A 144,179-nucleotide genomic window follows, 5' to 3' on the forward strand; every position below is an offset into this window, starting at 1 on the left:
GTCCATGGGTTCCCCCTGATGTGGACAGTCCGTGCAAACATGGCCAGGCTCCCGACACCGCCAGCAGACTATTGGATTGGGGTCCACAGGGGTTACATCCCGGGCAGGTTTGGTGGGCACCAGTCGCCGGGTCCGGGGGTGGAGAGATACGGGATTTGACTGCCCCCCTCCCAAAAGAACCCCCCTGTAAGTTCCGGGTAGCCTCATAGCGCTCCACCAGGTCGACCATCTCCAGCGCATTACCTGGAGAGACCTGGCCAATCCATTGCTGGAGAGGGGGTGGCAGAGCCCTCCAGAACCTGTCTGCTAACAACCGGTCCAGCATAGCAGTGGGGCTCAGCACGTCAGGTTGTAGCCACTTTTGCAACAGGTTGAGCAGGTTATAATACTTGGGTCTCACGGGCTCAGCCGGGTTGAATCCCCACTGATGCACCCGCTGGGCCCGGACCAGCACATTCACAGCTCCACTATCACCTGGAGGATCATTCAACACCCAGCTGAGCTGCTGGCTGGGTTTTTAAATCCCAGCCCAAAACCTGGCCTGGAACTTGGGGAACAGCCACCCACCCTGCTCTTTGGCTTCTCCCAATAAGAACCGGCCCGGATCGGCTTTGCAGCCACACTAAGTGAAAACAGTGTCATCAAGCACTAGCTGCCGCTGACACACAAAATTACCTTTTCCTATCTCACCGAGGCCAGGAACCTCGGTGACACATACCTTCCATCAATGACGGAACCTTGCGCCTTCCTACAGCCCCCATACAATATAATAACCCCCCAGTGACCCCCCATACAGTATAATGACCCCCAGTCCCTCCCCACACAGTATAACGAGTCCCCAGTGGCGCTCTATTCAGTATTATGATCTCCCAGTGGCCCACCACAAAATATAATGACCTCCTATGGCACCGTGACGGGTCCACTGGGGATCATTATACTCTGTGACAGGGCCACAGGAGGTCATTATACTTTGTGGTGGGCCACTGGGAGATCATAATACTCTTTTACTAGGGGTCATACTGTATAGAGGGGGCATTGGGACTTATTATACGGTATGGGGGTCATTGGGGATCATTATACTGAATGGGGGGGCACTGGGGGTCATTATACTGTGTAAGGGGCCCTCACACAGTATAATGACCCCCCAGTGGCTCCCTTCAACAGTATTATAACCCTGGCCCCCTCACAATGTAATGACCCCCCAGTGGCCCCCTCACATACCTATCATTGCATGAGTGCAGGGGAGCTGGCGGTGCTTTCATTCACTAACCGCAGCTCATCTCCCTGCGCTTAGTGAGTGAAAGGACTGACAGCTCCCCTGCGCTCCAGCAATTAGCGCTTCCATCTGTATTGATGGAAATGCTCATAGCAGCATGCCTGGCACCCCCTGAGAGCTGGACCACCCTTCTAAGCATGCCACGGCACAGTGGGACCCCCCAGGAGCAGTGGGCCCCGGCACTTGCCCAGGTATGCCGGGTGCTGACACTGGCCCTGGCTCCCATGGTCCCATCCACTAGGCTAGAACTTTTTCCTATAGTGTGCCAGCATGGCCACTGCTGATGGATTGCAGGGTGGTGGTAACCATGGAAACACACAGTGTATAATGTTATGGAGAAATAAAATGAATCCAGCCAGCAAAGGAGGCAATATGGACAATCACAATACATTAGTAAGTGCCTTGTATTAAAGGGATTGTCTCACTTCAGTAAGTGGCACTTATCATGTAGAGAAAGTTATTACAAGCCACTAACTAGTATATTGTGATTGTCTATATTGCCTCCTTTGCTGGCTGAATTCACTTTTCCATCTCATTATACACTGCTCGTTTCCATGGTTACAGACCACCATGTAATCCAGCAGTGGTGGTCGTGCTTGCACAATAAAGGGAAAAAGCACCAGCCTATGTGAGCTCCCACTGTCCTGGCCACAGAGAGGCTGATGCTTTTTCCTATAGTGTACAAGCACGACCACCACTGCTGGATTACAGGGTGGTCATAACCATGGAAACGAGCAGTGTATAATGAGATGGAAAAAATGAATCCAGCCAACAAAGGAAGCAATATGGACAATCACAATACATTAGTAAGTGCCTTGTATTAACTTTATCTACATGATAAATGCCACTTGCTGAAGTGAGACGACCCCTTTAAAGGAGTTGGCCTATCTCATTCGGTTGACTAAATCAAATTGACTCAAACAAATTCGATTAGCCGCAAAGCCGAATTTCCTCGCACTTTGTGGTAATGAATCTATTTTCCCTGAAATGGGAATAAAAATACTCACCTCATCCATTTGCATGCGAAGAGGCTGTCGTGACCATCTTGATTGAAGATACCGAGAGAAATATTGCATAGGGTGACGTATGACGTCACCACGCCAGCGCACTGGCCAGGTGCGGTGTTGTCAGTGATTTATTTTTGCAATTTCTTTTTCCGTTGAAAAGAGTATTTTCAATGGAAAAAAGTGAATTTATTTTTTATTGGAATTTTTTTATTTACATTTTTTTTTTACTTTCTTTTTACTACTTAATAGTCCCACAAGTGGACTATAACAGGCAATCTTTTGATTGCTTTTAAAATACAATGCACTATCCCTATAGTTTGGGTGGACTGGGAGCTAAAAGTGGCCCTGGAAAAAAAACTTAAGAGTAGACCCATGGTGCAGGCGGGTCCAAATTTAAAGAAGGCAATATAATTAGGCAGGGACAACAGAAGTAGAAGAGCCAGCACAAAATACTGCCACCTATGCCACAGTATTCAACTGTATAGCTGTCCTGAGGACGTCAATACAGTTAAATAGGAGAGAATCAGATTATTATGTTCCCGGCTCGCGTCCATGAGGAGGACTGCGGCAGCCCCCTGGGCATCGGCCCACCTGGAAATTTCCCTGTAGGGTTTATGGCCAATCTGCCCCTGCCTATAGTGCATTGCATTTCAATGTTAGTGCAGCCTGCTGGAAAACACTTCAGGCTGTCTTGGGGTCTATGCCAGGCCCCAGACAGCCTTTACACACATCAGCACCCCACGATCACATTTGCATGGTGCCGATGGGAGACAGAGGGAGTCCACTCCCTTTGTCACCGTTTACATGCCGCAGGTGACATTGCCCGCAGCATGTAAGGTGTTGCCCATGAAAAGGTGGCGTCCCAGCCTAAGGCCCCTTTAGTGACCACTGTAAAAAGGCGTATTGGTGGTCACTAAGGGAATAAAGTGCACTTGTCATTTTAGATAATTTTTCAGAATTAGCTGTGATATGTGTACATCTGACCATTTATATAACTTGTATCCAGCACTTTTTAGCAGTTTTCTTCTTTGCAGGCTGCATTCAATTGTCTCTTAGCTGGTGGGTGGAAAACGCTGAAATGATGTCTGCTCATAGACTACACATGGAGAGTCTGAGTCCTAACACTTTCACTCAGGATCACTCAGAAACATCCAATAACACATTTTAGAGAAGTACCGAGCAGTAGCGATGTGAATAAAGCACTTGGGGTGAGATTTAGCGCTTACTATTAGCTGGGGAATCTGCTGAATTATGTCTGCCGGTTTCTCTCCGCGATTCCTCCTTCCCTCCCCTTTCATAGACTTCTATGGGATGATGTAATCTGAGCCTTCAGTGAGCAGGCAGTCTATCTCTGAAGACGGATTTATCACAAACTTTAGAAAGTTAGTTCAGAAAAGGAGGGAAGGGAGCTTTAAACTGGAGAAAAGGGCATTTTTTTTTGATAAGATATATCAGAAAGCTTTGACTATTCTCCTGTACTATTGATTTATGCAAAGTTGCGTGAAATGACCGTGACCATTTCAAATAGTAAATCCTGGTCTATGGTGTGGTCAGGGCCAGTATCTATGTACTGTGAGGGTTACAGTCAACTTGGACAAAAAAGACTGATATCACAGTATAAAGTGGGTGATACACGGGCTGAATCAAGCAGGGATATGTTAGGTTTTGTGTTCTTTGTCCTGTGCATTTACTTTGACGACCAGACACTATTCAGACTGACAGTTACGGAGCATAAAAGAACCCCACAGCGCTGTATGTGTCTATGTGGTTATTACAGTATCACTTGCTCTGTGCCTCCTGCCCTTCCCTTCAGAGGCAGCATCTGGTGGGCGTTTTTGAGCACATGTGCAATGACAAGACAAATGGAAGTGCATCGTGAATGGCGCATTCCTCAGAGAGGGACAAATAGCAAAGCTTTTAGCGAGACTCGGCTCACAAAGCTGCAAGTGAAATCTGCTTTGTCTTTGTGTTAATGGAATATGTGCAGACTCTTGTGGTATTGTTTGTCCTGCTCTTTATATTCAGATATTTTCTGTATATGTCTCTGATCAGACTTCGCCTTATTCATTATACATCCTCCTTCACACTGTACTCTCTCTAAAGGACTATTATCAGGACGGTAACTTTCTATATGTGCATCTCACATCTCCGCAGCGGCTATAATGGAATGTGTTCTGATAAGATCCTTTATAAAGTGCAATGAATACGACGAGCCAGTAATACTGACAAGATAGATAAATAGATAGTCTAAATTTGCTTACCGAAATTTATCTTTCCTTCAGTCCAAAGGCAGCACAACACAAAGGGATCTGAAAAGCAGTATTAAACAAAGAGGGAAGGGTAGGGGGGGTCGAAATCGCAACCTTAATAATCACTTGTCTGTCAAAGGCTGAATTGCAAGCACCAGATACATCCAACTTATATTGTTTTGTAAAGATGCATGGAGAAGACCATGTAGAGGCTCTGCATTATTGATCCAATGATTTTTTATTTTTTTTTCTCTTTCCTTTGCCCAAGTGACTAAGGGTACTTTCACACTAGCGTTTTTGTTTTCCGGTATTGAGTTCCGTCCTAGGGGCTCTATACCGGAAAAAAACTGATCAGTTTTATCCCCATGCATTCTGAATGGAGAGCATTTCGTTCAGTATGCATCAGGATGTCTTCAGTTCAGTCGCTCTTACGTTTTTTTGGCCGGAGAAAATACCGCAGCAAGCTGCAGTTTTCTCTCCAGCCAAAAATCCTAAACACTTGCCGGAATGCCGGATCCGGCATAAATTTCCATTGAAATGTATTAGTGCCGGATCCGGCCCCAAGTGTTCCGGCAAAACGGACCTGGTTTTGTGGTCTGCGCATGCGCAGACCTTTAAAAATGAGGAGATAAATAAATACCGGATCAGTTTTTCCGGATGACAACCAGAAAGACAGATCCGGTATTGCAATGCATTTGTGAGACGGATCCGGATCCGGCTCACAAATGCATCCGTTTGCGTCCGGATTGCCGGATCCGTCAGGCAGTTCTGCAGTGTCCTGAAACACACTGTTTAATGTTGTGATTGTGTTTCGTGTAAACTGCACTTGTAAATGTGTTCTCATAAAGTTGCATAGGGGAGGGAGGGGGGGGGGGTTCTAACAGGACTCCCAGGGCTAACTCCACCCTACACTGAGTGTGTTCAGAAAGCAGGAAGAAGAAGGTCGGTGTGTGATGCCTGAGGACAACCTGCACCTCAGCTTCAATCTTGGAGGGTTACAAAACCTCCATAGTTAGTTCCATGTATCAGCCCATAGAAGGGAAAAGATCACAGTATCTCCAGGCTACCCAGAGAGGGGATGCGGATATTGACAAAGGAAGGTAACTGTCGTGTATATGACTCTAGCCTCCTTTGCATTCGGTCAGGGGTGGCCAACCTTACAGACACAAAGAGCCAACAAAAAAAAAAAGTATGACTACGAGGAGCCACAAGCTATACATTTACACACGAGTCACCATACTTTTCACCCTACAAGATGCACCTAGGATTTAACAACAAAAAAAATAAGAGAAAAAAAGAAAAAATATATTTTTCATCAGACCTCAGATCAGATTCCTAAATCAGATCCTCAATCCTCATCTGACCTAAAATAAGATCTCCAAACCTCATCAGACCTCCAATTCAGACCCCCAAAATAAGACCCCCATACTCGGATCAGACAACAACAAATCAGACTCCCAGTAACAGACCCTCAGTGCTCAGATCTCCCCCTCCCCCAAATGCTCAGATCTGCCCCCCCCCCCATGCACAGATCCCCCCCCATGCTAAGATCTCCCCCTTTCTCAGATCTGACCCCCCATGCTCAGACCTGACAAACCCATGCTCAAACAAGACACCCCATGCTCAGATCTGCCCCATGCTCAGATCTGAACCCCCATGCTCAGATCCCCCCCCCATGCTCAGATCTGACCCCCATGCTCAGATCAGACCCCCATTGCTCAGATCTGGACCCCCATTGCTCAGATCAGGACCCCCCCATGCTCAGATCAGAACCTCCCATGCTTAGATCAAGACCCCCCATGCTCAGTTCTATAATTTAAAAAAATCTCTTCCCTCTCCTGATCAGGCACTGGGCTCCTGCCCAGGCACCTGCTACTGTGCAGGTCTGACACGCTCTCCACTGTGACCTGATGAGCACAACGTCAGGTCATAGAGCGTGTCTCCACGTACGTTCTCACACTGTGTGCATCAGGACGTAGTGGAGAGTGAGCTGGATAACCTGAGGATCAGCTTCAGTAAAATACTAGGAGTTTATTTAAAATTCTAGTCTCTTTATTCCATATCATCTTAACAACTACTACTCTCAACATTTGCACCTAACGGTGCTGGCGTCACGAACCAGGGGCCCAGCCACAAGCACCCTAAACATCACCACCATCAAGGGCACCTCAACCAACATCTGGCTGGTGTTCCCTGCAACCTAGAGTGCCCCGGAAGATCTCGTGCTGTCTTCCCATCCACTGCACTGCCGGCCCCAAGGGACAACTAAACCGTGAGTCCGCATCATTCAGAGCCCTGGCACAATGCATGAATTGGCGTCACTACGAACAGGATTCGTGCAATATAACTGTGTGCCATATTGCCATAACCTTATGAGAATAAGCCCCACTTGCTTTATTCAGAGACTTTGCTTGATTGTCAAAGGTGGAAAGTCCCATTGTCAAAAGTGGAAAAATCGCATATTTCTGTGTCACTACTATTGCTTGCTGTCAGTGGATAGACTTATACATTGAACCTAAAATGTAGTGGTACTGCGCCATTACTGTGAGCGGAGGCACGGAGAGAAACCCCACGGACGTGCTCAGTTGTGCTTTCATGGGGTTCAGTACTTCTGCTCCACACTGCTCATTCTGGATGGCGGATCCATTCAAGTGAATGGGTCCGCATCCGTGATAGGTCGAGCACACAGTCGGTGCCCACATATTGCAGAGGAGCAACGGCCGTCTACATGAGCCCTTAGGCTGAGTTCGCACTTCAGTTATTTTCCATCAATTATTGTGAACCAAAACCAGATGCAGGTCAAAAGCACAGAACAGGAGGAAATCTTTCCATTACACCTCATCTTTGAGTAGGCCATCACTACTGGTTTGGGCTCATAATAACTGATGGAAATGCAGTACGCCAGTCCTTCAGGGTGAGCGAATGTGAGGTCACGGGTTAATAGGCAGACCGAGGGTTGCTCTTGGTACTCACAGTTTGTAGAAGACCCTGGGCAGGCGTACAGCCATGATGGAGAGGCTGGCACATAGATCCTCTGGGGAACTCTCTGAATATAGGGACCAGGCCGGGTGGTAGGTGAGGTGCCCTGGGTGTTGGAAGTTTAGTGTGCCGGTGGCAAGATCCCTTACAGTTCGTGACGCCAGTGCCGGTAACGGTGGCACACCGATTTGTTGGAGGAATAATTGAGGTATACACGTTTATGGTGAACTAGAACTCCTCTTTACTGAACAGTTCAACTATATACAGGCTTCAGACAGTTCCATATGAAGCAGATTTGGTAACAGGCAGGCTTTACATTAATGGCAGGTAGAATCCTAGCAAGATTACTCAGAGGGAAGCAACTTACAGATCAGGCTGTACTTTCTGCAGAATCCTGTCTGACTTTCACCAAGGCCCGAATGCCTAATAGCTGGCTTTATCCTTGGGTAGGGAAACCTTCCTCTGGTATAAATCCACTTGCTGCAAATAAACTTCTGCCCTTCTGCCCTTCAGCTTTCTACTTGGCTGGATACGATTAGCACTGCTCTGTACTTTGCTTGATGCAGGATAACTTTCAGGAGGAAACTTCTTCTCCTGGACTAACTTCTGAGCTTCACTTGCTCAGGACTTCAGGCAGGCTAGACTGAGCTACTTAGCCTCCTGGACTGGACTGAACTAACCCCTTCCTGTCTGGACCTGTCTATATATACTAGGGGGTTCCCTAGCTCCCTCTACAGCTTGGGAGGACAAACTACAACCCTAGCAGGCCTGGTACACAGGAATTTACATGAACATATGCATTACAATGCAATATAAAACACAATAGCAATTTCCCACAGGAGGTGGGGGCAACATGTCCCTTAGTAGTGCCCACCCTTACGTAGTGGGACACTACAGAAATAACTGAAGTGTGAACTGGGCCTTACCTGCTTCCTGACACTGGCTCTCTGCTCCAGTGCTCTCCGACCTCTGCTCAGGTCCCTGGATGTCATCATCCATTTTGACGCTGCCTGCAACCAATCGTGGGTCACAGCGGTGACTTCTCCCCTTGCGTCAAGTGAATAAATGTGACTGTTTATAGAGTACTTCAGAATTTGGGGCCCCGCTTTTAAATTCGCCCAGGGCCACATTTTGTCTAAAACCGGCCCTGCTGCACTGTGGTTTACTGTATTTTACACTATGGTATTGCTGACCCCTCCTACTTATGTTGCCCCGCCTCCGGTCCTTTTAGATGCTACCACAACATGGGGCCACTTTTAGTTTTTTTTTTTCCAGAGCCACTTTAAGTTCCCTATCCGCTCCTGCATAAAGGTATTTTTTTTTTAAATGGCTTAGGGAGGGCTGGGAGTAAAAAACTAAAAATCACCCGGTCTTTAAAGGTTTAAACATAGGCAACTGTGCAAAGTGTAGAGGATTCCGAAATGTCGCAGTTGCCATGGAAATGTCACAGTTGCCACGAATTGCAACTTTTTTTAGACCACAAAACTAACGTATCTGATGACCTCCATAGTTTGTAAGGCTGAAAAAAAGACATCCGTACATCCAGTTCAGCCTATAGAAGCCAATTTTCCTAATTTTAGGGGGAAAAATTCCTTCCCGACTCCAATCAGACAATCAGAATAACTCCCTGGATCAACTAACTATAACCTGTAATATTATTACACTCCAGAAATCCAGAGTAAAACCAAATACTGTATGTTGGCAGCGTTAGATTTTGTCCTCTTAGAACGTGAGATTGTGGAGACCGCCAAAGTGGTAGAGTCACTGGAGCAATTTTCCCACTTGCCCTCCCTATAAAACGGCCTCATCTTTATCCATAGCAATTCCCTAATTCTTGATCTGGTGTTCATTTTATAAAACTCTCCCTAATTTTTTGTATTTTCTTCTCATTTCAGGAGTGGAGACAGCTGGCGGCAAGATGCAGAGATGTCTACAAAGCATTTCTACACTACGTCATCAGTCGCAAGACCCAGGTGATCGAGAACAATGTTCCACAAATGTCAGAAACCAGTGGACTCCTTCGCATATGACAAACATCTTGAGATTTTTTCCATCTGAGGAGATGAACAGATGTTGACCTTCTCTGGTGGTAATTCCCATGGCTGTCAATTTACCAGGAGAAAATAACCCTTTGTCTGACCTCTTTTAATATACAGAAAATAGAAGGATCGCAACGGAGAGACAGTGACAGATATTTCAGTCTGTGCCATCATGGTCAGGATATTTAGAAGCCCATGACCTTTCGATGCCGTATGACCAAGGACAAAAGACGGACAATGGTATACTAATAAACCAGGGCAGCAATGATAGGTTATCAATCTTAGAACAATGTTGTTTTTTTTCCCTGTATGACGTCCCCTCTGAGACCCCCGGGTGTCAAAAAATAGCATAAGAGCGAGGCAGAGACACACATCACACACCATGGATCGTGCACTTAGAGGCTCCTTCACGTACCATGTGGGTGATGAGATGTCACTGCTACAGCTCTGCTGTCTTTTTAGTCTGACTTTTATCCACTCAACTGTGAAATCCTATTCCCCGTATCACACCTCCAGCATCTCACTGTTAGCCTTGTTTTATGCCTGCTAAGCTTTTAATTTGAGGTATTCAATCCCCGCGACACAAAGGAGAGGTCATCACAGGTTCCCATCTAGTAGATGCAATGGACAGATATGTCCTGGTTTACAGCAGTCATTTTTACCATACATCCGTCTCCATCAAAGAGGTTGTCTCACCTCAGACATGGATGGCATATTGTTAGGACATGCCATCAATGTCAGATAGGTGCGGGTCTCACCTCGGGGCCCCTAGAGCGACGGAGAGCACACTGCGCATGTACGGCATGCTCTCCATTCATTTCTTTGGTAGTGTCAAAAATAGCTGAGCGCTATTTTTGAAAGCCTCTCTGTGAGACTGACAGAAATAGCTAATCTAGCGTTTGGCTATTTCTGGAACTCCCATAGCGGTGAATCGACGGTGGCCGCGCTTGAGCGGTGCACTTTGGGTGGCCCGTTCTGGAGATAGGAGCGGATCCCTACTCCCTTTCCTCAATGCCAGTGGAGTGATCTCATAGTCATTCATCCCTACTTCTAAATTCATGGAATTACCTAGCTGGAGCTCTCTCTAGACCAGGCATCCTCAAACTGCGGCCCTCCAGCTGTTGTAACACTACAACTCCCACAATGCCCTGCTGTAGGCTGATACCCGTAGGCTGTTCAGGCATTCTGGGAGTTGTAGTTTTGCAACAGCTGGAGGGCCGCAGTCTGAGGATGCCTGCTCTAGACAGTGGAGAAGGACATTGCGGGGGCCTTACATACCATATGTATCTATATGTGAGGGACTATTTTCTATGCAGGTGAGAAAGGTATTAGCAATTGCTAGCTGCAATGCTTCCAAGGAGATGCAGGCCCTTGATGAGCTGCTGCCCACCCACAGAAAGTGAAGAAAGTTCTCCAGGTAAAATAATGTTAAAAAGTGTTTTAAAGGGAAACTGTCATCCCGATTTTCAACATTTAACTATACCCATTACCTTATCCTTTCAAGCATGTTGTTCCTGATGTTGCCCATATTCTGCTTTCATGTTTCATGCTTGCTGTGAAAATTTACTTTAATCCACAATACCGCCATATGCTAATACGCACTTTGACGCTGGCTGGCTCTTGCATCCTCCGAGTCATGCTCGCCGCACGCTCTTCCTGCCTCCTGCCCCTTGATTGACGTTTCAGAGTAGTGGCCATGTCACCTCCTCGGCAGGAGGCAGGAGGAGGGCCCAGCAAGCATAACTTGGAGGATGCAAGAACCAGCCAGCGAAGGGCGCATTAGCATATGCAACGTGCTGCCCCCCAGGGCCGATCGTGTCCCAGGTTTATCGGAATGCCGAGGGGTGTGGTGCAGCCTCAATAGTTTTCTGTGTGTGTCATGGTGCTCCTACCTGGATACCATCGCTTCCCAGGGTTCGGCTCTGAAGCAATAAAGGGGTGAGTAATGGTGAAGGTGGAGAAATAGTCGAGTCCAGACTTTTATAAAGTTCAACAGTTTTACTTGAATCAACTTGCATCCGTACAAGAAGTGCTATTTCTCTTGGTTCCAGCAGCTTTTGGCATAAATTGGCAGGCAAACTTAAATATTCTGCTCTATCTCTCTGCTGTGCTGAAATCGGCTTTAGTCTGGTCACTGGACTTTAGGGCTGTTCTGGTACTTTTGGAGTGGAGTGCCTTTGGCTGTTGACCCCCTCTCAAAACTCTGTCGGTTAATCTGTAAGGAGTCATGGTGCTCTATGAGCTGCTTCCCTCTGGAGAGACTTCTGTTGCAGGAGAGGGTACCATCTGCTTCCAACGCTAGCTTCCACTAAGACTAACTAAACACTTCCTGCGGCCTCTCCTTTGATAGGAAACAGGACTTTCCCACTTCTGCCCGAAAATGGGAAAATGGAATGGTAAGTTCCATTCTATCTAAAGATCTCTCTGGCATATATGCTGCCAGCTGCTGGTGAACCAGGCATATAACATGTAATACAACAATAGACAGTTACATAGCAGAACAATTAACGCACAGTGTAAGACGACCTGGAATAAATACACAGATGACATTATGGTTAGCCCTATAGAGACAGTAGCAGGGTGTAGGAATGGCAGTACCACTCTGGGGTATTACACACATGGTGATTTTCACTGCAACCATGAAACACAATAACACGCAGAATAAGGACTCCATCGGAAATAACATGCATGAAAGAATAAGGAAATGTATATAGTCAATTTTTGAAAATCAGGATGACAGGTTCCCTTTAAATTCTTAGGATAACCCCTTTAAGAAAATTTGTGAAAATGACCTATTATTTAATTCAAGTTTAATGCTAAATAGAATTTTTAAAGAATTTTTGGTAGTTACTTTTTGATATTCATATCTACTGTATATTTAAAAAAAACAAATCCTGCAATTTTCTTACACTGGCCACTGTAGCTAGTAATTCCTGTTCTAGAAATAACTTTTCAGTTGTCACCTCATTATCATCATAGGCATGATTACAATGAAATATACGCCCTATAGGGGGTGGTCATTGGAAGCACAAGCTAGTGCAAAACGGCTGCTGCCTGTATATGCCCCGACTCCAGCTACCCTTTGTTTGAGAAGATGGAATAAAGCATTGATCTTATCGGGTAAGTCCTGCAACTTTTCTTTAACTTTTTTGAATGGCTGCAGATAGCACAGGATCCAGCATTTCCACTAGGTGATATCACAGCTTAGCTCCTCTGACTCCCCGCACAATGACCTCTGCTGCATGGGTCACAGAGTATGTCTAGAAAATTCTACTATAGAAAACAGTGGACGCCTCATGTCTATTGTGTCCATGGTCCATGTGCCTGTTGTAAAGCATATCTGTAAATGCAGCTAACTTGACTGCCGAATTGGGTGCATCACATACAGGCGATAGCAAACACAAAGCTGTGGCGCAACCAAAAGAACAAGCGGACACTCCATGTGGGATTTAAACTGGCCACAGCTTTATTGAATAACAACACACAACTCCGAGAATGATATGCCTGCCACAGCGAGCCGCTGCGGGCACGATATTATAACCCAACTTCCAAGAGTCTCCAACCGAGAGATGAACCCCAGTGGGGTACCTCGTCTCAGTATTAACTCCCCAAATTCCATAATTTCTGGCCTTACAACCCCGCCAACGTCTTGAAGGTTAAACCTAACCTGAGAGACGGCCCCACGAGGCCAGAACCCAGTTAATACCATTCTGAAAATCCATATTCAATATATCTAGGCCTATAGGGTTCAACTGGACGCCATCCTGTTTTTTTAAGGAATTACCACCACTCTCAATCACCCTATGTCTAATGAAAAAAAACACCTATGCGGTGAACAAACGCGGGGGCTGCCCATATTCACTTTTTTACGGCACCGCTTTATGGCAAAATAGTTTTTAGCAGCAGGCCAGGTAGATCTGGAAACTATTTCCGACCAAACCAGCGAAACACCATTAACTAGGGCACAGCATCTGGCTAAATCTTCTTTTATGATGTGTATAAATTGGACATTCTTCTGAGAGCCCAGGTCATTCCCCCCGACATGTACAATGAGAATGAAGGGAGGAGGACAAAGATTCTGTATGCCGGTTACTTCTGGGTAAATCTGGGACCAACAGAGTCCCCTGATACCCCTCCATCTCACCTGTACTTGAGACAGAGGAAATCCTAAATTGCGGCTGTAAAGGCCTCACAGCTGCCTCGCTTGCTGGCCAGTACACGAAAGAATGCCCCACGATCCACACCAGAAACGGCAGTGTTCCTAAAATTACAAAAGGTTTGGACGAACATAGGATTTGTATCAGTTAGATTTCCAACCACCTAATGTTTTTATCTCTATTTCAGTGGTGGAAGCTCCTATCCAAAAAATGTGTAGTGAAAAGGCATTTTTACAGTCCTGCCCGGCTACAACAGTCTGCCACAATGTGGCGGAATTAATATAAGGAAAGAGCTGAGGCCCTCCGGTAAATATATAGTGAGCCTTTTGTTGGGGGTCTGATACTTAGATATTGACGAAGGTTCTGAACAAGGCAGCAACTGCCTCCAATAGCGTATATCGGGACAATATGGCCATATTTTTGTAAACCGCCTTTTAAAGCGGTCCATTGGGATATTAAGTCGCTAATGCGAAAAGCCCCGAAAAACAAAAGGGTAAATGCAGAACGAAAAAGGAGTGTTTCGGAAGAATCAGCACACACACCTGGGAGAGCTAGTAGTAGTTGATTCAAAATAGCAGGGCAAATTGGTCTGTGTGCTGCTACGCAGTAAAAATCTATATAGTTTAAAGGGATTCTGTCATGAGATTTTAGCCCTATAAGCTAAACATATGCTCATGTCCGTAATAATAACATGAATCCTAAACTGGCCTTATTAAACCTGCTTGTGGCTCTATTAGCCCAAAAAACTGTTTTTTATAACCTGTCAATCGCCTACCTAAGGTGCCCAAGGGGGACATCCGTTAATACAGGGTGCCCAGCCATCTGGTGCCCAGTCTTAATCGCCGCCCTCCCTGTCTACAGTGCCGCCTTCCTCACCTCAGCGCCGCCTCTGCCAGATCCGGCGCCTGCGCACTATGCTCAGCCTGATGCGCTTCGGGATCCTGGAAGCGGCTTCGTTGAGCAAAGTGCGCATGCACCCGGCCTGGTGCGCATGCGCACTTCGCTCAACGAAGCCGCTGCCAGGAGTCCGTGGCGCATCAGGCTGAGCCTAGTCCCCCTTGGGCACCTTAGGTAGGCGATTGACAGGTTATAACAACCAGCTTTTTGGGCTAATAGAGCCACAAACAGGTTTAATAAGGCCAGTTTAGGATTCATGTTATTAGTACGAACATGGGCATATATTTTTAGCTAATAGGGCTAAAATCTCATGACAGAATCCCTTTAATTCTTATGATATTCTATATTTGGTTATATGCTCCCATCTAGTGGCCGTTTTTGGTAATGCGCTTGTTTTTCTGTTCGTGATACCTGTCATTCATTTCATTGCTCCACCCCTTCTTCTGTGTACCTCACTTCCTGTTTCTCCATACTGCTCCAGGCATTGAACAGGTACACATGTATTCTCATGTAAGCTTACAAAAGCATCATCTTTTGACCGCACAATACCAGAATCCATCTGTTCTGCTGTACTCTGTTATCTGGCTTACATAATAAAGCAACTTACACGGATAAACTTGGTGTTGGTGAGTTCAAGCTATCTGATAAGGATTGTCCGCAGTGATTATATCTGCTTATACAGGCCAGACATAGAGGTCTCACTAGGGATAAATCGCTATTACAACAATCTGAGTCAGAATAGTCTGCGCTTGTCTGTTTTATGTGCAGGAGGATTTTTTCCAGCCCTGTACAATTTTCTTACCAGGAAATGATAATATAAGAAAAAAAGGTAATTTCAGCTCACCCACCATGCTCCTTTGCCTTGCACAGATCCCAGACCCGGAATCAATCAAAACTCGTTCCCGTTTTGTTTTTTGTTGTGTTATAATTGAGTAGCATTTTGCATGTACTTTAAAGGGGTTCTGAAGTTTTTTCAAATTTATGATCTATCCTCTGGATAGATCAGCAGCATCTGATCGGCGGGGATCCGACACCCGGGACCCCTGCCGATCAGCTGTTTGAGAAGGCAGTGGCGCTGGCAATAGCACTGCGGCTTTCTCGCTGTTTACCGCAGGCCCAGTGATGTCACGACTAGTATCAACTGGCCTGGGCGCGGTTAAGCTCCATTCAAGTGAACAGAGCTTAGCCCCGCCCAGGCCAGTGCTACTAGTCGTGACATCACTGGGCCTGCGGTAAACAGCAAGAAGGCTGGGGCGCTACTGCCAGCGCTGCTGCCTTCTCAAACTGCTGATTGGCACGGGTCCCGGGTGTCGGACCCCCGCCGATCAGATGCTGATGATCTATCCAGAGGATAGATCATCAGTTTAAAAAAAATGCAGAACCCCTTTAAGAAAGCCATTGGAGGCAGTTCTAGCTTGGAGCTGATTATTATTCGGCACCTGGCTGGGGGCGTGCCTCATGGCAAGAGAGGATTTTTAAACCGGAGTATGTGATAACACAATGTGGTCTTGATTAAGACATACAGTCGAAACACGTAGACCTTGCCTGTCTGGTCAGCCTATGAATTTTATAATGAAGAAATAAAAGAAATTGGATTTTATCCTGAGCCTGCTGCTGGATTTGTTCTACTGTTTAGATTGATTCCAGGAAATGAGAATGTACTCCCTCCCATTCCATTAACTGACACAAATAGGCTAGTGCGGGTAGTCTTAGCGGCTGCCACACTAGAGGCTCCTTGAGACAGCATGGCCTCCAATAGACCTAGAGTGGCGATGACTCTGCTATGATGATCCGGTATTCCCTGTTTCTTGTTTACAACTTCGAGCCCTCAGAGTCAGGTATGGTAATAGGATCGGAAGGAGGTAGGAACTATGGATTGCTTCACCAGGTTCAACAATTCTCTGAAACCATGTTCCATAAGCAGGGTGGCACTGCAGCTGCTGACTGCTCCGCGTGTGGTGCCAGACTGCGAAACTTGGTTATCTTGAAGCGGGACAGAGAGCCTGCTAAATCTTTGCGTACCCCGGGAAAATGTTTTGCCTTAAACCAGAGAGTTAGCTCTAGGCAACGAAGGATAAAATGGCGCAGGAGGGCGAGGACTAGGAGAGAAGATGAGGTAACATAGTAACATAGTACATAAGGCCGAAAAAAGACATTTGTCCATCCAGTTCGGCCTGTCATCCTGCAAGTTGATCCAGAGGAAGGCAAAAAACCCTGTGAGGTAGAAGCCAATATTGCCCACTTTAGGGGAATAAAAAATTCCTTCCCGACTCCAATCAGGCATCAGAATAACTCCCTGGATCAACGACCCCTCTCTAGTAGCTATAGCCTGTAATATTATTACACTCCAGAAATACATCCAGGCCCCTCTTGAATTCCTTTATTGTACTCACCATCACCACCTCCTCAGGCAGAGAGTTCCATAGTCTCACTGCTCTTACCGTAATGAACCGTAGGTAGACCTATTCAGGACATATACCACGCTAATATTGTCTGTCCAGAATACTATGCGTCTATTTCTCATCTCCTCTCCCCAAACCTCGACGGCTGCAACTATGGGATAGAGGATTAATGGTGACCTTTCCCACGACTGTGGCCATGCTGTAGCAAACCATTTACCCTGAAAGTAGCCCCCCATGCCTGTGCTGCCCGCTGCAACTGTAAAGAGTTCTAAATGGGTATTTGGGATCTCAGGCTCCTGCCAGCAAGAGGCGCCAATAAATTCTGACAGAAAGGAGTGTTACACTGAAAGGTCCTGCTTCATAGATTTTGTAATCCTTATAAAATGTTGCAGCTGCTTTATGCCTGTAGCAGCAAGGGACAGCCTCTGGCATGACCATGGTATTAGCTATACTTTCACTCGAGCTTACCTTTTTCTTGAATTCCTTCCAATGAACTCTCTACTCCTTATCCCAACCAAATAACCACAATAACGACGGTTCGGATTTAAATCAGCCACAGCAGCAGTTTTTTTTTATTAAATACATAAATAAGTAACCACATAACAGTTAAATAACACAAAACCATAATTAACCCCTGGCGAGGGAGGTCCTAGAAGCCCCAAATAACCATAACTAACAAACCACAACTATCCGGCGACTCCATCTTACCCCCAGCCGTTAAACCCAGCTCGAAGGCAATCTTGATGGACGCCTTAAATTCCTCCAATCCCGATCCTCTATGAGAGTCCAGCCCCTCCCGCGGGGCCCTCCCATCCTCACGTATCAGTATATTTTATCCAACTTCGAGGACCTCCCCCACCTCCACAATCGCGCAGCTTGACTTCCTTAAGCCTGCGCGTCCCTCCACATCCATAATGCAATCTCCACCCCCTCCTGAATCCCTAGAGACCACAAGTCAGTCCCCACTGCATTCAGGTGGACTCCATCAGACCTCCAAAAATTCCCTGTCCCCCTCTCTAGTTCCTCATGCCGAACCGCCACTGCCCCATTTCTCGCCATGAACCTCCCTATCGCCCTGTTCACCTTTATCCGGGCCTTATTAATTCGTTCCACCCACCTGGCCCCCCTCCAAGACTGCCTCAGGACAATGTCCGAGTACACTGTAATCAGCCCTGGGAATAAAGACCACAATCTCAGCAGATCAAACTTGACGTCCCTGATCAAGTCTCTAAAGGGGCGCCCACCCAAATTGTTACCCCCGACACGAAGCACCAAAATATCAGGAGGCCGATCAAGCCTGACAAAACGGTGCACTTCCCTCATAACGCCCCCCCACAACATGCCCCTAACACCTAACCACCGAACCACCGCCACATCCTCCCGAAAACCCAACTGCCTCCCATTAGGCCTAACCTCTGCCCTCTGGGCCCCCCAAAACACAAAAGAGTGCCCCATGATCCATACAAGAGCAGCCGAAGAACCTGTAACGAAACAAAAGATAAAATTAACTACCTAGAAAAAGGCGACACATCACTCACAACAACCCCAGTCTAACATATGACCTAAAACGCACCGATTCCCACCGCCCAATACTCATTATCACCTCATCGCTTAGACCCAATCTGGCAGCGTTAGTAGCAGCCCCAATCCGAAAGGAATGACCCGAATATCCCTTATTACATACCCCCATTGCCTGCAAACATTTTTTAAACACCGCTAGAAACTGAAAACGTGATAGGTAAGACCCGTCCTCGTGCTGTAAAAAAGGGGAAGTACCACAACCCCCCACACCCATATAAGACTCCACACTATGAACCGGACACATGGCAAAACCTGGAACCGCAAACAAAACCAACTGTCTGCCTCTGCCCTCATGATCCGTCTTTGACCTCCGAATCCAAACAGACACCCTGTTAACTCGCCACTCTACATCTTCGTTCCTAATACCTCCTGCCTTACTCGTACTGCCACACACCAGTTCCCCCAACCTGAACGCCCCGAAAAATGCCAAAGTGAACGCCGCCCTGAACAGGTTAACTTCCCATGCTGAACTACAAATCACCCCCAACTTGTCTCCCAACCCCAGGAGTAACTGGAACGACACCGGCCTTCTTCTGTCCTCCACTTTGTACCCCTTACGCCAACCCTTCACCACTTGTCGGACCAAGAAAGACTTAGTAACATCAGTCGCTCCCCTCATGCGAAAACCAAAAGCCAACCCGGCCAACTGCGGGACCGTCCACCCTTCCTCCCAAAGGTGCCCTAACAGCAACAATAACCCTATCTCCCCTTCCTCACCCCCCATGCTCAGCTGAGTCTTCCACTGCTCCCATTGTTCCCACGCCTTACCATATGCTGACCAGGTCCCAGGACTCAACGACCCCCGCAACAGGCCCATTACCGCTCCTCCAGGATCCCCCAAAGCCACTCTGGACAGTCCATACCCCGTTCTTCCGCTTCTGGCGCCAGAAGCCAGAACCGCTCCAACTGTGAACGAGAAAGAGCATCTGCCAATGAATTAGTCACCCCCACCACATGTACCGCAACCACCCAAGTGTTAAGCGACAAACAGCGCAGGACTAAAAACTGCAATAGTTTAACTACTGGCGGGGAAGATGCTGATAAGCTATTAATAGCCTGAACTACCCCTAGATTATCGCAGTGGAATCACACCTTCCTGTTTCCGAAACGTTCACCCCACAACACCACCGCCATGATAATGGGGAACAATTCTAAAAGTGCCAGATTCCTGACCCAACCTCTAGTCACCCAACTCTCCGGCCACCGACCAGCGCACCATTGACCTTGACAGTGAGCCCCGAAACCCCCCCCCCGCCGCGTCAGTATACAAGTCAAAACCTACGTTGTCCCATGCCTCCCCTATGACCATCGACCTACCATTATAACTGCCCAAGAATTCGGCCCACACCCTCAGGTCACCCTTTAACTCTTTTCCCAGCCGCAAAAAATGATGGGGGGCCATAACCCCCGCTGTAGCTGCCGCCAAACATCTGCAAAATATCCTACCCATTGGCAAGATATGACATGCAAAATTCAGCTTACCCAGCAAGGACTGTAGGCCTCGCAACGTGATTTTTTCTCGCTTTATGACCCTATTCACGTCTTCCCTTAATAAAGCAATTTTTTCTTCGGCCAACCGACATTCCATTCGAACTGTATCTATTACAATGCTCAAAAAACATAACTCAGTCACCGGGCCCACCGTCTTTTCTTCCGCTAAAGGGACCCCAAAATTCGCAAAAACAGACCGCAAGGTATGTAATAACAACGAATAAACCCTGGACCCCGCGGGCCCCAGGCATAAAACATCATCGAGATAGTGGATAACCGACGAACAACCAGACACCTCAACTACCACCCATTCCAAAAAAGAACTAAACGCTTCAAAATACGCACAAGAAACCGAACATCCCATGGGCAAACATCTGTCCACAAAATAACCCCCCTCCCAAAAACAACCTAGCAACCGCATAATGTCAACGTGAACCGGTAACAAGCGAAACGCCGCCTCAATATCAATTTTGGCTAATAACGTGCCCCGCCCCAAACGCCTCACCCAGCCCACGGCCGCATCGAACGTCGTATATATTACCGAACATACTTCGGGATCTATGCCCTCATTAACTGATGCCCCTTTTGGGAATGATAAGTGGTGTATTAACCGAAACTTGTTCGGCTCCTTTTTGGGCACCAACCCCAGCGGTGAAATCCGGAAATCGTTTAACGGCGGCTTACTAAACGGGCCCGCCATCCGCCCCAACTCCTTCCCCAATTTTTCCAAGACTATCCCTGGGTGTTCAAGCGCGGACCGTAAGTTCTTATGCACCAACGGCCCCGCCGTTATAACTGACGGGATCTGGAAACCAAAATGGAAACCATCACCCAACAGCTTTGCTGCCTCCCAATTCGGGTACCTATCTAGGAAGTCCCGCATCCTTTCCACCCGTACCGGCGTCTGGCCCTTTTCAAGCTGAGTCCCCACCTCTCTGCTTTCCTCCCCGAAAACACCTATTGGCGCCGTGCGTGCCCCCACACGAAGAACATTCGTGCTTGAATTGCACTTCCCCCCGAACCTGCAGCTTCCTTCATTGAAAAGTAAGCATAATCCTTTTGCCGAGGCCTATGCCATGCCCCCCCCCGTACTCCCCCCCCCAACTTCCCCCCGAAAGGGCGGCGTTGACCGGATCGGTGCTGTCACCCTCAACCAAAGACCAATATCCTTGTGATCCCACCAGATATCGGGCCTAACCGCCTAACTCTGACGAAATTGTTTGTCGTATCGAAGCCACCCCACACCCCCATAAGTCCGATACGCATCCCCTATGGCATCTTGATAGCAAAATAACGCGGAACAACATTCCGGCGACTTTTCGCCAATAGCGCTTGCCAGAATAGCAAACGCCTGTAACCAGTTGGTGAAAGTTCGTGGAATCAAGCGGTACCGCTGTTTCTCCTCCTCCTCCTCCTCCTTTTTACCGTCTTCCTTTCTACTCCTATCCAAATTAAATCGTTCTGAGGGAAGCAGCGAAATTATTTCCACGTACTCCCCTTTCCAAATTTTTTCTTTCACCTCTTGCTTCAAGTGAGCCCCCAGAGGGCCTTCAAAGCACACATATACTTCCCCCCATGCCCTATCATCCAACCTCGGCCTGTCTTCCTCCCCGCCCACTTGCGTCTCCACTGAAACTGACGCCAAACCGCCACCAACCGGCCCAGTCCCAATCCCCGGTTACCCACCCAAGCCGGAAACGGGGACGTCCCCAAACTAGACAACCACCCCGCTAATCCCCCTAAAATCTGACCTAATCCCGCTCCCAATTCCCCAGGGACCAACCCACCACCCGGGGAGCAAACTTGCGCTAATATGGGACCCCAAGATGTCTCACCAGGCACCGCGGGTGCTGTGACTCCCGCTGCCGTCAGTCCTGTCTCCTGCTGGTCCGGGAATCCTGGCGTCGTGCTCCTAGAAGTAGCTGGCGTCTCATCCCGGACAGGCATCGCAGACATTAAAGGCCTATCTGCATGCGTTTCTGTGGATCCCTGGGTGTCGCTAGACGCTCCAGACAGGTGCATGTGTATGGCTCCTGCCACGTGCTGATCGATCCCCGCTTCTCCACGCTCTGCGCCTCTGGGCCTGCACAGTTCTTCTCCTCCTGTCTGTGCAGCCTGTCTCCCTTGCTGCGCACGCCGAGTAGACTGCCCGATAACACCTGGCCTGGGCCGGCCCGCAGAACCTGGTCCTGTTCCTGACGAAGACGCTGCAGAGAGTGGGGGAGGGGGCGTCCCACTCTGCTCCGGACTCCGCCGAACTACCGGATTCCTCCCGCGGCGGGAGCGCGTGTCGGCAGGCTGCGCGTGTGCCCCCCGCTGCGGAGGGTCCCCTGAGGGGCTTCCTAAATAGCGCCGAGTCCTGGGGGTACATTCAGGGCTTAAGCTCGCCGGTGGGTGGCCCCGCCGCGGCCGGGCAGTCCGTACATTGGAGACTGTCTCTGGGGAATGAAACGCACCGAGGGCTCCCCCAACAGGCCGCCGACCTGATCCTGTAGCCAGCCTGGCCCTCTCACCTCCGCCTCTTGCCTCAGCCTCCGCAGCATCTCCTCCACCATGCTGTCTGTAAGTGCCATGTTCGTTTGCCTGCTTCTCAAAATGGCTCTCCCTCACCTTCTCTCTACTCCTCTTAACTCCTACCTGGCTCCGCCCCCCCCCCCCCCCCGTTACCATGCCCACAGCTCCACCCCTCCTCTCTCAGCTCAATTTTAACCCTATCTGCTCTCCCTTGTTTCTAAACCATGTTTATGCTGGCCTACCCCTACCGCTGCGCTCCTAGTCCGGCCTTACTAAATGCTCTGCCCAAAAGAAGCACCCTGCTGGCAAATGTGAGATGCCCTAGTAGGGACTGAACCTGCGTAAGGGTAGACTTTTTGGAAGACAGGACTTGGGACAGGAGGCCTTTTAAGTTGGTCAATTTTTGTTGGGGTAAACGGAATACAATCCTATCTACACAGATTTAGATGCCTAAGAATGTAAGGACAGTTAGTAGACCCTCTGTTTTTATCTCAGAAATAGGGACCCCAAAATAATTGAGCATGCGACAGAAAGTATTTATGTAACGTTACCTTCATGCCTGTGCAGTACGCAGCCCTGCAGGGTATTGCGAATGTGAGGTCACGGTTACTTAGGCAAACGAGGGTTGCTCTTGGTTACTCACAGTTTATAGGGTGACCCTGGGCAGGCGTACAGCAGTGATGGAGAGGCTGGCACAATAGTCCTCTGGGGCACTCTCTGTATATAGGGACCCAGCCGGTGGTAGGTGAGGTGCCCTGGGTGTTGCAGGTTTAATGTGCCGGTGGCAAGATCCCTTTAAGATTCGTGATGCCAGTGCCGGTAACGGTGGCACACCGATTGATAGCAGTAATAAGTGAGGAACACAGTTTATAGTGAACCAAAACTTTCTTTACTGAAGCAGTTAACTATATACAGTTCTTTTAGGTTCAGTTCCATATGACAGATGCAGTGTCAAGCAGGCTTTTACAAATAATGGCAGGCAACAATGTTCTTGCAAGATACTCAGAGGGTTAAATACACTCACAGATCAGGCTGCATCTTTTTCTCAGAAATCCTGTGCACTATTCCTCAGAACTCCTGTCTGTCTTGATCCCAAGGCCCGTATGCCCTATTGGTGGCTTTATCCTTGGTAAAGAAACTTCCTCAGGTATATATCTCCTTGCATTAGATAGATCCTTCTGCCTTTCAGCTCTCTTGTCTGGCTGGAAAGACTTCTGCTCTGCTCTGTACTGTATTTGGTAGGAACTGCAGTTTTCTCAGGTGGTAACTCTTCCCCTGGTAACAACTTCTGAGCTAACTCTGGCTCAAGAACCTCAGGCAGGCTAGACTGCACTCACTAGCCTCCTGGACTACACTACTCTTTTCCTGCCTGGGCCTACCTATATATATTAGGGGTTCCCTAGCTCCCTCTACTGTCTAGGAGGAGAAACTACACCCTAACAGGCCTGATACACAGATAAACAGGAAAATGCACATAGAACATCATATACATTAAAATGGTCATAATAGCCCTTGTGTAGTGCCCACCTTTACCTAGTGGGACACTACACCTGCTGGACCTATGAAAAGGAAATCATCTAAATAATGCAGTAAAGATGGGCTTCCTGACTCCTCCGCTACCACCCACTGTAAGTAGGAAGTAGGAAAGAGCTAAAAATTTCAAAGTAGCAACAGGATATGGAGCATCCCATAGGTAAGCTCATATCATAGTAGTAGTGTCCCTGGAAGTTGTGAGAACAGACTGAACTGGCTGGGGAAGGGGTGAAAGTAAACACACAGCACTGGATCCGGAGAGATGAGATACTGGTGCCCCCAAATACATTTTCCTAAATGTTTATCCTCCAAGTGGTGCCTTTGATTCTTTTGCACATTTGATTTTTGGGTGGATTAAGGTGGGATCAGTCCCCAAGAATCCCCACCACTACCTGACCTGGTGCACATGATACACTTTTGGATAACATTGATGCCACCATAATGTCATTTAATTGTTTTCCTATGGTATATCTCCTCCTAAATGTTCACCCAAGTTTCGTTTACCAGAAAGACTACAGAAAACGGGCCAAACATACAATTAACAAATGTATTTCAGGAACTCCATGGCAACTTCACTATAAGCATTGATCTTTTAACTACCCATTGTGGCAGGACCACGTGTAAAATGGCTTCTCTTTGCACATGCATTGTAGCTGGGGACAGGTTTGTCCATCAAGAATATCACTGACATTGTATATCTCTTTGCTTTAAGAATTAATTGGAGTATCATATGTTGGACCAATGACACACTGAAAGCTCATATCTAATATATAAAGCTGAGTGTATGTATGTGTGTATGTCCGCTAAAGGAATCCGCACCGTCGCATTTACAATCACGAAATTTGGCACACATGTACATCAGGTGTCTGTGAAGGTTTTAGGCCGGGTCTGAGCTCTCTAGCACTTACCGTTCCTGATATATTCCCAAAAAAATGCATTAGCCAATAGAAGCCTGGTCACATGACCCTTATCAGCTAATAGAAGCTCTCAGGCCCTTAGTCTGCACATACGCACAGTTTTACACCAGGTTTCTCTAATGCCCCAGAGTGGCATTAGCACTTCTTCACCCCGCTACTATCTCTAATGGGCTAATATAATGTCATCTTGTGTATTTATTTCAGGTCCAAACACTGTGCATTCTCTGTTTTGCAACTGTTATGTTCAAATGTAATATAACTGGTTCACCAGTAGGTGGCAGCAAGCATGGCAGAGCTACAGTTAAAGAGAATGGAACCCTTCTTTCCAGTCTAACTCTCCCTCTAAGGAGGCGAGGGGACTAGTTGTACACCCCCAGCTAGGGGAAGGGTGTGCAGCAGGTGCACATCCCTGCTGGACGTGCCCCAGTTAAGCAAAGCAAGCCAGCTAGAGCACCTTCAGCTCTGCTGGATATAGAGGCCACAGCTTGAAGCCTTGGAAGCCAGGAGGAGTTTTCCCTGGACAAATCTAGAGACAGACCAGACTACAAGGTGAAGTATAGCATAAAGAAGAAGCTGAGTTCTATAGCCAGCCTGTCAGTACAGCAGAGTCAGATAGCAACAGATGTGCAATGAGCAGGACCGTGGTACGGTTACACGGACGCCAAATTATGCAGTGGGTCCGGATATGGGTTTATAAGTCTATAGTTTTTGTTTGTGATGCCAATTGCAGCGTGCGCAGGGTACTAACACACTGTTAAGGGGTCAGGCCACTGTGGAGGTCACTGTTAAAGGGGTGAGGTACTGTAGATGTCACTGTTATAGCGGATACTGTCGATATCTTTTAACGACACACACAAACATTAAATTAAATAGATAAAATATACACATGCGAAGCCGGGTCCTTCTGCTAGTTTCCAATATATTCCAGGTTGATAGACGACCCTTTATTTTTGGAATCTGTACTTTGTGTTCAGCACCGCAAACATTCTCCTGCACAGGTAAAAATCTGAAAAACTGCTTAATTTTACCAAGTGCTTCGGCCCCTTTATTACAACGTCAATGGAGCCCACCAATTCACCATTGTGTTATGACATCCTAGATATATCTAATCAATCTATGCCCAAGGACTAAACCTTGTCTACAGTCACCCAATCATAATTCAAGAAAGTCACACTCACTTAATAACAAATAGTAAATCAGCAACTTACGTCCATAAAAACCCTTCAAAAACTCCTTGAAATCTCCCAACCACAGTCCCTGATGGAGGTCAGATAAAGCAATATGCTGACCTTGCAGATAATTGACATACGAATGGAGCTAGGACACCCAAGACAATAAATCCCAAAGAAACAAGCACCAGGTCCAGTGATAACAAGGCAATAGATAATTTTAGGTTGTCTTTGAGTATAGTGATTTATGACCCTGTAAGGTGAGTGGGTAGTATGTTGAGCATGTTGTGTAGTGTTTGCTATAGAAAATGGATAAGGGACAGTACAGGAGGCTCAGGAAGATAAACCCTCTAGTGGTGGGGTAGTTAGTATAGGCAATATGACGCCAAGGAGTGTCGCCTCAGATGCCATTATCGTGGGGAGAGAGATACATGCCAGCCTCAATGACCACCATGGGGTGCTCTGATGTGTCCTGACGTTGCATCATCCACGTGGACTTGGCCTGAACTCCTATCAGGCGATGGAAAATGGCAGCCATATAGTTGGCTGTGTGACCTTGTGCAACCTGGAATTCGGGGGCTTTCAGCTAAATAAAGGTGGGACAAATGGTGTGTGTTAGAGAGAGCAACCAAAGAGTCCTTCCTCGAGAAAGACAACAATAGAGCCCAAGGATTGTGTGGCCTGCCACTGAAGCGCTATAATCCCTACCAAGTTGACTGTCCAAGCTGAAATAAAGTTATTCCAGCCAGAAATTATTTGTGTGGCCTGCAAATCTTTGGTTCCTCCTCCTGGTGAGTGACCCTTGACATCATTATGGAAAAACAATCCCAACACGTCCTAAGACATGTCATAGTTCAACCAGAAGTGTGTATAACTTGTATATTTTTGGCCTTTTCTTTCCCCTCTTGTAGTTTCTAGATGTACATTTCCTGTCTCCATTTTGCTGAGTGGTCAGGGGCTTCCTGGAATGACAACCAGCTACTTTCCCTCTCATAACATGCAGTCTTATGCCCACTAGCAGAAAGATTGCAGCAGCACCCCCCTTTTTTGTGTATTGTATTTACTTTCTTATATTACATGGACACATTTGGTGGGTGCAGGGATTTATGAATATTTACAAGGAGACCAAAGGCAGAGAAGAGAGAAAGGAGGCAAAGTAATCCGGAAGGGTGAGGAAGAAGACAGTTTCCTTTAATTTAATCTACACTGCTAGAACATGAAAAAAGAATAGGGATGAGTGAACTTGTGTTTTAAAGTTAGGCGTACAAGGTTCGGGTTATCTAAGAATTCTGTTATGAATTCTGCTACCACGACCCATAAGTTATGATCCGTGGTAGCAGAATCCATAACGAAATGTTAGATAACCCGAACCTTGTACGCCAAACTTGAAAACACAAGTTCACTCATCCTTAAAAAGAACACCTGGAAAATGCTAAACTGCTAAAGGTGCTTGGTCAATGATTACACAAGGTGGTGCCCATTTTATTTTGGGTTCTGCATAAGGGTTTACATATGTTGAGGCAGGGTCACATTAATACTGAGTGGCATCTCCCCTTGCAGCGATACAGGCGGCCACTCTGGAATGGTACCGGTCATACAGATGCAGGATGTCCTCCTGGGGTCATTCCAAGGTCTTTCAACTTGGACTTCTAGTTCGGCCACTTTGGTTGTTGGCTGCTGTGTATAGAGATCTGTCACCCCATCCAGTCCCAGACATTCTTGTTGGGGGAGAGATCCAGAAATCAAGCTCGACTGGGGAGCTGTGGGAAACCCTGAAGAGCACGTTCTATAGCATGAGCACTGTGTGGGCAAGTGTTATCTTGTTGGAACACCACATCTTCGAACTGAATCTACAAAGGCAGTAGGACTGGTTCCACAATATCCTGAACATCCCGAAGGTTGGTCAGTGTTATCTCCATGAATACCAGAAGGAAGCAAGCATGGTAGCTAATGGTGACCCACACCATGACATCTGGTGTTGGTCCCATGTGTCTACTCACTATGCACGTTGGCAGTAAGCGCTCTCCATCCCTCCTTCAAACTCTGATGCAGACCATCTTTAATAACAAGGCAGAACCTGTTTTTAACACTGAACACTAACTTTTGCCATTAATGGCTGCCTCAGATTTCGCAGGAGGGCTGGAGAGAAGAGCACCCTATGCCATTATGCATATGATGTCTGATTTTCATTCTTTACATTAATTAAGGGGTAGCCCCTGGATACATACATGCTCTACTCAAATGGCTCGAAGTAGCTGTCATGTCTACCCCTTTAACATCTTAGTATGAAAAACCTATATACCGGCGAAAAGAAATAGATAAATGTCTTGAAACTGTGAAATGATTCACCCCGCAGAGCGCGAAACATCCCCCTAATGTAATCTGTCATTGCAGCTCTTTGTATTTTGTACCAGGCCTGTCCATGCACAAGCAGAGCGCACACACACAATGCTGCCGGGGAAACTTTTGTTTAATAGAAAATTATGCAAATAGTTTAATAACCAGCTAACCAGTGTTCTGACATGACAGAAAGAAACCACTAATTAGTTTATGACCTCCTTAAGTGCTCGCCTCAATCAGTAAGTTCCTTGTTATCGACTCCAGAGATGTGATAACAGGAAAGGCACATGTAGTGAATCCTGTCCTCACATGCAGATAAAAGCTGATTATTATTATAATATCCCTATAATTAGAACATATATCAATGTTTTAGATCGTCGCCTCATGGCGTCGGCAAATATTTATCTATTTCTATTCCAGCCGAATGTAAAGTTGGTCGTCTCCCGGCCAAACTACGTTTATATGGTCACCGTTCAGAGTGTGCACAGTCCATCAGCACTGAAAGGTTGCAAAAGGCTAGTCCTGGAGTACCGTAAATGCTTCTTGCGCAGTGACCCAGTGGCTCCCCGTTAAAGAGTTAATTATTTCATGCTAAAGGAGTTAAATGTTGTGATTTATCCCCAAAGCACTCTAATGTTAAAGTATTCACTATTTTACTTGTGCAATGTGAATTCCGAATGGTTGTGTATGGGCAACATATAGTGCAGTTGCCTAGGTAATGAACTGGTCCATGAATGGGAGCTAAGCAAACAGCATAGCAGAATAAGCTACACTGCTTCTGAAACTCTGTTTGTTTGTGAAAATGATGACATGGGACAACCCCTTTAATAGGAAACCTGATGACAGGCCTGGGAGCGTTCACAAGGCTCCCCGTTCTATAGTAACTAAACAGTTGAGGATGGGGTTGGCGTATGGTCTTCGGAGGGGGGCACTCTCCCTCTAAATGTGTTTACACAATGTCCATGATCGGAGTTGTTTCTGTTCAAGCACCCAACATTAACATGTACAGAGGATGTTGGGAAGGAGTTAAAATCAAATAATGAACAGGTCGAGAGACTTTATGCCTGAAAGAGACTAAATGTATGCAAATGAGCCAATGTAAATATTTGCATATTGTATCATTATTCATTAATGTATCAGCTGAGAGCTCATACAACTGTACGATGCCTTCAAAATAAACTTAAACCAGTTAAAACCACAAAGGGAGCTCACTACACATGGATTTATACAGCTATCGTTGAACTCAATGGAAGCTGTATAAATATGTATGCAGGTACCTTCCCCTAGTTGTAGCTGCAGATAGCCTCTATAAAAGAAGAAGCAGTTCAGTGTTTCCTCCCACCACAGGGCCCTTAGCTATATTAGATATGTCACTGATTTCAACTTGCATTGATTTCCTGCTCAGCTGGTGGTGGGTTCACAGTAAAGAGGACACAGCACTCACACAAGCACCATGATCCGAAACAGATTGTGAAAGCAGAGCACCCCTTTCCCAATATCCACCATGCATGTACGGTGAATGTCGGGTCTTTAAAAATGGTGTCCACCCAGGAGCTGAGGTGGCACCATATACTCCCAGTACCTGCTATTTTTCACAGCAGACACTCTGTGGCAAAGTCCATGAGTGGCAATAACGCCGATCATGTACTTTGACCTTCTAAAGGCTCCTAAGCTTGTCATAGCAAAGTTGATATCAAGCCCTGCCTGTGGCAGGAATATAGCGTTTCTCCCATAGACTGCAATGGTAAATCACTGCAGTCTATGGGATAAGTGATCAGATGATCACATGCTAAAGTCTCCTATGGGGAATAAAAGTTAAAAAATAAAAGCTTTTATATATATAAAAGACATAAAAATTAAAATCACCCCTCTTTACCCCTTTTACAAATAAAAATAAATAAACAATAATTAAAATTAAAGATCATCAGCGTCGTCATGTCCCAAAACTCCTGAACTATTAAAATATAAAGGAGGACATTTATTAATTATTTATACGCCGGTATTAATTACTATAGATGGCCATGCGGTTCGCCCGGCGGTCGTTTCACATCCATCAGGTGGGACAAGACAGCTAATTGAGACGTTTCAGCACATGGACACACTCCCTACCCTATAACAGAACCCGATCTGGCAGCCATTTTACATTGTGTGTTTTGCCAGTGTAGGGAGAGGTTGCATTTTGGAGCAGTGACAGTTAGGGACATCAAACGCTAGCTAATAGGGCCACAAAAGTCCTTTTAAAGGGCTTCTGTCACCCCACTAAAGTCTTTTTGTTTTTTGGGCTAGTTAAATTACTTATATTGCGATATATGAAAATATAATGGTCTTACTTACTTTGATTCAGCAGTTTCTTCTAAAAACGAAGTTTTATAATATGTAAATTAGGTCTCTACCAGAAAGTAGGGCGGCTACTTGCTGGTAGCAGCTGCAGAAAACCGCCCCCTCGTCGTGTTGATTGACAGGGCCAGCCGGGATCTCCTCCTCTGGCCGGCCCTGTCGGCATTTCAAAAATCGCGCGCCTGTGTTCATTCGGCGCAGGCGCTCTGAGATGAGGAGGCTCGCCTCCTCAGAACTCCCTCAGTGCGCCTGCGCTGATGACATCACTGAAATAGAAGACGTCATCGGCGCAGGCGCACTGAGGGAGTGCTGAGGAGGCGAGCCTCCTCATCTCAGAGCGCTTGCGCCGAATGAACACAGGCGAGCGATTTTTGAAATGCCGACAGGGCCGGCCGGAGGAGGAGATCCCGGCTGGCCCTGTCAATCAACACGGCGAGGGGGCGGTTTTCTGCAGCTGCTACCAGCAAGTAGCCGCCCTACTTGCTGGTAGAGACCTAATTTACATATTATAAAACTTAGTTTTTAGAAGAAACTGCTGAATCAAAGTAAGTAAGACCATTATTTTTTCATATATCGCAATATAAGTAATTTAACTAGCCCCAAAAAAAAAAATGACTTTAGTGGGGTGACAGAAGCCCTTTAAGTTCAAAAGTCCTTTTTTTAATACACCTGCTTCGACAAAATACTGATTGAGGGGTGCCATATACCTTTTTCCACCAAATACTGATTGAGGGCTGCTATATACCTTCTTCAACAAATACTGCTCTTCTCTACGGAGTTAGGCAGAGGGTCATTTAGAAAATGACAGGCAGAGGAAGAGGCAGACCATTCCGCAGGAATGGTAGGGGTCGGGCAGGTGCACCAGGCCGGAGCCTATGTGGGAAGTTGGAGAAGGCGCGTGCGATAACTTCAAAGGGCGCACCAGAGTTGGTTGAGTGGCTCACTCAGCCTCCCACTTCTGCACCCTCCTCATCCTCTGTATCTGCACCCTCCTCACTCTCTGCTGTGTGCACTCCCAAAGACACCACCACCACCACCACCATAGCCCCTCCACTCGAATCAGAGGAATTATTTTCCCATCCATTCCCAGAGCTTACCGATGCGCAGCCATTCTTGGCATCGGATGAGGAAGAGGAGGTAGCAACGGCCGCCACCGAGCAGTCTGACGACAGCACCCAGATCACCCCAAGGAGGGTGGTCCCTGCAGTTGCTGCCTACTACGAGAAGGTGACGATGATGACGTGTCGATGGACGTCACGTGGGTGCCCACAAGAGAGGAAGAGGAGGGGAGTTCAGAGGGAGAGATGGAGCAGTAGATTGGGGGTAGAAGAAGGAGAAGCAGCCAGAACTTACAGTGCAAATGTATTTGGAGCGAGCCATCCACCATGCACTGTCACATCTGGCGCTCCCAGGACGCCGCCACATGGCTCTGCAGTGTGGGCTTTTTTTAACGTGTTAGCTGCTGATAATAGTGTTGCCATCTGCATCCTGTGCTGTCAATGCATAAGTTGTGGTAAGCCCAACACTCACCTAGGGACGACCGCCTTAACAAGGCACCTGGCCTCCCATCACCGAGCCTAGTGGGAGCAATGCCGTTAGAACCCACAAAGCCACACTCCCGGCGCTCCACGTCCTGCCTCTTCTCCTTCTCCTCCCATTTGTCCTGCACTCCACCTTCCACCATGCTGTCGTTGCGTTCATCTGGCACAACACAGGATTCTGTGGTCCAAATGTTTGAGCATAAAAAAAAATGATGACGCCGAATAATCCTCTTGCCCAACGGCTGACCGCTGGCTTGTCGGAAATGCTAGCCCGCCAACTGCTGCCATATATGGTGGACTTGGAAGACTTTAGAAAATTTGTGGCCATTGACACACCGCAATGGAAGGTCAACGGAAGGAAATATTTCTCCCAGAAGGGCATCCTTGAACTATATGGCCACGTTCAGCGGCAAGTTAATATATCTCTGGCACACAGTGTTGGTGCCAAGATACATCTGACCACAGACACGTGGTCTAGCAAACACGGGCAGGGAAGGTACATAACTTTTGCTGCCTACTGGGTGAACCTTCTGACGGCCGTCAAGCATGTAACCCTAGGGCATCCATGTGGATTTGGTGTTACCGCCACAGATTGCATGAAGGCCTGCCTCTTCTTCTCCTCCTACTCCATCCTCCATCTCCTCCTTGGCTGACTCCTCCTTTTCCACTACTACCGCCTCTTCTGCTGCACCCCCCAAGCTCCACAGAACCTTTTCGACGTGCCAGGTGAGACGTTGCCATGCTGTGCTGCGGATGTTGTGCCTGGAAGCCAAGAGCCACACCGGTCCTGCACTGCTTTCTGCTCTTTGGTCACAGAACGATCAGTGGCAAACCCCAATCAATTTGACAGTTGGTAAAGTTGTGCCAATCTGCTGAGAGCGTTGAAACAGGGAAAAATTACACCTGTGCCGTGCATGGCACACGTCCTGAACTTAGTCGTGCAGAGATTCGTTGCCAAATACCCCGGGGTCCAGGACGTCTTGCGGCAGGCCAGGAAAATCTCTGTCAATTTTAGAAGATCTTACACGGCCATGGCTCGCCTTGCTGACATTCAGCGGCGACACCACTTGCCCGTCAGACGTCTGATTTGTGACTGCCCGACACGATGGAATTCCACCTTGTATATGATTGATAGGCATCTCCAGCAGAGACGTGCCGTTAACGACTACCTGTACGAATTCTGCGGCAGGACAGGTTCTGGGGAGCTTGTTTATTCTTCACTGCGCCAGTGGCTGCTCATGCGCAACGCATGAAGACTTCTGCGGCCATTTGATGAGATCACCAAACTGGTCGGTCGCAGCCAGGGCGCCATCAGTGACATCGTACCTTACGCCTTCTTTCTGGTGCGTGCATTGCGTCGTGTCATTGATCAAGCCTTCGAGGAGCAGGAGCTGACAGATGAGGAAGTTGCAATGCTGAATGAATTCCCAGGGGGAGCTACACCATCTGAGACAAGTCAGCAGGAGTCTGAAGAGGAGTCAGAGGAGGATGGTGGCTGGGGGGAGGAGGAGGAAGAGGAGGAGCAAGAAAAGCAGGCTTTAAACTTTTCGGGGATCCCTGGTGTTGTCCGTGGCTGGGGAGAGGAGACCGAGGACGACATTCTCCTAGGCGATGAGCAGAAGCCAGGGCACTCCACCGCTTCCAATTCATGGGCCTTCATGCTCCAGTGTTTGAAGAGGGACCCCCATATAAAAAGCATAAAGGTCAAGGACCTGTACTGGGTGGCAACGTACTTAGATCCCCTGTACAAACACAAAATGGCGGACATGTTGCCAGCATCACAGAGGGCTGTCAGAATGTAGCATTTCCAGACCTTGCTGAGAGAAATGCTGCATTCTGCTGTTGCGGGCACTGGCAGAGGAATTTCCACCCACAGCGAAACAGGTGCGGGTACCAATCCTACCGTGCCTGCAAAAAGAGGTGAAGATGTGTTGGTCACTTCGGATATGAGATCATTCTTTCAGCCAACCCATCGACAGCCACCCTCCGGATCCAGCCTCAGGGAACGCCTAGACCAACAGGTGTCCGACTACATCAGGTTAACGGCCGATGTGGACGCTCTGAGAAGCGAATAACCCCTTGACTACCTGGTGTGCAGGATTGACCTGTGGCCAGAGCTGGCACAATTTGCCATGGAACTCTTGGCTTGCCCCTCATCAAGTGTCCTTTCCGAAAGGACATTCAGCGCAGCAGGGGAAATAGTGACCGATAAGCGCACTCGCCTAGCTCACGACAGTGTGGACTACCTCACTTTAAAAAAAATGAATGAGGTATAGATCTCGGAGGAATTCAACACCTGTGATGACCACGTGTAATTGAATTTCCTCATGCCAGCCCACACATATCCGCCACCACCCAGAACAAAGAATGGTCCTTGCCTCATGTATATACAGCTGCATAAAAGGCCTTTTATGTCAGGTGAATGCCTATTGCCTAATTTTTGGGGCCTGTACTGGCCGACAGTTATATATTTATCCTGTTACCGCCTAATGTACCTCCATCCACAGAATACAAAGTTCTTTGCTGTCAGGTGAATGCCTATTGGCAAATTTTTGGAGCCTGTACTGGCCGACAGTTAAATTTTTTATCTCTAGCCACATAATCACACCCCTGTCTCACTCCTCTGCCTCTGATTATGGTGGCGTATGAACTGCATTCATCATAAGGACCTTCTAATGTCACAGGGTCATGTGACTGTGCCCCCCACCCCATACTGTGCCCCTCACTCTGTACTGTGCCCCCTTATACCCTACATTGTGCCCTCTTACCACACCCTGTACAGTGCCCTTAGTAATTCCCTGTACTGTGCCCTCTTATACCCTTTTATCCGGTCACGGTATGGCAGTGTTATCCGGTCACTGTACAGAGGTGTTATCCGGTCAATGTATGGCGGTGGTATCCAATAACTGGATGGCCATAACTGTATCCCTTTCCCTGCCCACACCATCCGTTTTTAGACCTGGCATGAGCGGGAAAAATATGCAGATTGCGGTGCTAAGGACCTTTGCGCAACAATCTGTCAGAAATACGCCTAACATAGACGTATTTCTATATAATAAATGACCACCTAATTGTATTATTATTCGGGGGTAGGGCTAATATCTTTATATTATATAGATTCTAGTGTATTGTACTGTGCCCTGTATTTCCCAGTAGAAAATTATCCTTTGGAAACAGTCCTCATCCCTGACCAGGACCAGGTAGCGCTCTGTCAGTACATGGCGGCCTCCCCTCTCCGCCACGCTGCTCCGCTGTGTACTGGTGCTTATTCTGACACTAGGGCTGGGTTCACATCCTATTTTTACCATCCATTTAATGCATACCAAAAATTTATGTGTTACAGATGCCTCAGACTGATGCCGTACAGTGGAGTCCGTTCACCATACAGTCCCATACGTTAACGTATGCATTTTTTTAATGGACTCTGCAGGATACAAAAACCTGGAGTGCTGCACATTTGTATACATCAAACTGATAGGAAATAAAAAGAAAATTAGGCTCCAGCAGGGCACCTTTTAGTTTTCCTTTAAGACGCATAAAAATGGTCTCTGATTAAAATACATATTTTTTGTGGGAATTTTTGCCAATGATCCCCCTCTGGTATATCACTGTCCATGTTGTGGAACTATTTGTGCACTCATAGTTTGCATTTGGTGGCTGCAAATATGACCTGAAGGTTTTTCAGGTTCGCCTGCTATTAAAGTCAATGGGCACGATGCTAATGAGCGGTTTGCGAACATTTGATCGCAAACGAGCATTCGGGAATCGATCCCGGTTGATGTTCGTCCATCACTAATAATTACTCTGCGCTGCTCCATGAACGGAAAAATAAAAAAGCTATGGCTCTGGGAAGGCGGGGGAGTAAAAAAAACTAAAAATCTCTGCATCAGTAAGGGGTTAAAGGTTTCTATTTCTGAGCATTCTTTCCATAAGAATCCTATTGTGCAAAAGGTATAGTATATTGCTATACTATTTATGTTGCCTTTTAGCTGCAACCAGCGATCGGTGCTCAAAGAACGTGAAGATCATGCCAGGCCCATGTGGCTTCACATCAAATTACAGCTGCCGCTGACATCTCACTATTACGCGCCATAAATAACGGAGAGCACATTGGAAATGTCCAGATCGCCCTGCAGCCAGGCCTGAGATTTACACACCGCGTGGCTTAATTTATTGCTAATCAATTAGTACGTTTTTCAATGTAGATACTGAATCTTTGCCCAGCGAAGGCAGCCGCTCCTGATTTAATGCTACAGACTGGCTCCATCAACCCCATTAATGTATTTTCTGACAGGCCTGTGCACATTTAACATATTTGCATGGCTGAGTCCCGTAAAACTAGAGCGAACATGGGCCGTGATTGAAAACAAGCCGCCTGCAGAAGGCATTTAACAAGGACTGTGAGTAATAAATAAGACAAGAGGCCGTCCACGTGCCCAAGCAATGAATTCTCAATTGTCCGCCTTTCCATCACATATTGGATAGAAGACTCATTTCATCTCTGGGAAACTTCCAGGCAGAGCTGAAAATTGTTTTCAGTCTCTTCTTGCACAATATGCCCGGGATTCTTCTCACAACATTTTTTTTTTAGTTTGCGCCTGAAAGCCATGTCTGCCGTTAGAAAAAATAAAAATTCCGCAAATCATCAGTACATGTGAATATATGTGTCTGTAATTCCGTTTATCATAGAAATGAGTGTCTTCCTTCCTATAGTTACCTTTTCTTGAATGCAATTTCTATGGAAATCTTAAAAAAAACTCCTTAGGCTGCGTTCACACGAGCGTGTCCGGATTAGTTCCGGATGCGTCCCGGTGTGTTGCGGCAAACCCGCGCGAGTAGGAATGCAATTGCAGTCAGTTTTGACTGCGATTGCGTTCCGATGTTCAGTTTTTATCGCGCGGGTGCAATGTGTTTTGCACGCGCGTGATAAAAAAACGACTGTGGTACCCAGACCCGAACTTCTTCACTGAAGTTCAGGTTTGGGTTCGGTGTTGTGTAGATGTTATTATTTTCCCTTATAACATGGTTATAAGGGAAAATAATAGCATTCTGAATACAGAATGCTTAGTAGGTGATCAATTGAGGGTTAAAAAATAAAAAAAATTAACTCACCTTGTCCTCTTGTTCGCGTAGTTCTCCCGGTCTTTAGTTCTTTAAAAAGATGAACTATGGGCTAAAGGACCTTTGGTGACGTCAGATCACATGCTCCAATCACATGGTACATCACCGCGGTGATGGACTCTGTGATTGGAGCATGTGATCTGACGTCACCAAAGGTCCTTTAGCCCATAGTTCATCTTTTTAAAGAACTAAAGACCGGGAGAACTACGCGAACAAGAGGACAAGGTGAGTTAATTTTTTTTATTTTTTAACCCTCAATTGATCACCTACTAAGCATTCTGTATTCAGAATGCTATTATTTTCCCTTATAACCATGTTATAAGGGAAAATAATACAGTGTATAGACAGTCACCTAGCAACCGTGCGTGAAAATCGCACCGCATCCGCACTTGCTTGCGGATGCATGCGATTTTCACGCAACCCCATTCACTTCTATGGGGCCTGCGTTGCGTGAAAAACGCAGAATATAGAGCATGCTGCGATTTTCACGCAACGCATAAGTGATGCGTGAAAATCATCGCTCATCTGAACAGCCCCATTGAAATGAATGGGTCCGGATTCAGTGCGGGTGCAATGCGTTCACCTACCGCATTGCACCCGCGCGGAAATCTCGCCCGTGTGAACGCAGCCTTAGTCTGCAATGGGGTACATAAAAGAAGGGTAGGAGGGGGACGCAGCTGCAGAGAGCAAATGGAGTAAAGGAGAAAAATAGCCCACAAGTACAGATACTTCTCCACACAACATTTTTTATAATGATAGTCAATAGTGTTGCACTGTGCACATGCGACATGCCGCGACACGATAAGATGGATTTCTGTGCGACTGTTGTGTCACAGCATGTGCGACACCATTGACTATCATTGTAAAAAATGTTTCGTGACTTTTCTGTGACAAGAAGTCGTTTGATACTTGTGTAGCCCCAGTCTAAGGCCCCTTTCACACGGGCGAGTATTCCGCGTGGATGCGATGCGTGAGTTGAACGCATTGCACCCGCACTGAATCCCGACCCATTCATTTCTATGGGGCTGTGCACACGAGCGGTGATTTTCACGCATCACTTGTGCGTTGCGTGAAAATCGCAGCATGTTCTATATTCTGCGTTTTTCACGCAACGCAGGCCCCATAAAAGTGAATGGGGTTGCGTGAAAATCGCAAGCATCCGCAAGCAAGTGCGGATGCGGTGCGATTTTCACGCACGGTTGCTAGGAGATGATCGGGATGGGGACCCGATCATTATTATTTTCCCTTATAACATGGTTATAAGGGAAAATAATAGCATTCTGAATACACAATGCATAGTAAAATAGCGCTGGATGGTTAAAAAAAAAAAGAAAAAAAATTTAATCTCACCTAAATCCACTTGATCGCGCAGCCCGGCTTCTCTTCTGTCTCCTTCTTTGCTGATTGCAGGAAAAGGACCTGTGGTGACGTCACTCCGGTCATCACATGATCCATCACATGATCCATCACCATGGTAAAAGATCATGTGATGACCGGAGTGACGTCACCACAGGTCCTGTTGCTGCACACAGCTAAGATGAAGACAGAAGGGGATGCCGGGCTTTGCAATCAAGTGGATTAAGGTGAGTTACATTTTTATTTTATTTTTTTAACCCCTCCAGCGCTATTTTACTATGCATTCTGTATTCAGAATGCTATTATTTTCCCTTATAACCATGTTATAAGGGAAAATAATACAATCTACAGAACAGCAATCCCAAGCCCGAACTTCTGTGAAGAAGTTCGGGTTTGGGTACCAAACATGCAAGATTTTTCTCACGCGAGTGGAAAACGCATTACAATGTTTTGCACTTGTAACATCCCAGAGTTATGTTACTAAACTCTTTCTCCCCGTTGCAACATGTTAGGTATATATATATTGTCATCTGGTGTAATCTAACACTGCATTCTTCATTATGTGCATTTTCTAAGCCTGATATGTATGTTTGCTGTAATTTCCATGTACACCAGCAGGTGGCAGCAGTATGTAGCAGGACCTTAGCCAGTTTAGTATATCTGGACTGGAATAGTTCATTTCTGTCTAGCTACCCCCCTCTTTGAGCAGAAGTGGGCTGGCCCATGTCCTGTCTCATGGGGAGGAAAGAAAGTTCTAGTTAGTGTACCAGCCCCCCTGCTAGGGGAAGGCTGTGTTGGTAGGAGCTCCCAGACATAGGGATCCCAACCTAGGATCCAGCCTCGGCTGAGGCCAAAGATCCCTCCTCCCAGTCTGAGCCCTTCAGCCTCAGTGCTGGTGGACAAGCAAGCAGCACCTCCAGAACTACAGATCTCCAGGACAAAATCTACCCGACGAGCAGAACTGTAAGTGTTTATCCAGAGACCAGGAGAAGCCAAATTTCTCCTCAGCTAGTCAGGCCCACACCAAGCAGACAGACACAGCAGAAGATAGATACCTGCCAGATTCACTAGGCATATGATAAGAAGCAGAATATATATTGATACCTGCCACATATTGCCAATACCTGCTGGGACCCAAGACTATTGCTGTACTCGTATGGATTATGCTGCCATTAAGTAAAGACAAGTTGAACTTTATCACAAGTCTGGATCTCATTCCTTATTATCAAGGTTCCTCAGTTACTCCTACTGACAACACTCAATTTATTGCAAGTGAGCCAGGATCCAGGAGTCCAGCCGTTCCAAGGTAGGAGACACCATTGACACTACATAGAGACATTTTCCCCACTCTGGCATTCCTCACCTGGTACGTGAGTTATATCATCTTAAAGGGCCCTGCGACTATAACCTGCGCACATTGCAATTGGGGTCACAAACAAAAACTATTAATATTGCGCCAGTGTGCATCAGTCCCAATCCGGCTTACTGCACACTCACGCGGAAAAATCGTGCATTTTCCCGCAACGCACCCGCCTCTTATCCGGGCCAAAAATATGACGCCAGTGTGAAAGAGGCCTAAGAGGACTAATTTAAAAAAGTTACTTAAAAAAAATCATTTGAACCAAGTTTTTTTTAATATTTAAAAAAATGAAAAAAGTACCGTAACTTTTCCCATGTATAATATTAAAAGTAAAAAAGACAATAAAATTGTCATCAAAGTGTCCAAAATTGTCTGATCTACTAAAATATTTGCAAGATGAAAAACACATCAATGGCCTGGGTGGGGCTAAGCTCTGTTCACTTGCATGGAGCTTAGCCGCGCCCAGGCCAGTGATACTAGTCGTGACGTCACTGGGCCTGGGGTAAACAACGAGAAGGCCGCGGCACTACTGATCGGCAGGGGTCCCGGGTGTCAGACCCCCGCCGATCAGATGCTGATGATCTATGATCCAGAGGATAGATCATCAGTTTAAAAAAACTGCAGAACCCCTTTAAGGTTGTCATGTTATTTTTACCAAATAGTGAACACCGTAAAAATGAAACCCAAACAATATCGGCAGAATTGCGTCTTTGTTTTTCACCTTGCAAATAATTTTTGTTACACTTTCGCAATAATTTGCATGGAACATTAAATGGTACAATTAAAAGGGTTGTCCAGGTTCAGAGCTGAACCTGGACAGAACCCCTTCTTCACTCATTAAGTATGAATGAGTGGAGCATCGAAGCATTTCACGCTTTGATGCTCCCACTTGCCCTACGCTGAATCGTGCAGAGCAAGGGCTGTTTTGTTTACATTCTCACAATGCTAGGCAGAGGCTTCTGCCTAGCAGTGATCCCGGTGATGTCACTGACACTAATGGGCGGTCTATAGCATTGCCTTAGTTTGTTTTTATAGGCTAGGGCAGCGCTAAAGACCGCCCATTAGTGCCGTTGACATTACCGTGATCACTGCTAGGATGAAGTTCCTGCCTAGCATACCCATAGTGAGACCTGGTACATCACCGGATCTAAAGAAAAAGACCTTGCACAGAGAATAAGGGGAAGTATTGGAGCATTTGATCCACTCATTCATGCTCAACGAGAGAAGAACAGGTTATGTCTGGGTTCAGCTCTGAACCTGGACAACCCCTTTAAAATATATAACTCGTAACACAAAAAAACAAGGTTTCATATGGCCGTGTCTTGCAAAGCAAGGAAGAAAAATCAAAAACATAATTTCCAAAATCGATCTGTCCCTGAGGGGGTAACCATGACATATTACAGCGTACAGAACATGGTTTATGAATACACTTTGCACGTATGGAGTGGATAAGTGTTTTTTGCTGCAAATCAAGACCAAAGGACGATAAAGTCACAAGACCTTATGTGAGCAGGTCCTGTAACCATTCAAAGTCCTTAATAGATGACGTCACATGACCATAGGTGTGCAGGTCCTGAAACCAACGTCACCTTGGAGGTTGATGTTTCACCCAAACATGTATGAGAACAATGACTTTCTATGACTTTACATTCTTATCATGCGCATGGATGGGGAGTCTTCTCATGTCATGTTCATTGGCTGTGACCGTATAGCTCCCATCATGCTGAATGAAGTGAGGTCTCCGGACAGTGATGAGAAGTGACTGCTGAGTGTAGAGATGTCAGAGCCGGCAGGTATGTATCTTTGAAGACATGAATTACAAACACTTTATAGGCCGCTCTCTGTCAGTCTGACATAGGGCAGCCAGTGACGGGTGGAGCGGAGGTCTCTGATCCATATGCTGATGCCACTTCAAAAAATCAGTAGAAATTGCCAGTTTAGATAGAGCAGATTGTGGTGCTCCATGACACAATGAACTTCGCTACATCAATGTCACCTAGCCCAAATTATTGTGAAAAGAGGACACAGATGTTCCTGATACAAGACACATTTGTCACCCGACCTCAGCCCCGATTGATCCTCCGCTTGCCCTTGAGACTCGATGGTCCCCAGCTCCATCTGAGACCTGAAGACTTTCAGCATCTTGGGCAGAATATGATCAATGTTTAATCACAAGGCGTGAAAGCTGTACTCGAGAAGGGTACGACCAGTCCTATTAATCACAGCATTGATCCGAACCTGCTCACCATCGCCTGGCCATGACGGATGGAAGAAAGAATGGGAAACACAGAAGACAGGATGAGTGCATAGAACAAGTTATCACAAAAATAGCTCTGTAATAAAATAAAGAAAGTATACTCAACTATTTTGCCCCCTGCCGCTTCTGCTCCCATCCCCCCTCCCACCCTTTCTGAGCTTTATTTGGTTGGAGATGTGACCTGCCCATATTTTCCATGTGACCATTGCAGCCAATCACTGGACTCAGCATTCATATGTCATATAACACTGAGGCCAGTGATTGACGGCAGCAGTGTCCCTGGTATACACCATCGAGGACATCATTCTGTAGCAGCGGAGAGGGCAAGCTGCTTTGGAAGAAGATGAAATAGGTGAGTATCTATTCTTTTATTATTTTATCATAATTAACACAGTTATGGACATATCCCCTTAAAGGGGTTCTGTAGTTTGTTTAAACTGATGATCTATCCTCTGGATAGATCATCAGCATCTGATCGGCGGGGGTCCGACATCTAGGACCCCTGCCGATCAGCTGTTTAAGAAGGCAGCGACGCTCCAGCAGTGCCGCGGCCTTCTTACTGTTTACCGCTGGCCCAGTGACGTCACGACTAGTATCAACTTACCTGGTCACGGCTAAGCTCTGTTCACTTTAATGGAGCTTAGCCCCACCCAGGCAAGTTAATACTAGTCGTGACGTCACTGGGCCAGCGGTAAACAGTAAGAAGGCCGGGACGCTGCTGGAGCGCCGCTGCCTTCTCAAACAGCTGATCGGCCGGGGTCCCGGGTGTCGGACCCCCGCCGATCAGATGTTGATGATCTATCCAGAGGATAGATCATCAGTTTAAACAAACTGCAGAACCCCTTTAAAGTAGACCTGCTGCCACCTCCACACTGTCATTGTGCCACCCTGTGGCCTCCTCTTTATGCTACTACTGCCGCCACCTCCACACTCTGTCATTGTGCCACTCTGTGGCCTCCTGATGATGCTGCCACCTCCACACTGTCATTGTCCCACTCTGTGGCCTCCTGATGCTTCTGCCACCTCAACGCTGTCATTGGACCACTCTGTGGTTTCCTCATGCTGCTTCCACCTCACCACTATATCATAGGGCCACTCTGTGGACTTCTCATGCTGTTCCCACCCTCCCCACTTCATGACTGGGCCACTATTTTGACTTTCGGCCTGGCTGACATCATCATTTATTTGACCCTTCTTCTGATCTGTCAGAAGGAAGGAAAAATTAGACGCACAACGGATCCTGTGAATGTAACAGCTGTAAGGCCTGCATGACATGGTCCCTATTTTGCATCAGAATTGGCTTATGATTTGGTAGCCAAAAGCAGGAGTGGGTACAAAACACAGAAGACATGCAAATATTCCATTCACGTGTCGTCTCTGTTTTGGATCCACTCCTGTTTTTTTGGCTTTAGTAATACTGATGGATTACTGACCAAATGCTGACAAAGTGAAGGTGGATGCCCCACAGACAGGATCCGTTTTTTGGGGGTTATTGTTCTGACGGATCAGAGGAAGGGCAAAATAACAAGTGACGTCAACTCATACTTACTGCTGACACCCTCTCCACTCTATACTACAAGAAAATTTAGACTGTAACCTTCAGAATCACAGGTGCATAGCCATGAAGCACACATGATTATAAAAAAGAAAATGTCTGCACACCATTATACATACAAACAATAAAGGTAAGAAATGGGTATCATTCTAAATAAAAGTGGTATAATACCTACTTTAAATGAGTCAATGGAAGCTGTTAGCGCACATATTTGATCAAATGTGTGTCGGGCCCATCTACCAGGCGTCAAGGTGGCTTCCGCAGATGGGTCCCTAACACTAGTATACTGCCTCTCTTTAGACTTACCTAAGCCTACAATATTCAGGGCCGTGTAGGAACGAGCTACATAAGTACTCTGCTCAGAAGCCGCAGGTAGATGGGCGTGTTCAGTCTAAAAGAGGCGCTACCCTCAATTAATACTACAAGAGAGTTTAAACTGCAGTAGAACCTTCAGAATCACAGGTGCATATCTATGAAGCAAACATGATTATAAAAAAGAAAATAGCTGCACACCATTATACATAAAAACAACTGTTCCCCGGAGCACCCCCTTGCAGAAATCTCCCTTGCTAAGGGGTAGGTGTTTCGCAGGCTGGCGCTTTTTTGAGGAAAGTGTGGACGATAAAAGAATTATCATTTGCAACCTGTGCCATACCAAAATGAGCAGGGGGCATGAACACTACCAACCTCACCACCACCAGCATGATCCGCCACATGGCATCAAAGCATCCTAATAGGTGGGCCGAACGCCTGGGTCCACAATCAGTGTCAGCGGGTCACACCACTGCCTCCTCTTCCCCTGTGTTACGTGCTAGCCAATACCCTGTCCAAGACGCAGGCCCGGATGCCTCCCGCCATGCACCTGGACCTTCGCAAGCACCATCAGCTAGCACATCTATTTCTATGTTCTAGCGCAGCGTACAGATGTCCTTACCCCAGGCCTTTGAACAAAAGCGCAAATACCCAGCCACCCACCCACAGGCCATAGCACTAAATGCACACCTTTCCAAATTGCTGGCCCTGGAAATGTTGCCATTCAGGCTTATGGACACAGAGGCTTTCCGCAGCCTGATGGGGATGGCCGTCCCTCGTTACTCAGTCCCTATTTTTCCCGGTGTGCCGCCCCCGCCTTACACCAGCATGTGTCCCGTAACATCACCCGTGCCATGACCAACGCAGTTATTGGGAAGGTCCACTTAACGACTGACACATGGACAAGTGCTTGTGGCCAGGGACGCTACATTTCCCTGACACTGGCTGAACATTGTGGAGGCCAGGAGCGAGTTGTACCGCACAGGTGATACCGACGCCAAGGATTGCGGGCCCTACTGTACTTCGATCAGGATTTCAGTCACCACCTACATTAGTGGCTCCAACTTCCCCTTCTCCTCCTCCACTTCCACCTCTGAATTGTCATGTTGCAGCACCAGTCAGCCATCAGTCAGTAGCTGGACGCATTGTAGCACTGCAGTAGGGAAGCGGCAACAGGCCGTGCTGAAACTTGTTTGCTTAGGTGACAAACAGCACACCACCGCAGAGCTGTGGCAGGGGATAAGGGATCAGACTGAGCTGTGGCTCTTGCCACTCAACCTACAACCAGGCATGGTTGTGTCTGATAATGGCTTGGTGGTGGCTTTGGAGCGCAGCAAGCTCACACACATACCATGCCTAGCCCACGTGTTAAACTTAGTCGTTCAGTGGTTTCTCAAAACCTACCCCAATTTGCCTGAGCTACTGGTGAAGGTGTACCGCGTGTGTGCCCATTTCCGAAAGTCATCTACAGCTGTCGCCGGTCTGGCAACTCCATGTTCCACATGTTGGCCAGGATTTGTGAGCAGCAGAGGGCAGTAGTGGAATACCAGCTGCAACATGGTCGCCTTTCCAGTCAGCTTCCGCTCTTCACAAGCGACGAGTGGGCATGGATGTCTGACCTCTGTGAGGTTTTACGCAACTTTGAGGAATCAACACAGATGGTGAGATGCGATGCCGCTATTATCAGCGTAACCATCCCACTTCTGTGTCTACTGAAACGCTCGCTGCTCACAATGAAGGCGGACGCTTTGCATGTGGAAGAGGTGAAAATGGGGGAAGACATTACATAGGGTGATAGCCAAACCACCCTAATATCGTCTTCTCAGCGCGAATTGGATAATGATGAGTAGGGGTACTTTAAAGTCTGGGTATTTGTGGACTTTTGCCTATTTCCCCAATGCAAAGTTATAAACCCCATACAAAATTTCACTTAAGAGGGTTAACTTGCACTGTTTAATACTGTGTAACTGCATTTTATATGTATGTTGTGATATATATCCTGTATTTTTGCACTGTATTTGTGAAGCTCTGTGGAAAGGGTTAATGAACACTGAGAGACTGTTAGGACGTTGAATAAGAAGCTGGTAATTTTCCACAGCTGGCATAGGGTTTAAAGGGAACCTGTCACCTCCAAAACACATTTTACACCGACATCATTACCTTACAGTAGCCCCCACTGTGTTCCCAATCATGTTTTTCATTCCTCCACTGGTTGTTGTATACTTTATAAAAAACGCTGTTTTAATCTGTGTTTTCGCTATCCTCAGAGTCATCTTGAAGTCAAGGGGGCAGCGGCCTCCTTGCTTCAAGTCAAGCTGAGCCCGCCCCTTACCCGTCCTCCCTTCACTGTGATTGACACCCTGCTGTAAGGCTGGGATCGTGCAAGTCTCGTGCATGTGTGGTGCGCTCCTTGTCACTGCGCGATTCCGGCTCTTGCACTCAGCTGGCTGCTTTCCTCTCTCTGCGTGTGCGCCAGGCACGCACGATGGAAAAGCCCGGCGCATGCGTAGAGAGAGGAAAACGGCCAGGTGAGTGCGTGAGCCGGAGACGGGATTGCGCAGTGACAAGGAGCGCACCGCGCATGCGCGAGACTTGCACGATCCCAGCCTCACAGCAGGATGTCAATCACAGTGAAGGGAGGACGGGTAAGGGGCGGGCTCAGCTTGACTTGAAACAAGGAGACCGCTGCCCCCTTGACTTCAAGATGACTCTGCGGATAGCGAAAACACAGATTAAAACAGCATTTTTATAAAGTATACAACAACCAGTGGAGGAATAAAAACATGATTAGGAACACACTGGGGGCTACTGTAAGGTAATGATGTCGGTGTAAAATGTGTTTTGGAGGTGACCGGTTCCCTTTAAAGAAGAGTATGTTTTGGAGGAAAAAGGCCAGACTTGTTTACCACCAAAATCAGACATATTGGCCTTTTGAATGTCTTGTTTTAGGTCTGTTATGTCTGAAAAACTGTTTGTGTCTGGAAAAACTGCTGTTTCATTGCCATTGAGTATCACTGAAGCTCTAATGTAAGTTTATGAGAGACGGAAAGTGTTACAATGTATCTGTTTGTGCTGAGTTTTTCCACTCCACCCCTTCCACTAGAAGGTTCTAGTTCAGCTAGAAATTGTATATAAGGAGAGCAGTCAGAGCCCCTAGTGTTCTGCAGTTAGGGACCAGTGCTTAGAAGAGAAGACTCTGCCAGACTACTGAGTGACCAGAAGAAGATGCTCTGACGGGGATACTCTGATCACCAAACTTTTGCAAAGGTACCAACCTTTTGCGAGAGTGAAAGGGACTGCTAGTTCAGGCTTTTCCTCAGCATCAAACCCTTCTTCTGCCAGGTAAGAGACTGGAGAAGCCAGCCCTATGCCTTGCATGTATTGTTTTGCACTTGAGTTCCTCCAGTAAAGAAGCACACTGGTTTACTGCAAACCCTGACTTATTTTCTTTTAAGGTGCACCACGCCTTACCATCCCTTCCAGAGAGCAGCAACACGTGGTGATGCAGCGTACTGGACACCCTAGGGGTGATATGTCGTGAGTGAGTGTACTAGTGATGAGGTGCCGAGGATAGCAGTACTTACAGATCAGTTGTCCCCTGGGGCCGGCATACAGTGGATGGGAAGACAGCACTAAATCCTCTGGGGCACTCTCTATTGAAGGGAACACCAGCCAGAGGGAAGTTGAGGTGCCCTTGTTGGTAATGGGTATGCTTAGGATGTTTTGGTGGCTGGGCCCCTGTGTTGAGTTTGTGACGCCAGCACCGCTAGGTGCAATGAGGAGATAGAGTGGAATGATGAGGTAGGCAATGGTTGAACCAAACAGGAACTTTACTTGTAAATTGTAGTCTTGCAATGAACATCATCCATTAGCAGCACTTTGTCATAAATACAGATGGTAAAGCTGTAAATTCCCATACCAAGCTCAGTGAGGTGGTGTCTATAGGTTCCAGCTCCACTGTATAGAAGTGATGATCTTACTTGTACTTGGTTCCTGATCTTGCTTTTGTTACTCAGCCTTTCAATAGTAGTTTAGATCCTCTGTAAATAAGTATTCTGACAGATGGCTTTTCTGTCCTTGGTTATGGTGGGCAGCCTGTAGCTTAAAATTTCTCCACCTAATGCAAAGGTGACTAAAACCTGATAAACGGCAGTTATCTTTCTTTGCCAATAGTCTATAGTTGAGTAATCCAGCAACACAAGGGCGGTCTCCCTTATGGCAGGCAAACTCTCTGCTCCATTCTTTGAAGAGGTTTCAGTAGATACAACAATTATTCCCTAAGTCCCCAGAAGGGTTCCTAGTAGGGATATTACAGTTACGGATCAATACGTCCTAGGCTTGAACTACATGGGCTGAAGTAGCTTCATTCTCTGGGGGCAAGGCCCAGAGGACAGAGCCAAGCCTGGCTCCTCTCCTCTCCTCCTAACTCCTCACTCCTAAACTCCCATTTCTAATCTCCTGTCTCTTCTTGTGTGCAAACCTATATATATGGTGTGAGGGTGACACCTAGTGTTGGATATGTGTAGTGCATCCACCAGCCTGTAATAGGAACCTAGCAGCTGTGACAAAGGAAAAATACGTTCAACAGTGAAAAATGACATAGAATGGCATATAAACATTTTGGAGTGGCCCATTTACACATAAGTGGGACACTACAGTGATACCTCAACAGTGTCCGGGGGACCCAGCGTATCGTTGGGACCACCCCAAACCTGGACACTGCAATAGGTCATCTGTATAAAACAAAATTTGGAAAACCCCTTTAAGAGAAACATTTGTAGATGCAACGTGGTTTCCTTCCAGGTATTTAATTTCTGCAATTTATATGGTAGAAACAACAAGCCATTCCTGAACATTTCTGAAAAGTTGTGTAAAATAAACAAGTGACTTGCGCCAGAAGCAATCTGTCAGCCTGATTTATTGCAGTACAGAGAGATGGAGGCTAGCCATGGCCACAACACTTTTCTTCTTTGCCCAGTTTATAAGCTTTCACAGCTATGGACCAGTACATGGACTATTACAGTAAGGACAACACAGGAGTGACAACCCCAGTGGTGCCACACCACAAGGATAACGCACGTAGTGATGTCATAGAGCTGAAATTACTTTTTGTAAAGGTCTACATACCTGGGTCTGCAGTTGGGTTAAGGTACGTGCAGCAAAAATAGTAAAGAGAGAAAACACCAGTGGATTGCCCCCAACACAATTTGTAATGTCCCCTTAGTGCCACCTCACAAAAGTGGTGTCCCTTAGTGCCCCTCAGACAGTAATGATGTCCCTTAGTGCTCCCCAGACTGTATGACCTCCCCTTTTCTAGCACCCACAGAGTATGATGCTCCTAGGTGCCCCCCTCACAATAGAATGTCACCTAAGTTTCCCCCCACAGTAGTATAATCGCTGAAGTTCTCCCACACAGAATGAGGCCACCTTAAGTGCCCCTAACACAGTGACGCCCTCTAAGTAGCCCCACACAGTATGATGTCCCCTTAAGTGCACCCCACATAGAATGATGCCCTCTTAAGTAGGAGATGGCCCCCTGAGAAATACGTCTGTCTCCTCCTCCCTGTACTGATGGTATGGATTAGCATACAGGGTGGAAAACCAGAACGGGGGGCACAGTGGGGGGGAAAGGAGCAGCCTATCGGAAAAAAAATAAGTGCAAGGACATCTCCTCAACATTCCCTACAGTGCCAGGTACTTATATTGTAATGTCAGGAGCGGTGAAAGGTTCTCTTTAAGTGGCCCCCACACAGTAATGCCCCCTTACGTGTATCCCACACAGTATGATGCCCTCTTAAGTGCCCCCCTGACAGAGTGATGCTCCCTCAAGTGGTCCCCAATGCAGGATGATGCCCCCTTAAGTATCCCCTCATAGTGAGGCCACCTTAAGTGCCATGTCACAGAGTGATGTCCCCTTAAGTGGCACCAACACAGTATGATAATCCCTTAAGTGCCCCCCAATGGGTGTACCCTTGAATTCCACCCCCCAACCGAGTGATGGCCATAACGCCTCCAAATAAAATACCCACCTCTCTGCTTCACCAATTGCAGTAGGCACGATTCAGTGAGACTTTATCATGCATTGATGCCTGATGAATAAGTCAGACCGCTTTCAAAATATCTTGAAATTTTATATGCATGCTTTTAATTGAGTTTATTAAAATTGACAGTTTTTAGTAATCTGCCCCCCAAATCCCCCATCCTGTTTTTACCCCAACTATTCCTGAAGGAATCCCAAACCATGTAGCAGCACCGATTACTGTGATTTCTCTATGCATCTTTACTTAGTCTGGTATGTGGTCTACAGGGTTGGGCTGGCCCACCAGAGTACCAGAGAATCCTCCTGGGGGCCCAGTATCTGAAGCCATAGTAGGCTCCAAAGGTTGAGAATTCCATTTGGAGCTAAATATTAGGCACAAGGGTCTATTTCTTTGATGCAAAGCCTGTTAGACTTTATTGATGACATAGGGTTGAGGTCCAAGAATAATTTTCTCTGGTGGGCCCAAGGAAGCCAAGTTCAACACTGCGCTCTACTACTATGTCAGTTATTTTACTGTGATTCACTGGGAAAGGCATTGACACTCCTTTTTCTCTATTCAATCACTGTGTTTATTTTCCCCGTACTGTGACATGACTGTGTTTATTATCTCTGTACTGTGACATCACTGTGTTTATTATCTCTGTACTGTGACATCACTGTGTTTATTATCCCTGTACTGTGACATCACTGTGTTTATTATCCCTGTACTGTGACATCACTGTGTTTATTATCCCCGTACTGTGACATGACTGTGTTTATTATCTCTGTACTGTGACATCACTATGTTTATTATCTCAGTACTGTGACATCACTGTGTTTATTATCTCAGTACTGTGACATCACTGTGTTTATTTTCCATGTATTGTGACATCACTGTGTTTATTATCTCTGTACTGTGACATCACTGTGTTTATTATCCCTGTACTGTGACATCACTGTGTTTATTATCTCAGTACTGTGACATCACTGTGTTTATTATCTCAGTACTGTGACATCACTGTGTTTATTTTCCATGTATTGTGACATCACTGTGTTTATTATCTCTGTACTGTGACATCACTGTGTTTATTATTCCTGTACTTTGACATCACTGGGTGTAGTATCGCTGTACTGTGACATCACTGTGTTTATTACCCCTGTACTGTGACATCACTGTGTTTATTATCCCTGTACTGTGACATCACTGTGTTTATTTTCCATGTATTGTGACATCACTGTGTTTATTATCTCTGTACTGTGACATCACTGAGTTTATCATCCCTGTACTGTGACATCACTGTGTTTATTATCCCTGTACTGTGACATCACTGTGTTTATTATCCCTGTACTGTGACATCACTGTGTTTATTATCTCTGTACTGTGACATCGCTGTGTTTATTTTCCCCGTACTGTGACATGACTGTGTTTATTATCTCTGTACTGTGACATCACTGTGTTTATTATCTCTGTACTGTGACATCACTGTGTTTATTATCTCTGTACTGTGACATGACTGTGTTTATTATCTCTGTACTGTGACATCACTGTGTTTATTATCCCTGTACTGTGACATCACTGTGTTTATTATCCCCGTACTGTGACATGACTGTGTTTATTATCTCTGTACTGTGACATCACTGTGTTTATTATCTCAGTACTGTGACATCACTGTGTTTATTATCTCAGTACTGTGACATCACTGTGTTTATTTTCCATGTATTGTGACATCACTGTGTTTATTATCTCTGTACTGTGACATCACTGTGTTTATTATTCCTGTACTTTGACATCACTGGGTGTAGTATCGCTGTACTGTGACATCACTGTGTTTATTACCCCTGTACTGTGACATCACTGTGTTTATTATCCCTGTACTGTGACATCACTGTGTTTATTTTCCATGTATTGTGACATCACTGTGTTTATTATCTCTGTACTGTGACATCACTGAGTTTATCATCCCTGTACTGTGACATCACTGTGTTTATTATCCCTGTACTGTGACATAACTGTGTTTATTATTCCTGTACTGTGACATCACTGTGTTTATTATCCCTGTACTGTGACATCACTGTGTTTATTATCTCTGTACTGTGACATCACTGTGTTTATCATCCCTGTACTGTGACATCACTGTGTTTATTATTCCTGTACTGTGACATCACTGTGTTTATTATCCCTGTACTGTGACATCACTGTGTTTATTATCCCTGTACTGTGACATAACTGTGTTTATTATTCCTGTACTGTGACATCACTGTGTTTATTATCTCTGTACTGTGACATCACTGTGTTTATTATCCCTGTACTGTGACATCACTGTGTTTATTATCTCTGTACTGTGACATCACTGTGTTTATCATCCCTGTACTGTGACATAACTGTGTTTATTATTCCTGTACTGTGACATCACTGTGTTTATTATCCCTGTACTGTGACATCACTGTGTTTATTATCCCTGTACTGTGACATCACTGTGTTTATTATCTCTGTACTGTGACATCACTGTGTTTATTATCTCTGTACTGTGACATCACTGTGTTTATTATCTCTGTACTGTGACATCACTGTGTTTATTTTCCATGTACTGTCACATCACTGTGTTTATTATCTCTGTACTGTGACATCACTGTGTTTATTATCCCTGTACTGTGACATCACTGTGTTTATTATCTCTGTACTGTGACATCACTGTGTTTATTATCTCTGTACTGTGACATCACTGTGTTTATTTTCCATGTACTGTCACATCACTTTGTTTATTATCCCTGTACTGTGACATCACTGTGTTTATTATCCCTGTACTGTGACATCACTGTGTTTATTATCTCTGTACTGTGACATCACTGTGTTTATTATCTCTGTACTGTAACATCACTATGTTTATTTTCCATGTACTGTGACATGACTGTGTTTATTATCCCTGTACTGTGACATCACTGTGTATATTATCTCTGTACTGTGACATCACTGTGTTTATTATCCCTGTACTGTGACATCACTGTGTTTATTATCTCTGTACTGTGACATCACTGTGTTTATTATCCCTGTACTGTGACATCACTGTGTTTATTATCTCTGTACTGTGACATCACTGTGTTTATTATCCCTGTACTGTGACATCACTGTGTTTATTATCTCTGTACTGTGACATCACTGTGTATATTATCCCTGTACTGTGACATCACTGTGTTTATTATCTCTGTACTGTGACATCACTGTGTTTATTTTCCATGTATTGTGACATGACTGTGTTTATTATCTCTGTACTGTGACATCACTGTGTTTATCATCCCTGTACTGTGACATCACTGTGTTTATTATCTCTGTAATGTGACATCACTGTGTTTACTATCTCTGTACTGTGACATCACAGTGTTCATTGTCTCTGTTCTGTGACATCACTGTGTTTATTATCTCTGTACTGTGACATCAGTGTTTATTATCTCTGTACAGTGACATTACTGTGTTTATTATCTCTGTACTGTGACATCACTGTGTTTATTATCTCTGTACTGTGACATCACTGTGTTTATTATCTCTGTACTGTGACATAACTGTGTTTATTATCCCTGTACTGTGACATCACTGTGTTTATTATCCCTGTACTGTGACATCACTGTGTTTATTATCTCTGTACTGTGACATCACTGTGTTTATTATCCCTGTACTGTGACATCACTGTGTTTATTATTCTTGTACTGTGACATCACTGTGTTTATTATCTCTGTACTGTGACATCACTGTGTTTATTATCCCTGTACTGTGACATCACAGTGTTTATTATCTCTGTACTGTGACATCACTGTGTTTATTATCCTTGTACTGTGACATCACTGTGTTTATTATCCTTGTACTGTGACATCACTGTGTTTATTATCTTTATGGTCAGGGCTAGGAAACGTCAGCGTACGCAGAGACCCCTGCCCTGAGCAAGGTGGCTGAATTATGCCGGGAGCCACGACGAGGGTACACCAAGAAAAGGGGGCATACCCAGGGAAACCTTGGAAAAAAGGGGCGGGGGGGAGGGGCGTGAAGCTCGGGCGCCTGGCTGGACGGGAGTGAGCGGAATATAAGGCCAGACGCCCCTCCCACAAATGCAGGCTGGAACCAGCCTTACCTATTTATGGTCAGGGCTAGGAAACGTCAGCGTACGCAGAGACCCCTGCCCTGAGCAAGGTGGCTGAATTATGCCGGGAGCCACGACGAGGGTACACCAAGAAAAGGGGGCAAAAACAACCATTAGTAACAACATTTTATTACATGAATTACAAAGCCAAAGAACAAAAGGCACGTGCGATCTCAAGTTGAGGATCAGGAATATATCTAGTGTAGCAAGAGGACCGCCAACGCCCCATGCTTCGAATGACGTGAGCTGGCACCTGATGTCGTGATGCGGCAGAAGCTGCCCCTATGCGGAAAGAATGCCCTGATATAATTTTGGGGTCGTATCCTAAACCTTGGGCAAGAGCACGGATGCAGGTAATGAACCGTGTGGCGGTAAGGGGTTTGCCAGCGTGCGGCAGGAGAGGACTATCTGAAGGACCGACCTGAATAAGTGATAATAATTGGTGCAGCACCTGAACTGGGCACCATAAGTTGGAGGACGGATAAAATTTGATTGCAGTAGGGGGACCCGTCTGACTGGTCTTGGTAGAGGGAAGGAGAAGAGTGTAGCAACCTCGGCCCCAAGACAGATGCTGTTTCAACGGGTGACCCTGACGGTTCGGACCGGCTAAAACTTCCCCCGGCCTAAGAAACCCATAAAAAATGAGGTACATGGCTGCTTTCAAGACCAAGCTAGTGGAGGGCCCAAAAGGATGACCGTCCAAAGACGAGGAGAGAGCCCTAAACAACTCGCTAGACACGGGTTGCCTACGGCTCTGGGGCCCCTGACCCTCTTTCTGAATACCCCGAAGGGTGGCCTTAATGGCCTGAACAGAGAAAAAGGACCCGCGGTGTGGATCATCCAGCATGAAGTGGTGTTGCAGCCCGGCTAAATAGAGTTTGATGGTATTGTGTGACAGCCCCAGTTGGTAGTGACAATGGGCTAAGAAGGCCATGATGTGAGCCGTTTCGGAATGAAGACCCCTTGGGTGAGTTCTGGAGAATTTATCGAACGCCCTCAAGCCGGCCTGGTAATTCCTCGCTGTATTATGCGAAAGAGACTTTCTGACCAGACCCTTGGCTTCGTCTATGAGGACATCTAGCCCAGGATGAGGGTGCTGAAATGAGGCACGGGCGCACCTGACCGATCCGCGTCGGGCACTTCCTGGAAAAAACGGGAAAATTAAAGCGGGAAAGAGCGTCCGCGGCCCTATTCTGCTCGCCTGATATATGTATGCATCGGAAATGAAAATTGTGGCGGAGGGACAGCCAGACTAGCTTGCGCAAAAAAGCCATGATCTTGAACGACTGGGCCCTGCCTTTGTTAACGATGTCCACCAAGGTCTGACTATCCGTGACAAAGGACACGGACGAATTAGACCAAAGGTGACCCCAAACCTGGGCTGCCGCCACTACGGGATATAGTTCCAGGAGGGGAGAGGATTTAAGAGCAGCAGGATCAGAGGCCAATTCTGGCGGCCATCCGGCGGCCAACCAATGGGACCTGAAAATGGCAGCGAACCCGACTGACCCCGCGGCATCGGAGAAGACGAGAGGAGAAGCTGAACCCCACTGTGGCACGAATAGCGAAATGCCATTCCAAGTGGACAGAAAACTGTCCCACATGCACAGGTCCGCGATGGCATGACCGTCGAGATGGACAACAGAATCCTGCTCTGGAGCGGAGGGCAACAGAGATAATAAACTGGCGAGAAAGGTCCTGCCTTGAGGCATGATTCTGGTGGCGAAATTAAGCATCCCCAGCAAGGATTGCAACTCGACCTTGGTCAAAGAGAGGGACCGGACCGCCCGAGAGATGGCAGATCGGATCCGATGCAATTTCTCGCTGGGAAGGCTGGCCTCCATCTTAACTGTATCCAGAATTATGCCCAAGAAGGTGACCCTGGTGGCCGGACCCTCCGTCTTGGCGGCAGCGACAGGGACCTGAAGACGGGCAAAAATATCCAAAAGAGTGTGAGGAATGGATGGGACCTGACTAGGACTTTCTACCATAAGGAAGTCATCCAGGTAGTGAACTACCATGGATAACCCGCCATGATGGGTAAGGATCCAGTGCAGTGCTTTGGCTAGTTGGTCGAAAAGCCACGGGCTACTTTTAGACCCGAAAGTGAGACGGTTGGCGAAGTAGTAATTGCCCGCCCACTTGAAGCCATAATACTTCCAAAGCTGAGGGTGGATAGGAAGCTGCTTGAAAGCATCGGCTATATCTACTTTAGCCAACCAAGCCCCGGCCCCTGCCAGCAAAATGTACTGAATTGCCTCGTCGACCGAGGAATATTGCATTGAATACTCCTCGGATGGGATGAGAGAATTGAGACTCGGGATGGCCGACATATGAGGCGCAGAGAGGTCGTAAATGAGACGCTTTTTATTAGATGACAGTTTAGTAACAAGACCAATGGGACTGATGCGCCAGGACTGGAAAGGAATGTCTGAAAATGGACCGATGACAAACCCCTTGTCGACCTCCCGTTGGATGAGAGAGGTGACAGCCTCAGGATCGTTGGCCGCGGATAGCAGGTTAGGACCCGTCCAACAGCCCTGCGGGAGAGTAATGAGGCCCGTATGGAAACCCTCTCGGAACCCATCCAACAAGAAGGAGACAAAAAGCCGATCAGGGTGGTCCCGCAGGAGAGCAGCCAGTAACCCCAAATTAATGTCGGCTAGTCAGGAATCCTTGGCTGCCCTCCTGGGACAGGAGGAGCGGGGATGGGCCCGAAAACAAAGGGAACAAATATGGAGCGCCCGGCAGGAATTGAAGGCACATCCCTTGGCGTTAAAATTATTGCAAACCTGGTTGCCCCCGAGAAACACGATGGGTCTGCCCAGCTTATCTAACGACGGGGAAGACCTGGATGACCCAGAAGGACCTGCCGAGGGGGCTGACTGTGGGGCTTGCACCGGATTGGGACACCAGTCGGTAGAATGAAAAATGGACTGGCAGGTAGCACAGAGGGGGGCCTTGAGACCCGCAAAATGCCGGCAAAACAATTCCATATCCAGCTCCGCCCAGCTAGACACGAACTGGAACTGACTCAAAGCGGCCGCGGCTTTAGCCGAAAAAGAACGATGATAATCGTAAAAAGCCGTGCCGCCGTATTTGTGCCCCAAGTCCGCAATCCGGTACAAGTAAGTGTCCAGCTCTGCCCTGCGATCTGGTTGAGCAGAACACACCACGTCCCTGTAAAGGCTGAAGGCCAGGACAAACTCGGACATAGATAGTTTCCTATTGAGCCGAGCATCCTTAGCTCTCAATACCACAGATACCTCTCCGCAGTTGACGACCCGATTCTCTGAAATATCCTGGGAGGCAATAAGGATGGATGCGAGGTTCACGTCCTTGCCCGCCAGGATATCCTTTTTAATATGCTCGGGGACGAAGTGGGAAGGGGCGATCTGAGGGGTGACAGAAGGCCTACCTGCAACGTCCAGTGGAATGGCAGGGGTGACTGCCGACCCTGGAAATTGCGGTGGAACCGTGGGCCTGGATTCCAGGACCGCTAACCTAGCCTGAATGTCCGAAACTGAGCCAGCCAGCCCAGCGATGGACGACTGAATCTGAGCTAAGGCCAGCTGTATAGCATCCGGGTTGGAAGGGCCCGCCATCGGGGCCGGGGCCGTCATCAGCAGACGATACAATTCGGCCTTGCGAGCGGACGCCGGATGCCGTATCCCCCTGCGGTTGAGTTCGGCGACCAATCTAGGCACCGTCCAGCTTCTTAATGATGTACCGCTGTCGCGCCCAGAGACGGGAGTTCCAGGTATGGAGACGTTATCGACCATATCGGAGGAGACGTGGGACATATCTGACCTGAGAAAAAAGACGAATAAAGAACACCCAGAAAAAGCAACGAAAACAGACGTATGCGAAGAGGCCGGACGGAAGAATGTGAGAAACAATAAAGTAAAAAATGCCCATCGGACGAACACCTACCTGGTAGGACACGACTGAGTTTGGAAGCACGGCCCCAAAAACCCCAAATGCCAAAGATGGAGCTAATGAAAGGAAAATGACCCTGAGTAGAACCGAAAATGTAACCCTGCCTTGCGAACCCTCTATGAACTGACTTACCAGGGAGCGCTCCGGAATTGCCTGGTCGAAAACGTGGAACGCGTACAACTAAAGTCCGAACTAAAGGGAGGAACCATACAAGGATAGGATTTAAAGAACATAAACAGACCCTAAGAATAAACCGGAGACCCAGACAACCTGGGTGATCCAGGGACACTGACAACCTGGGCGATCCAGGGACACTGACAACCTGGGCGATCCAGGAACACTGACAACCTGGGCGATCCAGGGACATTGACAACCTGGGCGATCCAGGGACACTGACAACCTGGGCGATCCAGGAACACTGACAACCTGGGCGATCCAGGGACATTGACAACCTGGGCGATCCAGGGACACAGACAACCTGGGCGATCCAGGGACACCGACAACCTGGGCGATCCAGGGACACCGACAACCTGGGCGATCCAGGAACACTGACAACCTGGGCGATCCAGGGACATTGACAACCTGGGCGATCCAGGGACACTGACAACCTGGGCGATCCAGGGACATTGACAACCTGGGCGATCCAGGGACACTGACAACCTGGGCGATCCAGGGACACCGACAACCTGGGCGATCCAGGGACATTGACAACCTGGGCGATCCAGGAACACTGACAACCTGGGCGATCCAGGGACATTGACAACCTGGGCGATCCAGGGACACTGACAACCTGGGCGATCCAGGGACACCGACAACCTGGGCGATCCAGGGACACCGACAACCTGGGCGATCCAGGGACACTGACAACCTGGGCGATCCAGGGACACTGACAACCTGAGCGATCCAGGGACACTGACAACCTGGGCGATCCAGGGACACAGACAACCTGGGCGATCCAGGGACCCTGACAACCTGGGCGATCCAGGGACACTGACAACCTGGGCGATCCAGGGACACTGACAACCTGGGCGATCCAGGGACACTGACAACCTGGGCGATCCAGGGACACAGACAACCTGGGCGATCCAGGGACACTGACAACCTGGGCGATCCAGGGACACTGACAACCTGGGCGATCCAGGGACACTGACAACCTGGGCGATCCAGGGACACTGACAACCTGGGCGATCCAGGGACACTGACAACCTGGGCGATCCAGGGACACTGACAACCTGGGTGATCCAGAGACATAGACAACCTGAGTGATCCCAGGACCCCGCAAAAGGGGGAACCGGGAAGTAACGTGAAAAAATCCCCTCGCAAATTCTGGCACCATGATGCTGGAGGATTTCGAACCCGGAAATAAGCGTGAATTGATATATTGTTTCTCTTTTTTTTTTTTTTTTTTAAATAACGCCCCCCCTTTTTTTTTTTTTTTTTTTTTTTTTTTTTTTAACAACCAGCATTGCAGCTCCTAAACCCGCTGGTGACCTGCCGGAGGGGTTCAGGAGGCATGAATGTAGCGAAGCCCCCCTGGACACAGGAGTACCCCTGCACCAAACCTGAGAACCGTGCATGCCTCCAGAGCTGACAGCGCAGCTCCCGAGGCATAACACGCCGACTCGCCCCGACACAGGAGCACCCCTGCACCATAACATCAGAATTCGCGAGTACCTAAAGTGCAGACAGCGCTGTTATAAAGGCATGAACAAAACCCCGCCGTGACACAGGAGAACCCCTGCACCAAAACCACAGACTTAATGAGAACTTTTTAGGGCATGCAAACAAAGCCACGCCGCGGCGCTGCCGCTGGCCCCTGAACTCTTAATGAGCTTTATGCAGAGCGGCATAAATGGAAGTATGCTGAGTTAGGACACCGCTCCCCCGACCCGGCCGCCTGTGCCTGCGTGGGCGGAACGTGCTGGGGGAGAGCGGCATCCCACCGGGCAACCCCCCGAAGCCAGATGACCCGGGCGAACGAGAAAGTAGAGTGGGGACGCGACACCCCGATTACCTGGCAGGCTGGCGGCGGAACTGGCAGCGGAGGCACGTGACCGCGATACCCGGAAGTGACGATACTGAAGGAGGGAGCGTAAGCCGCAGTATTGCGTGAAGCTCGGGCGCCTGGCTGGACGGGAGTGAGCGGAATATAAGGCCAGACGCCCCTCCCACAAATGCAGGCTGGAACCAGCCTTACCTATCTGTACTGTGACATCACTGTGTTTATTATCTCTGTACTGTGACATCACTGTGTCTATTATCTCTGTACTGTGAGATCACTGTTTATTATCTCTGTACTGTGACATCGCTGTGTTTATTATTCCTGTACTGTGACATCACTGTGTTTATTATCTCTGTACTGTGACATCACTATGTTTATTATCCCTGTACTGTGACATCACTGTGTTTATTATCTCTGTACTGTGACATCACAGTGTTTATTATCCCTTTACTGTGACATCACTGTATTTATTATCTCTGTACTGTGACATCACTATGTTTATTATCTCAGTACTGTGACATCACTGTGTTTATTATCTCAGTACTGAGACATCACTGTGTTTATTTTCCATGTATTGTGACATCACTGTGTTTATTATCTCTGTACTGTGACATCACTGTGTTTATTATCCCTGTACTGTGACATCACTGTGTTTATTATCTCAGTACTGTGACATCACTGTGTTTATTATCTCAGTACTGTGACATCACTGTGTTTATTTTCCATGTATTGTGACATCACTGTGTTTATTATCTCTGTACTGTGACATCACTGTGTTTATTATTTCTGTACTTTGACATCACTGGGTGTAGTATCGCTGTACTGTGACATCACTGTGTTTATTACCCCTGTACTGTGACATCACTGTGTTTATTATCCCTGTACTGTGACATCACTGTGTTTATTTTCCATGTATTGTGACATCACTGTGTTTATTATCTCTGTACTGTGACATCACTGAGTTTATCATCCCTGTACTGTGACATCACTGTGTTTATTATCCCTGTACTGTGACATCACTGTGTTTATTATCCCTGTACTGTGACATCACTGTGTTTATTATCTCTGTACTGTGACATCGCTGTGTTTATTTTCCCCGTACTGTGACATGACTGTGTTTATTATCTCTGTACTGTGACATCACTGTGTTTATTATCTCTGTACTGTGACATCACTGTGTTTATTATCTCTGTACTGTGACATGACTGTGTTTATTATCTCTGTACTGTGACATCACTGTGTTTATTATCCCTGTACTGTGACATCACTGTGTTTATTATCCCCGTACTGTGACATGACTGTGTTTATTATCTCTGTACTGTGACATCACTGTGTTTATTATCTCAGTACTGTGACATCACTGTGTTTATTATCTCAGTACTGTGACATCACTGTGTTTATTTTCCATGTATTGTGACATCACTGTGTTTATTATCTCTGTACTGTGACATCACTGTGTTTATTATTCCTGTACTTTGACATCACTGGGTGTAGTATTGCTGTACTGTGACATCACTGTGTTTATTACCCCTGTACTGTGACATCACTGTGTTTATTATCCCTGTACTGTGACATCACTGTGTTTATTTTCCATGTATTGTGACATCACTGTGTTTATTATCTCTGTACTGTGACATCACTGAGTTTATCATCCCTGTACTGTGACATCACTGTGTTTATTATCCCTGTACTGTGACATAACTGTGTTTATTATTCCTGTACTGTGACATCACTGTGTTTATTATCCCTGTACTGTGACATCACTGTGTTTATTATCCCTGTACTGTGACATCACTGTGTTTATTATCTCTGTACTGTGACATCACTGTGTTTATCATCCCTGTACTGTGACATAACTGTGTTTATTATTCCTGTACTGTGACATCACTGTGTTTATTATCCCTGTACTGTGACATCACTGTGTTTATTATCCCTGTACTGTGACATAACTGTGTTTATTATTCCTGTACTGTGACATCACTGTGTTTATTATCTCTGTACTGTGATATCACTGTGTTTATTATCCCTGTACTGTGACATCACTGTGTTTATTATCTCTGTACTGTGACATCACTGTGTTTATCATCCCTGTACTGTGACATAACTGTGTTTATTATTCCTGTACTGTGACATCACTGTGTTTATTATCCCTGTACTGTGACATCACTGTGTTTATTATCCCTGTACTGTGACATCACTGTGTTTATTATCTCTGTACTGTGACATCACTGTGTTTATTATCTCTGTACTGTGACATCACTGTGTTTATTATCTCTGTACTGTGACATCACTGTGTTTATTTTCCATGTACTGTCACATCACTGTGTTTATTATCTCTGTACTGTGACATCACTGTGTTTATTATCCCTGTACTGTGACATCACTGTGTTTATTATCTCTGTACTGTGACATCACTGTGTTTATTATCTCTGTACTGTGACATCACTGTGTTTATTTTCCATGTACTGTCACATCACTTTGTTTATTATCCCTGTACTGTGACATCACTGTGTTTATTATCCCTGTACTGTGACATCACTGTGTTTATTATCTCTGTACTGTGACATCACTGTGTTTATTATCTCTGTACTGTAACATCACTATGTTTATTTTCCATGTACTGTGACATGACTGTGTTTATTATCCCTGTACTGTGACATCACTGTGTATATTATCTCTGTACTGTGACATCACTGTGTTTATTATCCCTGTACTGTGACATCACTGTGTTTATTATCTCTGTACTGTGACATCACTGTGTTTATTATCCCTGTACTGTGACATCACTGTGTTTATTATCTCTGTACTGTGACATCACTGTGTTTATTATCCCTGTACTGTGACATCACTGTGTTTATTATCTCTGTACTGTGACATCACTGTGTTTATTATCCCTGTACTGTGACATCACTGTGTTTATTATCTCTGTACTGTGACATCACTGTGTTTATTTTCCATGTATTGTGACATGACTGTGTTTATTATCTCTGTACTGTGACATCACTGTGTTTATCATCCCTGTACTGTGACATCACTGTGTTTATTATCTCTGTAATGTGACATCACTGTGTTTACTATCTCTGTACTGTGACATCACAGTGTTCATTGTCTCTGTTCTGTGACATCACTGTGTTTATTATCTCTGTACTGTGACATCAGTGTTTATTATCTCTGTACAGTGACATTACTGTGTTTATTATCTCTGTACTGTGACATCACTGTGTTTATTATCCCTGTACTGTGACATCACTGTGTTTATTATCCCTGTACTGTGACATCACTGTGTTTATTATCTCTGTACTGTGACATCACTGTGTTTATTATCCCTGTACTGTGACATCACTGTGTTTATTATTCTTGTACTGTGACATCACTGTGTTTATTATCTCTGTACTGTGACATCACTGTGTTTATTATCCCTGTACTGTGACATCACAGTGTTTATTATCTCTGTACTGTGACATCACTGTGTTTATTATCCTTGTACTGTGACATCACTGTGTTTATTATCCTTGTACTGTGACATCACTGTGTTTATTATCTCTGTACTGTGACATCACTGTGTTTATTATCTCTGTACTGTGACATCACTGTGTTTATTATCTCTGTACTGTGACATCACTGTGTCTATTATCTCTGTACTGTGACATCACTGTTTATTATCTCTGTACTGTGACATCGCTGTGTTTATTATTCCTGTACTGTGACATCACTGTGTTTATTATCTCTGTACTGTGACATCACTATGTTTATTATCCCTGTACTGTGACATCACTGTGTTTATTATCTCTGTACTGTGACATCACAGTGTTTATTATCCCTTTACTGTGACATCACTGTATTTATTATCTCTGTACTGTGACATCACTGGGGCAGTATCTCTGTACTGTGACATCATCGTCTTTCTATTTCTCCCTCTGTCCACCGTGTAGTGCTAGCTCTGTGCTCGCACATGCTGACACTATCTATATCTTGGCTGAGTGATTCTTAATGTCAATTTATATTACATGAAGCAATGTCACTACTTGTAAGTAGAGGCCATCAATGCTCATCTGAATTAAACTCAATGATACGCAGCATAAGCTCTTTCTGATATAGAGGGACAACCACAGAGCAATATTTCATTTACCTCCCCTAGGAAGTGCAATGGTGTAATTATCAGCATTCTGCTGTGATCTGTCCATAGAGCATACAGGATAATGCACTTATAAATATTAGGATTATAGGGGACAGTGAAGGATGGTGTCATCATGTAAAAGTACAAAGAAATGACTTCAATGAGAAATGTAATAAATAGTATAGAGAGATAGATACAGATGCAGCCATTATCACCATTATCTATTAACGCAGCACGTTTTCCCATTACACTTAGAATGGCGAACTACATTAAGCCAAAGCACCATTTGTTAATAACGGCTGATAGGTCTGTATATAGATAGATACCTGTAATATCAGAGCGACCACACATAGCGTAGTATGCTGGCAGCTGCAAGATCTGTATAATAGATAGATAGTGTGAGGTGTGTATTGTGGTGTTCTGCAGCAGCTGAGGTGTGTATTGTGAGGTTCTGCAGCAGCTGAGGTGTGTATTGTGAGGTTCTGCAGCAGCTGAGGTGTGTATTGTGAGGTTCTGCAGCAGCTGAGGCATGCATTAGGAGGTTCTGCAGCAGCTGAGGTGTATTATGATATTCTGCAGCAGCTGAGGTGTGTATTATGATGTTCTGCAGCAGCTGAGGCATGTATTAGGAGGTTCTGCAGCAGCTGAAACTGCATTAATGCCGTGGACCCGTGATGAAGTCGATACAATGGATGATTTTGACATTGTGGTCATAGTGGGACGTTGTCTCATTGCCAGCCAATAGTGTGTGGGAGCTGTACTGGTGCTGGGAATGGGGGGCTGTGAGGAGAACTTTGGGGTTGGGGAGGCCTTAAAGAGACTCTGCAAATTCTGCAATGATGCCCCCATAGTGGTACGGCCACACGGTCAGGTGGCTTCCAAAACCAGGAGTAAATTCAAAAAAGAGATGGAGTTGGATCTGTCCTTTATACTTTTTCTCCTTTTATGATCCACTCCTGATTTTGGCTTCCAAAACTGCATCAGAAACCTGACCGTGTGACCCGTGCCCTAGGAGGGAAATGAGGTGCAACTGATCGAAGCTGTGCACAGAGAGAAGCCAGCATGGCCGATGATGGGCAGCAGTGACACTTGAGAGTGTTTGGACCTCTGTGACCGCGGAGTGACACCGCCCGCCATTGTTTTCACATATCTTCCCTTTCTGTAGGGCACTCTTCAGTAGACCTTAAGGGCGGACTCCGAATCTTCTGCTGGAAACCACTTGTTGTAATCCCTTGATCTTTATGTCGGTTCCTGTCACGTCTTCAGTCGTATGTAGAGGAAGAAGCGCCCCGCACATCACAGCGAGCAGACCCAGCAGAAGGAGACATGGCCGCTTTGCCTTCCTTCCCTTTGATAGGAGCCATAACGGTGGGGATTTATTTACATGGCTTTGTAAGAGGGAATAAATGAAAGCAAGGAAATACAGAAATCTTCCCCAATCCCCCCCTCCCCCCTCCCCCGCTCAGGGGCCTGGAGGAAGGGTTAATAATGGTTATGCAATAGCCGGACATGCTGTGCGTGCAGCAATAAAACATGTGATATGGAAGCTTCGCGAATATCGCTGATAGTTTACGGCGTAATCAATTAGAAGAGAATGGAAAATAATGTAAAAACATCATAGCGAGCGTTTACAGCATCGATCTGGTTTATTGCAATAGGAAGAGCCTCCAGAGGATACCGGATCTGCGATAGATAATTTTTCTAGAAAAATATCAAGTCTGGTCAATAGGATTAGATATTTCACCATTTAAAGGAACAACAACCCCAATCCTCCCCTTTCAGAAGGGGTCGTTATGTACGTAATTAGCTGCTAATGTCATTCACTCATATAAAAGTTAAGGGTTCTGCAGGCCCTCCGTGACGCAGGAGCTTAATATGAAGCTTCTGGGCTCCAAATAAGGCCTCATGCACCACAACCGTATGTATTTTGCTGTCCGCAAATAAACAGATCCACAAAAAATAGGTGCATTCCGTATTTTGCAGAACAGAACAGCCGGCCCCTAATAGAACAGTACTATCCTTGTCCGTAATGCGGACAATAATAGCGGAAGCAGGAATACAGGCATACTTGCGTTTTTTTTGCGGACGTATTGAAATGAACTGTTCTGTATCCAGTCCGCCAAAAAAAACAAAAAACGGAACGGACACGGAAAGAAAATATGTTCGTGTGCATGAGGCCTAGGGTTTCTACTTTTAAAGGGATCCCCCAGTTCAAGAAAAAATATATATCACATTAAAGGGGTTATCCTCTGGATAGATCTTCAGTATTTGATCAGAGCGGGGTCTGACACCCAGGACCAATCAGCTGTTTGAGAAGGCACGGTGCTCCCAGTAGTGCCGCGGCCTTCTCCAGCTTTTCCTAGGCCGTGTGACATCACGTTCGGAGCTCCACGGAAGTGAACGGGCCTGAGCGCAATACCAAGCACGGTCACTATACAATGTACGGCGCTGTGCTTGGTGAGCACGGAAAAGGCCGTAACGCTCAGCGGTGCCTTCTCAAACAGCTGATCGGCGGGGGTTCCTGTTGTCCTGTAGAACACATTCATTAATGGGGTTCGACTCATCCCAGACACATTTTTAATATCATGGCTGGGGGAAATTGCTGTAGACAGAAAAAAATTATGGCTGCCACTAGAGTGAGAGCTGCAGCTTGTTGACAGTATCCCCCAAGTCACTCCTGACATTCATATGTCCTAATGTCCTACAAGGAAATATGGAAAGGCTTGTGGAGATAAGATATGGGGGAAATTTATCAAAACTGATATAATAGAAAACGTATGCTCGGACTGTCATCAGTTTATCATTACAAACATTGATGGGAGAGATTTTCCAAAACTGGTGTAAAGTAGAACCGCCTTAGTTGCCCAAAGCAACCAATTAGATTCCGCCTTTCATTTTCCAAAGGAGCTGTGGAAAATGAAAGGTGAAATCTGATTGGTTGCTATGGGAAACTAAGGAGGTTCTACTTCACACCAGTTTTGAGAAATCTCTCCCATCAATGTTTGTAATGATAAACTGATGACGTCAGTAATGACAATCCGAGCATACGTTTTCTGCGAGGCTCCTTGGGCGTCTTCATGATTGGGAGGTAATCACATACGTGCTGGTAAGAGCAGTGTAATGTACAGAACAGACCAAAAGTTTGGACACACCTTCTCATTCAAAGAGTTTTCTTTATTTTTATGACTATGAAAATTGTAGATTCACACTGAAGGCATCAAAACTATGAATTAACACATGTGGGATTATATACATAATAAACAAGTGTGAAACAACTGAAAATATGTCCTATTCTAGGTTCTTCAAAGTAGCCACCTTTTGCTTTGATTGCTGCTTTGCACACTCTTGGCATTCTCTTGATGAGCTTCAAGAGGTAGTCCCCTGAAATGGTTTTCACTTCACAGGTGTGCCCTGTCAGGTTTAATAAGTGGGATTTCTTGCCTTATAAATGGGGTTGGGATCATCAGTTGCGTTGAGGAGAAGTCAGGTGGATATACAGGGAGTGCAGAATTATTAGGCAAGTTGTATTTTTGAGGATTAATTTTATTATTGAACAACAACCATGTTCTCAATGAACCCAAAAAACTCATTAATATCAAAGCTGAATATTTTTGGAAGTAGTTTTTAGTTTGTTTTTAGTTTTAGCTATTTTAGGGGGATATCTGTGTGTGCAGGTGACTATTACTGTGCATAATTATTAGGCAACTTAACAAAAAACAAATATATACCCATTTCAATTATTTATTTTTACCAGTGAAACCAATATAACATCTCAACATTCACAAATATACATTTCTGACATTCAAAAACAAAACAAAAACAAATCAGTGACCAATATAGTCACCTTTCTTTGCAAGGACACTCAAAAGCCTGCCATCCATGGATTCTGTCAGTGTTTTGATCTGTTCACCATCAACATTGCGTGCAGCAGCAACCACAGCCTCCCAGACACTGTTCAGAGAGGTGTACTGTTTTCCCTCCTTGTAAATCTCACATTTGATGATGGACCACAGGTTCTCAATGGGGTTCAGATCAGGTGAACAAGGAGGCCATGTCATTAGATTTTCTTCTTTTATACCCTTTCTTGCCAGCCACGCTGTGGAGTACTTGGACGCGTGTGATGGAGCATTGTCCTGCATGAAAATCATGTTTTTCTTGAAGTATGCAGACTTCTTCCTGTACCACTGCTTGAAGAAGGTGTCTTCCAGAAACTGGCAGTAGGACTGGGAGTTGAGCTTGACTCCATCCTCAACCCGAAAAGGCCCCACAAGCTCATCTTTGATGATACCAGCCCAAACCAGTACTCCACCTCCACCTTGCTGGCGTCTGAGTCGGACTGGAGCTCTCTGCCCTTTACCAATCCAGCCACGGGCCCATCCATCTGGCCCATCAAGACTCACTCTCATTTCATCAGTCCATAAAACCTTAGAAAAATCAGTCTTGAGATATTTCTTGGCCCAGTCTTGACCTTTCAGCTTGTGTGTCTTGTTCAGTGGTGGTCGTCTTTCAGCCTTTCTTACCTTGGCCATGTCTCTGAGTATTGCACACCTTGTGCTTTTGGGCACTCCAGTGATGTTGCAGCTCTGAAATATGGCCAAACTGGTGGCAAGTGGCACCTTGGCAGCTGCACGCTTGACTTTTCTCAGTTCATGGGCAGTTATTTTGCGCCTTGGTTTTTCCACACCCTTTTTGTGACCCTGTTGACTATTTTGAATGAAACGCTTGATTGTTTGATGATCACGCTTCAGAAGCTTTGCAATTTTAAGAGTGCTGCATCCCTCTGCAAGATATCTCACTATTTTTGACTTTTCTGAGCCTGTCAAGTCCTTCTTTTGAGCCATTTTGCCAAAGGAAAGGAAGTTGCCTAATAATTATGCACACCTGATATAGGGTGTTGATGTCATTAGACCACACCCCTTCTCATTACAGAGATGCACATCACCTAATATGCTTAATTGGTAGTAGGCTTTCGAGCCTATACAGCTTGGAGTAAGACAACATGCAGAAAGAGGATGATGTGGTCAAAATACTCATTTGCCTAATAATTCTGCACTCCCTGTACAGCTGATAGTCCTACTGAATAGACTGTTAGAATTTGTATTATGGCAAGAAAAAAGCAGCTAAGTAAAGAAAAACGAGTGGCCATCATTACTTTAAGAAATGAAGGTCAGTCAGTCAGCCGAAAAATTGGGAAAACTTTGAAAGTAAGGGCTATTTGACCATGAAGGAGAGTGATGGGGTGCTGCGCCAGATGACCTGGCCTCCACAGTGACCGGACCTGAACCCAATCGAGATAGTTTGGGGTGAGCTGGACCGCAGAGTGAAGGCAAAAGGGCCAACAAGTGCTAAGCATCTCTGGGAACTCCTTCAAGACTGTTGGAAGACCATTTCAGGGGACTACCTCTTGAAGCTCATCAAGAGAATGCCAAGAGTGTGCAAAGCAGTAATCAAAGCAAAAAGTGGCTACTTTGAAGAACCTAGAATATGACATATTTTCAGTTGTTTCACACTTGTTTGTTATGTATATAATGCCACATGTGTTAATTTATAGTTTTGATGCCTTCATAGTCATGAAAATAAAGAAAACTCTTTGAATGAGAAGGTGTGTCCAAACTTTTGGTCTGTACTGTACATACTCATTTAATAAAAGCTATAATATGAACCTCTGCAGGAACCACAGATTCTCTATGACATGACGCCAAGTCAACCAGAAACTGATGAACCGGACTGTACTGTATGTGAGATGAGGGCGGACGTCCTATTACGTCATTTATACAATTTGTGGTTGTGATTAGTGATGGAAGAACATCGGCTGGGACCGTTCGAGAACTCGAATGTGCGTTCACGATCAAATGTTCGCGAACCATGCGTTCGCCTCGCGCCCATTGACTTTAATAGCAGGCAAACCTGAAAAACCTTCAGGTCATATTTGCAGCCACCAAATACAAACTATGAGTGCACAAATAGTCCCACAACATAGACAGTGACATACCAGAGGGGGGTCATTGGCAAAAATTCCCACAAAAAATATGTATTTTAATCAGGGGCCATTTGTATGCGTCTTAAAGGGAAACTCTCAAAAATGTGCCCTACTGGAGCCTAGAAAATTGTGATTTCCTATCGGTTTGATGTATACAAATGTGCACGTTTTTGTATCCTGCAGAGTCCATTAAAAAATGCATACGTTAGCGTACATTTTTTTTCTACCATGGAACTGTATGGTGAATGGACGCCACTGTACGGCATCAGTCTGAGGCATCTGTAACACATACATTTTTGGTATGCATTAAATCGATGGAAAAAATAGGATGTGAACCTAGCCCTAGTATTCAGAATAAGCACAGTACGGGGTGAGGGGCAAAGTATGGGGCGGGGGGCACAGTCACATGACCCTGTGACATTAGAAGGTCTTTATGGTGAATGCGGTTCATATGCCACCATAATGAGAGGCAGAAGAGTAAGACAGGGGTGTAAAAATGTAGCTAGAGATAAAAAATGTAACTGTCGGCCAGTACAGGCCCCAAAAATTAGGCAATAGGCATTCACCTGACAGCAAAGAACTTTGGATTCTGTGGCTGAAGGTGCATTAGGCAGTTACAGGATAAATATGTAACTGTCGGCCAGTACAGGCCACGAAAATTAGGCATTCACCAGACATAAAAGGCATTTTATGTATAAACATAAGGCAAGGACCATTCTTTGTTCTGAGTGCTGGCGGATATGTGTGGGCTGGCATGAGGAAATTCAATTACACGTGCTCATCACAGGTGTTGAATTCCTCCGAGATCCATGCCTCATTCATTTTAAAAAATGTGAGGTAGCCCATACTGTCGTGAGCTAGGCGAGTGCGCTTATCGGTCACGATCCCCCCTGCTGCGCTGAACATCCTTTCGGACAGGACACTCGACGAGGGGCAAGCCAAGAGTTCCATGACAAAGTGTGCCAGCTCTGGCCACAGGTCAAGCCTGCACACCCAGTAGTCAAGGGGTTCCTCACTTCTCAGAGCGTCCACATCGGCCGTTAACCCTATGTAGTCGGACACCTGTCGGTCTAGGCATTCCCTGAGGCTGGATCCAGAGGGCGGCTGTTGATGGGTTGGCTGCAATAATGATGTCATATCCGAAGTGACCAACACATCTTCAAACCGCCCTTTTTTTGCAGGCGCAGTAGGATTGGTACCATACCTGTTTCGCTGTGGGTGGAAATTCCTCTGCCAGTGCCCGCAACAGCAGAAGGCAGCATCTATCGCAGCAAGGCCTGGAAATGCTACATTCTGACAGCACTCTGTGATGCTGGTAACATGTCTGCCATTTTGTGTTTGTACCAGGGGTCTAAGTACATTGCCACCCAGTACAGGTCCTTGACCTTTATGCTTTTTATACGGGGGTCCCTCTTCAAACACTGGAGCATGAAGGCCCCCATTTGCACTAAATTGGTCTCCTCTCCCCAGCCACGGACAACACCAGGGATCCCCGAAAAGTTTAAAGCCTGCTCTTCTTGCTTCTTCTCCTCCCCCCAGCCACCATCCTCCTCTGACTCCTCTTCAGACTCCTGCTGACCTGTCTCAGATGGTGTAGCCCCCCTGGGAATTCATTCAGCATTGCGACTTCCTCATCTTCCAGCTCCTGCTCATCGACGGCTTGATCAATGACACAACGCAATGCAATGCTCGAGAAAGAAGGCTTAAGGTACGATGTCACTGATGGCGCCCTGGCTGCGACTGACCAGTTTGGTGATCTAATCAAATGGTCGCAGAAGTCTGCATGCGTCGCACATAAGCATCCACTGGCGCTGTGAAAAGAAACCAAGCTCCCCAGAACCTGTTCTGCCGCAGAGTTCGTACAAGTAGTCATTAATGGCACGTCTCTGCTGGAGCAGCCTATCAAGCATATATAAGGTCGAGTTCAAGCGCGTCGGGCAGTCACAAATCAGATGTATGACGGGCAAATGGTGTCGCCGCTGAACGTCATTAAGGTGGGCCATGGCTGTGTAAGATCTTCTAAAATGGCCAGAGATTTTACTGGCCTGCCGCAAGACGTCCTGGACCCCAGGGTTTCTGGCAACGAATTGCTAAACGATTAAGTTCAGGACGTGTGCCATGCACGGCACGTGTGTCATTTTGCCCTGTTTCAGCGCGCTCAGAAGATTGGCACTGTTGTCGCACACCACTTTACCAACTGTCAAATTGAGCAGGGTTAGCCACTGATCAGCCTGTGACCGCAGAGCTTAAAGCAGTGCAGGACCGGTGTGGCTCTTGGCTTCCAGGCACAACATCCGCAGCACAGCATGGCAACGTCTTACCTGGCACGTCGAATAGGTTCTGTGGAGCTTGGGGGAATGCAGCGGAAGAGGCGGTAGCAGTGGAAAAGGAGGAGTCAGCCGAGGAGGTGAGAGAGGATGGAGTAGGAGGGAGGAGGAAAAGAGGCAGGCCTGCATGCAATCCGTGGTGGTAATACCAAATCCACATGGGTGCCACGGATTACATGCTTGATGGCCGTCAGAAGGTTCACCTAGTGGGCAGTAAAAGTTATGTACCTTCCCTGCCCGTGTTTGCTAGACCACGTGTCTGTGGTCAGATGTATCTTGACACCGACACTGTGTGCCAGAGATATATTAGTGGCCATATAGTGGCCATATGACCTTCCATTGCGTTGTGCCAATGGCCACAATTTTTCTAAAAGCCTCCGAGTCCACCAATTTATATGGCAGTAGTTGGCGGGCTAGCAGTTCCGACAAGCCAGCGGTCAGCCATTGGACAAGAAGATTATCCAGCGTCATCATTTTTTTCCGTTCGAACATTTGGGCCACGGAAGCCTGCCTTGTGCCAGATGAACGCAACGACGGCACGGTGGAAGGTGGAGCGGAGGACAAATAGGAGGAAAGATGAGAAGGAGAAGAGGCAGGACGTGGAGCGCAGGGAGTGTGGCTTTGTGGGTTCTGACGGCATTGCTCCCACTGGGCTTGGTGATGGGAGTCCAGGAGCCTTCTTAAGGCGGTCGTCCCTAGGTGAGTGTTGGGCTTACCGCGACTTATGTGTTGACAGCACAGGCTGCAGATGGCAACACTATTATCAGCAGTTGATACGTTAAAAAAAGCCCTCACTGCAGAGCCATGTGCCGGCGTCCTGGGAGCGCAAGATGTGACCGTGCATGGTGGATGGCTCGCTCCAGATACATTTGCAGTCTGCTTTTTGCCTCCTGTGCACTTCGAGTTCTGCCTGCTTCTCCTCCTTCTCCTCCCTATCTGCTGCTCCATCTCTCCCTCTGAACTCCCCTCCTCTTCCTCTCTTGTGGGCACCCACGTGACGTCCATCGACACGTCATCATTGTCACCTTTACCACCACTAACATTAGAGATCTTGGAGTAGGCAGCAACAGCGAAACCACCCTCCTTGGGCTGATCTGGGTACTGTCGTCAGACCGCTGGGTGGCGGCCGTTGCTACCTCCTCTTCCTCATCCGATGCCAAGAATGACTGCGCAACGGTAAGGTCTGGAAATGGATGGGGAAATAATTCCTCTGACTCGAGTGGAGGGGCTATGGTGGTGGTGGTGTCTTTGGGGGTGCACACAGCAGAGAGTGAGGAGGGTGCAGATACAGAGGATGAGGAGGGTGCAGAAGCGGAAGGCTGAGTGAGCAACTCAACCAACTGTGGTGCATCCTTTGACATAATCCCATGCACCTTCTCCAACTTCCCACTTAGGCTCCGGCCTGGTGCACCTGCCTGACCCCTACCACCCCTGCGGAACGGCCTGCCTCTTCCTCTGACTTTTCAAAATGACCCTGTGCCAAAGTCCCTAGAGAAGAGCAGTATTTGTGGAAGTAGGTACATCGCACCCCTTAATCAGTATTTTGTGGAAGCAGATATATCGCACCCCTCAATCAGTATTTTGTGGAAGCTGATATATGGCAGGCCTCAATCAGTTGTTAGTTGAAGCAGGTATATCACCCTCAAGCAGTAATTTTGTGGACGCAGGTATATGGAAAACCTATATCACTATTTTGTGGAAGCTGATAGATTGCAACCCTCAATCAGTATTTTCTGGAAGCATACAAATGCACTATAATATACTTTCCATGTTAGAAAGTACTGTATATTATAAGTATATCACACCCCTCTGTATCACACATATCGATAGCACAACGTTACCAGTCCTTAAAAGGACTTTTGTGGCCCTATTAGCTAGCATTTGGTGTCCCTAGGTTCCTACTTTAGTGGGGTGACAGAAGCCCTTTAAGAAAAATAAGCAGATAACTAAGACAGATAAGTCCTTACATACACTCACCTAAAGAATTTTTAGGAACACCTGTTCTATTTCTCATTAATGCAATTATCTAGTCAACCAATCACATGGCAGTTGCTTCAATGTATTTAGGGGGGTGGTCCTGGTCAAGACAATCTCCTGAACTCCAAACTGAATGTCAGAATGGGAAAGAAAGATGATTTAAGCAATTTTGAGCGTGGCATGGTTGTTGGTGCCAGATGGGCCGGTCTGAGTATTTCACAATCTGCTCAGTTACTGGGATTTTCACGCACAACCATTTCTAGGGTTTACAAAGAATGGTGTGAAAAGGGAAAAACATCCAGTATGCGGCAGTCCTGTGGGCAAAAATGCCTTGTGGATGCTAGAGGTCAGAGGAGAATGGGCCGACTGATTCAAGCTGATAGAAGAGCAACGTTGACTGAAATAACCACTCATTACAACCGAGGTATGCAGCAAAGCATTTGTGAAGCCACAACACGCACAACCTTGAGGCGGATGGGCTACAACAGCAGAAGACCCCACCGGGTACCACTCATCTCCACTCCAAATAGGAAAAAGAGGCTACAATTTGCACGAGCTCACCAAAATTGGACTGTTGAAGACTGGAAAAATGTTGCCTGGTCTGATGAGTCTCGATTTCTGTTGAGACATTCAAATGGTAGAGTCCGAATTTGGCGTAAACAGAATGAGAACATGTATCCATCCTCTGATGGCTACTTCCAGCAGGATAATGCACCATGTCACAAAGCTCGAATCATTTCAAATTGGTTTCTTGAACATGACAATGAGTTCACTGTACTAAAATGGCCCCCACAGTCACCAGATCTCAACCCAATAGAGCATCTTTGGGATGTGGTGGAACGGGAGCTTCGTGCCCTGGATGTGCATCCCTCAAATCTCCATCAACTGCAAGATGCTATCCTTCCAATATGGGCCAACATTTCTAAAGAATGCTATCAGCACCTTGTTGAATCAATGCCACGTAGAATTAAGGCAGTTCTGAAGGCAAAAGGGGGTCCAACACCGTATTAGTATGGTGTTCCTAATAATTCTTTAGGTCAGTGTATAACAGTCAGGGACAACTGCTAACATCTAATCCAGTTATTTTACCAGAGAAGTGGCCTGGATTGGTTGGATCTGAGTCTGAGGCATTGTGTGTTGAGTCTAGTTTCAACTTACGATGGGTCAGAAAAGATCATTGTATGTTGAAAATATTGTATCCTGAGGCCATTGTATCTTGAGGGATCACTGTACTTCTTTTGACAGAGATGTACATGTAAGGGCTCATGCACACGAACGTATTTTCATTCTGTGTCCGTTCCGTTTTTTTTTTTGCGGACCGTATTCAGAACCATTCATTTCAATGGGTCCGCAAAAAAACAGAAGGTACTCTGTGTGCATTCCGTTTCTGTATGTCCGTATTACCGCAAAAAAATAGAACATGTCCTATTATTGTCCCCATTACGGACAAGAATAGGACTGTTCTATTAAGGACCAGCTGTTTCGTTCCACAAAATAAGAAATGCACACAAATTTTTTGCGGATCCATTTTTTTGCGGGCCGCATAATACATACGGTCGTGTGCATGAGGCCTAACGCACAGATGTTCTGAGTCCTCCAGCTCTATGTAGGTTTTCTCCGATCTCACGTATAGATGAAGGTCCTGATCTAGGGACTCCCCCCCCCCCCCTCATCCCACTTTCCAGCAGGGTACTGCCAAATGGGCTTTCAGAACGGTAATCCCTATAGTCCGTGCTGAAATTAGAACAGAGGTCTACCTACAGTTGCTCCTGATGTCACCCCGACCCCCCCCGTCATCCTTGTTTACTCAGTCCAATTACGAGGAGACCTGAACTGCTCCTGAGGACACATGAATGCGTCTCTTCGCTTGTTCTCCACGTCCCACTGTGTTATTTGGCATCATCGGAATATTTCGTATTCCCCATCATGCCCTCCTTGAGCTTCATAACAAGTGACACTTATTCCGCTCTCCAGTCTGTAAGTCACAGGAAAGAACTAAGAAGAAAAGAAGAAAGTGAAGAAACCGAGTTAAAGTCAGAGAATTTATGCATGATGCTCTTCGGCGTTGATTTATCGAAGGTATTTAAGAGCCGCGGAGGCTGTGTAGACATAAAAGCGCCAGGCTCTGCTCCCGGACCTCACTCAGATGTGATGACAATTGCTCTCTATGGTGGAAAGCGCTAAAATATACATGGGTCATAAATGCCTGGATTCTGAGGTTATAACACCTGTCACTGCAATTTATATCATTGTATAAAGCTCCATCAAGATCAGCAGCACCTGGAGAAGCTCCCCGCACATCCACCCATCGGGGGGGGGGGGGGGGGGAGCACCTATTAATACAGAAGATGTCAGGCCTGGAAATCCGTGCGGGATCCGGCTCCTGCTGCATCCTGGGATATCTGCCTACTGCTTTTTCATTACAGATCGCAGGCATTAAATACGGCTTTGCTGTTCACGATTTACATCTTAATTAATTAGCAGCTCTTGTAGAAACAATTGCTTTACATTCTCCCGATGTATTCGAGGGTGAGAATCCCAGCAGACGAAATTTGCCTTGTTATGATCATCATTATCGAAAGGCCTAAAGAGCAATCACTGTCAGAGGGATCTGCAGCAAGACATTACTTACGTGTCTTATAGGCCCCATCCGCCAGATTTATGGTCCTACAGAGGTTCTCCGGATGTTTAAGCGATGGCCTAAGCTTAGGTCTGATCTCTGAGCCTCCTGCAACCAGCACTCATTGTGTGTTTCCAGGCACAGCGCCATGCATAGTGTTGTGGCAGTGCAGTACTAGGGGGGGGGGGGGGGGTAGCTGCAGTACTAAGCTTAGCCACAACACTATAGGTGGCGCTGTGTCTGGAAAAGCAACGGCACATTGTGAGTCCTTCATTCGGAGAGGGTTGGATGCTCGCCTAAGGAACCCAAGAAAATACTAGTTAAAGGGGTTGTGTCATAAAGCCTATTCTACAAATCACTTGCTGCAATGCATGGGATTAAATGCTTAAAAGCTTAAAGGGGTTGTCCCGAGAAAAGTTTTCAAACCAGCGCCTGGATCTGAATGCTTTTGTAATTGCATGTAATCAAAAATTGAGTTTAGCCAGTGAGCTATTTAACAAAATCTATGTGTATAGCGCCACCTGCTGTTTGTTATTTTCCTTATTTTTTTTGTCCATCTCACTAAGGCTGGGTTCACACGAGCGTGTCCGGATTAGTTCCGGATGCGTCCCGGTGTGTTGCGGCAAACCCGCGCGAGTAGGAATGCAATTGCAGTCAGTTTTGACTGCGATTGCGTTCCGATGTTCAGTTTTTATCGCGCGTGTGCAATGTGTTTTGCACGCGCATGATAAAAAACCGACTGTGGTACCCAGACCCGAACTTCTTCACTGAAGTTCAGGTTTGGGTTCGGTGTTGTGTAGATGTTATTATTTTCCCTTATAACATGGTTATAAGGGAAAATAATAGCATTCTGAATACAGAATGCATAGTAGGTGATCAGTTGAGGGTTAAAAAATAAAAAAAAATTAACTCACCTTCTCCTCTTGTTCGAGTAGTTCTCCTGGTCTTTAGTTCTTATAAAAGATGAACTATGGGCTAAAGGACCTTTGGTGACGTCAGATCACATGCTCCAATCACATGGTACATCACCGCGGTGATGAACCATGTGATTGGAGCATGTGATCTGACGTCACCAAAGGTCCTTTAGCCCATAGTTCATCTTTTAAAGAACTAAAGACCAGGAGAACTACTCGAACAAGAGGAGAAGGTGAGTTAATTTTTTTTTATTTTTTAACCCTCAACTGATCACCTACTATGCATTCTGTATTCAGAATGCTATTATTTTCCCTTATAACCATGTTATAAGGGAAAATAATACAGTGTATAGACTGTCACCTAGCAACCGTGCGTGAAAATCGCACCGCATCCGCACTTGCTTGCGGATGCATGCGATTTTCACGCAACCCCATTCACTTCTATGGGGCCTGCGTTGCGTGAAAAACGCAGAATATAGAGCATGCTGCGATTTTCACGCAACGCATAAGTGATGCGTGAAAATCATCGCTCATCTGAACAGCCCCATTGAAATGAATGGGTCGGTATTCAGTGCGGGTGCAATGCGTTCACCTACCGCATTGCACCCGCGTGGAAATCTCGCCCGTGTGAACGCAGCCTAAGACTACTTTCCCACTAGCGTTAATGTTTTCCGGTATTGAGATCCGTCATAGGGCTTCAATACCGGGGGGAAAAAAACGCTTCCGTTTTGTCCCCATTCATTGTTAATAGGAACAAAACATAGCTGAACAGAACGGAGTGCTCCAAAATGCATTCCATTCTCGTACCAGAGAGAAAACCGCAGCATGCTGCGCGGTTTGCTTTCCGTCCTGGGATGCGGAGCAAGACAGATCCGTCATGACCCACAATGCAAGTCAATGGGGACGGATCCCTTTTCTCTGACACAATCTGACACAATAGAAAATGGATCCGTCCTCCACTAACTTTCAATGGAGTTCATGACGGATCCGTCTTGGCTATGTTAGAGATAATACAAATGGATCCGTTCATAACGGATGCAGATGGTCGTATTATCAGTAACGGAAGCGTTTTTGCTGAACCCTGCCGGATCCAACAAAAACACTAGTGTGAAAGTAGCCTAAGCTGGTCGAACGTGCTCAGTTTTCATCTTCAAATGGCACCAGCCCTATGTTCTGTTAGAAGGTGTGACGGTTACAGGGAGGGGGCTGCAGCAGAAAGGACACGCCCTCTGAACTGCCAGGCTGAAGAGAATCTAGCAGAGCGAATGGAGCAATGAATGGGAAGATCTCTGGATCCATGTGAGGTACAGGGCTGGTTCTGGCTTTGTTAGAAGGGTTAGTTCAAGTCCTATATGATGTCTGCAACGCAGCAGCAACAACCAGGGCCCCTTTTGTAGTTGGTGGTGGTACCCAGGTGTAGGAATGGTAGAGTGGTATAGGGTGGCCTAAAATGTCCCTTCTAGTTTAAGTGAGTGTCACGGTGCTCCTACCTGGATACGGCTGGACCCCAGACATTGGCTCCGAAGCAGACAAATAGGGGGGAATAGTTGAGTCCAGACCTTATTATGCAGTTGAATAGCAGCTTTACTTTGGTAAACTTTCATCAGACACAATCTTCAAACTTTGTCTTGGTCCCAGCAGGCTTTGGCATTAATACTCTGGCAGGCAAACTCAACTCTGCTACATCTGTTGCTCACTGGCTCTGCTGTACTGACAGGCTTGATGTGTAACTTAGCTTATTCTTTATGCTGCAACTTCTCTCTTGGTAGTCCGTCTCTAGAATAGGCCAGTGAACTCTCCTGCTGGCTCCTAAGGCTCTAAGCTGTGGCCTCCACATCCAGCAGAGCTGAAGGTGCTCTGGCTGGCTTGGCCTGGGCACGTCCAGCTGAGACGTGTCCAGCACACCCTCCCTTGTCAGGGGGTAAGCTCTTACTGCTCCTAGAAACTGGTCCCCACCTTTCCTGCAGGAAGTGGGACTTGCCCACTCCTCCACAGAGGGGGGTTAGAATGGAATGGAAGGTTCCATTCTACCTAACTGTAGCTCTGCCATATTTGCTGCCACCTACTGGTGAACCAGGCACATTATACTTGAACGTTACAAACAGATTAGGAATGCACAGTGTGGAGGACTTGGAATAAATGCATAAGATGACATTATATTAGCCCATTAAAAACAGTAGCGGGGTGAAGAAGTGTTAATGCCACTCTGGGGCGTTACACATCAATCATGGGATAACCGCTTTAAATGGTATAGAAATCTAAAAAATATGTTCTTTTATTTTATTTTTTTATATAAATTATGAATATATTTCCCATGATGCCTCTGGTTGGCTGACATATTTAATATTTCTTTCACCCCCTTTCTTCTGAGGTCATTGTCACCCCCTGCTGAGTAATGCACATTGTATGAGCTGTCAAAAGGGGTGGAGAAAATGAAGCGTTCTGCGCACATTGCGGTTGTCAGTCTTTAACCCTAGTGACAAATTAAGTGTCTTACTTTTTTTTTTTTTTTACCCTACCAAGGTAATACTAAAGAGATACTAAAGGACACGGAAAATGGACACAGCATCTTCTTAATTTAGGGCTGTCTTATTTGAATAACCATTAAAACCTTATTTTTCTATGGATTTACAGGCGACCTGGAAGCTCCCTGCAATACATGAACATTGCATTGATTTTCATTGAATGCCGTGTAATGCATTATTTCTCCTGCAGTGGCGCTGCAGGGACCCTAAACACTTGCTACTGAGTTATGTGGAAGATTATACCAGATTGCTGGGGGTCCAACAGGTGACCTAGCAGAGACACCAATGTACATACCATCAGTTGTACCAAACCTCCATAATCAGAAGCCCCATACCCTGCATGAGTCAAATTTAAAGGGGTAACCCATGATTAATGTAAAAAAATGAAAATTGGACAAAATATGTGGGATATAGTATAATAGTACATGACAGTGTCTTACTAACAAAGCTGTACCTCATATGGATCCAGAGATCTCCCCATTCATTTCTCCTGATGTTCTGCTAAATTTATTTCAAGCTGGCAGCTCAGGGGTGTGTCCATGCTCATAGGGGTGTGGCCTTTCTCATGGGGTGTGTCTTTTCTGCTGCAGCTCTCATTATGACAAATTGGAGGCATGCCCTTTCTGCTGCAGGTCTCTCCCTGTAACTGTCACAGCTTCTAACAGTATTTATGCATTGAGCCCCTGAGGAGCCAGTCCAGAGGATGGGAGTTGTAGTGGCCCTGATAAGTATTGTGTCATGGTACCTTACTTTAGGCAACAGCTCCCTGGGGTTTGCTGCAGTGAATAAGGTGACGATGAAGGAATAAGGTAGAGATTATAGAACAAAGAACATCATTTTTTACTAAGTGCAAAAACAAATAAAAGCACATCCAGCAGCAGTTCATACAAAATGCAATTTCCGCTTCCAGATAATGGGGCATGGTGGCCGAGATGACACTCAGAAATATGATAGCTGACCCTGTCTCTCTGGATTCCCTTGCCCATGGCTGTACTCTGACAACTGTATCTGTATGATGCAGGCTTCTAGCTGTGCCTCTCCTGAACTGTGGTGAAGGTGTCTTAACATATTTCCCACTACCTTGCAGCAGAGTATTAAAAGCTGCATTCCTTGATCACTCTGCTGACACAAATACGCCATAGCTTATAAATCTTCTTTAGCCTAGGACCCTGCAGTCTTTTTGGAGAAATGATGTCCTCCTAGATGAGCCACCTCTGTGGTCCACATGGCCAGGAGGAGAGGGAGATCACATTCTCCCTTACTCCTCACTTTCTTCTCTACACTGACTCTAACTCGCTTAGCCCCTCCCTTGGCAGGAAGTCAGATCAGTCCACTCCTACCAAGAGGGGAGGAATGGGATGATAAGTCCCATTGCTGTTGCCAAACACTTCCAACCATACCGCATCCAACAAGGTGTATAGTATGACATTACATTATATTGCAATTACATTACAAACCATTGCAGTAACAATAGTAGTACCCCTGGTCTGGGGTACTACACCTATGGTTCTGGGAAGTTGAAGGATGGAATGAAGCATGTGCGACCACCTCAGTGATGCTACTCAGGTGACCAAAGTAAAAGAACAAACAGCAGGTGGCGCTATACAGATATATTTTATTGTATACTCATTTTTTAATTACTTGCAATTATAAAAGTATTCAGATCCAGGTGTTGGTTTGAATAATGTAGAATATATTAATGGACAACCCCTTTAATGACTGCTTTGACTATTGTAAGGTTTCTTTACCATTGCACCCCCTATTTCGTACCCCCAAACCAGCCCTTCTTTGCCTGATGGTGCAGCCAGCCAGTCGCGGGGGCAACACGTGAGGTGCACGGTGGACCGATGAGGGGCCAAATAGTATAACACACAGTTCATCAGTTTACTCCCGGTTAGCAGATAGCCTCCCTGGGCTGGCAGCACAGTGTTGAGGTGGACAGCACGAAATCCTCCAGGGCACGCTCTGTGGTAGGAAGTATCAGCCAAGATGGTGGTTGAGGTGCCCTTGATGTTAAGGGTGCTTAGGGTGCTTGTTGCGGCTGAGTCCCTTGATGGTTTTTGTTGTGACGCCAGTACCGTTAATGGTGGTACAACCAATAGTGGTAATAATGAGGTAGACAGTGGTCAGATGCAACTCACAACTTTTACTTTGGATGTCTTTTGGTTGCAGTAGTACAATTATGCAGTCTCTAGATAGTACAGAGTCAATTTTGCAAATCCACTGTTTTAGACTTGTCAGGTTTCTGGGTTTTGGAGCAGTGGGTTACTTCAATGTCAGTGCAGGGCCGTCTTTACCGCAGGGCAAAAGGGGCAGCTGCCCCGGGCCCAGTTGCTCCTGGGGGGCCCAAGCAGCATTTTACTTGGATTTTACTTGGGCCCCCTATATTTTGTTGCCGCTGCCGCCCGCCGGCCCTGTAACATAACAAAGTCATGGTCCGGACTATAGAAAGAGAGAGTGAGGAGGGGGCGGGGCCCGGGGCCACTCTGCGCTCCGCTCTGCTGCCTGGCCTGCCTGTCTCTTTAACAGAGCAGACCAGTGGCTGCTGGAGCATGACGCAGCTGCCGCACAGGCAGAGAGAAGAAGGAGGCGGAGCCCCAGCCGGCAGCCACAACAGACACAGCCTGAGCCAGCCAAGCAACTAACAGAACTTACAGGTATGTGGTAGCCATGGGGGGGGGGCTCATATAGGACAGGGGGGGGCTCATATAGGACAGGGGGGGGGGCTCATATAGGACAGACAGGGGGGGGGGGGGCTCATATAGGACAGACAGGGGGGGGCTCATATAGGACAGACAGGGGGGGGCTCATATAGGACAGGGGGGGGGCTCATATAGGACAGGGAAGGGGGGGGCTCATATAGGACAGGGGAGGGGGGGGGGCTCATATAGGACAGGGGAGGGGGGGCTCATATAGGACAGGGGGGGGCTCATATAGGACAGGGGGGGCTCATATAGGACAGGGGGGGCTCATATAGGACAGGGGGGGCTCATATAGGACAGGGGGGGGCTCATATAGGACGGGGGGGGCTTATATAGGACGGGGGGGGGGGCTCATATAGGACAGGGTGGGGGCTCATATAGGACAGGGGGGGCTCATATAGGACAGGGGGGCTCATATAGGACAGGGGGGCTCATATACGACAGGGGGGGCTCATATAGGACAGGGGGGGCTCATATAGGACAGGGGGGGCTCATATAGGACAGGGGGGGGCTCATATAGGACAGGGGGGGGCTCATATAGGACAGGGGGGGGGCTCATATAGGACGGGGGGGGGGGCTCATATAGGACAGGGGGACAGTGTGTGCTTTCCTGCTACTACATCAACCCCCCCCCCCAGGGATCTTGGGGGCATTAAGGGTTGGACTTTAACTCCTTGCTGCTGATGTTGAGTGTGCCAGTGTGTGTGTCCGTCCCTGTGTGTGTGTGTCCGGCCATGTGTGTGTGTGTGTGTGTCCGTCCCTGTGTGTGTCCGTCCCTGTGTGTGTGTGTCCGTCCTTGTGTGTGTGTGTGTGTGTGTGTGTGTGTGTGTGTGTGTGTCCGTCCGTCCGTCCTTGTGTGTGTGTGTGTGTCCGTCCCTGTGTGTGTGTGTCCCTCCCTGTGTGTATCACCATGCCCACAGTGTTCCTATGTCTTGACGCAGCTGCTTCAGAACGTTCTGTGCGGGACAAGAGGAAGAAGATGGAAGAGGAGGCAGCGCCAGCATGGAGTCCGTGCGATAGACACAGGGAGGCACACTAAGGACGAAGGTAACACTTCCACATGATCTACACTAGTGTTATCTGTGGTTTTACATAGGACTGCAGGTAACACTACCACATGATCTGCACTAGTGTTATCTGTGGTTTTACATAGGACTGCAGGTAACACTACCACAAGGTTAGCTCGCACAGGGCGCCTGAACACCTAAGGCCGGCCCTGGCTGCGCACCCCAGCGCCAAGGGATGACGTCACTGATGTAATATGCCTCTTATATGTGGAGAGCGGTGATGTCACAGATGTAATATATCACCTATATATGGACAGCGGTGATGTCACTGATGTAATATATTACTTATAAGTGATATATTACATCAGTGACATCACCACTCTCCACACATAAGTAATATATTACATCAGTGACATCACCACTCTCAACACATAAGTAATATATTACATCAGTGACATCACTGCTGTCGACATATACCGGTAAGTAATATATTACATCAGTGACATCACCGCTCATCACATATATGTGGACAGCGGTAATGTCACTGATGTAATATATCACTTATATGTGGAGAGCGGTGATGTCACTGATGTAATATAACATTATATGTGGAGAGTGTTCATGTCACTGATGCAATACAGCGCTCCAGATGGCGAGCAAAATGGTCGCCAATGTGCCTTAAAATTTGCAGATGGCGACAAGACTTGTCATAGGCTACAGGCCTAAGGTCTATTTGGTAGTGAAATCCCAGCGCAGGCAGGCGTGATGATGTCATCACGCCCGCCTGTGCCAGGACGCGGTGAGGTGTGCGCGTCTGCGTTGCACCATCCCTTGCCGTACCAGCAGCTAGTGAGCGCCAGTGAAAGGACACAGGTGAGTATAAGATTTTCGCTTTTTTTTAAGGTGTGGGAAGGCGGGATCCAGGGGGCCCAAGTAAATTCTTGCCCAGGGTCCAATCAATATTAAAGACGGCCCTGTGTCAGTGTAATTTTTGGTGAGGTTGCCGGAGGCTAGGGTATCCTTCACCTGAATATCCCAAAGGTCCTTTATGCCTGGTTTACGGCTTTTATCCTTTGGATGAATTTGAATCTGTCCTTTTCTCTTGTCCCTTTCTGGACTAAAGCTTCTTTTTAGAGCTGAAGTGCTGGATCTGCACCTTTTCACTCTCTGATCTTCACACTGACCTGTGGTCTCAACTGAACCTGTAACTACTCTGAACTGACTTGAACTGAACTGACTCACTAGGCCTGACCTGGGTATATATAGGACCTGAACTTTACCCCCATCTAGTGGTGGGATGTATAAATTACACCTAATAGGCCTGTTAACAGGGATTTTGTAGATACATAAATGCAAAGTTATACCATACTGTATAATGCAATTGTTAAGATCAAAAAGTACTTTTAAGCAGTGCCCGCACACACATAGTGGGATGCTGCAATATTAACCCCTATTTGTTATTCTGGGTATCCATTTAGTTTCACCTGTATTTTGTTCCTCCTTTAATGGGTTTCTCCAAGATCAGAAAAATGGTTAAATAGAAGAAATGCCAGAAATTTTAAAAATTACCATTTCCCACCTGATAAATCCTCCACTACTCCAGCATCATCTCTCCTGTGCTCCTATTCAGTCCTTGTGTACTGCTACAGCAATGATGTACCCACACGACCGATGCAGCCAATTATACATTACTGAGACCAGTGATTGGCTGCAGTGATCCTATGAGTTGACAGGCATGTCTTCACTGCAGCAAAGTACAAAAAGACTAGTGAGGACTGCCGAAGCAGCAGATCAGGAGCAGGGTATTTATCGGATAGATAGAGAATGAGACTGAGTGTCACGGCTGAGGATGGGGGAATCCCTCAGCCATGCGGTTTCAGAAGATGGATGGTCTGAGCATGGCCAGGACAGGAATAAGGGAGAAGGTCACCTCCTACACATCCCTAAGTCTGACCCTGTCTCCTAGCCATATGAGCTGACCCTGATGGTGGGAGGGCTCATACACTGGAACCTGATATTCCTGCTCGCCCTCAGGGTGGCCCTGGACTAGGAGCTGGGTAGACAGCCCGTTCCTCCTGGACACGGATGAACAGGAGTCTAACGTGGCCAAGCTACATAGAAAGGGGAACATGAACAGACATATGGCAGTGACAGGTAAGTGAGACTAGTACCACACTTACCTGCCACAGACACACCACCTGGAACCCACGTGCAAGTGCTGCTGTCCACAAACAACACAAAGGACACCGCACACACAGACATCACACGGGAACCCAGGAAACCATATTCTGCAATAAACAAAGACCAAACAAACATCTACTAAACACCATACATAAACTTAACAAGATTTATGACCACAAGGGTGGCTCTCAGTGGCAGATGGTATAAACCAGGAGGGTGCCTCCAGCTTACAAACAAGGCTGGAGTACCTCCCAGACTAGAGATATTCACTGAGGCTTTATAGGGCCAAGTAGCCACACCCACAGTCAGACACACCCAGTGCACACACACACTAGGAAGGAAGTTAACCCTTCCAACACCAGGGAAGGGAAAACAACAACTTAAAGGGGAAGAGCACACAACACATATAACACCTCGTGCACACCGATAAAAGGCACACCTATAAAGAGAGGTTGCCAGGTGCAACCACATGCACAACATAGCTAGCTGCCACGATACAGCTCAAGCTGCTATGCTGCCACATAAATAATGTTGCGAGCGGCAACCACAGGTGAGGCAAATACTACAGCCCTCACCTGTGATTGACAACCAGACCAAACCGCTGACAACCACATGCGACCACAAAAGTCACGACCATAAGCATGGTCGTGACACTGAGCTGCACAAAGACCATGTGACCGATAAAAGTTACGGCACTAGCCTAAGAAGGGGGCTCTCAACTAAGCCCCACAGCCTGACGATCGGGTGGGTTTGGGTTGCCCCACTCCTCCTTGCTGGCGCAGGTGCCTCTCTACTTACCTTGCTACAGTCCCCTCCTCTAGCCGGTGGTGACCCCAGATGCTGGCTTCTCCTGTGTTTTTGGCAGGCTGTGGCCTGGGCTACAACAAGAAGGCTCCTGTATTGTCCAGTAGGTTGTGCACTCACCCCTCATCTTCCCATAAGGTCAGCACTTGCATGTCTAAGTGTCCCTGTGTATATAAGACACCTTTACAAGTGGGAGGTTGTCTGAGCTGAACAGGCCTAGAGACAGGATATACATGTGTGAGCTCCTGAAAAGTAAACCTAAAGAGAAGCCTAGTCAAGAGAACCTTCAGCCCTGAGACTGAAAGCTGCCAGAGAACAACTAAACTGAAAGATTACCCCTGAGAGAAGGAGAACAGACAATCATAGATGGTTGAGAGCCCCTTTCAAAGTCATGCTGGAAAGACAGCCAATTACTAGTTTCTGGCAAAATACATTATTGCTTGTGGAAAGGGTATATTGCTTTGACGCTAAGCACATTTCTGAGGTGGACTGGCCATCTGGATCTAAGATCTACCCCCTCAGCATAGGAATTGCAGTAAGTGTTAATAAGAATGGAATTGCATACCTGTGGTTATTTAGGAAGATTGTAAGGTGTACCTATAAAGAGACTCACGGAGGATTACTACCAACATTGCTACTGCCTACACATAGCGAATGGGAAAAATCTTGCTCTTTGATATACCTCAGAAGTGTGTCTTTTTGATTGTGTCTGTACTACAACGTCCATCATCTGTTCAGTAAAGAGAGACTTAATTATTGTAAGCAAACATGACTGGTCATTGACTCCACCATCAATCAGCTACCCATTTACATCTGCTCTCCTGCATTGCACTCTGCCAACCATCCACTTTCAGGGGCACCCCAGCCACCACCAGGAAGGAGACCCCAAAAAGCCCAGGGTGCGAAGAAAGGATGCATCCTCACATCACTGCATGACCCAGGGACCACCAAGGTGAGGACTGCCACCATGAGAGCTACCACCACCATCATTGCCACTACAAACACCACCACCCTTCTCCTCTCGTTCTGCCTTCCTCGGTTCACTGCAAAATATCTGAACTTCCCAACAATACCCTGGGCTAAATTTCATATGAAGGCATTTAAAGAGAAACTGGCTGTTTCTCCTGACATGTCATAAATGTAAATGTAGTAAATCCTAGGATTCTTCATAAAATTTCTAGAGCATGTCTTCTGAGCACTCTCCATTGTTTTGGAAAACCTTTACAGAGGTTTTCTGGGATTTTAATATTGATTGGCCTATCCTCTTGGCACCACCACCAATTTTTGGAAAACCTTTACAGAGGTTTTCTGGGATTTTAATATTGATTGGCCTATCCTCTTGGCACCACCACCAATCATCTGCATGAAGAGGCTGTGGAGGTCCGAGAGTCCTTAGACCTCTTCCTAGGCCATGAGATATCACGTTCATCGGTCACTTGGACTAGACACAGTTCAATCTCATTCAAGTAAATAGGGCTGAGCTGTGACACCAAGCACAGCCAGAGGGTCACTCTGTCAGTCTTTGAATAAATTGAAACTTGGATGTTACCATTCCTCCTGCCAGTAGGATGTCCCCCTATATATCCCCATCCATTGGTCCAGCGTTGTGCCCCAATTATTGACTTCTAAGCTTCCAGTTCATTGTCAATGGGACCAGAAGAACCTTTACCAATTCAAGCAGTCAACCCGCACTGACCACCAAGTATCACCACTATGTCTTCTCTCCCTCTTGTAATTCCAGCTCCCTCTTGTTTGTAATACCATCCTTGTATAATACCAAGATTTTTCGGCTAACCGTCTAAAGCGAGGCCGCCTTCTGCTTTCTTGTTTGTCATCCCATCCACTGCCAGAAAACCTTGTCCAGATCTTGAACAAAGTAATCTTTCCTGCTTCTGTCTACACCTCTAATCCATCCGCATGGCTGTGAGCGGGATCTTGAACAGAAGAATATAGACAGAAATCCTTTCTTCATAAGCTGCGGTCAGAAAAGTTTAAGATCGCTTAAGAAATGTCAAATTTTGTCTGACACCCAGCTGTGTTTGTTCACAGAGTATTTGCCAGAGGCCGCTCGGAGGCCTGGCTGTGAGACCTTCATAAAGCACCATCACGGCAGCATGCTGACGTGTTTTTTTTTCAAAGTGCAATAAATTGAAAGCCATATCTTCAGGACTTGAACACTGACATAAACAATATGTCATGGAAAACACCCAGGAAAATAAACATTGACGTGGCATTCAGCTTCCACCACGGTGGGTGTACAAAGTCTAATCTAAAATGCTTGCAGCTGTTTTTATTTCTTGAAGTGTATCTATAATTTTTTACAAAAAACATTTGACCTGTCTTAGTTGTATGTCAGAAGTTCTGATCAACGAGGGTCTAGGTACTGAAACTCCCACTTATCACAGTGAGGTGCCCATTTGTTCCTGCTTGGCTCTTCTCAGCTCCTCAAGAAAAGCAGATCAGAAAAGGCATAGCACTTCTTTCCCATGTCAAAAGTCTTTCAAAATATTTGCCTTTTAAAGGAGTTTCCGACTTAGTGATGATGTGCCCAACTACTCAATGGGACCATTGTGGCCAGTCAACCATCATGTGCAGTAGTTTATTACGTTACCACGGTAGGGAGACCACCACTGCAACGACCACATGCCAAACTACCCCATCTGACCACTGAGGCCAGTGCTTGGCTGCAGTGGACTCTTATAGTAGTTGGGTATCAGAAGCACCAGAAACAAAGACCACTGGAGGGCACAGGCGCAGTGCTTGAAACGGTTTGAGTGGTGAATATTGCTTATTTTTTATTTTAAAATGTTCCCGGCCATCAGCACATTTTTAGGGTTTTGGAAAACCTTTACAGAGGTTTTCTGGGATTTTAATATTGATTGGCCTATCCTCTTGGCACCACCACCAATCATCTGTATGAAGAGGCTGTGGAGGTCCGAGAGTCCTTAGACCTCTTCCTAGGCCATGAGATATCACGTTCATCGGTCACTTGGACTAGACACAGTTCAATCTCAAGCTTATGGTTGATTTTCATACCTTTCCTAGATGGGCATATACACTTGATATATGCCCCCCCCCCCCCCCTCCAGATCCCCATATATTATCCAGAGCAGATACTGTAGATTTTAAAAACAGCACCTCCCACTCTGGAGAACTCCATGCCACCATGTTTGCTATGGCCTTCCATTCATTTCAGGGGACACCATGTGCTACCACACAGGAGAAAAGTGCAATATCCTGCAGCTTCACCCAGCTGATCACCAGGACCCACAGCAATCAGCGGATCAGGAGTGGATCAGCTGTTAGAGAAGGGATTACCAGTGTTGTGGACATGCTCTGTGACCTACACTGAGGTCATTGTGTAGATGAGCTGTGACTGTCATCTATTGTGCACGGTGGATCCTATGTTATCTATATGATGAGGAGATGACTGCTGAAAAGTGATCTGTCCAAAAGAGAATATAGGTACAGGAAGTGTCAGCCTGTTATGGCTTAGCGGTCAGTGTAAAAAACTCTGGATTTTGTGTAATATAGAGTGACATGGAAAATTTAAAATTTTTAAAAAGCATATGTTTAATATCAAAACACATTCCCTTTAAAGATAAAATCAGTATTTAAACATGTACTGTAGATAAAATTGCATATTATGCTTCAATTTAGATCCAACTGATGAAAGAGATGGTCCAGATCACACCTTCTGCCTCCACCTGCTGCCCCAAAAACACTCACAAGGCTTTCAGGGGAAGAGAAATCTCATTAAACTAGCAGGAAAGGCGTCACTTATATCGATCGTCGGCACGCCGGCTGTGGCTCCCCATTTAGTTACAATGGATAAAACAGATTGTTTGTCATTTAAGAGGTAGCTTACAATAACAACATGGAAGTCAAGGAGCTTGAATAATTGATGTCCGGGAAAAAAAAAAGTCTGCATTGATTTTTGTGCTCCCTCCCTCTTTCCACCTCCTCCTTCCTGCTTCCCTGTTTATTCAGAGAAACGTGTGGTATTTCGAATAGTTTCATGACCATGGATGAATGCAGTATTCTCCTTGAACTTCTAAATGTTCATTAATAGCTACAGACCATGAACTCAAGATTTTCTATCCATGATTGCGAACCCCAGGAGATGTTTTCTGTCTCTGCATCATGTGCACAATACAATTTACAATAATAACAATTGTACTGATTGCACTGAGCGGAGTTAACGGAGAGTCCTCCACCCTCCGAACAAGGATACATCTTTAGAAACCATAGTCTTTGCAGTACAAGGTCTACTGATTAATTGTCGTGAACGCATTTACAAAACTAAAGTCACAATGGGGTAGAACCGCCAAAATGGGATGCAGCGCTACTTGAAGGCAATAATCACTGACCAGAGTCCATCTAGGCAGGTCGGAACGGTGCCCCTTCGATTTTCACCTTTTGAAAATTCAGATTTTGGCTTCGAAATCCAAATGGGGGACACAGCCGGTGGAAATAATATGTTTTACTTTTAACTGATTGTGTAATGATATACCTCGGTGTAAAAATAAGATAGATAATTACAACGGCATAGAACATGCCGCAACCAGATAAAATTAACTGTGCTTTGCATTCATAAAGGGGGAATGTAATCCTAAAGCCGTTCCTTACAAGTCGGAGCAGTGATGCAGAACCCATACTAGTGAAGGGGCTTTTTATTGTACTTATGTAATACGGAGGCATACCGGGAGGGGGGGGAGTAGCTGTAGGATTGTGTTTGGATCTGGACGAAATCGGGGCATGTTCCTTTGCACTGTCTATGTATGGTACTTGACAGAGCCACACATTGAATGGACATGGAAGCCATTCCAATTAATAAGACAAGAGTTCTAATGAGGCATGATCCTTATTTTACGTGGAAGCTAAATTTTCACCCCAGTTGGGTTAGTCATTTGCACCCAGGTAATGATCTTAGCGAAGCATTATAGTGTTGATTGAGCATGCTCAGCCGAACACCAGTTTGACTTGAGCATCTCAATGCTCGGGACATGGCGGTATTCGGCCAAATACCGCATGTGCTCAAGCGCAATGCTCGAGTCTCCTTCCCGCACGTTTGTTGGCTGCTACGCAGTCAATAAACGTGCGAGAAGGAACTACCCTTCACTGTAATGCCGTAGCCATGTTGGTTACTGTCTGGCATTACAGTGATTGGCTGGCCGGAATGCGTCATCTGGTGCAATATAGCACCCGATGACACGTGTTAGTCAGGGAGAGCTGTGCTGAAGAGGGAAAAGATAGTGTAGGGAGTGAAATTTTCTTTTTTTCAGTTGAAAAACTTGTCAGAGACCCAAAAGTCCTATTAAAGGGCTTCTGTCACCAGATTTAACCCTATTAAGCTAGCTGACATTAGCGATGTGCTAATGTCAGCTAAACCTAACTAGCCTACTTTTATCTATGCCCCCGTTATGCCAGAAATATAACTTTTATAATATGCTAATTAGCCTATAGGAGCGCGGGGGGGAGCGTTGTTCCTGCTCCTAGAGGCTCCGTTCTCCCACCTTTGCCGCCTCTCTCCAAGTCCTGATTGACAGGGCCAGGCAGCGCTTGCATCTGTCTGCCAGCCCTGTGTTCTGGTGAAATCTGGTGAGGGAAAGACGCTCGCAGGCTGCCAGCTTCCTCACCGCGCCTGGGGCGTATACTGAACGGCGCGAGATTTCACCAGAGCACACGGCTGGCAGACAGATGTGAGCACTTCCTGGCCCTGTCAATCATGACTTGGAGGGAGGCGACAAAAGTGGGAGAAAGGATCCTCTAGGAGCAGCAACAATGCCCCCCTTGCTCCTAGAGGATAATTAGCTTATTATAAAAGTTAGATTTCCGGCGTAATGGGGGCATAGATAAAAGTAGGAATAGGCTAGTTAGGTTTAGCTGACATTAGCACATCGGTAATGTCAGATAGCTTTATAGGGTTAAATCTGGTGACAGAATCCCTTTAAGGACTATTGTTGTGTGTGGCAGCAGCAATATATATTTTTAGTGCATCGTGCGCTAAATAGCGTGTAAAAGTTAGGCCGCTAGAGACAGCGACATTATCTGCTCTACATCTCCTGTGTAACGTGTGCGCATCCCAAAAATATCTGTGACATCCAGTGTACTTTTTCCGTAGACGGTGTCCGCTGCGGACAGTGACATTAGCTGTGCTACATCTCCTGTTTAACGTCTGCATATCCAAAAAATATCAGTGACATTCAGTGTACTTTTTCTGTAGACTGTGTCCGCTGCAGACAGTGACATTACCTGGGGTACATCTCCTGTGTAAAGTTTCGACATCCCAAATACCTGTAACATTCCCTGTAATTTTTTATTAGCCGCTGCTGACATCAGTGACATTATCTGCGGGATATCTCCTGTGTGACGTTTCCACATCCCAAATACCTTTTTTCATTTTTTTACGCATACACTTACAAATCCTACGCTACTGTACGTGTGACATGCTTTCAAGCATATATAACATTTAATATAAAGAAGGGCAGCAGTAAGGGACAGGGAAGTGGCCATGAGGCTGATAGTGAACGCAGAGGCCGTGGCCCTGGGCGCGTTAAAACTGTGCCTGCTGCCAGAGCACAAGAAAAAAAATCATCCACGATACCTAGCTTCATGTCCCAGTTTGCAGGGCGGCGCAGGACAACGCTCTCGAAGTCAGACCAGTGCAACCAGGTGGTCGGTTGGATTGCAGCAGATAATGCTTCCAGTCGGTTAAGCACCACCCTGTCTTCCACCAAGTCCAGTCTCAGCAATCCTCACCCTGATCCTCCTTCCTCCCACCATGGAGAGTCTTGTCAAACAAGTGATCCCACACTCGGATATTCCGAGGAGCTCTTTTCAGCGCCATTCCATCATTTGGGCCTCTCGACAAGCCCGCTTGAAGAGGGACATGAGATCTTGTGCCCTGATTCCCAAACTCTTGTGCATCCACAGTCGCAAGAAGATGATGGTGGGGAATGGCAATTAGTGTTTCACGAGGTGGATGATGATGTGAGACACAGTTGCCAATAAGTCAACGGCAATTAGTGTCTCAAGAGGTTGATGATGAGGATGAGACACAGTTGTCAATAACTGAGGTTGTTGTTAGGTCAACAAGACGGAGGATGAGCAGAGTGAGGAAGTGGAAGAGGAGGTGGTGGACGAGGAAGTCACTGACCCAACCTGGGAAGGTGGCAGGCCGAGCGAGGACAGCAGTACAGAGGGGGCGGGATCCACAGCACCGCAACAGGCAGACACTGGAAGAGGCAGTGGGGTGGAAAAAGGGAGAAGGCAGGCCACACCAAACAGGCCCGCAACTGTTCCCCAGAGCACCCCCTTGTGGCAATCTCCCTTGCCAAGGGGTGGGTGTTCCGCAGTCTGGCGCTTTTTTGAGGAAAGTGCGGACGACAAAAGAATTGTAATTTGCAACCTCTGCCATACAAAAATTAGCAGGGGAGTGAACACTAGTAACCTCACCACCACCAGCATGATCCGCCACATGGCATCAAAGCACCGTAATAGGTGGGCTGAACGCCTGGGACCACAATCTGTGTTTGCGGGTCACACCACTGCCTCCTCTTCCCTTGTGTTATGTGTTGGCCAATCCCCTGTCGATGGCACAGGCCAGGATGCCTCCCACCCTGCACCTGGACATTCGCAAGCACCTTCACCGACCACATCCACTTCCGTGTCCCAGTGCAGCGTACAAATGTCCTTACCCCAGCGCAAATACCCAGCCACCCACCCACAGGCCATAGCACTAAATGAGCAACTTTCCAAATTACTGGCCCTGGAAATGTTGCGATTTAGGCACTGAGGCTTTCCGCAGCCTGATGTCGGCGTCCGTCCCTCGTTACACAGTCCCCACCTGCCACTATTTTTCACGGTGTGCCGTGCCAGCCTTACACCAGCATGTGTCCCGTAACATCACCAGTGCCCTGACCAATGCAGTTAAGGGAAGGTCCACTTAACGACTGACACATGGACAAGTGCTTTCGGACAGGGATGCTACATTTCCATGACGGCACACTGGGTGAACGTTGTGGAGGCCGGTAGCCAGTCGAACCCTGGCACAGGTGCTACCGACGCCAAGGATTGCGGGCCATAATTCCATCAGGGTTTCCGCCACCACCTACGTTAGTGGCTCCAACCCCCACTTCTCCTCCTCCGCCTCCTCCTCCACTTCCACCTTAGAATTATCCTCTTGCAGCACCAGTCAGCCATCAGTCGGTAGCTGGAAGAAGTGTAGCACTGCAGTGGGGAAGCGTCAACAGGCTGTGCTTAAGCTGATCTGCTTAAAACAGCACACCGCCGCAGAGCTGTGGCAGGGGATAAGAGACCAGACTGATCTGTTGCTCTCGCCACTCAACCTAGAACCAGGCATGGTTGTGTCTGATAATGGCCGTAACTTAGTGGCAGCTTTTGAGCTCGGGAAGCTCACACACATCCCATGCCTAGCCCACATCTTAAACTTAGTGGTTCAGCGGTTTATTTGCCTAAGCTACTGGTGAAGGTGCGCGGCATTTCCGCAAGTCATCGACAGATTCTGCCGGCCTGTCAACGCTGCAGCAGCGATTACAATTGCCAGCTCACCGACTGTTGTGCGACGTGAGCACGCGCTGGAACTCCACGTTCCACATGTTGGCCAGGCTTTGTGAGCAGCAGAGGGCAGTAGTGGAATACCAGCTGCAACATGGTCGTCGCCCTTCCAGTCAGCTTCTGCTCTTCACAAGCAAGGATGTCTGACCTCTGTGAAGTTTTAAGAAACTTTAAGGAATCAACACAGATGGTGAGCGGCGATAACGCTATTATCAGCGTCACCATCCCACTTCTGTGTCTTCTCAAACACTCGCTGCTCATAATTAAGGACGACGCTTTGCATGTGGAAAAGTTGGAAATGAGGGAAGACAGGGTGATAGCTAGACCACCCTCAGTTCGTCATCTCAGCGCAAATTGGATGATGAGGAGGAGGAGGAGCAGGAGACGGTTGCCTCCGCTACAGAGGGTAATACCCATGGAAGTTTAATTCCATCCGTTTAGCGTGGATGGGCAGAAGAGGAGGAAGAGCATGAGGAGATTGAGAGTCATTGCCTGTTGGGACTCTGGCACACATAGCTGACTTTATGTTAGGCTGCCTTTCCCGTGACCCACGCGTTTTACGCATTTTGGACAACACCGATTACTGGTTGTTCACCCTTCTCGACCCCTGCTACAAAGAGAACTTCTCATCTCTCATTCCTTTGGTGGAGAGGATGAGCAAAATGGTGCAATACCTGAAGGTCCTTGTGGAAAAATTGCTCCAAAAATTTCCAGCTGACAACGCTGGCAGCAGAGTACGTAGTTCCTTGGGCAACCGAGGAGGGGAGACGAGGGGAACACACAGCAGTTCCAACAGAGGCAGGGCAACACTCTCCAAAGCCTGGGACAGTTTCATGACACCCCACCAGCACCCTCACCCTGATGCGCGGTCTAGTGTCACAAAGAGGGACAAAGCTGGTTACTGCATCTAGAAACAAGCGAATCGACTCCCACGAAGTGGAATTGAATCCCAATTTCAGGATGAATTCGCTGCGAAGCCGAATTTCCTCGTGCTTCGTGGTAGCGAATCGATTTAACCTGAAATAGTGTAAAAAACAAAAAAAAATCAAACTTACCTCCTCCATTTGCTCGCGATGGGCTACCCATCGCCATCTTGATTGAAGATCTCAGCCGAAATCCCGTGCAGGCAGGCGTGATGATGTAATCTCGGGCCGGGTGAGATTTTGTTCCAGATCTTCAAGCAAGATGGCGGCGGCCGGACCATCGCAAGCAAATGGTGGAGGTAAATTTCACACTGTTTTTACTCTTAGATGCCGCAATCATGTATGAAAGTGGCATCTGAGGGGTACAATGATGGGGAGCGGCGCTATCGCAGCTCCCTGTCACTGCACCCGATACTTACAAAAAATGTGCTTCGTGTCGAAGTAATTCATCACTAAGCAAATTTTTTGGTAAAATTCGTCGAAGCAGCCAAATTGAATTTTCCAGTACTTCGCTCATCTCTAACTGCGATACTTGACATGAATGGTAACCAGTAAAGTCAACTACACAATGTATGGAGTTGTGTATATCAGGCATGACTTTGGGCTCTGAAACAACTGATCAGCAGATCCAAATCCCTACTGATCAGTAATTGATGACCTATCCCATGCAGATACATATGCACATTCACTACATACATCTAAGGGCTCATTTACTCTCAGTGATAAACGGCTATCACATGGCTGTTTTCAGAACCAATTAAAGTCTATGGGGCTATTCACATGGCCATTTTTTGAGTGGCGAGTGAGCTGGGGCTATCCAAAAATAGGACATGTCCTATGTTTTGCCATTTTCATGGCCAGATGGACCCCATTGAAATCAATGGGCCAGTTTTTAACTGCCATATAGACAGTAGTGCACCCATCTAATGGCCATGAAAAATGGTACACTATGTTAAAAAAAGGGGACTTTCAGGGGTCAAAAAAATATGCTCCACTTGCACACAAGGGAACACTTGATTCAAACTGGCGGCAGCAGGACCTGATGGTCCCAGCGTTGTGACGTCACATCATGTTACTGTACATCACGATCCTGGGAGCATCAGATCTCGTACCTCCAGTGCGGGGCAAGTGTTCTATTGTGTGCAAGTGAATTAGGTGAGTATTTATTTTATTTTAAATGATTTGTCGGCACTAAGAGGTGTGGGGAGGCTGAGAGGGGGATATTATACATAATAGGGACACAATGGGGAGCACATAAATATACTGGAGTGCACTAATGGGGGCATTATAGATAGTGGGGGCATTATGGGGCCCATTATAGATACTGGGGGGCACTGTGAGGGCCATTTGACGTCCAGGGGGCACTATGGGGGGCATGATGTATACTGAGGGAACTACAGAAGTTCAGATGTTAAAAACAGATGCAAAATGGTCATTAAAAAGATGCAATCTACAGATACAAAAGAGCTGTTAAACTGACAAAAAATAGATGCGCAGTGGCTATGAAAAACTGACAATGTGTCAATTTTTTACTGCTTTTTTTCATGTGACTGTAGCCTTAGAGGGTGATGTTGCCTACAGTGAGCAGAACATCCAGATTACTCTATGCTTAATCAATTCCAGGATGGAATTTGTTTGATGGAATTAACCTTTATGATGCCACAGGTCACAAAGAGAAAGGACAGGGGTCTTAAAGATCATCTATTCCCTGGAGGGTCCTTACATACATCATATGATCTCACCAACCATTTGTGAAATAATTTCCTTTTTTTTTATTGTCATGGCACCTCTAATACTTTTCTTGCTACCTGGAATCACCACTAGAGGTCAGGCATTTGCCACATACTGTCTACACATTGAAAATAAGAACGTAGTATGCAGTCAGCTACTAAGCTCCCTCTAGTGGTGGCTGCAGGCAGAAATAATTTTATCTTTTCATTCTCGGTGCAGCAGAATTTGGAACTTCATAGGAGAAAAACAGCGCCTCTACCACTATCAAAATATATTCAGAAATTAATCAGTACATAAAGATGGATTAAAATGACATGCTAGTTAACAAATGGACATTCACTTTACGGCTTATCTATGTTGATATATAGGACTGGTATGTTTGCCTAGCACTGTTGTCTTGCAGCACTGGGGTCATAAGATCAGATCTGATCAGGGCAACTTCTTCTTAGAGTTGGTGTGGCCCTGTGTTGGCCTGGATCTCCTCTAGGCTTGAAGATATCCATAGTGTATTGTTCTCCTAATCTCCCAGTAATGACAAATTTGCTCATTAAAGTGTTACTGTCCCTTAACTTCCACAAAATTATGCAGCCTGCTTGAAGGTGACAGCTTTGATAGTCATCTTGCATAAGAGGGGAAGACTCTCACACCCCATCACCTTGCTCCTTTGGGCACCCAAATGCAGCAAATATCTTAATACAGCTCCTGCCTAAAGCCAGAGGTTGTCTGTCATATAAAAACTCTCCAACTGCGTACGCAGGAAGCACAATGTGCAGATTCCTGAATGGGCCCCAGAGGGGAAATGTCAGGGAATATTATAGTGAGAAACTGGGCCAGTTGCCTGGCACAGTCAATTTCTCCTTCCTGGTATCTAGCTATTAGCAAAACAGCCTTTATGCTGCGTACATGAGACGAGCAGTTTAAGAGACACATTATGTAGAAAGAATACGCCAGCTTATGGGTCCCAGGTTCCTGCTGCTTATATTTGGCCGTGGCATCACTCATATCGCGTGATCTGATAATCACTTTAGTCACAATAGGGTAGATGGTTAGCACTTGGGTCTCCATTCTCCAAAGCAATATTCTTTACATCATCAAGCTGGCAAAGTGGAAGAAGACAGGAAAAAATGGGGGTTATTTCAGCAGGTGCATAAGAAAACCTGGGAATCTGTGGCCAGTATCTGACCATGGACAGGTTGCAGCACTTTGCATTTTAGTAAACAGACTGGATTAATGGTGTCCTCGGGAAGACAGGTGATCAACTGTGGACCAGATGGAGACTTAAAATAAAGGACTTTTTTTAGTGCCTTGGAAGCAGGCTAAAATGTCAGCATTGCTATTTGGTATTCATCATGTGGCAGTACAACACATACCATAATTGTAGAAATGTCGACGGCGTGCCTTTATTTTAGATCCATTCAATCAAGACTAGTTACTAGTATCATCATGGCATTCATTGTAAGGAGCTGCCACCCTATCCCCAGGGCATCAACCGTTTGGTGAAAGGCACCAATGTTTGCTTTTCAGCAGGTTCTACATTGTGTTGACTTAGTACTTGCTGTTGAGAATAAAGGATGAGCGATTGCCTAAAGAATAAATAAAAAGATAGTGGCATAATGTGTTGGTAAAAATAGATAATGAGCAAGTGACAGCACTTACTGATGAAAAACAGAATGAAAAAGGGACAGACCTTGTAGATTAGAATTATCAGCAAGTGGCAGCGCTTAATGATAAAGATAGTGAGCAAGTAAAGGTGCTTGTCGACAATAGATAATGAGCAAGTGACATAATTTGCTGCTAAGAATAAATAGCAAATGACATCACTTCCTGATAAGAAAAGATGATCAGCAAGTGATGAGAAGAAATAAACAGAAAGTGGTACTGCTTGCTGATGAGATTAATGATCTAGTGCTGCCACTTGCTTGTAAGAATATCAGTAGTAATAAATCAGAACAACTGGACTTGTATCTTCTTTTGAAGATGTTTCGCTAGTCATATGAGAGACTTTCTCAGTTAGAATGACTTGTGCAACAAATCTATAGCATTAAACACAGGTCACTCATGCTTCAGTCGGCATCATCTGTTTATCTGAATTAACGCAAGGTCAAGGATCTCAAGGAGGTCAGATGGTGATTGCATTTTGCATGTCACGGATGGTGTTGCAGAAAGCTGGAACTTATTAATAAACGTCCGACTGGCTTGATCCCAAACTAAGGAGCATATTGGCGAGCCCTATAAATCCCTAAGAGCTCTCCCTGACTGTTATGCCCATGCAAGGGTCTCAATGGTAGACGATTGCATGCCCATGTACCTAAGACTGTGTGACACCTGAAAACCCTATAATAGTGAGGGGACACGACCACCGGCTCCCTGCACTTAATACGGATGGAGTCAGGGTCACCTAGAATCAAGCCAGCAAGGAAACACAATACATGAAAAGACTTATCTGAGCAAACAGCAGCAGCAGCCTCCAGAAGTGAACACTTCATCCAGGAAGTAGTATAAACTGCAAAGTGAGGAAGTATGTGAGGGAATATAAAGGGAGACAATTAGTCTAAATAAGTTACACCTGGGAGAAGGAAAGGAGATAACAAAGTGAAACCAAAACAAAGAACATCATGCAAGAGGTAGAGAAGGACGTCTGGCAGACCTTCTCACAGAACTGGCTGTGACATTGCATGACTGAAGCTATTAGGTGTGATTCAACTGCCTTGGGAAAGGTGTTAAAACAGCTTTGTAAGTGGCAGACAATAGATGTTGCATTTCCCCACCACTATTCAAGCTCGGTTTCTCCAACTTCTCTAACAAAAATAGCTTCTTTCATACCTGTTTTCACCCAGTCCACCTATGTGTCTAAGGTGCGAACCTCAATGCCATCAAACGAGTCTCATTTGTCCTGACCGCAGGTGTTGACTTTTCTGAGCTGGACCATGCGCTCATGTAGCTGCTGTTTTATTTCCCCAATGTACAAGTCTTGGCACTCCTCATTACAATGGACTGCATACGCAATATTGCTCTACTTGTGTTTTGTGTCGGGTCTTTTAGTTGAAGCACTTTCTGCCTCAGCAACCAGGTTTAAAGGCTATGGACACCTTCAGGGCAATTTTTTTTTATGATTGCATTTTACTCATTTTGGGCTAAAATGATTTTTTCTATTAGTCTTTATTAAAAATGTTCAGTAGTTTTTGCTATACATGCAATTAAAAATAAATCTGTTTGCAGACAGTCCCTCCTGAGTTCCATCTGCTGACTGCTCATGTGAAGCCTTATCTCTGACTTCATAAACACTCAGTATAGCTGAACTATTATCAAACTAAAAGCTGAACTATTATCAAAGTAATAAGAATGTGGCTTAAGGCTAGGTCTACACGACAACATTTGTCACGCGACATTTTGTTGCACCAATGTCGCGCGACAATTTTTATAATGGCAGTCTATGGTGTCGCACTGCAACATCCGACATGCTGCGACTGCGACGCAACAGTCGGAGAAAATCCATTCAAGATGGATTTTTCTGCGACTGTCGCGTCTCAGTCGCAGCATGTCGCATGTTGCAGTGCGACACCATAGACTGCCATTATAAAAATTGTCGCGCGACATTGGTGCAACAAAATTTTGCGCGACAAATGTTGCAGTGTAGTTGTGCCCTATCTGTCGCGCGACAAATGTCGTTGTGTAGACCTAGCCTAAATGAGTTTTTATGAGGTCATGAGTTTAAAAGAAAAGGCTTCACATGAGCCGGCAGCTGACAGAACTCAGAAGGGACAATCTGCAAATAGACTGACAAAAACTGCTAGAAATTTTTACTAAAGACCAATTGAAAAAATGATTTTTAACCCAAAATGAGTAAAATGCAGTTACTGTATATATAAAATATTGCCCCAAGGGTGTCCATAGGCTTTAAAGCAGACATAAATGTGAGACATTTATTTAAAAACCTTCAGAGTTTCTGAAACACCTGAGCAGTGGCGTACCTACCATATAGGCAGACCACGCAGCTGCTATGGGGCCCGTGAGAAAGAGGGGCCCGAAGTGGAGGAGAGGCCCCGCCCCCTAATTGCTCCTGTTTATCTTTCTAAAGCTAAAGGACCTTTGATGATGTCATCATAGGTCCTGTAAGGGAACTGCACAGTGTAAAGTGTAGTTCCCAGGTTAGAACAGTGTATCTGCCAGGACCTGTGATGACATCATCTTCAGCATCACAGGTCCTGCAGAATCTAGCAAAGGAACTGCACCAAAAATGGTGTAGTTCCTAGGTTTCAAAGGTACATCTGCCAGGACCTGTAATGACATCATCATAGGTCCTTCAATCCCTAACAGCAAGTATTAGAAGTTCACAAGCAGCTCTGCATTGATCCATACAGACTGGAATGGAGTAGTAAGAGGAGGTCCTCCACTTTTCATAATTTACCCCCCTCCATGCCCTGTTTTTACTCATTGCTCACTCATGTATAATACTTCAGACAGGTACAGTGACCACTACCTCAGGTAACTCACACACAGTGACCATAATGTATAACTGACCACATATTTCTATAAACACTGCATCTACAGTATTATACCTTCTATGTATCACATCAATACACTGCTCTGTGTGTGTATATATATATATATATATATATATATATATACACACATACACACTGCATATATTACACAGTATTATACATGCAATATGTACAGATATATAGTATATACAGCAGTGTACTGATATGTGAGGTACGAGGTATAATAGATGCAGTGTGTACAGATATATAGTATATAAGGCGGTGTACTGATATGTGAGGTACGAGGTGTCAGTACACTGCTGTATTTACTATATACCTGTACACACTGCATCTATTATACCTCGTACCTCACATATTACACTACTGTATATACTGTATACCTGTATACACTGCATATATTATACCCCGTACCTCACATATCAGTACACTAGGGAATATACTATATACATCTGTACACACTGCATATGTGTTAAGGCTGGCCGCAGGCTAGCCTGGATTTGTGGGAGGGGCCGGTACCTGTCTTAAGCAGTCTGGCTCTCCCAGGCAGCACGTCGGCATTCGGACGTCTGCTACTTCTGGGTGTGACGTCATCAGCAAGCGTCCTGCACGATTCGGATCTCAGAGAAGCCGGGTGTACCTTTCCCTTCAGTCTGCAAGCTGTTCAGGTCGTTTTCCAAGATAACTGGTTTGTTTGGGGAGCGTGGCAACGTGTAGGAGGGTAGGAGGGTGTGTAGAGAGGGGGAAGTGTGCCGGAGGATCGCTTCTCCTCACTGCGTTCAGGCACATGCAATTCAAGTTTTGGCACCAATGGGCAGCATTGTCACATAGTTGGAGCTCATTGCCTGTCTCAGCATAACCTCTATCTAAGTTCATACAGGGGCTGCGAGTCATCTGGGCTCAGCAGGTTAAACTCTGGCAGCTGGGTCCTGGTGCCATTACTGAGTTGATTACTTACAAGGTTGCTGCTTGTGCACATGTTTGACACTCATCACATACACTACATACATACCTTAGACACATAGTTCGCACATCAGGCAGTTTGACAAAAAAAAAAAAAAAAGGGTACAAGTGGATTGTTAAATAAAGTAAAAAAAAAAAAAAAAAAAAAAGTGGGTTGTTCAAATAAAGAAAAAAAAAAAAAAAGGGTACAAGTGGATTGTTAAATAAAGTAAAAAAAAAAAAAAAAAAAAAGAGTGGGTTGTTCAAATAAAGAAAAAAAAAAGAAAATAAAGAAAAATTTTTGGGATAAAAAAAAAAATAATCCACCAAGCTTCATCCATACACCTCTAGCATAGGTACATCCGCCAATACAGCTACACGCTCGCACGACATACACACCCCGTTTCATCTCGTAGACTAGTGTCATACGTCATACGGTCTGTTTTCCACAAATCCTATACTTACATACATCACCTACCACGTCTGTAGGTTCTTTAGCCCGCAGTATTCGTTTTTAATTTATCTGCCACGTCACAGATTCACACAAACTCGGGCTCGCTTCATACGTCAGTGGAAACGACTATCATACTCCCTGTCAGCCTCGAAGGCTTTTCGTTCAATCGTTTCATGCTGCTGGGGGGGGAAGGGGAGGGGCTTAGATTCCGTCATCTTGTTTGTAAGCTTACGGGCAGCAGGTCGTAGGGTTAACAGGTTGTTTTTTTTTTTTTCTCTTCTCTTTTTCCTTCTTCATTTTTTTTTTTTTGTTGTTGTTGTTTTGTGGTGTTTGTTGTGTTGTTTGCAGTGGTCTACGCCATCTGCAACTTCAGCCAGTGCAGGCTCCTGCATGTCTGTGCCACATGTTTTAGGGCACATCCGGTCACGGTCTGCACATTGAAGCCGGCGTGACTGAGCCGGGTGAATGTGGAGGCACTAGACCAGCTGCTGCAGCTTCATCCGGTTCAGCCGTTCCGTACATTCCTGGTGGAAGGGTTTTCACGGGGGTTTCACACTGGGCTCATCACCTTGCCCCAGCAGACTCATGAATGCCCCAACTTGCAGTCGGCTTCTAAACATGCTGGTCTGGTGGATTCACTCTTGGCAGTTGAGCTGGACAAGGGTTTCATCATTGTCCTTTCCAGTCCCCTCCTTTCTGCACTTAGAGGGTGAGCCCGGTGGGGGTGGTGCAGGGAAAATATTCCAATAAATTTCGTTTGATTTATGATTTGTCTGCTCCACATTCTTCCCACGTTCCTAGTCTCAACTCGTTGATTCCGTTCGAGGAATTTTCCTTGAAGTATACTTCCGTAGACCAGGCTATCCAGGTCATTCTTCAGACAGGCATGGGGGCTTGGCTGTCCAAAGCAGATGTCTCTGATGCGTTCAAACTGCTGCCCATTAGCCCATCTCTCTGGCAGTGGCATGGCATCAAATGGAGAGATGCGTACTATTTCGCCACCAAGTTGACGTTTGGTTCCTAGAGCAGCCCCAGTCTGTTTGACAGGTTAGCGCAGGCACTGGAATGGATTTTGTTGGAACAGGGTTGCCAGAATGTTGATCGAAGAACCCTCACAGGCACCTGTTGACTTGCAGGTTCTCTTGCAGGTCTTCAAGGAGTTAAACATTCCAGTGGCCGAACACAAAACAGAAGGGCCTGCGCAGGTTGTCACGTTCTTGGGGATCTCTCTGGATTCACGCGCCATGTCAGCCAGTCTGCCACAAGACAAACTCGACAGAATCAAATCAGGTGTCCGTTCCTTGCTCATGTCTCAGGTTTGCACAAAGAGAGAATTGCAGTCTCTGTTGGGCATGTTATACTTTGCCATGAGGATCATTCCTCAGGGTAGAGCATTCATTTCAAGATTGCTAGTCTTATTACAACAGACCAGTGATTTGGACGCATCAGTGCATCTTAATGCGAACGCCCGAGCAGATCTGTTCATGTGGGACAGATTTCTCAGTGGGTGGAACGGCATTTCCATGTTTATTCCGAGGGCCACTTCTGATTCTCCACACGTATTTTCAGACGCGGCTGCCTCGGTAGGTTTCGCGGCCATATTTAGCTCACATTGGTTCGCCGGCTCATGGCCCACACACGTGCTACAGTTGCCAGGGTTTTCTCAGACGTCGGCATTGTTCGAGATCTATCCTATCGTAGCAGCTGCTATAGTCTGGGGGCATAGGTGGTCGGGTCACACGGTGGTTTTCCACACTGACAACATGGCGACCGCAGAGATCATTAACAAGGGCAGATCTAAATCGATACTCATCATGTCTTTCATGCGTAGATTGACCTGGATAGCTCTGGAACAGGGGTTTCATTTTCATGCCCTGTTTTTGGACGGGGTCAGCAACGTTGCAGCTGATGCTTTATCTCGTTTTGATTTTTCTCGCTTTTTCTTACAGAACCCAGAAGCAGACTCAGTGGGCACCCCGGTACCGGACTGGCGGCTGCTGGTCTTGGATTAGACTCTCTGATGGTGGTCGCCAGTTCACTCATTACCAAGTCTTTGTCGGCCAGTACGTTGCGGTCGTACCGCCGAGCGTGGGTGGTTTTTTCGAACTTTAAGTTGGCATATCCTAGAGGTGACACAGGTCAGGTCAAGTATATGGTGGCTTTTGTGTCTTATTGTCATTTGGTATTGGCTTTATCCTACAACACCATTAGGCTATATTTGGCTGGGGTGCAGCATTTTTGGGCACTTCAAGAGCCAGACAGACCCTCTATATTTTCAGCTCACCCGATCAAGGCCATCCTCAGAGGCATTCAAAAAAGCCAGGTCACGGTCAAGTCGGTCCGTCGACCTATTAAGGGGGACACGTTTCGTAGCCTGTCGGAAGTTCTCACATTGTCACCATTCGGAGTCCTTCCCAGCCTGGTGATCAAGGCGGCGATGTACTTGGCGTTTTACGGGTTTTTAAGACCAGGTGAAGTGACACAGGCCAGACAAGGGGCGGTGGCTCTCCGCAAGGGAGATTTAGTCAGGATGGGCAGTAACTCATTCGCAGTTGCCTCACAACAAAACAAGGCAGGTAGGTCCCGGCCATGTAGTTAAGTTCTTCCAGACCACAAACGCATGGTGTCCAGTGACAGTCTTGGACAACCTCTTGCTGGCCCTTAGTCTTCACAGCCCCACCGACCCATTACTTCCATTCCCTTTTGGTCCACTGACGTCCAGCCAGTTCATCAAACATATTCGCATCCTGTTGACCAGTGTAGGATTGAATCCGGCTCAATTCTCGGGGCATTCTTTCCGCATCGGTGCGGCATCCGCAGCGTCCAAGCATGAAGTCCCTGTGCATATCATTAAACACTTGGGGCGCTGGCGCTCGGGGTGCTTTGTACGGTATATCCCGGAGCCACAAGCGGAGCTGGTCCAAGCATTCAGTACATTGGCAGAGTAGCACCTCAGGCCAATCCTTCCCTCACTGGTGGGTTTTGCCCCCTTTTTCAGGCATACCGACCTAGTGAGGCCAAGGCACACCTCAGGCCAATTAGGTAGGGGGGTGGTGGTTGGGCATCTTCCACTCGTTTAGGTCCTGACCACAAGTGTTAAGGCTGGCCGCAGGCTAGCCTGGATTTGTGGGAGGGGCCGGTACCTGTCTTAAGCAGTCTGGCTCTCCCAGGCAGCACGTCGGCATTCGGACGTCCCCTGCCCACCCATTCCCATTCTTCATTCAGTCATTCAACCATCACATTCAGGGTATGCCCCCTTTTTCAGGCATACCGACCTAGTGAGGCCAAGGCACACCTCAGGCCAATTAGGTAGGGGGGTGGTGGTTGGGCATCCTCCACTCGTTTAGGTCCTGACCACAAATTATACCTCTTTTGTGTGCCAGGGCTGTTTTGTAATCCCAATCCGGCCCTGATGGAATAAATTATAAAACGCAGCAGCAAGAATAGTTCATGGAACAAAAGGAGGGGCTATAAAAGGGGAATGGGGGCCCAATTTAGATTCCTGCTATGGGGCCCAGTGATTTTTATGTACGCCTCTGCACCTGAGCCATATACTGGTTCTTCCGTCTACCCTGCTTCGCACCTCAACTGGCATCTTTTCCTCTTCTTTTCTCAATTTTAACAAAGTCATTTTGGATCCCAGCAAGTTTTAAGGGCCCCTCTTGGGTTTTTGAATTACTTTTTTTCAGTATCTGTTCTGTTGGAGATCCACTCTGCCTGGTGGTCTAGGGTTCCAATGACCCCTAGTTTGCGAAAACAAAGGATGGTGGGAGTCAAACAGCAGGCACTGTTCCGTATGCGTAGGTTTCCGGCGGACTCCATTTTCCAGCCTTTCTCCCTTTCAGACTGTTTGGACTGCTTGGTAATTGATTTAAAGGGATGGACTCATGTACATGAAGATTGTCCTTGTCTTCTTCTGGTAAGCATGCATGCTGTATGTACGTCTTATTTCTAGGTGTAGAATGTATATACAGGACATATGTAGTTATTTTATTTTTTCTTCTACTGTAATCTGGATTATTAAGCTTTTTCTTGCCTCTTCTTCTCCTGAACTGTCATTTTGTGATCACGGTCAGACCACTTATCCTGATAACCAGGAGCTCAGGCTCTCGCTGTTTGTCAAACGTCAGTAGTGAAAGGAACAGAGAGTTCTTGTCTCTTGGATGTTTGCACCTGAAGGAGAGAAATGACAGGAGCTCAGACAAACACCAGAACCTGCTGAGGAGCGCTGCCTGTATCCATCCTAAGTTTTTATTAAAAGTCTGAAGAATGCACTAGCCTACTATGACCACTCACATTGAGGGTGTGACACCAAATACAAGGTGGCTGCTATTTAATCCGGCTATATATTTTACATAATGAGAAAAAGGTGACGCTGAGAACAGCAGTCCATAGTCTACCGATCCCCCAATCTCACCCTTCATCTGCATCTGCAACACCCATCAATCAGGTTCAAGATACTACTTAGGCCTCATGCACACGACCGTTGTTTTGGTCCACATCCGAGCCGCAGTTTTTGCGGCTCGGGTGCGGACCCATTCACTTCAATGGGGCCGCAAAAGATGCGGACAGCACTCCGTGTGCTTTCCGCATCCGTTGCTCCGTTCCGTGGCCACGCAAAAAAAAATATAACCTGTCCTATTCTTGTCCGTTTTCCGGACAAGAATAGGCAGTTATATCAATGGCTGTCCGTGCCGTTCTGCAAATTGCGGAACGCACACGGACGCCATCCGTGTTTTGCGGATCCGCAATTTGTGGACCGCAAAACACACCACGGTCGTGTGCATGAGGCCTAATAGTATAAAAAATGCCACATTACTGGGATTAGATTTTAAACTACTATTTTTTCACCTTATAAGATGTACCTTACCATAAAACGTACCTAGGTTTTAAAGGAGGGAAATAAGAAAAAAAAAACATTTTTCATCAGACCTCAGCTCAGACCCTCAATGTTAATCAGACCTCAGCTCAGAGCCCCAATCAAACCCCCAATGTTAATCAGACCTCAGAACAGACCCCCATTGTTAATAAGACCCCCAATCAGACCTCAGATCTGACCATTAATGTTAATAAGACCCCCAATCAGACCTCAGATTAGACCTCCAATGTTAATAAGGCCCTTATTCACACCTCAGATCAGACCCCCAATCACACCTTAGATCACAAGCCCAATTTTTATAAGACCTCCCTAATCAGACCTCAGATCAGACCACCAATGTTTATGAGATCCCCAATCAGTCCTTAGATCAGACCTCCATCTTAATAAGTCTGCCATGTGAAGCAGACCTCAGATAAGAGACAAATAAATAAACCAACTTAGCTCTCCTGCACTAGATGCCACTGACACCCCTGAGACCCAGGGCTCTTCCTGGTCTTCCTGCTGCGCTGTGCTGTGAATCGGCGCCGAACAGTGCGAGGTCACAGAGCACCGACATCCTCATGCTATGCGCAGGACACAGCACAACAAGCGGCCGAAGAAGACCAAGAAGCGGTGAGTACAGAACCTGGAGAAAGCTGTATTTACCATTCCCCGGTCCTCCTGTACTAATGAGTGCTTCCATAATGAAAGAGCTCATTAGTTTTCGCCCCATAAGACGTAGTGACGTTTTCCCCCCACTTTGAGGGGAAAAATTGTGTCTTATAGTCCGAAAAATATGGTATTTGGACAGGTTTTTTTCTTCTGCAGACAATGCAGGAGAGTTGTCCTAACTAGTCGAGCATATTTATAAATGATCCTATATTTATTAATGATCTTCTATATTTATTAATGATCTTGTAGAAGGGTTGCACAGTAAAATATTATATAAAATATACATTTTTGCATTTTTTGCAGATGACACTAAACTGTGCAAAGTAATTAACACAGAAGATCACAGTCTACTGTGTATATATATATATATATATATATATATATACACTCACCTAAAGAATTATTAGGAACACCATACTAATACGGTGTTGGACCCCCTTTTGCCTTCAGAACTGCCTTAATTCTACGTGGCATTGATTCAACAAGGAGCAGATAGCATTCTTTAGAAATGTTGGCCCATATTGATAGGATAGCATCTTGCAGTTGATGGAGATTTGAGGGATGCACATCCAGGGCACGAAGCTCCCGTTCCACCACATCCCAAAGATGCTCTATTGGGTTGAGATCTGGTGACTGTGGGGGCCATTTTAGTACAGTGAACTCATTGTCATGTTCAAGAAACCAATTTGAAATGATTCGAGCTTTGTCACATGGTGCATTATCCTGCTGGAAGTAGCCATCAGAGAATGGATACATGTTCTCATTCTGTTTACGCCAAATTCGGACTCTACCATTTGAATGTCTCAACAGAAATCGAGACTCATCAGACCAGGCAACATTTTTCCAGTCTTCAACAGTCCAATTTTGGTGAGCTCGTGCAAATTGTAGCCTCTTTTTCCTATTTGTAGTGGAGATGAGTGGTACCCGGTGGGGTCTTCTGCTGTTGTAGCCCATCAGCCTCAAGGTTGTGCGTGTTGTGGCTTCACAAATGCTTTGCTGCATACCTCGGTTGTAACGAGTGGTTATTTCAGTCAACGTTGCTCTTCTATCAGCTTGAATCAGTCGGCCGATTCTCCTCTGACCTCTAGCATCCACAAGGCATTTTTGCCCACAGGACTGCCGCATACTGGATGTTTTTCCCTTTTCACACCATTCTTTGTAAACCCTAGAAATGGTTGTGCGTCAAAATCCCAGTAACTGAGCAGATTGTGAAATACTCAGACCGGCCCTTCTGGCACCAACAACCATGCCACGCTCAAAATTGCTTAAATCACCTTTCTTTCCCATTCTGACATTCAGTTTGGAGTTCAGGAGATTGTCTTGACCAGGACCACCACCCTAAATGCATTGAAGCAACTGCCATGTGATTGGTTGACTAGATAATTGCATTAATGAGAAATAGAACAGGTGTTCTTAATAATTCTTTAGGTGAGTGTATATATATATATATACAGTACAGACCAAAAGTTTGGACACACCTTCTCATTTAAAGAGTTTTCTTTATTTTCATGACTATGAAGGCATCAAAACTATGAATTAACACATGTGGAATTATATACATTACAAACAAGTGTAAAACAACTGAAAATATGTCATATTCTAGGTTCTTCAAAGTAGCCACCTTTTGCTTTGATTACTGCTTTGCACACTCTTGGCATTCTCTTGATGAGCTTCAAAAGGTAGTCCCCTGAAATGGTCTTGAAGGAGTTCCCAGAGATGCTTAGCACTTGTTGGCCCTTTTGCCTTCACTCTGCGGTCCAGCTCACCCCAAACCATCTTGATTGGGTTCAGGTCCGGTGACTGTGGAGGTCAGGTCATCTGGCGCAGCACCCCATCACTCTCCTTCATGGTCAAATAGCCCTTACTTTCAAAGTTTTCCCAATTTTTCGGCTGACTGACTGACCTTCATTTCTTAAAGTAATGATGGCCACTCGTTTTTCTTTACTTAGCTGCTTTTTTTCTTGCCATAATACAAATTCTAACAGTCTATTCAGTAGGACTATCAGCTGTGTATCCACCTGACTTCTCCTCAACGCCACTGATGGTCCCAACCCCATTTATAAGGCAAGAAATCCCACTTATTAAACCTGACAGGGCACACCTGTGAAGTGAAAACCATTTCAGGGGTCTACCTCTTGAAGCTCATCAAGAGAATGCCAAGAGTGTGCAAAGCAGTAATCAAAGCAAAAGGTGGCTACTTTGAAGAACCTAGAATATGACATATTTTCAGTTGTTTCACACTTGTTTGTTATGTATATAATTCCACATGTGTTAATTCATAGTTTTGATGCATTCAGTGTGAATCTACAATTTTCATAGTCATGAAAATAAAGAAAACTCTTTGAATGAGAAGGTGTGTCCAAACTTTTGGTCTGTACTGTATATATACACTCACCTAAAGAATTATTAGGAACACCTGTTCTATTTCTCATTAATGCAATTATCTAGTCAACCAATCACATGGCAGTTGCTTCAATGCATTTAGGGGTGTGCTCCTGGTCAAGACAATCTCCTGAACTCCAAACTGAATGTCAGAATGGGAAAGAAAGGTGATTTAAGCAATTTTGAGCGTGACATGGTTGTTGGTGCCAGACGGGCCGGTCTGAGTATTTTACAATCTGCTCAGTTACTGGGATTTTCACGCACAACCTTTTCTAGGGTTTACAAAGAATGGTGTGAAAAGGGAAAAACATCCAGTATGCGGCAGTCCTGTGGGCAAAAATGCCTTGTGGATGCTAGAGGTCAGAGGAGAATCGGCCGACTGAATGGGCCGATAGAAGAGCAACGTTGACTGAAATAACCACTCATTACAACCGAGGTATGCAGCAAAGCATTTGTGAAGCCACAACACGCACAACCTTGAGGCGGATGGGCTACAACAGCAGAAGACCCCACCGGGTACCACTCATCTCCACTACAAATAGGAAAAAGAGGCTACAATTTGCACGAGCTCACCAAAATTGGACTGTTTAAGACTGGAAAAATGTTGCCTGGACTGATGAGTCTCGATTTCTGTTGAGACATTCAAATGGTAGAGTCCGAATTTGGCGTAAACAGAATGAGAACATGTATCCATCCTCTGATGGCTACTTCCAGCAGGATAATGCACCATGTCACAAAGCTCGAATCATTTCAAATTGGTTTCTTGAACATGAAATTGAGTTACTGTACTAAAATTGCCCCCACAGTCACCATATCTCAACCCAATAGAAAATCTTTGGGATGTGGTGGAACGGGAGCTTCGTGCCCTGGATGTGCATCCCTCAAATCTCCATCAACTGCAAGATGCTATCCTATCAATATGGGCCAACATTTCTAAAGAATGCTATCAGCACCTTGTTGAATCAATGCCACGTAGAATTAAGGCAGTTCTGAAGGCAAAAGGGGGTCCAACACCGTATTAGTATGGTGTTCCTAATAATTCTTTAGGTGAGTATATATATATATATATATATATATATATATATATATATATTACTACAGGGAACAGTATACTGTATATACACTGGACAGCATGGTGGCTCAGTAGTTAGCACTGGTGCCTTGCAGTGCTGGGATCCTGGGTTCCAATCCTACCAAGGATGACATCTGCATGGAGTTTGTATGTTCTCCCCGTGTTTGTGTGGGTTTCCTCTGGGTACTCCAGTTTCCTCCCACACTCCAAAGACATACTAATAGGGACCTTAGATTGTGAGCCCCATTGGGGACAGTGCGATGCTAATGTCTGTAAAGAGCTGTGGAATATAGCAGTGCTATATAAGTGCATAAAATAAATAAATACACTACAGAGGACAGTATATTGTGTGTGTGTATGTATATATATATATATATATATACATATAGATATATGTAGGTAAGTGACAAGGCAGCACTCTGGAATTGAAAAAAAATGTGGATCTCTTTATTACACCAAATGCAATAAAGGGATCCACTGTTTTTTTTCAAGTTCGGAGTGCTGCCTTGTCACTTACCTACATTACCGTTTGGGGAGTCTCCATCCAGGATCTATACAAGGATTTAGCACCTGGCAGTGAAAGAGGACAGTATACTGTATATACTGTATACTACAGGGCAGTATATACTACAGGGCAGGACCGTTTCTACAGCGAGGGGTGCGACCGCACGGGGCGCGTGTCTCCAGCAAGAAGAGGGGGGCGCTAACGGGTCAATTGCCCTCCCCTTCCACCCCCTCCCCGAGAATATAGTGAGAGTCAGGGCGGAGAGTGGATCGGGGGAGATGAGAGCTTCCACTGTGGAAGCGCTCATCTCCATAGTCACCTGTATCGCCTTCCACAGGACAGCGATACAGATGGAAGTGCTGCAGCAGGGCAGGGGAGGGAGAGGCGTCTCCCTTCCTTGTTCCTCTGATAGGCTGCCGGCCACAAGGCCTGCAGCCTATCAGAGGCCGGTGCAGGTGGCGCAATAATGTCATTGTGCCGCCTGAGCCGTACAGCGCGGGACACAGACCGGAAGAGGCCTGCATTGCATCGCTGCCATTGAGGTAAGTATAAGTGTTTTTTATTTTTATACGGGACAATACTTGTGGCACATGATTTGGGGGGGGCATGGAGAGGCACTTGTTACTGGCACATGATTGGGGGGGCATGGAGAGGCACTTGTTACTGGCACATGATGGGGGCATGGAGAGGCACTTGTTACTGGCACATGGGGGGGAGAGACACTTGTTACTGGCACATGATTTGGGGGGGCATGGAGAGGCACTTGTTACTGGCACATGATGGGGACATGGAGAGGCACTTGTTACTGGCACATGGGGGGGAGAGACACTTGTTACTGGCACATGGGGGCATGGAGAGGCACTTGTTACTGGCACTTGGGGGGGCATGGAGAGGCACTTGTTACTGGCACATGGAGGGGAGAGACACTTGTTACTGGCACATGGGGGGGCATGGAGAGGCACTTGTTACTGGCACATGGAGGGGAGAGACACTTGTTACTGGCACATGGGGGGGCATGGAGAGGCACTTGTTACTGGCACATGGAGGGGAGAGACACTTGTTACTGGCACATGGGGGGGCATGGAGAGGCACTTGTTACTGGCACATGGAGGGGAGAGACACTTGTTACTGGCACATGGGGGGGCATGGAGAGGCACTTGTTACTGGCACATGATTGGGGGGGAATCTATGGGGGCACATCTTACTGGCACATTATTAGGGGGCACTTCTTACTGGCACATTATTGGGGGGCACTATAGGGGCACTTCTTACTGGCACATTATTGGGGGGCACTATGGGGGCATCTACTGAGGCCACAAAGAAGGGGTATTTTATATGGGTGAAGGGGGGAGAGGAACACTATGGGGGCTTCTACTGAGGCCACAAAGAAGGGGTATTTTATATGGGGGGCTCTGTGTGGTACTAGTATTATCAGGGAGTTTACCTGTTTCTGCAGTATAATATTGGGGAGCACAGCGGCACAGTATTGGGGGTGGTAGGATGATTTGTCCAGAAGATGCGAGGATGATGGAAAAGTAGTAAACTAAGATATTTTTTTTGTCAAACTGCAGAGACGAAAAATGGCTGAAAAATGATGGTCTGGTCTGAAGGTCTGAAAGGAGAAGATGAGGAAAGAGAACATCTACATCAAAGGAGACATCACTGGATGTAAGAGGTATGTGGGACTGTGTAGCAAGTACAGCAAAATGCGGTGTGGGGGGACTTAGAGAATTGGGCCATATTCATTGGGGCTTGGGCCCCGGATCTTTTTTGACCCTAGCAACGTCCCTGACCTCCACCCATTCCACTACGCCCCACCCACGGATGCCGTTACTGGCATTTTAACAGCAGCAGTAGAAAGTGACGTCTTGTCCTAGGTGGTTGATAGACCTGCAGGCTTAGCGGCTACTTCCTGCCAAGCTAAACCTGTCTGCAAAGATCGGCCATGATGAGAAGGTCAAAATAGCATATCTGTGTGATGTCATCGTGTGCTGGGAAGGCTGTTACCAGAAATGCAGTGGTAGATTAAAAGAAAAATATTACTGATAGCAGCCAAAGGCTGTGTATGATACTGCCGGCTGAACCACTGTATCTTAGCTTATCATGTGTGTAGTGTCCCACTAGATAGGCGTGGGCACTACACAAGGGTCAATTGGTGTGTCTGTTACTTCTACTCACAAGGGACAGAAATGTTATATTTTATTATGCATTTAATGTATTTTATAATGTGTTTTTACATGCAATGTTTCCCCTGTATTATGTATAGCAGGCCTATTTGGGTGTAGTTAGACATCCCAGACACTAGAGGGAGATAGGGAGCCCCTAGTATAAATGTCCAGGCCCAGACAGGGAGAGTTAGTTCAGAGTCAGGAGTCTGCAGAGACAGAAGTTAGAAGGCACCAGCCAGGGACAAGCTGAGGGCCTCCTCCTGACATGCAGCTAGACAGCCCAGGCTACTAGTTGTTACCAGGAGGCTAGTAGAGGGATCCTAGCCTACCTGCGGATCAAGAGAGCCTTAGTTAGCTCTGAAGACACCCCAGTTGCAGGACGTCACCTCCTGGGAGAAACCACAGCCTTTCAGCAGTAAAGCAAGTATACTACAGGCAAAGATAAGTAACCCTGATAGGCAGATGCTTTAGGAAGAAAAGCAAGGATTTAATACGAGAGGAAGATATATATATACCAAGGATTTAAGCCACCATTTAGGCATCCGGGCCTTGGGATTGAAACCAGACAGGAGTTCTAGAAAGGACAGTGTACGCTATTTCTGAGGAAAGGTACAACCTGATTCTGAGTGCATTGTGGATTTACCCTCTGAGTATCTTGCATAATCAATACCTGCCATCGTGTGGAATAAAGCCTGCTTGTAAAGCTGTGATCTAAAGGACTGTGTTAACATCTGTATGTACAAAGTTGGACTGTTCAGTAAAGCAACGTTTGGTTCACTATACCATCTGTGTACCTCAGTTATTCCAACTATAAATCGGTGTGCCACCGTTACAGGCACTGGCGTCACGAATCCAACAGGGACCTTGCCCCATACACTCAAAATACCTGTAACATCCAGGGCACCTCATCCACCATCAGGCCTGGTCCCTACAAACAGAGTGTGCCCCAGAGGAACTGTGTCTACCTCTCCTTCACTGCCGCATGCCTGCCCAGGGTTCTCCAATACAGTGAGCAACCCTCGATTGCCCATAACCGTGACCTCGCTTCGCTATACCCTGCAGGTCTGGCGTGCCGCATAAATTGGCGTCACGAACAGGATAACGAATATTCCTGCGCCATTGCGGATATACAACTGTGTGCTAAAGATTGCCTTAAAGTGACCAAGCCCAATTGTTTTATTAAAAAATTGCTGGGCCAAAGAACTGAAAAGAATTAGCGGTGTGAAGATAGTGTTTTCTAGACTGTTTGCTGCTTATTTAAGCCACCGCTTGCTGTCAGTGAATAGACAGCGTTTTGCTAAAGATGGCCGCTTAGCTTGCTGGATTTACTGCTGCGTCATCTTCATCCTGAATTGGCGGTAAAAGTTGGCGCCTTTTTGCTGAAAAGAGCGGGAAAGGCTCAATGTCGGCGCCACCGCCCTGTCTGGACATTTGCATGTCTGCAGAAATGGACTCCGCCTCCCCCATACTGGAGTACTTGGGGGGCGGCCTCCCAGTGCAATGGGAGGATCTGTCTGAACTTATTGGCGCCACCCTGTCGCTCTCCAGAGAAGGATCGAGCATGTTGAAGAGTGAAGACTGCTCTGTTGGGATGTCCGCGCCTGATTTGATAAAGATGGATTGTGTTGGTGTAGAGCCAGAGATCCGGGAGGCCGCTATAAAGAAAAATACAAAGTCAAAGATATTCTACGAAGAACTGGCAAAGACCGTTCACGAGCGCCACACTGACACCCAACCCCGCCTGGAAAGGAGAAAGGGGTTGGTTGTGGCATTTGACAAGAACCGTGGCTACGGTTTCATACAGGACTATACCACCGGCAGAGACTTATATGTAAATCGGAGGTCCGTCAAGCGGAGTTACCTCTCTGAATATATGCACAACCTCCGCGAGGGAGAGGAAGTGGAATTCACCCCTGCCGAGGGCCTGCGAGGCCCATATGCCACTGCTGTGACCCGTCCCAAGAAAGAACCGGAGGACTGGGAAGCAGATGAGGACTACTCTGGCTGCGAGCGCGGACCAGCGCGCACTCCAGAACCGGCCCATCACGCATTCCAAGAGCTGGGCTCTTTCATTGGCCCTAACGTATTTTGGCAGCCAACCGTATTGGAGAAATGGGTGAGTCCCTATCCATCCCCCAACCTGCCTCGCCGGGAGAAAACGATGCAAGAGATGGAGAATCTGAAAAGACTCCACGTTACCCTGGACAATATCCGGAAGGGTAAAAGACCTGATGCGCCACCTGAGCCTGCAGCGGCTGCGCAGGATGCACCTTCTATAGTACAAGTGCCGGCGGCGACAGCGGAGGACAGCGATCCTGAGACCGAGAGCCTCGACGACCAGATCGTCCGTCTGGAGGAGAAGTTGCGGGAGTTACGCAAGATTGCCACCGCCAGGATCCAGACGCCACCGAGGAAGGAAGAGGTAAGGGTACCTGTCCCTACCAGCCGGCCACCTTCTGCTACCACGGCTGCGTTGAGGCCCCCAAGAAGGCCCTCTCACACTGTGACTTGCTGCGCAGAGCCAGTTGTTCCAGAGCCCACCGGACCGCTTGCGGCGGCGGTACCTAGGCCAGCACAACCTACGATTGTTAGCCCTGCACCGGTGCGGTCAGCAACTGTCATTACCCCTAGGCCTATGGGGCCAATACCTATTAGGGGTCCCTTTATGCTGCAGCTGCCCCCTAATACCGTGTTGTGGGCACATCCACCTGTGGAGGCTTATTACAGGCCTCATCTACAAGCAGAGCCAGGGAGCACCGCTGAAATGCAAAGCGATTATGACATGCCCCTGTGAATTGGCCTGCTAGGCCTTTGATTTATTTGTTTTGCCAAGGGATTTATTTCCAGAAGATTTAACCCTTCCAGGACAGGAGTCCTTTGTTTTGGTCCTTTGTTGCTGCTGCCAGTTACCCACGGCTCATTGGTGGTGGTCAACCACTGAAAACACCAATTGCTGCAAAGCCAACTTGTTTCCAGGACCTCCTGCCTGCTTCTACAATATCACACCAAGTTGTGCCTATTTTTATGTTGCACCTTTAACCCTTTAACCCCCTTTTCAGGTTGATTAAGGGTATTACAGCACTTGTTTTTATATATATGTGCCAATGGAATAATGTGGGCTATTTTTATGTGCTGTCATTTTATTGTGCAACCTAATTCTGAAGAAACGTGCCCAGTGACAGACTCAAAAGTACATGAGCCTCTGAGATATTGCTACTTTAAAGAAATGTGCCCAGAGATGGACTCCACTGTAAGAGAGCCTCTGTGATCTTATACCTCTGCTCTTGCTTTATATGCAACTATACTTATCTTTGCTTGTAAGAAAGGAACCTGGGTACGGACTCATATTTGTTCCTTGAGCCTCCAAGATCTTTTAATTGTTTTATATTTTGTCTACTGTTCTATTATGGACAATTTGCACTTATGGACTATCCTGGTATCATTGACACGCTGCACCAGGTCAGCGCCCCTGTTCCCTCACACTATCCTGAGAGAAGAGAACGACGCCCCTTTTCACCGTTACTTGTTCCCAAGCCAGTGGAACTGCCTGATTTATGCATATAATGTATTTCTGCAAATGTAGATGGAATTTTCCTGCTTTGCATTATTTTCTCTTTTTCAGGTGCAGTATCCAGCTGGGCAGGGCCCCTCCATGTTGCGCCGAGGACGGGCAACGTTATAGCGTGGTGGTATGTAGTGTCCCACTAGATAGGCGTGGGCACTACACAAGGGTCAATTGGTGTGTGTGTTACTTCTACTCACAAGGGACAGAAATGTTATATTTTATTATGCATTTAATGTATTTTCTAATGTGTTTTTACATGCAATGTTTCCCCTGTATTATGTATAGCAGGCCTATTTGGGTGTAGTTAGACATCCCAGACACTAGAGGGAGATAGGGAGCCCCTAGTATAAATGTCCAGGCCCAGACAGGGAGAGTTAGTTCAGAGTCAGGAGTCTGCGGAGACAGAAGTTAGAAGGCACCAGCCAGGGACAAGCTGAGGGCCTCCTCCTGACATGCAGCTAGACAGCCCAGGCTACTAGTTGTTACCAGGAGGCTAGTAGAGGGATCCTAGCCTACCTGCTGATCAAGAGAGCCTTAGTTAGCTCTGAAGACACCCCAGTTGCAGGACGTCACCTCCTGGGAGAAACCACAGCCTTTCAGCAGTAAAGCAAGTATACTACAGGCAAAGATAAGTAACCCTGATAGGCAGATGCTTTAGGAAGAAAAGCAAGGATTTAATACGAGAGGAAGATATATATATACCAAGGATTTAAGCCACCATTTAGGCATCCGGGCCTTGGGATTGAAACCAGACAGGAGTTCTAGAAAGGACAGTGTACGCTATTTCTGAGGAAAGGTACAACCTGATTCTGAGTGCATTGTGGATTTACCCTCTGAGTATCTTGCATAATTAATACCTGCCATCTTGTGAAATAAGCCTGCTTGTGAAGCACTTGATCTAAAGGACTGTATTACCATCTGTATGTACAAAGTTGGACTGTTCAGTAAAGCAACGTTTGGTTCACTATACCATCTGTGTACCTCAGTTATTCCAACTATAAATCGGTGTGCCACCGTTACAGGCACTGGCGTCACGAATCCAACAGGGACCTTGCCCCAGGCACTTAAAATACCTGTAACATCCAGGGCACCTCATCCACCATCAGGCCTGGTCCCTACAAACAGAGTGTGCCCCAGAGGAACTGTGTCTACCTCTCCTTCACTGCCGCATGCCTGCCCAGGGTTCTCCAATACAGTGAGCAACCCTCGATTGCCCATAACCGTGACCTCGCTTCGCTATACCCTGCAGGTCTGGCGTGCTGCATGTGTAATACTGATATATGATAAATGCACTGAAGTGAGACAACCCCTTTAAGGAGGGGGGGGGGGCGCTTTTTTAATGTTCGCCCTGTTGGTAAAATTCCCTAGAAACGGCCCTGCTACAGGGGACAGTATAGTATACTATATATATACTACAGAGGACAGTATACTGCTTCAGATGGATCTGGATAGATTGGAGGCTTGGGCAGAGAAGCGGCAGATGAGGTTTAACACTGACAAATGTAAGATTATGCACATGGGAAGGAATAATGCAAGTCACACGTACATACTAAATGGTAAAACACTGGGTAACACTTGATTAAGGTATTGGTTGATACTCCGGGTCTCACCGCACCTCTTTACCCCACCAGTCCTCCTACCTGTCCACCTACCATCATCCCCAAAATAACCACACAACTCCTCAAATGGATTTAATTGGCCACAGCAGCCATTTATTATTAACATAAATACATAAAATATATATATATAACATAAATAACATAACCACAGACGAAGGAGGTCCTGGAAGCCCCCAAATTGTCCACCTACACAACGACATGGCAAATCCAGCCCCCACCATAAGGGGCCCTCTCAACCTCAAATCCCGATCCGTAGTCCCAGCTTCCAGTACCTCCTGCCGCCTCGACTGCCATGACATACACTTCCCCGGACCATCAGAATCATTCCCTATATCCTCTTCTTATTACCATCTTACCAATATTAATATTTTTTAAAACAAAACCAACCCTGACCATCCCCAAAACACAGCCTCCATCCACTACCCTACCTCAACCCCCCCCCCCCACACTTCTTCCAACACACGGGAGGGTGGGTGGGAGTTTTTCTTATCCACAAAATGGCACCCCTCAACCTGCGCCACCCCCATATATAGCCTCCCAGACTCCTCCCTAGTAACGCAACGCCCCCCTCCCCAACAACCATTTCAAATACCTTAACCCTTAATCACCTAGACCCTACAACCAAACCTAATCATGCCGGCCTCCCCTTAGCTGCGCCCTGCGCCCATAAGCCCCCCATTAGCCCCTCATGTCAGCCATAAGCCCCCATTAGCCCCTCATGTCAGCCATAAGCCCCCTATTAGCCCCTCATGTCAGCCATAAGCCCCCATTAGCCCCTCATGTCAGCCATAAGCCCCCCATTGGCCCCTCATGTCAGCCATAAGCCCCCATTAGCCCCTCATGTCAGCCATAAGCCCCCCATTAGCCCCTCATGCCAGCCATAAGCCCCCCATTAGCCCCTCATGTCAGCCATAAGCCCCCCATTAGCCCCTCATGTCAGCCATTAGCCCCTCATGTCAGCCATAAGCCCCCCATTAGCCCTTCATGTCAGCCATAAGCCCCCCATTAGCCCCTCATGTCAGCCATAAGCCCCCATTAGCCCCTCATGTCAGCCATAAGCCCCCCCATTAGCCCCTCATGTCAGCCATAAGCCCCCCATTAGCCCCTCATGCCAGCCATAAGCCCCCCATTAGCCCCTCATGTCAGCCATAAGCCCCCCATTAGCCCCTCATGTCAGCCATTAGCCCCTCATGTCAGCCATAAGCCCCCCATTAGCCCTTCATGTCAGCCATAAGCCCCCCATTAGCCCCTCATGTCAGCCATAAGCCCCCATTAGCCCCTCATGTCAGCCATAAGCCCCCATTAGCCCCTCATGTCAGCCATAAGCCCCCCATTAGCCCCTCATGTCAGCCATTAGCCCCTCATGTCAGCCATAAGCCCCCATTAGCCCTTCATGTCAGCCATAAGCCCCCCATTAGCCCCTCATGCCAGCCATAAGCCCCTCATGCCAGCCCCATGTCCCTCATGTCAGCCCCATGTCCCTCATGTCAGCCCCATGTCCCTCATGCCAGCCCCATGTCCCTCATGCCAGCCCCATGTCCCTCATGCCAGCCCCATGTCCCTCATGTCAGCCCCATGTCCCTCATGTCAGCCCCATGTCCCCCAGGTCAGCCATCAGCCCCCAGTGCAAATAAAATAAAATAAAAAAAACACTTACCTCTCCTGCTCCTGGTCACCCTCACCATCGCGATCCTCTTCATTCTGCTGTCGGCTGGCTGTGTATAGCGGCGCACAGCGTGAGGTCACAGAGAGACCTCACGCTGTGCGCAGCCCTGCACAGCCGATAGCCGAGCCGAGGACCAGGAAGTGTTGAGTACAGATCCTTCACCGCTTCCTGGTCCTTCTGTACTAATGAAGCGCTTCCATAATGGAAGCGCTTCATTAGTACAGAGTTAAAGACGGCCCTGATCGCCGCGGCCCGGCTAACAATCCTCCACGGCCCGGTCCTGGTCCGCGGCCCGGCGGTTGGGGACCGCTGCGCTACAGTACCTCCAAGATTTCCCACATTGACACCGGACAAACCAAACCTTCCAGGTCCGCCTCCGGTGCCAACTGCCGGAACCGCTCCCACTGCAAACGAGAAAGAGCATCAGCAATGGAATTAGACACCCCCAGGACATGACACGCCACCACCCAAACATTAATAGACAAACATTGTAACACCATATGCTGCAACAAACTCACTAAAGGGGGGGAAGAGGCGGTCTATGAATTAATCACCTGCACCACCCCTAACTTGTCACAATGAAAACGTATTTTTTTATCTCGAAACTCATCGCCCCACAACACCACCGCTAACACTATCGGGAAAAGCTCCAATAACGCCAAGTTCCTCACCCATCCCTTACTTACCCATGACTCAGGCCACCTGCCTGCACACCAATGCCCCTGACAATACACCCCAAAACCCACCCCCCCTGCGGCGTCCGAAAATAGCTCAAAATCAAAATTATCAATCACCTCTTGCAGGACCAGTGCCCTCCCATTAAAACGTTGCAAAAACCCGTTCCACACCTCCAAATCCGTCTTCAACTCCTTCCCTAACCTAATAAAATGATGTGGAGCCGTCACGCCCGCCATTCCCGCCGCCAACCGCCTACAAAAAATCCTGCCCATCGGCATAATGCGACAGGCGAAGTTCAATTTCCCCAACAGCGATTGAAGGTCCTTCAACCGTATCTTCTTCGCCCTCCCCGCCCTTTCCACAGAATCCCGCAAATCCCGTACCTTTTCATCAGGAAGTCTACATTCCATCCTAACCGTATCAATAATGATCCCCAAAAAACTCAGTTCGGTCGTAGGACCAACCGTTTTATCCTTCGCTAACGGAACCCCAAATGATGCAAAAGTTGCCTGTAATGAACCCAACAGTAACGCACACACCCGCAAATTCGCCGGACCCAAACACAAAAAATCATCTAAATAGTGAATGATGAACGAACAACCTGCCACATCCGCCACCACCCATTCCAAAAATGAGCTAAACCTTTCAAAATACGCGCAAGATACCGAACAACCCATAGGTAAACACCGGTCCACAAAAAACTTCCCTTCCCAACAACATCTCAACAAATGCAAGCTATCTGGATTCACCGGCATAAGGCGAAACTCTGCCTCTATGTCCGTTTTAGCCAATAGCGTCCCAGGACCCAACTTCCGCACCCAGCCCACAGCCGCATCAAACGACGTATAAACCACCGAGCAAATGTCGGGGTCAATACCGTCATTGACCGACGCCCCTTTCGGAAATGAAAGATGGTGTATCAGCCGAAATTTATTCGGCTCCTTTTTAGGTACTACCCCCAACGGCGAAACCCTTAAGTTCGCTAACGGAGGAGCATCAAATGGCCCGTTCATCCTACCTAACCGAACCTCACCTGCCAATTTATCCGCCACCACTTGAGCATGTTCAAGCGCCGAACGCAAATTCCTACCCCCCACCAAACTGCCGGCAACGGGTCCGACGGAATTACAAACCCAACCGTAAACCCCACCCGCAACCATTCCACCACCTCCCGGTTAGGGTACCTATCTAAGAACGGACCCATACTTTCCACCTACACCGGCGTCCTACCCTTTTCCAGCACCCTCCGCACCCCCTCTGTGCTTAGCCCCCCTAAAACATCTGTACGCTCCGTGATTCCCCCCGCAACTGGCACATTCATGCTTGAATCTTCATTTTACGCCAAACTTACATCCCCCCTCATTAAACAGGAAGCACTGTCCCTTTGCGGACGCGGACGCCAAGGTAAACTGCCCAGCCCCCCCTGCCTCACCCCTAAAGGGCTGCCCCTGTCTCCCCGGTGCCGTCACCCTCATCCATAAACCGATATCCTTATGGTCCCACCGCTTTCCTCTGCCTAAACTGCTCGTCAAACCTTAACCAGCCAACACCCCCATACACGCGGTAAGCCTCCCCTATCGCATCCATATAACAGAATAACGCCGAGCAGCACTCCGGATTCTTGTCTAAGCCTGTTAGCACAGCAGAGCCAGAGAGTAACTAATGTAGCAGAGTTGAATTTGTTTGTCTGACAAAGTTAACGCCAAAGCCTGCTGGAAGCCAAGACAAAGTCTGTAAATCGTTTGGAGAAGAATTTATTCAATTAAAGCTGTTATCAACTTCATTACAAGGTCTGGACTCAATTTATTTCATCATCCCCTTCACCAACCATTCCTTTTCTGCAGTTTCGGAGGACCATGCCTGGGGATCCAGCGTATCCAGGTAGGAGCACCGTGACAAGTGCAACAGCATTTAGGGACATTTTGCCACCCTACACCACTCTGGCATTCCTACTCTGGGTACCATCCATATCACTAAAAGGGGCCCTGTGTCCCTGTTGATTCACTGCAACTGGCGTCACAACAAAATATGCACTGTAACAAAAAAAAAAAAACAGGCAGTGTGGCCCCCCGTTTACCGCATATGGAGAGCCAAAAGAGATGTACACTGGGAGAGGGAATTGGGAGCGTTCAGCCAACAGCTATTTCTAATGTGCATGGCAGACCTTGTTTACAAAACACCAACATATCAGGTAGCAATGTACAACCACATGTTGATTCACCTAGCATTTAGTCATTGCAGCTTACGATGTGTAAAACTGCAAAGTTATGTAATATCAGTTCTGCTATGTGTATACAGTGAACATAGTGGGGTTGTCAAGGAGCACACTTCTGCAGGTTGTCAATAGTGTTGATCACAAATATTCGAATTTCAAATTTTTATCGCGAATATAGGTACTTCGAAAATTCGTTAATATTTTGAATATAGTTATATATATTCGTATATATATTTTTTTTCCCCTTTTTTTTTTTTTAATCAGTACACATGATCCCTCCCTGCTTCTAGCTTGTGGGCCAATAAGAAGGCTGCAATATACTTGACTTTAGGAGTAGTAGTGTTTGCGAATTTTGCTCTATATTTGTTTTTTTCGAATATTCGCTATATTGCTATATATTCTTGTTTTAGAATATTACGAATATTCGAAAAAACGAAGTTATAGCAATATAGAGAATATTCGAAAAAATCTAATATAGAGCAATTTAGCTAATATAGTGCTATAATCTTCTTTGTCTAATAGTTGTAAGTTGAAAAATTCGCAATAAAAAATTTGAATCCGAAAATTCGAATTACAAAAATTTGCATATTACACAATCATTACCTTGCCGATTTTTCGAGAAAAAAAATCGCGAATTTTTGAATTTGCGAATATTCGACGAATATTCTACAAAATATTCGCAAAATATTGCAAATTCGAATATGACCCCTGCCGCTCATCACTAGTTGTCAATGGAAAGATTCAACAAGCTGGTCTACAGGCAGTGGAATACACAATTCTCATAAGGCTCCACCCTGTTCCTTTCCTCTTGGTAGGAGTGGGAGGGTCCTACTTCCTGCCAGGAGGGGGAGTTCGAGACAGAGAGGAGATAGGAAGCACATGCCAGAGCTCCTACTCCAAGGGACCATATCCAGTTCTCCTGTGAGATCTTCACTCCAGGAACAGTATCAGACTTTATACTTGGCACAACATCTCATCAGGGTCACTACCGTTTCCATCCTCTGCACTGGCTCCTCAGGAGCTTGCTGCACAATGCCCCAGATTTCTGATGAAATTGATCGGGAAAAATTTTAATTAAAAAATGTTGTAAAAAGATGTCACCTTCAGCTTTACACACTTTATCCAACTTTTATGTTGGAAAAAGTGAAATAGGTGTTTCAAAAATATGCTCATTCTGACCGGTGTATTTCTCTGTGTATTTGCACTCGACAAATGCCATACATACATTGGTAAATCTCCCTTTTGCACCACTGATTTGCTTCATATAAGGCTACTTTCACACTAGCGTTCAGAGCCGATCCGTCTGGGGTCTGCCCAGACGGATCCGCTCATATAATGCAGACTTGGGATCCGTTCAGAACGGATCCGTCTGCATTATATTGTAGAAAAAATTCTAAGTGTGAAAGTAGCCTGAACGGATCCGTCCAGACTTTACATTGAAAGTCAATGGGGGCGGATCCGTTTGAAGATTGAGCCATATTGTGTCATCTTCAAACGGATCCGTCCCCATTGACTTACATTGTAAGTGTGGACGGATCCGCTTGCCTCCGCACGGCCAGGCGGACACCCGAACGCTGCTTGCAGCGTTCAGGTGTCCGCTTGCTGAGCGGAGCGGAGGCTTAACGCTGCCAGACTGATGCATTCTGAGCGGATCCGCATCCACTCAGAATGCATTAGGGCTGGACGGATCCGTTCGGGGCCGCTTGTGAGACCCTTCAAACGGAGCTCACAAGTGGAGCCCCGAACGCTAGTGTGAAAGTAGCCTAATCTATCACTAAACTGGCTGCTTGTAGCCACCACTAGAGGGAGCTCAGTGCATAGGAAGCTAGACCGTTACCACTGTCTGCTATGGCAGCTGTTGTATTATCTTTGCCCTGAGCTCACTCTAGTGGCATCTGCATGAAAATGCAGTGTTTTCATTTCAAGAACAGAAGAAGGAGTTCAGAGTCATGTGGCCTGACAGGCCATACGGCATGCACCACTGTGATAAATTTGGCTCAGCTTCTGTCTGTCTGGTCTAGCTTTATCCTACCTACATTTAGGACAATCTCCCAGGTCAGCATGGAGTGTTCCTTTAAGCGCTAAATAAATAGCAGAACGTGTTGTCGTGTCTGTATTCTCCGATTCCACCTCCTTCTCTGGATCTTCCTCCCTGCATGGCGGTGCGAGCATCCACATCATCTGACCCGTCTCACGCCACCACTTGTGTCCCGGTGGCTGTGGGTGGTTTCACAGAATAGCTGCCCAAACAAAGCACATCTGCCTTATGGTCCAGCTCCTCGCTCGCACAGAACTCGTCGACTGATCAGCACCAGCGCGCGGATTGTGACAGCCGCTTTGGAGTGGATCCCATTGTTTACATTCGCAGCAGGCGTCAGTCTGACACAATGGAAAACAGCTCCCACACTGCGCCAAGACGCTGAGGAGAACAGATTTCACAAACATATTGAAATGTCATCTAGAATGTCTTCAATCACGACATAGACAGACCACACCATAGCAACCAATCAGGTGTCGGCTTTCATCCATCTGAGAGGTGTTGGACGATAATGGGTTACTGTTCTATTAATGCTTCCAAGCATAGCCTTCCGATTCTGCTATCCCTCCCACAGACAATATATATATATAGTATATAGGGGATTCACTATCCTATTGACAAGAAGGTTCCTTTCAAAGCATCTGTCTCACTGCAACATACACAGATGTAGTTGAGCCAGGTTTGTCATTTAAAGGGGTTCTGTTATCAGATACAGTTGCAAGAAAAAGTATGTGAACCCTTTGGAATGATATGGATTTCTGCACAAATTGGTCATAAAATGTGATCTGATCTTCATCTAAGTCACAACAATAGACAATCACAGTCTGCTTAAACTAATAACACACAAAGAGTTAAATGTTACCATGTTTTTATTGAACACACCATGTAAACATTCACAGTGCAGGTGGAAAAAGTATGTGAACCCTTGGATTTAATAACTGGTTGAACCTCCTTTGGCAGCAATAACTTCAACCAAACGTTTCCTGTAGTTGCAGATCAGACGTGCACAACGGTCAGGAGTAATTATTGACCATTCCTCTTTACAGAACTGTTTCAGTTTAGCAATATTCTTGGGATGTCTGGTGTGAATCGCTTTCTTGAGGTCATGCCACAGCATCTCAATCGGGTTGAAGTCAGGACTCTGACTGGGCCAGTCCAGAAGGCGTATTTTCTTCTGTTTAAGCCATTCTGTTGTTGATTTACTTCTATGCTTTGGGTCGTTGTCCTGTTGCAACACCCATCTTCTGTTGAGCTTCAGCTGGTGGACAGATGGCCTTAAGTTCTCCTGCAAAATGTCTTGATAAACTTGGGAATTCCTTTTTCCTTCGATGATAGCAATCCGTCCAGGCCCTGACGCAGCAATGCAGCCCCAAACCATGATGCCCCCACCACCATACTTCACAGTTGGGATGAGGTTTAGATGTTGGTGTGCTGTGCCTCTTTTTCTCCACACAATGGGCCAGATTTATCATTACTCTGACCGCTCACTCCACTTTCACATATGGCTAAAGTCAGTTTTAGCTAAGTCAGATTTATGATCGGCCCTTTAAGACTGTAATAAATGTGGTTTGACGGTTGCAGTTTATCCGTCAGTAAGCGGCTTTACAAAAGTCGCACATCTTTACCAAAAAGTCGCACATCTTTACCAAAAAGTCGCATGTTCTATTAAAAAGTCTCATAAGATAAGCATGGTCCTCACTGGAGTGAAATTGCGCATTTTTTTGCGACTTTTTAAATAGTCCCAATAGTAAATCTGTCTAGAGATTCATTTACATAAGAAAACACGCCCACTTTTAGAAAACTGGCGAGCATAGCGCAGAGCAGAAAAAAGTCGCAAATTTGTGTGCAGTTTTAGCGTTTGCGCATTTTTTTGCGACTTTTTCACTCCATTATTCTGACTTGAGCTATTGATAAATCTGCCCCATAATGTTGCGTGTTTCTTCCAAACAACTCAACTTTGGTTTCATCTGTCCACAGAATATTTTGCCAGTACTGCTGTGGAACATCCAGGTGCAAACTGTAAACGTGCAGCAATGTTTTTTTTTGGACGGCAATGGCTTTCCGGATGACACCGGAGAGACAGATCCGGTATTTCAATGCAATTGTCAAACGGATCCGCATCCGGATCCGTCTGACAAATGCCATCCATTTGCGTCAGGATTGCGATGGAACTGCCTGCCGGAATCCTCTGCCACAAGTGTGAAAGTACCCTTAGCTGATGTTATGTTAGCGGATATTAGCTGAAAGTCTATGGGACATACAAAATGCTGGTCGCACAACAGTTGTTTTGCTACTTTTTTCAAATATATTTTTTTTTTTGTGTCTAGTATGCTCAGTTCCGGTTCCTTGGGTCCCTTCTCTGGATTTCCATAACCACAGGAAACTATCTGGCACTTGGCCTCCTGCAGCCAATGACTGGCAATAGCAGTGATGTGTCCCCAAGTGTATGGCGTTTTATACTTGGAATCCATATCTAGGGTTTATTTCCCAACTACAGGGATCTTGTCTGGAGGAGATATCAGGCCGAGGAAGTTAATCACTACATCCCCATTGGTCTGACTCCCGTTTACCATACTATCCCCTGAAGAACCAGTAAAAAGACTAGGGAAACGCAGCGTTGGGATATTTTTTTATGTGTCCCTTGGGACCTATCGAAACGGGACTGTATCTCTTAATGGTTCTCTTGGGACTGCCCTATCCACAAGAAAGTTTATTTATAACTGTTTTTGTTTGGGAATAACATTGAGATTTTTAGGGCAAGTGTAGGGATTATAAGCCGAGAGGTGGGGTCGCCCTTTTCGTGGCGGGTGCTCTGCCTGTAGGCAGGGAGAGATCTATGGATTGAATAGGGATACACATGTTATTCCCAATAGCACCCAGATCTGGAGAGATATTTGGGATATGAAGAACATCAAAAGATTGAGGCTTCTTGCAAGTGTGCGCCCCGTGGCCGTGCTGCGGCCCGCAATGCATGAACACCCACCGTGGGGCAGCCGCAGCGGATCGCGGACCCATTCACTTTAATGGGTCTGCGATCCGGCCATTCCGCAAAAAGATAGGACATGTTCTATCTTTTTGCGGAATGGAAGTACGGGACGAAACCCCACAGAAGCACTCCATAGTGCTTCTGTAGGGTTCAGTTCCAGGCTTCTGTTCCACACCATTCCGTGTCTCCGGATTTGCCGAATGGGTCCGCATCCGTCATGCGGAATGGACACGGAACAGTGCCCGCGCATTGGTGTATCTTAGGAATGCCTTAGGCCTCTTTCAGACGGGCGTGGCGGGAAAATGTGCGGGTGCGTTACGGGAACACCTGCAATTTTTCCGCGCGAGTGCAAAACATTGTAATGCGTTTTGCACTCACGTGAGAAAAATCACGCATGTTTGGTACCCAAACCCGAACTTCTTCACAGAAGAAGATTGTATTAATAACATGGTTATAAGGGAAAATAAGAGCATTCTGAATACAGAATGCATAGTAAAATAGCGCTGGAGGGGTTAAAAAAATAAAAAAAATTATTTAACTCACCTTAGTCCACTTGATCGCGCAGACCGGCATCTCCTTCTGTCTCCTTTGCTGAACAGAACCTGTGGTGACGTCACTGCGCTCATCACATGATCTTTTACCATGGTGATGGATCATGTGATGACCGGAGTGACGTCACCACAGGTGAGTTAAATTTTATTTTATTTTTTTAACCCCTCCAGCGCTATTGTACTAAGCATCCTGTATTCAGAATGCTATTATTTTCCCTTATAACCATGTTATAAGGGAAAATAATAATGATCGGGTCCCCATCCCGATCGTCTCCTAGCAACCGTGCGTGAAAATCGCACCGCATCTGCACTTGCTTGCGGATGCTTGCAATTTTCACGCAACCCCATTCACTTCTATGGGGCCTGCGTTGCGTGAAAAACGAAGAATATAGAGCATGCTGCGATTTTCACGCAACGCACAAGTGATGCGTGAAAATCACCGCTCATGTGAACAGCCCCATAAAAATGAATGGGTCGGTATTCAGTGCGGGTGCAATGCGTTCAACTCACGCATCGCATCCGCGCGGAATACTCGCCCGTGTGAAAGGGGCCTAAGAGTACAAATGATACATCCTGGGAGGTTTTCTTAGTTTTAATGCATATTTAATAAAAGGTATATTTGGAATAGAGGGAGTTTACTACGCTATTTGTTTCTAGGTCTGAGTACTACATGCGAATGATGAGATCTCTATTGTCCCTTATATACTTCAGTACCAACCACGGATGGCGAGGCAGACGGAAGAGATGAATACGAAGTGTGACACTTTCAATTAATATTCAATTACATGGAGAGACTTAATCTAACGGCGTGAATATCACACAGATATGTCACTTCCAAAATGACTCTTCGGCAAAGAAACTAAACTCCCCCATGTCATCATCTTGTCAAAACACAAAGAAAAAGGTGACGATGACTATGTCCGCCTAGGATTAAAGCAACAAATGTGAAAAGACACAAAAGAAAACAAAAAAAAAATTAAAAAAATGGTGAAAAAAATTCCGATCTGAGCTCAAACCCACCTGGATTTATAGGGGAGCGAAATACAAAAAAAAGGAGAAATAGAAAGATAAAAATAAAATAAATAAATTAAACCGCCATCTCCCTGACATTTAAACGATATGTCCACGCTCCTTGCTGCTATGATTGATGGCCGCATCGTATTTTATGTCAGGTTCTGCTCCCGGCTGCCAAGCAAACATTCCTTCTTTCAAGTCCCAGCTGAGCTAGTTAGTATTCACAGAGAAACGAGCCATCCAGCCTGCCGAGCCCGCGCTTCGCCAATTCCAAGCGGTGACTCTGCTCCGAATACCAAATCAACCAGTGTGTGGCTTCAAGCTTCAACTCATCAAGGCTTCTGCGGCCTCTACAGTTTCCAGGAAACCATCGTAGTTTACAGAATAAATGTCCTCTAACTCCTTTATGACAGCAGATATTTACGGATGTAGCAGAGCTGTGTCTGCCATGTAACGCTTTGGAAGTGGATTGTATGTATTCCATAGTGCAGTATATGCGTGTAGTAAATGTAAGATTCTGTTGTAGGGAAAACCAAGACAGAGCTGCCAACAGTCCCGAATTTGCCTAGGTTTCAGAGACAGTCCCAGCAGAACATGGGCACTCCCGGGTGGCTTCCTGATGATGGGGCTTACACAGGGGCGAACTGGCCATCGACCCTACAGGGAAATTTACCGATGGACTGATACACATGGGGGTCACCCACGGCTTCCACATTGCCACCAGCCAGGTACATAATGATCTGATATTCTCATCATTAATGAATGTAGGAGCATATAGGTGCCCACCTGAATTCAACTTTATTACCATCCTCATGATAATGATGCAGTTTCATACTGTGGCACGGGCGGCCGTATTTTATACTGCACTGTGGTATTTGGTTCTGCTGGGGCAGTATTTGTGCTGCGTTGTGGTATTTGGATCTGCTGGGGCGGTATATTGTGCTGCACTGTAGTGTCTGGTTCTGCTGGAGCAGTATATTGTGCTGCACTATAGTATCTGGCTCTGTTGGAGCAGTATTTTGTGTTGTACTGTGATATTTGGTTCTGCTGGGGCGGTATTTTGTGCTGCACTGTTGTATTGTTCTGCTGTCACGTGGGAGGGAAACACCACACCGAGCATAGGAGGGAAGGGGGGAACAGGGAATCAGGCCTGAGAACTACGGAAGGAAAATAGACAACCCTAACCAAAATCCTGACTGACTACCAATATGAATAGACCCCAAAGGTAGGTGAGTTCATACACAGGAATACCTAGAATCCTATCAAGCCCTATAGGACCCTGGTACGAATGGCAGAGACAATACTACCTATTCCTCCAAAAGGAAGAACAAACAGGAGTCTCCTTCAGGCCTAATACAAACAATAGGGAAATGCAACACACAGAACCCAAACAAAATACAAAAGGGAAAGGAAAGACTTAACTTCAAAGGAGCAATGGAAGCACCAGGAACTCAGCCGAGATCCAACCACATTCTATTCAAAGGTCCAAACAGAAGCTATAAACCGCACAGCATTGTGGGAGAAGCAACTATAAATAGAGAAGGTTAAATGACCCTAATAGCCACACCTGGGGAAGGAAGGTTTGGCAAGCACCAGAAACAACATAGATGTCATTTGATCCAAATGGAAAACATGTCAGATCAAACCACGTGTTGCCAGTTTCACCGATCTCCTGCCACCTGTTGCGGGAAAGTCCGTGACAGCAGCACTGTGGTATTTGGTTCTGCTGGGACAGTATTATGTGTTGCACTGTGGTATTTGGTTCTGCTGGGACGGTATTATGTGTTGCACTGTGCTACTTTGTTCTGCTGAGGGCGGTATTTTGTGTTCTGCTGAGGGCGGTACTTGGTTCTGCTGGGGCGGTATTTTGTGCTGCACTGTTGTATTTGGTTCTGCTGGGACAGTATTATGTGTTGCACTGTGGTATTTGGACTGTGGTATTTGGTTCTGCTGGGACAGTATTATGTGTTGCACTGTGGTATTTGGTTCTGCTGAGGGCGGTATTTTGTGTTGTATTGTGATATTTGGTTCTGCTGGGTCAGTATATTGTGCTGAACTGCGGTATTTGGATATAAAATGAGTGGGTCTTTTGTAAGCTCCGTCCATATGTGTTCGGTCCCGGATGGTTTTGGACCCTTCCCAGGGCAGGTCTTACATGTTCTGAACTCTCATGTTAGTAATTGTGGGTAGAGGGGCCCGGTGGGTACTGTAAGGTCTGGAGAAGACCCTCTGAATATTGTTGGGACAGTTTTAATTTTGTTTTAGACGGATAATGGAGGAAACTGAATGAAACTGAAAAGCTGTCTTTGTTGCCCCTAGCAACCAATCACAGCCCAGCTTTTATTTCTTGTTGTGCTTTTGTGAAATGAAAGCTGTGTTGTGATTGGTTGCTAGGGGCAACAAAGATGGCTTGGTTTTTGTTTCAGTCTCACGTGTATTATGGACAGTGGTTATATTACATTGTGTGTCTTATTATGTATAGTGGTCTTCACCTATATGTAGTAGTTGGGGTAAACCTTGGCCCCAGGCGCCATGATTGGTTAGTAACTACATGGTGGTGACCCCCCCCCCGTAGGGAGGCCATGTTTCTTTCATGGGCCAGTGGCTGAAATTATAAAAGGGGTCATCCTTTCTGCTTTGGAAGGTTGTTGGTCGAGTGTCCATGTCATTACTGTGCCCCTGTGGGACAAACTGGGCTCTGGTAAAGGCCGCAGTCCAGGAGGAGACCATATCTGGCAGCTGGTGCTATCAGTGCTTAGTCTGGTTTCAGGGTGCTCCTAGTGGATACACAGTGACTGAAATAGGCGGATAGTGTGAGCTTTTGACTATAAGCTGGTCTTCAAGGGGTATTCCCATCTGGACATTTATGATATTAAATGTCGGAAACGTGCGGGCCATTGCTGGAAACCGAATCTCAAGACGGGGCCCCACTGTAAATGCAAACATGGCCCCATGCTGCAAAAGTTTGGTAGCCTCTGATGAACCCATAATATAATGCCATATTTTTCCATGAAAGCATGCCACCAATACCCTATACATTGTCATTCTCGGATATCCGCTATAGTGTAAGCCTCAGACGCCCATAATACCTCCCCTCTTACTGCAGTTTCCCAGAAGGACTACTTACAAAGGGTTAATTACTACCAAAAAGGCTAATTTAATGCTACTCAGTTAAATATAGTGATTTACAGTTAAAGCACTTCTTTATGCACTGTCTATACATAATAGCAATGTATGGGCAACAAGCAGTTAACACTGGCAAATTTGGTCAGGTTACCTGGGTGATGGACCCGGTCCGCCCCCTGGTTACTGAGTCTTAGCAGAGCTACAGACAAGACCTACAAGTGCAAGCTCCTGCAGACTGGGCCCAAGTCCAGAAAGCCTTTCTCTCTGATAGTATTGATCGCAAATATTCTAATCGAGACATTTTATCGCGAATATTGGCACTTCGAGAATTCGCGAATATCTAAAATATAGTGCTATATCTTCGTAATCGCGAATATTCTAGATTTTTTTTTCATCAGTACCCATGATCCCTCACTGCTTCTTGCTTCTGGGCCAATGAGAAGGCTGCAATATCTTTGACATTTTTCGCAATCAAGAAAATAATAACTGGAGATCACGAATTCGCGAATATATGATGAATATTCGCCCAAATATTATATTCTCAAAATATCGCAAATCTGAATATTGCCCCTGCTCATCACTGCTCTCTGATCCTCCAGCTGCCAGAGGAGTCAGAGTGCCCTGGAAGTAAAGAGACTATCCATCTTAGAAGGTCCAGAACCATAAAGGCCGTGCAAGATAATGTCAGTAAGGTACTGCTCGTTTATGGCATGAAAGACTTTGCTGCTGTGAAAAGGATTCATTTCCTCCGGCACTCACCACACTTTGAGAAGAACCAGCCATCAATATCTAGAACCTGCACCCCTCAGCCCGGGAATTGCAGAAAGGGTTAAATGGGTCCCTTCTTCCTTCCTGCTCTCTGCTGCTATGTCTATAGTGAGCAGAAGGAGAGAAGGGAGACGGCACGTGCGCACTGCGCACGCCTTTTCTTCATACAGCTGATGTCGGACCCCCGCCGATCTGATATTGATGACCTATCCTGAGGATAGGTCATCGATATGAAAAGCCCGGAGAGCCCCTTTTACAAGAACTGTATAGCATGCCTGTGGTTTTTTGGAGAGACTGTAAAGTGTCCTTAAAGAGATTAGGGAATACCATGGGCGTAGGAAGCGGGGGGGACGGGGGGGGGGGTGGATCCCCCCCAGGAAATAATGCGGGGGGGACAGGTTTGGTCAAATCCCCCCCAGCGGCAGTGTGTGCGGCGGCGGCGCGGCGGGGCAGGCACTGAGATGAGCGCTTCTATTGTGGAAGCGAAGCGCTCATCTCCATAGTCATCTGACTGTTTGTATCGCCGTCCTCAGGACAGCGATACAAACAGAAGGCTGCGGAGGAGCAGGGCAGGGAGGTGTGTCCCTTTCCTGTTCCTCTGATAGGCTGCCGGCACTACTAGGCCGGCAGCCTATCAGAGGCAGGAGCAGGCGGCGCGATGACGTCATCGCGCCGCCTGAGCTGTACAGCGCTGGAGTCGGGACACAGGCCGGAAGAGTCCTGCATCGCATCGCTCCAAAGAGGTAAGTATAAGTGTTAATTATTTTTTTACTGGCACATAATGGGGGGGCCCTATTACTGGCACATGATTGGGGGGGCGGCCTGTTATTACTGGCACATAATGGGGGGGGCCTGGTTATTACTGGCATATAATGGGGGGGCCCTGTTATTGCTGGCACATGATGGGGGGGATGCCTGTTATTGCTGGCACATGATTGGGGGGGCCTGTTATTACTGGCACATGATTGAGGAGGGGTTGTTATTACTGGCTGAGAGGCGCTGGGGGGCTGATGAGAGGCGCTGGGGGGCTGATGAGAGGCACTGGGGGCTGCTATGAGGCATGGGGCTCTTATCTGAGGTCTGATTGGGGGACATTTATATTGGGGTCTGAGCTGAGGTGTGATCTGAGGTCTTATTAACATTGGGGATCTTATTGGGGCTGTTAGCTGAGGTCTGATTAACATTGGGGGTCTGACCTGAGGTGTAATGAAAAATATTTTTTTCTTATTGTGCCCACTTCCAGCCCGGAGCCCAGGGCACTGATCCGGAGCAGCTTGGAGAAAAAGGCCTCACAGTCTCCCACACTCCTTCTGCCCGGCCAAGCCAGCACCCCTGAGTCTTCAGAACTGTAAGTTTATACCCGGCGAGCAAAAATGCTGTCCCCCCCAGATTTTGGGGGGTTCCTACACCCATGGGGAATACTACTACCATCGTTTGTCGCTGCCCATACACAGCTATTGGGAGGAGACTATACTGTGATATACTGTTGGAACTGTGTCTTTTGCTGCTTTATGTACTACTACTTCATCATCAATTTAGTAAAAAAAAACACTTTATTTATTGAAGCCAGATTATTGAATCCATCATGCACCCCAACTACCAGCAGGCTAGAGCCCCAGAAAGTCAGGGAGTGCCTCAAGGTAAGTATAGGGTGTGCCCTCCATTTACTGTGCATAGCACAATGACAGCCAGGGTGAAGATTTCAACTGTGAACTGCCAGTACTACTACCACCATTAAAGCCACTACTACGCCTCCCATCCTCGCCTCCCCCCCCCTGCTTGTTGATGTTGGTGGTGGTCCCACTGCTGCTACTTCGAGGTCTCTTACCAAAACATCCTATTTCCTAAGGGGTCTCTGGGCATGAGAACTCCTGGAGCAGAATAAAACCACCCGGTATTATTTTGCAGTGTATAGTGGTATTGTTTTGGTAGTATTACATGGACACTGTAAAGGGTTTTACCATTATGTGATGGTATTGTATTGTTTGTTCTTCTGTTGTCAATTGTCTTGACATTATATAGCGGCATGGTGGTATTATTTTGCAATATTGTACCCTATTGTCATCTATCTTGTATTGTCTTGCCATTATATGGCGGTATGGTGGTATTATTTCAGAATTAAATTATAGTACTATGTGGGCACTATGGGGTAGTATAGTATGGGCTTCATAGGGGGTATTATTTAAAGGCATCATATTATTTGAATACTATATTGTACCGTATTGTTCTCTATCTTATATTGTTTTGCCATTGTATGGTGGTATTATTTCAGAATCAAATTGTAGTACTGTGTGGGCACTATGTGATAGTATTGTATGGACTTCATAAGGGGGTATTATTTAAAGGCCTCATAATATTTGAGTACTACGTAATACCGTATTGTCTTCTACGTTGTATTATCTCGCCATTATATGGCGGTATGGTGGTATTATTTCAGAATCAAATTGTAGTACTATGTGGGCACTATATGATAGTATTGTATGGACTTGATAGGGGGTATTATTTAAAGGCCTCATCATATTTGAGTACTATATAATACCGTATTGTCTTCTACCTTGTATTATCTCGCCATTATATGGCGGTATGGAGGTATTATTTCAGAATCGAATTGTAGTACTATGTGGTTGTATTCTCTCGGCTCCACAGGATATATTATTTTAATGCCTCTTATTCTTTGAGCACTACATTGTATCACATTGTTTCTATATTGCATTGTCTTGCTATTATATGACGGTATGGAGGTAATCCAACAAAAACCTGAAAAGGGGGCGAGTGGGAACAGTCTACTTTTATTGTGGCCCAGGGCCCCATACTCTGTAAAAATAGAAGAGACATCAGTACGTATCCCCCCCGTCCCCTCCTCCACAGTTAGGATCCCCATAATCAGAGCTCTTTCTTCTGATTTTGTTTTGTCAGAGAACCTGGCACGCTAAATAGGATTTTTTTTATAAATGTTAAGCTGCAAAAAGGAAAGCGTGCAATTGAAAGATATAAACAGTAACAAGCAAAGCGGAGCGAAATAAAAACATTGCAACCATTGAAAAAAGCCCACACAAACAGCGAGAGTAAACTGTATACAGACACCGCCCACACAGCGAGCAGGAGGCATTTATTACTGCACCATCGCCAGTGGATCACTGACACACATGTAGGACCGGCTTTCTTTACTCTTGAAATTCTCTTACGGCATCGTGATACGTCTTCAGGGGACGCTGCAAAATTTGCAACAAAGTCCCCCAAAAAATTCGCATTTATCCACAACATAAATCGACAAATCAGCACTGCAGGTTGGTGTCCGAGCAGGTTTGTCTGTTGTAGTATCTATCTTACTTGCATTCTCTATGCAAATGAGAATTGGGGGACATATTTTCTTATGATTCTAAGTTGTGCAGCTCCTCTAGTATTCCCTCTAGAAGTTTACACATAATGGTCCATCTGGGTGTCCCTGCACAGTCTAAGGCCTCATACAGGACGTGGACCGTGATCCGTTAAAATCCGTCCTGCTCAGTGCACGAACGCACTTCAGTGATTTCCGTCAGTGATTTTTAAACCAAAACCAGGAATGGAGCCTCCATTGATAAGATGTAAGGGAAAGATCTGCACTCCTTCTGTGTTTTGGATCCGCACCTTGTTTTGGCTAAAAAATCACTGACTAGTGTGAACTAGGCCCGACACTGGCAGCACTGATTGGATGATATCAAACTGTGTAGGACACTCTCCCCATCTATTAGTCATAAATTTTGAGTAGGAATAATAGAGGAATGACCCCACATAGAGTGATGAGAACCAGAATTGTTATTTCAGGTGTAGTACTATTGTTTACTGAAACAGACATGCCAGGAGAGGTGACAGCTCCTCTTTTAAAGGGTGAATAACTTTTCAAAAAATCTTTTGATATGTCATAGAGACACATCAAAAGTCTAGATTGGTTGAGGTCTCAGCGCTGAGACCTCAACCAGTCTCTAGAACGATGGGGGGGAAAAGCATGTGCATATCACACTCTCCCTCCTCGCTGCAGAGGATGGAATTGAGACAAGCCCATAGACTTCTGTGGAGACCATCTCATGCAGGAAGGAGAGACAGCCCAATATGCACTCACTCCTCTTGCCTCATTCTAAAGATCATGGGGGTATCAGCACTCAGACCCCCACCGATCAAAACTTTTGATATGTCTCTATGATATATCGAATTTTTTTTGTAAAGTTAATGGCCTTTAAAATCAAAACCACTATGCTGCTACAAATTTTACGCCCACAAAATCCGCACCGTGTGAACATTTTCTCCGAGTAATCGAAACAGAGGCCTGAAATTGTTGTACATATTAAGGAATATGTATATTTGTGTTGTAAGGGTATTTTAAAAAATTGACATTTGACATGCGTGAGTACTGATTGGTTTTTCCCCTTTAATTATTATATTACCTTCTATATTTTTTGTAATGTAGTAAGTTAGGGATAGTTAATTAACATTTACAAACCCAATGTTCTGTGTCACATGACCACCAGGCCACATTCCAGAGAGGTTAACTAACAGGACATGTGTACTGTACACTGGACATCCTAAGGAGGAGAGGCTGCAAGGCAGACAAAGAACTCGGCTCCAATGAGAACATGAGAACATCATCCAGGTAGGATGTTGTAGGTCACTATTTCTCTTTTGTATTACAATGGGGCATTGGTGATGTGCTTCGTGGGTAGCGTGGTGACAGGAGCTCCCCCATACCCCTATATGTATGTATGTATATATATATATATATATATATAATCACACAATAAATATTTTTATCATTTAGCCTGTGTAAGCTTATTTATTCTGAAATCTTTGAATTCACGTTAAAACACTTTGGGCAAATAAATATGCTTATAAGTTAATACATAGAGAGGATAGGCTCTTTTGAGTTGTAGAACTGAACAGGGTTCTACGACAAAAAAGAGGTCCTTTGATACTAAGGGGGTTCTGATAAGATAACAGTACAGTGTCAAAAAATGTATGGCACTAGCAAGAGAAAAGTGCCCATGAGTCTAGAATGATCATAACAACACTTATGTTAAAGGTTCAGAAATTAACTGGTTAAGACTCTGTTACCCCAATGCTGTGTGAGCCAGGGTAGGATATTGTAGGTCACTATTTCTCTCTTGTATTACAAGGAAGTGTCAACCATGTGCTACATCGGTAGCATGGTGACGGAAGCTCCCCCATTGTCTAGCAGCCAGGTGATTGATTATTTACTTTTACTACTCTGTATATGATTTTTCTATTTTACTATAAATATATATATATATATACATCAAATCCAGAAGAAGGACGGCACTCCAATAAGGTGAAAAAAATGATGATGTCTTTATTCAACCATCCGGTGCAACGTTTCGGCTCTAAATGAGCCTTTTTCAAGCAGAGATACAAGGTGAGTGAAAACAAACTTATAAGTGAATCAATTAACAAAGGCACACCCATCTCAAGGGGTGGCTACATAATTACAAACATGTGAGTGAATCCTGAAGACACATCCCACAGCGGGTGTGTTCACAAAACAAATCAATGTCATGATAAAAAAATATACAAAACACTAAGTGCTGGATAAAAAAAACATATACATCACATAGTTACACATTGCAAGTGCATTTATAAATTACATGTTACATATTACATGTGGATCAGAGGACACATGCATCGATCGGGCACACATGACTAATCGATGCGTGCGTCCGGTACCGCATGTGTGTAAAGGGCAGAGTAGGAGCATAGAGGTATGGACATATTCGACATCACCTGGAGACACATTCCATGCGGCTATACGGTATAGTACGGTATAGTAAACATTCCGACACATAGATACGGCGTAACCTTAATCCCGGACTTGAAACGTCATCAAGTCCAGGATGAAGGTTACGCCGTATCTATGTGTCGGAATGTTTTGTGAACACACCCGCTGTGGGATGTGTCTTCAGGATTCACTCACATGTTTGTAATTATGTAGCCACCCCTTGAGATGGGTGTGCCTTTGTTAATTGATTCACTTATAAGTTTGTTTTCACTCACCTTGTATCTCTGCTTGAAAAAGGCTCATTTAGAGCCGAAACGTTGCACCGGATGGTTGAATAAAGACATCATCATTTTGTTCACCTTATTGGAGTGCCGTCCTTCTTCTGGATTCTGTTTGTGGGGTGAGAAGTCTATGCCCTAGGATCGTGCACCCTATTTTTTATGTATCCATAGCCAGTGCCGCCATTTTTCCTTTGTATGTATATATATATATATATATATATATATATATATATATCATAAGTTCTAGATATTTTTATCACAGCCTGTGTAAGCCTATTTATTCTCAATTTGAATTCACTTTAAAGCAAAACTTTGGCGACCATTTTTTGATCGCGCCAGTGATTCTGAAATACACAACAAAGCAACTTTGCAAATATTTTATAATAATTTACCATTTGATATATGCAGCTCCTGTGCATGCATACTGTATGTGCCTACAAATTCTGTGTTGTCTGATCCTTCAGTTATGTGTTTCTTATATATATACCTCCTCATGTAGAAGAGGAGGCAGACAAAAGAAAGTAAAGCAAGGCTTGTTTGTAGCCTACATATGGTTCTAGACAAGAGTTGTATACACAAAAAGGCAGGTGGTTTTTAAACAACACTATTTACAAAGTTGTTTTTATTATGTACTTTCACATATAAAACATATATATCTGTTATTGAAACTGTATACATATACCCTTTAAAGAGGTTATACAGAATTACAAAAACATGTGTCCATAAGTTGTATCCAGCCTCTCAGTCCCACTGAATAAAGGGAGCCAAGCTGCTATATCACACACAACCTGAGGGCAGGTGTGGTTGTGGTTCCTTTTTGGAAGGAAACAGCCATGTTTTTCTAATCCTGGACAAAAATGGTTTCTCCAAGTGCAATGAGCTGGACCAGGGTATGCACTCTGACGCCAAATTATGCAATGGCTGGGTCAGGTGTAGGTGATAGTATATAGTTTTGTTTGTGACGCCAATTGCAGCGTGCGCAGGGTACAATCACAGGGCCCTTTAAGGATGTTATAACTCACGCCCCAGGTTAGGAATGCCAGAGTGGTGTAATGTCTCTATATGGTAGTAATGGTGTCAATGGTGTCTCCTACCTGGATACGGCTGGACTCCTGGATCCTGGCTCACTTGCAATAAAATGAGTGTGGTGCTAGTAGGAGTAATAGAGGGATTTGCTGCAGTAATTGAGATCCAGACCTTGGGTAAAGTTCAAACTTGTCTTTACTGGTTGTAGCTTTCATCCAAGCAAGGTACAGCATTAGTCTTTTGTCCCAGCAGGTATTGGCAATGTGTGGCAACAATATATCTTCTGCTCTATCATGTACCTGGAGCTTTGCAGGAAAGGACGTCTGCTTGTTAGCTCTAAACTGTGGCAGGAATTTGGCTTCTGCACTTTTTATCTTCTGCTGTCTGGGGACTAACTAGCTGAGGAGGAATATGGCTTCTCCTGGGTCTCTTGACTGTACTCACAGTTAGCTTCACAGG

This window comes from Bufo bufo, chromosome 8 (genome assembly GCF_905171765.1).
Source record: "Bufo bufo chromosome 8, aBufBuf1.1, whole genome shotgun sequence".
In the NCBI taxonomy this organism is placed as follows: Eukaryota; Metazoa; Chordata; class Amphibia; order Anura; family Bufonidae; genus Bufo; species Bufo bufo.